General features: G+C 45.6%; 6 protein-coding genes across 13 annotated transcripts; 2 read left to right on the top strand and 4 right to left on the bottom strand.

Annotated features, from left to right (window-relative positions):
• Positions 1-1,706: 1,706 nt before the first annotated feature.
• Positions 1,707-5,947, bottom strand: LOC130121965 (cyclin-dependent kinase 2-associated protein 1). 3 transcript variants are annotated; one of them, XM_056290960.1, is made up of 4 exons: positions 5,809-5,947; positions 4,339-4,442; positions 3,181-3,307; positions 1,707-2,390 (listed from the first exon to the last, which is right to left on the bottom strand). In XM_056290960.1, the coding sequence occupies exons 1-4, from the start codon at positions 5,834-5,836 to the stop codon at positions 2,323-2,325; spliced, it is 327 nt and encodes a 108-aa protein (XP_056146935.1). In that variant the 5' UTR covers positions 5,837-5,947; the 3' UTR covers positions 1,707-2,322. The 3 variants fall into 3 exon arrangements, with proteins under 3 accessions (XP_056146935.1, XP_056146933.1, XP_056146934.1); XM_056290958.1 differs by lacking the exon at positions 5,809-5,947 and adding an exon at positions 5,083-5,345; XM_056290959.1 differs by lacking the exon at positions 5,809-5,947 and adding an exon at positions 5,083-5,345 and having other exon boundaries at positions 4,339-4,439.
• A 15,784-nt stretch (positions 5,948-21,731) lies between these two features.
• On the bottom strand, positions 21,732-69,650 carry sbno1 (strawberry notch homolog 1 (Drosophila)). 2 transcript variants are annotated; one of them, XM_056290537.1, is made up of 35 exons: positions 67,995-68,015; positions 67,589-67,667; positions 67,326-67,370; positions 63,663-63,776; positions 63,404-63,502; positions 63,066-63,293; positions 62,833-62,971; positions 59,566-59,672; positions 57,833-57,929; positions 53,718-53,878; positions 52,455-52,588; positions 52,237-52,327; positions 51,969-52,130; positions 51,065-51,200; positions 47,636-47,741; positions 47,341-47,494; positions 47,041-47,223; positions 46,813-46,910; positions 44,378-44,523; positions 43,967-44,173; positions 43,675-43,851; positions 43,019-43,188; positions 42,581-42,712; positions 42,226-42,361; positions 41,991-42,103; positions 41,802-41,873; positions 41,628-41,727; positions 41,357-41,431; positions 27,739-27,885; positions 27,497-27,591; positions 27,052-27,138; positions 25,217-25,354; positions 25,036-25,112; positions 24,508-24,701; positions 21,732-23,928 (listed from the first exon to the last, which is right to left on the bottom strand). In XM_056290537.1, the coding sequence occupies exons 4-35, from the start codon at positions 63,774-63,776 to the stop codon at positions 23,765-23,767; spliced, it is 4,239 nt and encodes a 1,412-aa protein (XP_056146512.1). In that variant the 5' UTR covers positions 67,326-67,370; positions 67,589-67,667; positions 67,995-68,015; the 3' UTR covers positions 21,732-23,764. The 2 variants fall into 2 exon arrangements, with proteins under 2 accessions (XP_056146512.1, XP_056146511.1); XM_056290536.1 differs by lacking the exons at positions 67,589-67,667; positions 67,995-68,015 and adding an exon at positions 69,339-69,650.
• A 10,861-nt stretch (positions 69,651-80,511) lies between these two features.
• rilpl1 (Rab interacting lysosomal protein-like 1) lies at positions 80,512-97,752 on the bottom strand. Of its 2 annotated transcripts, XM_056290676.1 has the most exons (8): positions 96,772-97,752; positions 94,280-94,427; positions 92,969-93,087; positions 92,486-92,731; positions 89,725-89,775; positions 89,490-89,644; positions 89,290-89,394; positions 80,512-83,802 (listed from the first exon to the last, which is right to left on the bottom strand). In XM_056290676.1, the coding sequence occupies exons 1-8, from the start codon at positions 97,057-97,059 to the stop codon at positions 83,670-83,672; spliced, it is 1,245 nt and encodes a 414-aa protein (XP_056146651.1). In that variant the 5' UTR covers positions 97,060-97,752; the 3' UTR covers positions 80,512-83,669. The 2 variants fall into 2 exon arrangements, with proteins under 2 accessions (XP_056146651.1, XP_056146652.1); XM_056290677.1 differs by lacking the exon at positions 89,725-89,775.
• A 2,378-nt stretch (positions 97,753-100,130) lies between these two features.
• On the bottom strand, positions 100,131-117,015 carry LOC130121881 (huntingtin-interacting protein 1-related protein-like). The gene is made up of 33 exons (XM_056290830.1): positions 116,753-117,015; positions 116,501-116,567; positions 114,698-114,837; positions 114,499-114,555; positions 114,258-114,338; positions 113,487-113,563; positions 113,313-113,374; positions 113,052-113,192; positions 112,405-112,462; positions 112,246-112,321; positions 111,995-112,126; positions 111,757-111,879; positions 110,980-111,163; positions 110,780-110,868; positions 110,515-110,631; positions 109,252-109,353; positions 108,951-109,145; positions 108,609-108,719; positions 108,330-108,524; positions 108,090-108,237; positions 107,336-107,422; positions 107,138-107,245; positions 106,927-107,063; positions 106,230-106,340; positions 105,643-105,701; positions 105,528-105,558; positions 105,356-105,418; positions 103,126-103,226; positions 102,006-102,111; positions 101,743-101,866; positions 101,003-101,064; positions 100,286-100,861; positions 100,131-100,166 (listed from the first exon to the last, which is right to left on the bottom strand). Exons 1-33 carry the CDS (start codon positions 116,831-116,833, stop codon positions 100,131-100,133), a joined length of 3,837 nt encoding a protein of 1,278 aa, XP_056146805.1. The 5' UTR covers positions 116,834-117,015.
• A 7,611-nt stretch (positions 117,016-124,626) lies between these two features.
• On the top strand, positions 124,627-132,551 carry denr (density-regulated protein). 4 transcript variants are annotated; one of them, XM_056290641.1, is made up of 8 exons: positions 124,627-124,792; positions 125,899-126,011; positions 126,121-126,140; positions 126,311-126,395; positions 126,613-126,693; positions 127,443-127,559; positions 127,649-127,788; positions 132,015-132,550. In XM_056290641.1, the coding sequence occupies exons 2-8, from the start codon at positions 125,909-125,911 to the stop codon at positions 132,057-132,059; spliced, it is 591 nt and encodes a 196-aa protein (XP_056146616.1). In that variant the 5' UTR covers positions 124,627-124,792; positions 125,899-125,908; the 3' UTR covers positions 132,060-132,550. The 4 variants fall into 4 exon arrangements, with proteins under 4 accessions (XP_056146616.1, XP_056146619.1, XP_056146617.1 ...); XM_056290644.1 differs by having other exon boundaries at positions 124,632-124,780; positions 132,015-132,551; XM_056290642.1 differs by having other exon boundaries at positions 124,635-124,711; positions 132,015-132,551.
• Positions 132,552-133,105: 554 nt separating this feature from the next.
• On the top strand, positions 133,106-133,624 carry hcar1-2 (hydroxycarboxylic acid receptor 1-2). Its single transcript, XM_056291227.1, is given in 4 exon segments — positions 133,106-133,143; positions 133,145-133,241; positions 133,243-133,410; positions 133,412-133,624. Coding segments are annotated over 4 exon segments (516 nt in total).
• Positions 133,625-141,890: the final 8,266 nt, after the last annotated feature.

Here is a 141,890-nt window from a genome sequence, read left to right as displayed (position 1 = left end):
TGTGCTGAGAAGGTGGAAGGAATACTTTGAGGGGCTGATGAATGAAGAAAACGAGAGAGAGAGAAGGTTGGATGATGTGGGGATAGTGAATCAGGAAGTGCAGTGGATTAGCAAGGAGGAAGTGAGGGCAGCTATGAAGAGGATGAAGAGTGGAAAGGCAGTTGGTCCTGATGACATACCTGTGGAGGCATGGAGGTGTTTAGGAGAGATGGCAGTGGGGTTTCAACTTAAGTTTTTAACTTTAAGTGAGGACATGCAGGTGGCTGGTGTGACAGACGAAGATGCAGAGGACAGGATGAGGTGGAAACGGACGATCTGCTGTGGCGCCCCCTAACGGAAGCAGCCAAAGGTAGTAGTAGGAGGAGGAGGAGGAGGAGGAGGAGGAGGCTAGTTTCACAGTACAGCATACAGTGCTGAGCAGTTCAGAAGCAGCATTGTACCAAGACTTACTGAGTAAACATCATCAGACTTGCCCTGTTATTCAGTCCAGAAACCACAAGGCAACACGAGCAAATACAGACTGGCAGTGTGGAACGTGCAGGACTTCGCCGGTCTCTCCGTTATGGCTTTGTCCTATTACGTTTGTATCTCTTGTTTTTTTTACTTTTTGGCCCGTCTGCTCCCATTTCAAAGTCCCTCGGTGCTCCACCCTGAACTTAGTAATCACCCCTTTGCTTACTAAGCTTTCCTCTGGCTCGGGTATCGTTGGACATGCAGCATTATAACGAAAATCATGTTAACCTCCAAAATGAACCTCGCCTGCCTTTTGGGTCCCATCCAGTTATGACTCCCCCCTGCCAGTCACCCTGAGCACATGACACAGTGACTGCTGTCATATTGTCCAGAAATCTGATCTGAAATAAAAAAAAAGTTATTGCGGTCTCATTTACTCAGGTCCATGTTGCCTCGCTACCGCTTTCATTGAACAACGTTCATTTGAACAGGCAAACTAAATGTTGATCAAAGTAGCACGTGACTTGCCTACAAACACGGGGATCGCCGGTTTGATCGCCGTGTTACCTCCGGCTTGGTCTACAGACACAGTTGGCCGTGTCTGCGGGTGGGAAGCCGGATGTAGGTATGTGTCCTGGTCGCTGCACTAGCGCCTCCTTCGGTGGATCGGTGCATCTGTTCGGGGGGGGGGTAGCGTGATCCTCCCACGTGCTACGTCCCCCTGGTGAAACTCCTCACTGTCAGGTGAGGCAGTCTGCAGCCCTCCCCGGATCGGCAAAGGGGGTGGAGCAGCGACCGGGACGGCTCGGAAGAGTGGAGTGATTGGCCAGGTGCAGTCGACTCTGCGCATAACTGTAGCCCGCTGACTTCCGGTTTCTACTGCATCGGTCATACCAAGAGTTACCATGGATAAACGTCCACGACACACGCGCACACAACCGCCGACAAACGTCCACCTGCGCCCGCCAGCAGACGGGTGAAAAGGTCCAAAGTGTACCCATCCAAGTTACGTCCACAATCACGCGGACGAGTCTGGCAGGCATCGCAAGAAAATGCCGTTCTCCACAGCACGCGCCAACAAACAGGAAACCGGTGTGACCGCTGCAGTAGAAACCGGAAGTCAGTGGACTACAGTTATGCACAGAAGAAGAAAAAAAGGGGGGGATGTTCCAAAATAAATAAATAAATGGATAGATAGATAAATAAATGATTAAAATTGCATGTGAATAACTCAATGACAACTATATTGAAAATACAATTTATTACACGGAGTAATAAATACATACAAAGATGCAAGTAACAGCATTTTCCTTTTCATACCAAAAACATCCTCCCACGCGAGCAAACTATTGCATTTGGCACGTGTCTTCTCGTTACGCACTCACCCACGTGTGTTGTAAGGGTCCGAAAAACAGACCGGATTCTATCCAAAAAAAAGGAGTCCCCCTCCTCTCCTAGCCTACTAGCCCTGTACAAGCCATGCAGCATCTACACTTATTCCGCGGGCCCGTTTCGCATGCATAAATCAACGCTTTAAATATGAAGTAAAAACTAAGAACCCCAAAAGTGGGGCGTTAAAAACAATTTAAAAAAACACTTGTCCTCCCATTTTGTATTCCAATAACCCCACGCGAGTATAATGATCTCTTCCGAAAAACCCCCCTAACAAGTCATGATACAATTATTATTATGATGATGCTATGGTAATATTCTGAGCTGTTCCGTCCGTTGTGTTCACCTCCTCCTCCTCCTCACAAAGGAAATAGATCATGCGACAGTTTTTTGTTGTTGTTTTTTTCATAACGAGACGTACGATGTGGGTTGTTCTTGCAGACGGGGGGGGGCGGTGTGGCGGTGTGGCGGCGGCGGCTAGGACCTGGCATTCCGCTCCGTCTCAGCCAAGCACTCCCGCACCAAGCCCCTGGCATGGATGATCCCTGTGCCAAGAGTCACACGTCACAATCCGGGGTTTGGTTTTTTTTGGGGGGGGGGGTTACACAAAAATCAGAACAACAACGAACTTTACAAAGTTCAAGTTCAAAATGAAAAAGTAATATATTGTGGTGACCCACATCTGTATATCGAGAGACATTCACCTAAGAGGACGGTGTACCTTTAAGGGAAGAGGCGAGGGGTCAGATAATGCACTTCCGCTTCCGGGTCACAGTCAGTTCAGCGTCGTTGTCAGATGTATGACATGCTAAGTTGGAGCTAGTAAACTACCTCGACTACGTCTACTCTCACGTCTCCTGTCTCGTTGTTTTCTAACTCCACAATATGCATAAAGTATAAAGTATTCATATAAATACCACGTGATTCATATAAATGCCTAAGACAGTTCTCAGCAACTTAATAGAAAAATATAATATATATAACTTTGTTTAAAGAAACGCTCAGCAATACGTGTACAGGCTGTACTGTCTCATAAAGAATGTACTTGGCCCACTGGATTATATATATACATATATATGTATATACGTACATATATATGTATATACGTACATATATATGTATATATACGTATATATATACGTATATATACGTATATACGTGTGTGTGTGTATATAGTATATATATATATATATACAAAGTATAAAGTATTCATATAAATGCCCAAGACAGTTCTCCGCAACTTAAATGGTCACAAAGTAGTACAAATAAAAACTCCTTCTGTGCTACAAGGCTGTGAAAGGTGGTTTTGCTGGCAAACCCGGGATGTGGTTTTACCTCTTTTCAGCCTCTCCATGGCACTCTTACTCCCAGCGTACGTCGGCCTGATCTCCTTCCCTAACTCCTCGATGATGGCCAGCAGCTCTGCATATTTGCTCTGAGGCACTTGGTTGCCACTCGAACCCTGGAGTTTGTGGCAACGGGGCGAGACAAAACAACAAAAAATTTAAGGTAACACTTTAGTATGGGGAACATAGTCACCATTAGTTAGGTGCTTATTAGCATGCAAATTAGCAACATATGGGCTCTTAATTGGTCATTATTACGTACAATGATCCGTTTTTTAATATATATATATATATATATATATATATATATATATTATTTTGGTAACACTTTAGTATGGGGAACATAGTCACCATTAATTAGGTGCTTATTAGCATGCAAATTAGCATCATATTGGCTCTTAATTGGTCATTAGTACATACAATGATCAGTTTTTTTAATATATATATATTATTTTGGTAACACTTTAGTATGGGGAACATAGTCACCATTAATTAGGTGCTCATTAGCATGCAAATTAGCAACATATTGGCTCTTAATTGGTAATTATTACGTACAATGATCAGTTTTTTTAATATATATATATAATTTTGGTAACACTTTAGTATGGGGAACATATTCTAAGTAAAAAAAACTTAATTACTAGTGAATTAGTAATGATCAAGATGTCACTTTAGTATGGGGAACACATTCTAAGTAACAACAACTTAATTTACAGTAATTTAACACTATGAACACTTGTAGTTTTGTGTGTTGTTATGTAAGAACAGACCATATTCATTAAGTGTTAGTAAGGGAGAATAACTCGTCTTGTGGTACCACCACCTTGTAAAGGCCATACTAAGCAAAGCATATTGAGATGGTACTACTAATAAGCAATACTTCTGAGGTTATAGAGGGAAAACTCATAGTTAATGGCTTACTGGTTGTATAATAAGGCCATGCAGAACAAGGCATTAATGAGTACGTAATAACGACCAATTAAGAGCCAACATGTTGCTAATTTGCATGCTAATAAGCAGCTAATTAATGGTGACTACGTTCCCCATACTAAAGTGTTACCAAATTAAATAGTAACTCGACATATTCTTTTACATCGGGGCCATTTCCTAGATTAACTGGTCTGCCTTCCCAATGACGAGCTCTTACCTGAGAAAACCCCAAAGAAGGTGGTCCGTAGTCGTTGACGAGGGGTCTGTAGGACTGTAACGTGGCCAAGTTGGCTGCCGAGGGAGACTGGATATTCCCGACTGCTAAGACATCGGCCACAAAGAAGAAAGAAAGAAAGAAAAAAGAAAACAAACAAACTTGAGGCGGAACCTCGGCAAGCCTCTCCGCGTGCACGCTGAAATCGCAACGTCATGAAACGCCGAGCCTCCGTGGCGAGGTTGCAATACCCGCCCTCTGCCACCGGGGGTCCTCGACGAGTCGTCATAACACACACGGGCAGATCAATCAGCAGCTCCGGGAGAGGGAGCATCATGGAGGAAACGGAACAAGGCTGACTCAAGAAGACAAAGTGATACATTTTTGTCACAATGTAACGGCACCCCGCCCCCCCTCCTCCTCCTCCTCCTCCTCCCCCCGGATGGACCAGGACGCCGACCGACGGGTAACCCCCCCCCCGCCGCCCCCCCCCTCCTCCCCCAGGATTACGAAACGTTCCAATTACACATTTCGGCCACGTTGTAACTAGCCGCCTGGCGATCGCGGCTCTTTACATTAGTAATAATGGCGGATATGAATTAGCCTAGCTCCCAGCATCTAACCCTACATATACCGCTGGACCAAAACTACAGACGCGGTCTTTCTCCAGGTATTCTCCGAGACCCCGAATTTAACACTCGATCTAACGCGCGGATACTTTCATTTGCCCCCCCGTTTTCCTCTTACCCTGGTTCGCGGAAGTTCCCGGAACGTGCTGGTGGACGTTGGGTTTGTACGACATGCCCAGAGACATTGTAAATTAAAGAAAGAAAAATGACCCGAAATTCAGTGAAGCGTCCGTCTCTCACTTTTTGTTTACAACAGCGGCACCGGCAAATATGGCCGTCACTTTATATTGACACCCACTCCCGGCTCCTCCAACGCCGCAGCGAGCCATCGGGGATCTTCTCGGGGAACTCGTTCGAACGTGATTCACACAGCGACTCGGTTCGACCCGCGCCGAATTTATGATCCCCCCCCCCTTCTGCGTCTCTTTTGACCGATTCTGCCTTCTTTTTCGCAGCATTTGTGAAGCGGACTCCGGTGTAGGGGTGGGTTTTTTTTTTTTTTTTTTTTTGCTGGTTTTGTTTTACAACCCGGACTCGGCAGAAGTGGACTCAAGTTTGAGTCTGCACACCAGAAGTGATCTGCCGGTCTGAGCCGTCCCTGCTGTGGTGGTCTTATCCAGACACCAAGTCCTCCCCGCTGCTGGTTTACATTACGCACGGGGCAGCGGCGGCTGTAGGTTCGAGGTGTGAAAGCACATTTTACACTCATGTTGGAGTCGAGCTGGTGCCGGTGCCGCTTGTCCGCGCCGCTGTCCATCATGACGAAGTGAGGGAAGGGGGGGGGGAACAAAAAAAACAAAAAAAACAAAAACGCAAGACCAGATGAAGCGGCGTGTGGATATACCTGGCTTTGTCTGGGCTGTTCCATCCATCGCACCCGCCACTGATGACCACCAACAGCCCCTCGAGTCCTTGTACACCCGGAAAGTTTACACTGCGACGGACACACACACAGCAGAACCCCACTCGCCGGTCATTTGTCCTCTCGTGGTGATGGTGGTGGGGGACCCCGCGCGTCTTCAATTGAGCTGTGACGTCACAGACGAGCGTGCTCCTTTGTCATCGCCGGATCCCCGGGTGGACACGCGGTCAGCGTTTCGCGGTCCCGTCGTGGACGCACGGAGACCTCGGGCCACCATCTGCTGTGGGTCTATTTAAGACCTCGTTTCATTAAACCAAAGTGTCTGGGGACAGAAGTGGACGTTTCAAATGCTCATAGTACACATCAGTCCTGTGGTTAGAATAGAAAAGATGTATCCACACACATCAACATAGTACACATCAGTCCTGTGGTTACAATAGAAAAGATGTATCCACACAGATCAACATAGTACACATCAGTCCTGTGGTTAGAATAGAAAAGATGTATCCACACAGATCAACATAGTACACATCAGTCCTGTGGTTACAATAGAAAAGATGTATCCACACACATCAACATAGTACACATCAGTCCTGTGGTTACAATAGAAAAGATGTATCCACACACATCAACATAGTACACATCAGTCCTGTGGTTACAATAGAAAAGATGTATCCACTCAGATCAACATAGTACACATCAGTCCTGTGGTTACAATAGAAAAGATGTATCCACACAGATCAACATAGTACACATCAGTCCTGTGGTTAGAATAGAAAAGATGTATCCACACAGATCAACATAGTACACATCAGTCCTGTGGTTACAATAGAAAAGATGTATCCACACAGATCAACATAGTACACATCAGTCCTGTGGTTACAATAGAAAAGATGTATCCACACAGATCAACATAGTACACATCAGTCCTGTGGTTAGAATAGAAAAGATGTATCCACACAGATCAACATAGTACACATCAGTCCTGTGGTTACAATAGAAAAGATGTATCCACACAGATCAACATAGTACACATCCGTCCTGTGGTTACAATAGAAAAGATGTATCCACACAGATCAACATAGTACACATCAGTCCTGTGGTTACAATAGAAAAGATGTATCCACTCAGATCAACATAGTACACATCAGTCCTGTGGTTACAATAGAAAAGATGTATCCACACAGATCAACATAGTACACATCAGTCCTGTGGTTAGAATAGAAAAGATGTATCCACACAGATCAACATAGTACACATCAGTCCTGTGGTTAGAATAGAAAAGATGTATCCACACAGATCAACATAGTACACATCAGTCCTGTGGTTACAATAGAAAAGATGTATCCACACAGATCAACATAGTACACATCAGTCCTGTGGTTAGAATAGAAAAGATGTATCCACACAGATCAACATAGTACACATCAGTCCTGTGGTTACAATAGAAAAGATGTATCCACACAGATCAACATAGTACACATCAGTCCTGTGGTTACAATAGAAAAGATGTATCCACACAGATCAACATAGTACACATCAGTCCTGTGGTTACAATAGAAAAGATGTATCCACACAGATCAACATAGTACACATCAGTCCTGTGGTTACAATAGAAAAGATGTATCCACACAGATCAACATAGTACACATCAGTCCTGTGGTTACAATAGAAAAGATGTATCCACACAGATCAACATAGTACACATCAGTCCTGTGGTTACAATAGAAAAGATGTATCCACACAGATCAACATAGTACACATCAGTCCTGTGGTTAGAATAGAAAAGATGTATCCACACAGATCAACATAGTACACATCAGTCCTGTGGTTACAATAGAAAAGATGTATCCACACAGATCAACATAGTACACATCAGTCCTGTGGTTAGAATAGAAAAGATGTATCCACACAGATCAACATAGTACACATCAGTCCTGTGGTTAGAATAGAAAAGATGTATCCACACAGATCAACATAGTACACATCAGTCCTGTGGTTACAATAGAAAAGATGTATCCACACAGATCAACATAGTACACATCAGTCCTGTGGTTAGAATAGAAAAGATGTATCCACACAGATCAACATAGTACACATCAGTCCTGTGGTTACAATAGAAAAGATGTATCCACACAGATCAACATAGTACACATCAGTCCTGTGGTTACAATAGAAAAGATGTATCCACACAGATCAACATAGTACACATCAGTCCTGTGGTTAGAATAGAAAAGATGTATCCACACAGATCAACATAGTACACATCAGTCCTGTGGTTACAATAGAAAAGATGTATCCACACAGATCAACATAGTACACATCAGTCCTGTGGTTACAATAGAAAAGATGTATCCACACAGATCAACAATGACATCTGAAAGACAAATCAAAACTGGGTAATATAAATTTGGTGCCTGTGTGATCTTTGTATGATTTCCTTGCATCAGAGTGAGTACTGACCATGTAAAGTAACAATATATTGGTTCATTCATTCATTCATTATTCTATATACACTACCGTTCAAAAGTTTGGGATCACCCAAACAATTTCGTGTTTTCCATGAAAAGTCACACTTATTCACCACCATATGTTGTGAAATGAATAGAAAATAGAGTCAAGACATTGACAAGGTTAGAAATAATGATTTGTATTTGAAATAAGATTTTTTTTACATCAAACTTTGCTTTCGTCAAAGAATCCTCCATTTGCAGCAATTACAGCATTGCAGACCTTTGGCATTCTAGCTGTTAATTTGTTGAGGTAATCTGGAGAAATTGCACCCCACGCTTCCAGAAGCAGCTCCCACAAGTTGGATTGGTTGGATGGGCACTTCTTTGAGCAGATTGAGTTTCTGGAGCATCACATTTGTGGGGTCAATTAAACGCTCAAAATGGCCAGAAAAAGAGAACTTTCATCTGAAACTCGACAGTCTATTCTTGTTCTTAGAAATGAAGGCTATTCCATGCGAGAAATTGCTAAGAAATTGAAGATTTCCTACACCGGTGTGTACTACTCCCTTCAGAGGACAGCACAAACAGGCTCTAACAGGTACTATTTAATGAAGATGCCAGTTGGGGACCTGTGAGGCGTCTGTTTGTCAAACTAGAGACTCTAATGTACTTATCTTCTTGCTCAGTTGTGCAACGCGGCCTCCCACTTCTTTTTCTACTCTGGTTAGAGCCTGTTTGTGCTGTCCTCTGAAGGGGGTAGTACACACCGGTGTAGGAAATCTTCAATTTCTTAGCAATTTCTCGCATGGAATAGCCTTCATTTCTAAGAACAAGAATAGACTGTCGAGTTTCAGATGAAAGTTCTCTTTTTCTGGCCATTTTGAGCGTTTAATTGACCCCACAAATGTGATGCTCCAGAAACTCAGTCTGCTCAAAGAAGTGCCCATCCAACCAATCCAACTTGTGGGAGCTGCTTCTGGAAGCGTGGGGTGCAATTTCTCCAGATTACCTCAACAAATTAACAGCTAGAATGCCAAAGGTCTGCAATGCTGTAATTGCTGCAAATGGAGGATTCTTTGACGAAAGCAAAGTTTGATGTAAAAAAATCTTATTTCAAATACAAATCATTATTTCTAACCTTGTCAATGTCTTGACTCTATTTTCTATTCATTTCACAACATATGGTGGTGAATAAGTGTGACTTTTCATGGAAAACACAAAATTGTTTGGGTGATCCCAAACTTTTGAACGGTAGTGTATATGAAAAATGAACTGACCTGTAACTACTGGAAACATAGAACAGATAAAGGAGGGATGCCGGTGGGATTTATACTCTAATACAATAATGACACGAGAAAACAAAAAACCAATATGACACCATTGAAATTACAGCACGCACATTGACACAGGTGAGAACATGAGATACAGGTGAGAACATGAGATACAAGTGATACATAATACAGGTGAGAACACGAGATATGAGAACATGAGATATAAGTGAGAACATGAGATACAGGTCAGAACATGAGATACAAGTGATACATAATACAGGTGAGAACATGAGATACAGGTCAGAACATGAGATACAGGTCAGAACACGCGATATAAGTGAAACATGATATAAGTGAGAACATGGGATACAGGTGAGAACGAGATACAGGTGAGAACATGAGATACAAGTTAGAACATGAGATACAGGTGAGAACATGAGATACAGGTGAGAACATGAGATACAAGTGATACATGATATAGGTGAGAACATGAGATATAGGTCAGAACATGAGATACAGGTCAGAACATGAGATACAAGTGAGAACATGAGATACAAGTGATACATGATATAGGTGAGAACATGAGATATGAGAACATGAGATATAGGTCAGAACATGAGATACAGGTCAGAACATGAGATACAAGTGATACATGATATAGGTGAGAACATGAGATATGAGAACATGACATATAGGTCAGAACATGAGATACAGGTCAGAACATGAGATACAAGTGAGAACATGAGATACAAGTGATACATGATATAGGTGAGAACATGAGATATGAGAACATGAGATATAGGTCAGAACATGAGATACAAGTGAGAACATGAGATACAAGTGAGAACATGAGATACAAGTGATACATGATATAGGTGAGAACATGAGATACAGGTCAGAACATGAGATACAAGTGATACATGATATAGGTGAGAACATGAGATACAAGTGATACATGATATAGGTGAGAACATGAGATACAGGTCAGAACATGAGATACAAGTGAGAACATGAGATACAGGTGAGAACATGAGATACAGGTCAGAACATGAGATACAAGTGAGAACATGAGATACAGGTGAGAACATGAGATACAGGTGAGAACGTGAGATACAAGTGAAACATGATATAGGTGAGAACATGGGATACAGGTGAGAACATGAGATGCAAGTGAAACATGATATAGGTGAGAACATGGGATACAGGTGAGAACATGGGATACAAGTGAGAACATGAGATACAAGTGAGAACATGAGATACAGGTGAGAACATGAGATACAGGTGAGAACATGATATAGGTGAGAACATGGGATACAGGTGAGAACATGAGATACAAGTTAGAACATGAGATACAGGTGAGAACATGATACAGGTGAGAACATGAGATACAGATGAGAACATGATACAGGTGAGAACATGAGATACAGGTGAGAACATGAGGCTGAAACAACAGTTGACTCTGCTGGCTTGTTAAGACTCCCTGAGCAAAATGTCCAACCCAAATTAACAAATCTCTTATGGCACATTCAAGTTGACATTTTATAAATTACAATTAACGAAGTTATCCCTCTGTTGTCTTTCATGGGATTTTTGTTTGGATTTTGTTATCTTGTCTTCTCGGTAAAGCCGTTCAGCATGTCAGAAGCGCGGCGTTTGATCACCCATCACTTGTATACAGACTGTGGAAAAGTCAAAACAACGGTTATCTGCAGATATAAAGTGAGACCTTTCAGGCATATGCACTTAAAAGCTTCCTAAGATAAGCCGGTGGTAATCCAGCTGCTGTATTAGGAAGAGGACTCCAAGTTAAAGTGGAAGCCAGTTAATTAACACGTGCATGATTTTAATTCTAGCTGAAAGCCTTACCAGCTACATCCTGAAGAGAGAGAAAGAACGAGAAGAAAGACGCTTTATTTTGTCATTGCACAGCTTTACAATGAATGTGCTCTCTGCATGCAACCCATCCTATTGGGTAGGAGCAGTGGGCAGCTGCAGCACCCGGGGACCAACTCCAGTTCTCCTGTCCATTGCCTTGCTCAGGAGCACAGGCACGAGCATTAACCCTAACATGCATGTCGTCTGGATGGTGGGAGGAAACCGGAGCATCCGGAGGAAACCCACAGGACACGGGAAGGACGTGCAAACTCCATTCAGAAAGGACCTGGGACGGCCTGGGGTTCGAACCCCAGGACTTTCTTGCTGTGAGGCAACAGTGCTAACCCCTGGGCCACCGGGCCGCCCTTATTGTTATGCTGAAAGGGGCCGGGTTACAAAGGGAAATACAGCTACGGATAGTTAGCAATGGCAGCACAATGTAACTACCCTAGGTTGAAACACAGCGTGAGCCTCAAGTTTGGGGTTAAAGTTCATATTCCTGCACAGACAGAGACACAGAGACATTTTGAAAGCCACTTTACTTGACATTGTGTTCTTACAACTAATTGTATTCTCACAATGTACCTGGGACGGCTTGGGGTTCCAACCCAGGACCTTCTTGCTGTGAGGCAGCAGTGCTGGGTCACCACTGGACCACCATGCCGCCCACTATTAGCTGCAACTGGGAATTTGCAATGAGAATTACAACAGCCACCACCGCATCTGACATATACGTCTACCAAGGCAGGAAAAATGTCATCAAAGTCCAAATTACAGAGGTATTTCCTATCTGACAAACGTTAACCTACATGTATCCTGGCTAGAATCTGACCAGAAATACTTCCCAAATTCTTTGTAACCAAGTTTTTCCCAACCGGGCCAAAGGGGCCTGCTGCTGAACACCTGACCTACTGACTGGTAATTCCTTTAGTAGGCTTCTTCAGCAACTTATTTGGGAGGTTAAGCGGATGGTTCGACCAAAGATGTCCAAATATTTTGCCACCAATTTATCCCGGTGCTGAAGTAGCCCCCTCCAACCTGACTTAATGTGAAATGAGTTCACATAACGTGACACAATTAAGTTCATTTACTTACTTTCCCCCAGGTAATCGGTTTCCTAAATTTTTTTTAAGTAAACTGAACTTGTTAGAATTTACATCCACCCATTCTCACACACATTCACACACTGATGGAGGCCACCGCCATGCACGGCACCAACCTGCTCATCAGGAGCAGTTGGGGTGGGGGGGTTGTCAGTGTCTTGCTCAAGGACACTTCGACGCAATCTCTGGAGGAGCCAGGGATCGAACCAGTGACCTTCTGATTGCCACATGACCCGCGCTACCTCCTGAGCCATGACCGCCCCGTATCCTAAAGGCAAATGCAGGACCAACGATTGTTCACACGCAGAATAATAATGCATTCATACACCAAGGAGGGTGTTACTCTGACTTTAAACATCTTTGGTTTTCTTCAGGGGAAGGTTCTAGTCAGAGGGGAATGATGATCGATTGATGATCTTTGGATTTATTGGTGCATATATTTGTCTTTCACGTGTTACTTCCAGACACAGTAAATCAGATGTTGTTTGTATTGCTTTAGACCGCTCTACTCACCATCTACTGGAAGAAAGGGGGGGGGGTCTTATCTTGGGGCTTAGTGACAAGACGAATGGTTGATTCCCGACACCTTCGAGATGCCAAGTGGGAGGTACACCGATCAGCCAAGACATTAAAACCACCTGCCTAATACTGTGTAGGCCCCTCCTCGTGGCGCCAAAACAGCTCTGACCCATCGAGGCATGGACTCCACAAGACCTCTGAAGGTGTCCTCTGGTATCTGGCACCAAGACGCTAGCAGCGGATCCTGCAAGTCCTGTAATTTCTGAGTTGGGGCCTCGGTGTCTATAAGGGTGGGGATACCTGCAGTCAGTTGAGACTGAAGAGGTCACTGAAATGATGGCGAAACGTATCTGTCAATAAACGCTGTGTCCAGATGAACCGGTTCACCTTTGTGATTCTCTTACCCGGATTGTGGAGCAGGCATCAAGACATTTTGTGTTAACTTCTGCTGCAAACTGTACTTATCACAATGGGACTTGTGTCTGTGTTGGCAAGTTTTGGAATTTAAGGCGTCTCCCTTACCAAAGAAGTATTTATAGGCCGGTGTTTTCTTCATACAAGTCCGCGGTGGTGGCGTGCACTTCAACAGTCATGGGAACCAGGGAGGATAACCTGTGCACACTTAAAAGAGATCAAGGAAAATGTCTCATTCTTTACTGTGGATCATAACAGCATCAGTGACGCAGGGTCTCTATAGCGTGCTGGGGCTCGACTCACAACGCAGGTTTAACATGAAAGATCCAACTCTGGGCTGGGTTTTTGGTCTCGCAAAGGAGGCCTGCTTGGAAGCAGGGTGTATGAGCACGGTAATTTACACTTGGCGGCTAACCTGCTTTTTGTTCATGCCACCTGGGTCCTGTTTCAGAAAGCGGGTTTAGTGAAAACCCAAGAGTCCGTCGACTCAAGAGTTGGAGGAAACTCTGGGTTTTTGGTTTCACAAAGCCCATTCTGAGTCAGTTACGATGGCAACATACTCTGTGAAGCTCACCGGCAAGTTTTCCTCAGCGAACCCTGAGGTTCTGCTCCTCACTGGCTGGAGCCCGCAGAAGTGTCAGACATGGTGTGTCCTTTTGTTGAAGAGCCACTTGATACTGAAGCACAAATACTCCGCAGAAATCTGAGTCAGGTTAGGGTGATCAGACCCTGCTTGGGTGTTTTATCATTCCTTGATGATTATCTGTAGGAGTGTTTTTCTGCACGATCACATTCTCAGCCCTCATGTCGTTCATATGACACATCGTGGACATGCTCTCAGTTCGGAACACATTCTTTGTGTTGCACTTCCTTGTCTTGCCAAAGGGGAGTTTTCTATATCACATCGGAGGAACTGTGGAGTATTAACAGTACTTACAACTGCATGGAGGTCTATTATGGCAGAAGGCTCCACCAGACAGATTACACCATCAGTAACTGCTAGAAGATGAAGACGATTGCAATTAAATTATAATTTTACACAAAAAAGTGCCCCACCTAATTTGAATTTTGTTTTTACAACAGTTTGCAAGCCACACCACAATTTTTCAAATATATAACCGAGTCACTTTAAAATAGATTATGATGTCTTAACAATAACAACTTTATTTTTAAAGCACTTTTTTAAAACAATGTTACAAAGTGTTTTACAAAGAAATAAAACCAGACAAGGCAAAAATAAGAATAAGGTCATGGAATTTTCGGGACCGAAAAGAATGACCTCAGACTTATAACCATTACATTTGAGAAAATTTTCAGACATCCAGGATTTATTGTCAAAGAGGCAAGTTGTGAGATTTGCTAGGGTGCTAGGAACTGTGGGTTTCAGGGGCATGTATAACTGAGTGTCGTCAGCATAAAAATCGTAGAGCACGTCGTGATTTTGACTGACCTGACCAAGGGACAGAATGTATACAGAAAACAGAAAGGGGCCAAGAACTGGGCCTTGAGGGTCACCACAACTCAACTGAACCATCAAGGAGGTAGCGTTACTCAGAACAACAGAAAAAGTTCTGTTGGCGAGGTAAGAGTGTAAAAAGCTAAGAGCCAAGCCCTTGATGCCTACCCAAGTGCTTAAGCAATGTAAGAGGATGTCGCGATTGACTGTTTCAAAGGCAGCACTTAAGTCTAAAAGAACTAAAAGTGAGTAGTCACCTCTGTCTGCAGTCAGTAGTAGGTCATTAGTGACCTTAACTGGAGCTGTCTCGGTACAATGAAGTGCTCTGAAACCAGACTGGAAACTGTTAAAACACTATTAGTGTTCAGAAAATAAATCAATTGAGATGAAATTACTCTCTCCACAACCTTAGATAGAAAAGACAATTAGGAGATTGGTCTGTAATTACTTAAGGACAAGGGGTCTAAATTGGGTTTCTTCAGCAAGGGGTGAACAATGGCATGCTTAAAACTGTCTGGAAAAGAACCAAAGGCCAGGGAATTATTAAGAATTTGCAGAATAACAGGGTTAATAGTTGAAAATACCTCCTTGAGCAGCTTAGTGGGAATGATGTCTAAGATGCAGAGGAGGAGTTCATATTGGAGACTGTACTCCAACACTGAAATTGTAATTGGTTGAAACTGGGTAAAAGAGGCAGAATTAACATGGGGAATGAAACGAATGCAAGAGCCTGGCTGGATTTGGGACCTGATATTCTCCACCTTATTTACAAAATGAGTGAGAAATTTTTCAGACAACTCAACATCAGGTTAAAAAAGAGAAGTGGAGGGACCATTAATAACAGAATCAATTACCCTAATGAGAACGTTATCATTGTGGTTACTTCTTGACATTAGTTCAGAGAAGTATGCTGATCTCGCATCCTTAACTGCCTTCTGGTAAATTAGCATTAGGTTTTTAAGGGGGATATGTGTTAATTCGGACTTGTTGACCTTCCATTGTCGTTCTGATGTTCTACAGAGTCTTCTAAGGGCATGAGTGTGATCGTTCAGCCAGGGGAGGTTATTTGATTTCTGTTTCCTAGTTTTAAACGGTTCAATTTGGTCGAGGATGGATAGGCACTGACCATTGAATGAATTTAGCAGTGCATCTGGATTGAGGGGGGGGATAAAGAGGGATTAAAGGATGACGAATTAAAAGCATCACAGAATTTAACCGCAGAGCCAGCACTGAGAATGCGAGAGCATGTTTTAGGATAGTGACTAGGAATAGCGAGCTGTAGTAGGACTTTGAAAACGACAGCTTTATGGTCAGTAACAAGCATATCCACCAGATTAAGACACTCGAGAGAGAAACCAGATGAGAGTACAGGGTTTAAGATGTGACCTTTGGAATGTGTGGCCCCTTTAACTGATTTAATGAGGTTGAAAGAGTCCGGCATTGGAACCAAAGCAGTGGAAAAGGGCCATATAAGAGCCAAAAAATGTGAAGCCAGGGACTGGGAAGGACAACACACGTGAATATTAAAATCACCAAGAATAAGCACCTTGTCATATTTTCGCATGGCAATAGATAAGAAGATCAGAAAATAAAACTACCTGAAGTAGAGGGCCTATAAATTGAGATGCAGAGTAAAGGTGGAGAGCCAGTTATTAAAAAAACATAAAGCCTCAAATGAGATAAAATTACCAAAAGTAACAGGATGGCACTTAAGACATAATTTAGAAAAAACAGGTAGCCCACCCTCTCCACCAGAGGGCCTGGGAATATAAAAATATGTAAAAATCAGGGGGGCTAGGCTCAATCAGGGGAACAGTGTCCCTTGGGGACAGCCATGTCTCAGTCATCATAAAAAAGTCCAGATTATTAAAAACAATAAAATTATTAATGATAAAGGACTTACTACCCGGAGATCTCACATTCAAGGGGCCAAAAGTGTTTGGTGTCAAAGCAGAATTAAAACCAACGGGAGTACACCAACTAGGACGCAAACTGAAGATATTTGCTCCAGATATTTGATTGCTGTTGTTTTGTGTTGCGATGAGAGGCACAGTGCTTAGTAATAGTCTGTATGGGGAAAACTCCTGGAGAGAGGGTCAGTGACAGACGAGGCCAGCGGAGGGAGTCAGCAGGCGGTACAGCACCATCGAGTGCCACCACCGGCGGAAGCGGAGGCTACGGGAGAGAAGCGTGAGATGTAAACGGTCAGTCATGTGGAGAGGACTGTACACCTGTTTGGGTGGCCTTCGTCAGTTCGGAAGGAGAGACGATCCCAAAAGTGATTAAAACTGTCAATAAAACCAATATCGTGAGCTCTGCAGGTGGTGATGAGCCATGTGTGCAGGCTGAGGCCTCTGCTGAAATGCCCTGCTCCACGGGCCAGTGTCAGAACAGGACCTGAGATAAAAACAGACTTTCCGCAAGTACTTAAAAACCTGAAAAGGTCAAAAATATCCTTTTTTGGTTAATTCAGATTGCTTGACGAGCTGCATCGTTTGTCCCCACATGAACGATCACTCGACTGGTGGAGGGCGGGACTGAGCGGATCAACCCCGGGAGTTTACTCAGCATATCAGGGACTGTGGCTCCAGGGAAACGGCGAGTGGCTGCGTTGAGAAAACAGATGCTCCTGATTAAGGAATCCCCAACTATTAATGTGGGTGGGGGGGAAAGGGGAGGAGGAGATGTCACCCGTGGGTGTACGTCAAGGATGGGCAACATGGTCCAGAAAGGTCCGGTGTGGGTTCAGGTCTTTGTTCCAACCAAGGAGTTACACACCTGAGTCTACAAATCAAGGTCCTTAGCTAATTCTATTGGTTGACTAATAGAATCAGGTGTGTAACTGCTTGGTTGGAACAAAGACCTGCACCCACACCGGACCTCTCAGGACCATGTTGCCCATCCCTGGTGTACATGATTCTCACTGTGTGTTGAAATTAGGGTTGAACGATCATTCTACAGTATGACCACACAACCGTCAACGTATGAACTGCTCTTTCCTGTAGGCCGGGCCCACGGGTTAAGATCACACGAGATGAACTGATGCATGAATTGATGTAAATATCTTCATTTCATTATGAAAAGAAAAACCTTCAATCACAGTAGAATATCGACTGACTGATTCAACGTCAAGCCTTGTAAACAAGCAATATAACTATCATGACTTTTCAATAAAATGTGAATGAATATTAATATGAAAATAATCCCCACCCCCCCCTTTTTCTCCTCAACTGTATCCGGTCAATTACCCCACTCTTCTGAGCCGTCCCGTCGCTGCTCCACCCCCTCTGCTGACCCGGGGAGGGCTGCAGACTCCCACATGCCTCCTCCCATACATGTGGAGTCACCAGTCGCTTCTTTTCACCTAGCAGTGAGGAGTTTTGCCAGGGGGGGTGTAGCGCGTGGGAGTACCCCGCCCTGAACATGCACCCCGACCGACCAATGGAGGCGCTAGTGCAGCGACCACGACATACACCCACATCCGGCTTCCCACCCGCAGACACAGCTAATTGCGTCTGTAGGGACGCCCGACCAAGCCGGAAGTGACACGGGGATTCGAACTAGTGATCCCTGTGTTTGGTAGGCAACGGAATCGACTGCCACGCCACCCGGACGCCCCAAATATGAAAATAAATACGAATCTTACTGATCTCCAGTCAGTAGCAGTAACGAGTCACACAAACTAAAGTGCAGAAATATGCCGGGTGGTATTCCGCCTGCTTGACACACTGGTGGCCGGGGTTTTAGACATGCAACTGTCATACATCGCCTTGTGATGCTTTCTTAAATGCTGGAACAGGTTTGCAGTGCTGCCCCATGTTGAAGCAACGGTAGCAAGCCATGTTCTGCACAACAGGTCCAGACGACCGACGTACTGCTCGTCTCTTGACACCCAAGTCACCCCTTCAGCGTTTGGTTCTGCCGAGGCCATTTTCACAAGACAGCCCCCGTCCGAGCCTCTCCTGAGACCGCGGACCACCACTTTGGCCCAGGATGACCGGTGGTTAGGTGTCGAGCAGCAGGGAAGCCGTGGACAAGTGGAGGGGTCCCACAGAACTGCGTCCTGGACCGTTGCACTGAGAGAGGCGATCTGTTTGGACTGGCCAGAGGCCAAGTCCATGAAGCCTCAATCAACTTGTCGACAACACACGATGTCCATCTGAGGATCTTCCAGCTGCTGTGCAGGATAGAGACGGGTGGCATGAGAGGGTCACAGCCATCCCAGGATACTCGACCTGATGATGATGCTAAACATCACAATTGCTTGGAATGAAATTAGACCATACCTGTATGAACTATAGTTTCACAGTTCATCTTCAGTTGCTGCAAAGTACGTTTTGTTGGGGTTGCACCTGCATAAATATTAAAACATGCGCACGTGCAGACAAACACACACATATAGTCTAAATGTAGACTTCAAATTAATACTCACACATTGCGTTGGTCAAAAATGTTCCGCCACGCCAACTCACTCGCGTTCTTCTGCTGCTGCTGCTCCTGTATCGCTGTTCTACCTCAATACATACTCGAGTTCTGCACACGCAATTCTTATTTCTGACTCCAGTGGGGTGAAGCAGGACAGCCTTATTTTCTCGTCGGTTGCCATGGTGAACTGTAGTATCAGAGCGCCACTGATAATGGCTTTTTATGGTCTTACTCGCACACTTACGTTGACTTAAATTTAAACTTAAGTCACACGCTTAAGTTAAGTCTTAACTCACACGCTTAAGTTAAATTCAGGCTTAAGGCAGGTGCTTAAGTTAAGTTTAGGCTTAAGTCACGTGTTTAAGTTAAGTTTAGGCCTAAGTCACACGCTTAAGTTAAGTTTAGGCCTAAGTCACGCGCTTAAGTTAGCTTGAGTTAAGCACAGGCTTTAACTCGGAGTGAACACACTCGAGAGTTGATCGAACCGACTCGGATCAGCTGGTCTGAAACTGAAAACTCGAGTCTTGCAGCTCAGAGTCGGTCAGTCCCAGAGTTCAGGTTTAAACTCAAAGAGTTTGTTAAACCCGCCTTCTGAAACAGGGCCCTGATCTGAACACCACCGTTCACCAGTCAGTTTGTAAAAATGACAGCAGTGATGCTGGTTTTACACAATCTTTACATTTGCTTTACACTATTCTTTTAGGGAGGGATACTTGGAGGAGTATTTGTTGTAAACAAACGGCTACTTGTAACAAGCACCACTACTTTACTGCGAGTGCATCTGTAGCTCGATTAAACAGGCCTTTAATTTATTTTCAGGTGATATCCACTTTCAACACACTCAAAACAAAATACTTAACCCGTAAGGTAAAGCTTAAGTGTTTCAATTACATGTGAATTTGATCACATAACTCCGGGGTAAAATATGACATTTCTCTTCTTGAAATGTCATATTTTACATTGGGAGTTGACATTTTTTTTTAAGTGCAGACCAGTTTATTCAAATAAATAAGATATAACTAAAAAGATGCTCCATCTAAATCATAATAAACATAGTAGATTATAGAAGTATACCAAGCTTTATTGGTCATTACACTCATTCAAATCATGTGATACAGATTTTTTTTTTTGTACATTTCAGTAGTGCAACTCGTGCAGTGATAACAGGAAAGTCCTTCAAGTGTCTCAGCCTCCAATTAAAACAACTCCCCCGTCACAACATTTTACAGCACTCAAAAAAAAGCTCTTCTTTCATCAAGTCAGCAGCCCAAGTACAGAACATTTTACGGCGGACAGTCCAGTTAATCTGAAAAGATTCGCTTCGGTCCAAGAGCAAAAGAAAACTACGCTTTCCTTTGTCACTGTAAAATACTCCGTCTCCCCCCCCCCCCACCCTCATCCAACAGCTGGGATGTGTGATCACCGAACCTCAGCTCTGGTCAGTTTAAAAAATGTAAAAAATAAATATTGTTTGGTATGATACAAACACAAATGAATGATTCCTATTTGTTCTGTATTGTGTTGTCATCGCTATGCAAGGGTCGGTACACTCCACAGGTCTGAGCCGCGTCTGCAAATATCCATGGTAAAAACGGTAAATCGACTGCGTTTTATGTAGCGCTCTCCTCGCTGCCACAGCCACTCCAAGCGCGTCACAATTAATGTCTCACATTCACCCACCCGCACACCCACCCGCACACCCACCCGCACACACACACACACACGCCAATGGTGGTGTCGACCTTGCAAGGCAACAACCAGCTCATCTGGAGCAGATAGGGGGCTTAGGTGCTTTGCTCAGGGACACGTCAACGTTTTTGCCAAGGAGGAGCCGAGGATCAAACCGGCAACCCTGCAGTTACGGGACGCCCCGCTCTAACTCCTGAGCTGCTGCCGCCGCCCCAAAATGACGCGATATAAAATCACTTTCGCTTTCCTTCCGATGACTTTTAGGCCACTCGTGTGACCGGACTCTGGTCTCGATACAAAACCGCAGAAGCGCGACGTCCGACAACCTACGTTCAGAGGACGGCGTCTGAAACAGGGGGGGCGCTAAACTGCACGTGCTGCGAAACAGGGCCAACACAGAGTGAAGTGGACTGAGAACCACGTCGGCCAGGAGTACAAGTGGACACGGAGCGTCTAAGTTAACGGCCGCACAGTTCAAACGTGTTGAAAATGTCTTTTCTCTCGTGGCTTTTTCCCAGAGAGGATCGCTGCATAGTTAAATCCCTGGGCAGGAAGCTGTAGCCACCGCAGGCGGCCCAGCTTTCAGGTAAAAAAGGCGGTCTTGGTGATTATAGAGAGGCCAGTGCAGCGCTTGAGACAGGTCTTGGTCTCAAGATTTCTTTTCAGAGGAACACACACACACACAAAAACCCACACTGTATGTATGTATATATATATATATATATATATATATATATATATATATAAACAAAGAAATACAAAAATTGACAAATGTTCTTGGTCTCATTAAAAGGGTTCTCGATTTCGCAAGACTTCAGATTTTAAAGGGAAACTTCACCGATTCATAACCTCGTCTCAGGGGTGGCCCATGAAAAACTCCTGCGGTCGTTCCCGATCGCTTCTACACCTTCTTTTTTTTTCTTTTTGGGGTTTTTTCCGGCCCCTTTTCACCCCGGTTGTACCCGGCCAATTACCCCACTCTCTCGAGCCATCCCAGGCACCCCCTCTGCCGATCCGGGGAGGGCTGCAGACTACCACATGCCTCCTCCTATACATGTGGAGTCGCCAGCCGCTTCTTTTCACCTGACGGTGAGGAGTTTCACCAGGGGGAGGTAGCGCGTGGGAGGATCACGCTATTCCCCCCAGTCCCCCCCCCCCAAACAGGCGCCCCGACCGACCAGAGGAGGCGCTGGTGCAGTGACCAGGACACACACCCACATCCGGCTTCCCACCCGCAGACACAGCCAATTGTGTCTGTAGGGACGCCCGATCAAGCTGGAGGCAACACGGGGATTCGAACCGCCGATCCCCATGTTGGTAGGCAACGCCCACGCCACCCGGACGCCACCAATCATCAGTACAGATTGCGCACAAAACCATCGGTGAAATTTCCCTCTAACTTTGCTCTTGTCAGCACATTCCCTTCTCCTACCAAAGCCAGTTTTACAGCAAAGACTAATATAGAAATGTTTTTCTAGAATGAAATGGAAACTAATTTGTGCCAAGAGGTGGCCGAAGCAAAAAGACCAAGTCCACGCCGAGTCCCCCAAGAGACTGGGACACGGTACACAAGTCTTTTTAAAGTAGGTGAATCGATGATGAAATACAACGGCGTGAGTTACTCTAAACCTTGTTTGCTTGGCTTTACTTTACACGCCAAGTACGAGGAAATGCGGCCAGAGAGCGTCTTACTTCTTACTTTGCAGAGAACCTGTGGGTCACGTCATCGCCACGGCTGCTGCTCAGATAAAAACTCTTTCTAAAATTCTCCCGGTAAAACTTATATCAACACCATTCCTTCACTCATTTTGCAAAAATAATAAGCAACCCTTTACAAACGTAGCAGGACTAGAGGCAGGTTGGCCCAGTGGTTAGCGCCGCCGCCTCGCAGCGAGAAGGCCCCGGGTTCGAACCCCAGGCCGTCCCGGGTCCCTTTCTGCGTGGAGTCTGCGTGTTCTCCCCGTGTCCGCGTGCCCCCCCCCCCCATAAAATATACACACATTGAGCTTAACACCCCCGCCTGCGCCCCCGAACAAGGCGATGGAAGAGAAGTGGAGTTGGTCCCCGGGCGCTGCGGCCGCCCGCCGCCCTAGTGGACACGGGTGTCCACCCACGTCGGTGTGTGTGTCAATAGCTTAACTGCAGAGAATGAACTGTATGTATGTAAAGTGACGATGAAGCATTTTCTATCTTTTTCTTTGCCTCTTTATTTTGTTGAACATGTTTTGAACATTTAAAAATATGTGGAACTGAGCTGCTGTACTAAAACTGGGTTATCCTCACCTGCTCATAACAAAAACATTTCCCTATGCATGGGTCGGGTATGATCCTCGGGTGTATGGACCAGACTAAATTAAATTACCTAGAAAAATAAATGGAAGGCCAATACGACGAACTCTGTCTCGAATAAAAAGTTCGTACGGGGGCATGTAGCACAGTTTGCAGGAGGAGTGAGGAACGGGATAAAAATGGATGCAGTACACCAAACCTTCTTTTGTTCCACCTTAAAAATAACTAAAATCTTTTGACTAAAACCACTAAAATCTTGAACTGAAATAACTAATATCTTTGACTCTGAATGTCAGATGTCAGAGTCTCTTAACGTTCTCTAGGTGCAAACAGAAAAACTACACTACGTACAACATTGTTAAGAACGTCACAGTTTTGTGGCACGCCTGGCCCTCGAAGATGGTGGATGCAAGTACACAGAACGAGAGGGGGCCGAAGCCCATCTCACAGCTGAGGGGTCCAACCTTTTGTCTTGGGTACATGACTGAGACTTTGGGGATGTAGCTGCTGCCACTTCTGCTGCTCTTGCACTGCAAGCTGCTGGCACTGGTCCGACGTCGACAGTATGTTGATCAGGGGTGACACGCAGTTCGCTGGAATGATCAGACCTGTGAAACGAATAACGCCTTAAACAAGCACTGCGTCCAATGTCCTTTATTTTCACATTCATTTATTTTTTATTTTTTTGGGGGGGGATTTCCCCCCCCTTTTTTCTCCCCGATTGTACTTGGCCAATTACCCTATTTTCCGAACCGTCCCGGTCTCTGCTCCACCCCCTCTGCTGATCCGGGGAGGGCTGCAGACTACCACGTGCCTCCTCCCATACATGTGGAGTCACCAGCTGCTTCTTTTCACCTGACAGTGAGGAGTTTCACCAGGGGGACGTAGCGCGTGCGAGGATCCCACTATTCCCCCCCAGTTCCCCCTCCCCCCCGAACAGGCGTCCCGACCGACCAGAGGACGCGCTAGTGTGGCGACCAGGACACATACACACATCTGGCTTCCCACCCACAGACACGGCCAATTGTGTCTGTAGGGTCCCTGCCCAAGCCGGAGGTAACACTGGGATTTGAACCGCCGATCCTTGTGTTGGTAGGCAACGGAATAGACCGCCACACCACCCGGACGCCCCTATATTTTTTTCATTCTTATGTATGTATTAGAATATTTCAGTCCTTTTGACTTACCAACTATCCTCTGTCCGTCCTCGGTTCTTAGGCGAACAATCTGCATCTTCACATTGGTTCCGCTGACTGAGGCAAGCACATTCTCCACCTTAGTCCACACACTAAGCACTGATCCACAGAGAACATAGTATGTTCGACACCGAAGACCAATCTCACACTGCAGACCTACTGATGCCTTCTTACAATTCCCCCGCCTGGTAGTAGAGTAACACAAGAACACACATGGACACAATTATAGAAAAATGAATGGAGATACAAGCGAAACCAGATTAAAGGTTAGCTGACTATTCTGCTCCGATTCACACTCCGATTCCAATCAACACCCGTTGATATGCATATTTATTGTCTACGTTTGCACTTTTGCGATTGCGTTGCAATTGTATTGTCACTTTACGTAAAGCACATGTGTTGCCCTGTGAATGAAAGGTGCTATATAAATAAAGCCTGACTTCACCTGACTAGTTAGCTTTGATAATTTCTGAAAAACTACAAAATGTTGTCCCCTTTGAAGGGAATATAGTGTATTACCAATAAGCGTGTGAACAGATTTTTGAAGAGGACTTGTACTGGTCGATCCAATGCTGCTTTGCATCTTCTGACAAGACCTATTAGACAGCATAAATATTAGCATTCATCACATTAGCATATCTGACATTCAATCTAGTATCAATTCTGGTCAGTAGCTCCCCCGGCAGGGATGCTCGCTTACCTTTTTACACTTCTTTTTGATATCTGTGTAGCTCTCCAGTTTGAGCTGCTTGCCTGTGTTGGGCCTATACACCAGAAACAGCCGCTTCTTGGTATTCACTTCCTTCACCAATATGACTGTTTTGCTGTTGTTCCTCACCTGAAAATGTACAGGTTGTTTTTTGTGAAGGACATTACCCAGACCTCATCTTCAATGGGTTGGAATGAATACACTGGCCCTCAGAAATGGCTGTACAGGCTACACAGGCTTCGGTATGGACAGCGATGAATTTCTAAGAGCACCCTTGAGTTTGATGAAAATCATTAGGTGAAATTTGCTCCGTAATTTTCATGGAGGAGGTGCATGGAAAAACCCAGACATTGCTAATTCGGACAGGATTAAAATCACTTGGTATTGTCTCTCCCCATTATAATTACAAATGAATCATCTGAATTCCCGTAAAACGCAGGTACGGCTGGATACTATAGCCCCATTCAGACGCAAGTTTGGTGGTTATGAAGACGATTTTCAAATTGCTGTTGGAATTTGGGATCTCTCCAAATAGAAATTAAAATGAACATCTCTTCTCTTGTCCAGTGCAGAACTTTAGCATTCTTCAGTCATATCTTTACACGTGCTATTTTTCCCACCTGTATTCTGACAAAATTGCATTTAGGATTAAGATTTGGGTTTCGGGTTAAATCTAGGGTCACGGTTAGAGAGTGGATTATTTGTATGGTTAAGATTAGGTAGTCATCATGTTGAACAACCTGTAATTAGTCAGAATAGGGTTGGGGGGGGGCGCAAATCATCACATGACCATGTCTGACACACACACATTGACTAGCAGCTTCTCCCTCTGTAATACTGGGGAGAAACTGCAGCAAGTCCACTGACATCCAGACTGATACATGAAAAGACAGGCTTCCTGTGTTAACTGCTACATCTCAAACCTCGTCTGAAAAACGATGAACAGGACTACTGCCCATGTAGATGGGATTAACTAGGCATGTCTGTATCAAGCCTCCTACAGACTGTGCAATTTGGGCCGTCTAAGATGAAAGATGACTAAACGTGGCGATATCTTTGGTCGTGGCTCCAAAACGGTGGTCCTACGTCGTACTGTGAGACCGGTTCAGACGGCCGTTATTACGGTCTTGCGAGCGAAGATAACCTGGGACAAAAGTCTGACAGTGTCAGAAATGTAGGATGACCATAGTAAATGACGCACTGATCAACGCTATGCAGAATTTTTGCTGGCGCTAAACACAAACAAACACACTGTCAGCACCTGTGACCCAAATGCCATGGATTCAACACAACGAGCAACAAAACGAGCTGCGGTGACTATTGAAAGGACTCGATTCCTGCTTGGCGTCATGTTGCTCTACCAGCGGCGTAGGTTGATTAAATGCGCTGATGCGGCACGCACGCTGGTGACGTTTTTATGGATTTGCGTCGTAGCCTGTGATTCTGTAGGCATTATCATCCTACAGTCTACATACGCCAAACTTGATGTCATACCCAAGTTTACCAGATCCATATCACACAGTGTGGCTTGCAGTCAACGTATAGGGTTGCTAAAATCACAGTCTGTAGGAGGCTTTAGACAAAAAACAAAACAAAACTGACCTTCCCCTGAGAAACTATTCCTGTCCAAACGGAGATAAAGACTATGAAACTACACACCTAACTAAGAAAACTAAGAAAATAGAAGAGGTTGGTTTTGGAATGATTCCGTTTTGTTTTTGTTGAAAAATCATGCTTGCAGATATTTTCTAGCAATGTTAATTTATACCAACTTCAGTTCAAGGTTATTTGCAAACCACATCTGTAATGCAGGAGCTCTGAGTGACCTGTAGATAGAAGCCATCATCTGATCCACTCTGTTCTGCCCAGGCATGCGTGGCCTCCTCCCAAGACATCCCTCTCTCCACACTCACCTGGTAAATGAAGCACATTTATATAAAGCTGAGTGATGCTAGTGTAACAAGTCAACAGCATCACCCCCCCCCCACTCATGATACGTTGATCAGCTAGCAAAATTAGCTAAGAAAAGCATTATTAATTTGTAATATGTAACATGTGAAACATGAAGGCCAGAATGCCCAATTTGTTTTACTGTTTTATTCTCTATATTTGTCGATACTTTTCATAGACCCCAACCTTGTGGTGTACACACAGTACTACAATGTGTCAAACAAACCAATGAATGGACAGAGAGTTCCTAATGACAGATTGCAGAAGTACATGGAGTGAGACATTAGTAGTTTCAGTATCTAGACGATAGTTTAAACATACTGTATAAAGCTCAACGTGTCCGGCTGTGGTATAGCCTGGTGTTAAAAACTTCCTGCAGTCCATTTTCTTCACCTTCTCATCCCCAGAGCCCAGATCTGGTGGTAGACAGGAGAAAGTAAGATCATTGTACTTCCTGTAAATGAGTACTTAGAGTCAACCTTACAATGATTATTGTTAATCACCTTGCTTGTGCAGCTGTGGAAGATGTATAATGAGATCATGCAAAATAAATCTTATCTCACCAAGGATGCCCATGTCATATCTGCCGTTCCTCTTGGCTTCCTGGATGACAGCCCCCAGTGTATCAGAAAAGTACTGGAACAAAGCATTCTGCTGCTGGACTTCCATGCCCAGTATACGGTTCAGGAATTTCCCAATATTGTTGTAGTCTGTAATGGTACAAAATCATTTGTAAAAAGACTGCATCGGAAAGGATCTGTATCGCTTTAATTTCCCTATTGACATAGCCTATATGTAGTATGCCCATGTAGCTCGAGCAAATAAACAAGGTGGTGGTGCTGCCTTAATATGTGTTTATTTTCAATTTAACTTCTGAACTTGAATCTAAATTCCACTCTTTTGAGGCTCTTATTCTAAGCCCATCTTCCCTCAGCCATGAATAGACTTGGCTCAGTCTAGATAGTGATACTTAATCGACCTCCTGGCTCTTACTCACCATTTCTAGAAGAATTTAGGAAATTAATCTCAAGTCTTGTATCTCATTCTTATGAGATTCTAATTTTTGGTGATTTCAATATTCATCTGAATAAGGCTGCTGATCCTCTAAGTAAAGCCTTTCTGGAGCTTGTCGATACTTTTGGGTTCACTCAGTTTGTTCAAGAGTCGACTAATTGCAGTGGTAACACCCTTGATTTGGTTTTATCTAAAGGGATGGCTGTTTCAGATCTGAATGTCTTGCCAACCACATCTGCTGTGTCAGATAATTTTCTCATCAAATGTGAAGCATTATTGGCCTGTCCAGTTAATGTCGGCAAAGATTTAATTGCCACTCGCCACATTGGTCCCTCCACTGTAGCTGCATTTGGACAGCAGCTGCCTGAAGTCTTGGCTACTTTCACTGTAGAGACTGACTATTGAAAAATTCCCGAGTGACTTAAATGTGGCCCTCTCTAGTCTCCGCAGTTCAGTTACATCTCTCACTACCAGAGCTAGGCGACTAAAGAGGCCTACACCCTGGTTTAACAACGAGACACGTGCTCTTAAACGGGCCTGCAGGAGACTGGAAGGTAAATGGCGAAAATCAAAACGGGATTTTCTTTTTTTTTACCCATCTTGGCATGTTTATTGAAATACAAGTGTGCTTTATCTGCTGCAAAAGCAGCGTATCTCTCTCACTTAATCAATATTAATAAACATAACCCCAGATTTCTCTTTGACACTGTATCTAAACTTACTAAAAAGCAGCTGTCTATTAGCTGCTCACCATTCACAGCCCATGAGTTTCTAGACTTTTTCTGCAATAAGGTTGATGAGATCAAAAAACAAATTTAGTTCCTTCAACTCCAGCTACTCCTACAGATCCTGTCTTACCTATCATACCTTACCTGTCATATCTATACAATGAGTCACTGATAATCCCTGTTATTATAGCTTTTGAGACTATTTCTCTTAATACTTTAACTCAGCTCGTATCAGCTTCTAAACCAACTACTTGCCAACTGGACCCTTGACCATCAAAACTTTTTAAAGACATCGGGCCTTTCCTGGGACCTAAAATGCTAGACATTGTTAATTTATCACTTAATACTGGCACTGTTCCCAGCAGTTTTAAGACAGCTGTGGTTAAACCTCTATTTAAAAAACTGCACCTCGATCCAGGGTCTCTTAATAACTATCAACCAGTCTCTAATCTCCCATTCTTTTCTTAAGTACTCGAGGGAGTTGTGTATCAACAACTTTCCACCCATATAGAAGAAAACTATTTATATTAACCTTTTTAATTGGCTTTCATGCCATGTTACTCCACTGGAACTGCTCTGACCAGAGTGGTGAATGCTCTTCTACTCGCTATGGACTCTGATTCAACTTCTGTGCTTCTACTACGGGACCTCAGTGCAGTCTTTGACACCACTGATCACTGCATACTATTAAAACAGAATAAATTGTAATTTTGGTGTCCTCTGGCTTAGCTCTCTCTTGGCTTAAGTCCTACTTATCTGGAAGAACACATTGGTGTCTGCTATAATAATATGACATCAAAATTCCCTGATGTTAAATATGGCATACCTCAGGGCTTGATTCTTGGCCCTCTACTTTTCCTTCTTTATATTTCACCTCTTGGCCAAATTATATGCAGTTATGGAATAAATTTCCATTGCTATGGACACAGACACCAATTTGATCAAGTAACAACAACAATCGACAACTCTGTGATTTCCTAAAGTGTGACAGCCAAGAATCTTGGTGTTACATTTGATCCTAGCCTTTCCTTTGATAAGCACATTAAAGATATCGCTAAGACTGTTTTTTTCCCCACTTATGGAACATAGCTAAAATTTGGTCTTTCCTGTCTATGGCTGACGCAGAGACTAATACATGGATTTGGTTCATCCAGACTTGATTACTGTAATGTTCTGTTGCTAGTACTAAAAGTCTTCAGATGGTTCAAAATGCTGCAGCTAGACTCCTTACTAAAACTAGAAAATTTGACCATATTACACTAATTCTTGCCTCCATTCATTGGCTTCCTATCCAAGTTAGATCAGACTTCAAGTTGCTTTTGCTGATTTAAAAAATCCTAAATGGGCTTGCCCCATCATACCTGTCTGATCTCCTTAAACTGTACATTCCATCTCAAGCTCTTTGCTCTGAAAATACAGGGCTCCTGTGTGTACCCAAAGTTAAAAAGAAGTCAGCTGGTGGCAGGGCCTTTTCCTATTGGAACCCACTCTTGTAGAATAACCTGCTTGTTGCCATCAGACAATCAGTCTGTTGAGTCCTTGAAATCCAAACTTAAAACTCATCTTTTTACCTTAGCCTACAATTAGTTGCCTCACAACCTGTACTAAATGGCGGGTTGGTTTCTGTCTCAATGAATTTACCATGCACTGTTCTAGCGACGAGATTATTTAGATTGACTATTGCAAACTGTCTCTTCTCTCACGTCTTTTCTCTCTCTCTGAATGATATCTTCTCTTTTCTCTTCTTCTGTGTATGTGAATGGTGTGATGCGAGTCTCTCTTGTGTGCACATGCAGTCTGTCCTCCTCCCAGGTCTCCATGGTGACGTTGGTCACCACCTGGACAGCGCTTGGCATCCCCCTGATGAAATTTTCTTTTTATATATCTTATAAATCCATATAATTTTGTTATCCTGTTTCAATGTTACAACCTTTTCTAACTCATGTGACAAATGTTTTTTTTTCTTGTCTCTTCTCCTGCATACGTAAGCAGTGTGATGTGAGCCTCTTGTGTCCATGTGTAGTCTGTCCTCCTGTCTACATAGTGATGGTGGTTGCGTGGCTCAGGACACTGCTTGGCATCCTCATTATATTCTTCATGTATTTTATAATTCCATTATAATTCTGTTATCCTCTTTCAATGTTGTATACAGTAAATTGTGTACACACCACATCCATTGCACGTCTGTCCGTCTTGAGAGAGAGATCCCTCCTCTGTTGCTCTCCCTGAGGTTTCTTCCTATTTTTTCTCCCTGGTAAAGGTTTTTTTTTTTTTTTTGGGAAGTTGTTCCTTATCCAATGCGAGGGTCTAAGGACAGGACGTTGTATTGCTATAAAGCCCACTGAGGCACATTTGTAATTTGTGATAATGGACTATACAAATAAAAAACCCAGCCACTGAGGATGCACAGGCCAATGCATTCTTAGTGCTGGTCCCAAGCACGGATAAATGGAGAGGGTTGTCTCAGGAAGAGCATCCGGCATTAAACCTTTGTCAAACAAAATATGCAGATCATAAATCAGATTTACAAACTGGATCGGTCGAAGCCCAGGTTACCAACGACCGCCACCGGTACCGTTGGCCAACCAGGTGCCGGTGGAAACTATGCTTCTGTTGGACGAAGGAGAGGGGGGAGGCATGTCCTGAGGCAGCGGGAGAGGATGAAGGGTAAGAGTGTGGAGATGAGAGTTGGAACATTGAATCTTGGCACTATGACTGCCAAAGGGAGAGAGCTGGCTGATATAATGGTGTGTGCAAGAGACCAGGTGGAAGGGGAGTAAGGCCAGGAGCATCGGAGGTGGGTTCAAACTCTTCTATCATGGTGCGAATGGGAGGAGAAATGGAGTAGGGGTAATTCTGAAGACAGAGTATGTCAAGAGTGTGTTCGAGGTGAAGAGAATGTTGGACAGAGTGATGAGTATGAAACTGGAAAACGATTATGAATGTTATCAGTGCATATGCCCCACAAGTTAGGTGTGAGATGGAAGGGAAAGAAAAATTCTGGATTGAGCTGGATGAAGTGGTGGAGAGTGTACCCAAGGAGGAAAAAGTGTTGATTGGAGCGGGCTTCAATGGGCATGTTGAAGGGAAAAGAGGTGATGAGGAGGTAACAGGCAGGTATGGTGTTAAGTAGAGGAATGTGGAAGGATAGAGGGTGGTGGATTTTGCAAAAAGTGTGGAAATGGCTGTGGTGAATACATATTTCAAGAAGTGAGAGGAACACAGGTGACATAAGAAGAGGAAAGTGCTCACAGTTAGACTGTATCTTATGTAGGAGGCACGATCTAAAAGGGATTGGAGACTGCAAGGTGGTGACAGGGGAGAACACAGCTTGGCAGCATCGGATGGTGGTCTGTAGGATGACTTTTGAGACCAAGAAGAGGAAGAGCGTGAAGGCAGAGCTAAGGATCAAATGGTAGAATTTGAAGAAGGAAGACTGTTGTGTAGAGTTCAGGGATGAGTTAAGACAGGCACTGGGTGTTAGTAGAGAATTGCCGGATGGCTGGGCAACCACTGAAGAAATAGTGAGGGAGACAGCTAGGAAGGTACTAGGTGTGTCATCTGGACAGAGGAAGGAAGACAAGGACACTTGGTGGTGGAATGAGTAAGTACAGCAAAGTATACAAAGAAAGAGGTTGGCGAAGAAGAAGTGGGATAGTCAGAAAGATGAAGAAAGTAGCCAAGAGTACAAGAAGATGTGGCTTAAAGCGAAGAGATAGGTGGCAAAGGCAAGGGAAAAAGTGTATTTTGAGTTGTATGAGGGGTTATACACCAAGGAAGTTGAAACGGACTTGTACCGATTGGTTACACAGAGGGACCGAGCTGGGAAGGATGTGCAGCACTTTAAGGCGATGAAGGATAGAGATGGAAATGTGCTGACAAGCGAGGAGAGTGTGTTGAGAAGTTGGAAGGAGTACTTTGAGGGGCTGATGAATGAAGAAAATGAGAAACAGAAGGTTGGATGATGTGGGGATGGTGACTCTGGAAGTGCAGTGGATTAGCACAGAGGAAGTGAGGGCAGCTAAGAGGATGAAGAGTGGAAAGGCGGTAACTACAGAGGGGTAACTACAGAGGTATAAAGTTGATCAGCCACAGCATGAAGCTATGGGAAAGAGTAGTGGAATATAGGTTAAGAAGAGAAGTGACGATCAGTGAGCAGCAGTATGGTTTCACGCCACGAAAGAACACTACAGCTGCAATGTTTGCTTTGAGAAAGTTGATGAAGAAGTACAGAGAATGTCAGAAGGAGTTGCATTGTGTCTTTGTGGATTTAGAGAAAGCATATGACAAGGTCCTGAGAGAGGAGGTGTGGTATTGTAAGAGGAAGTTGGAAGTGTCAGGGAAGTATGTAAGCATGCTGCAGGATATGTACGAGGGCAGTGTGACAGTGGTGAGGTGTGTGGTAGGAATGACGGATGGGTTCAGGGTGGAGGCTGGATTACATCAAGGATCGGCTCTGAACCCTTTCTTATTTGCAATGGTGATGGACAGGTTGACAGATGAGATAAGGCAGGAGTCTCCATGGACTATGTTTGCTGATGACATTGTGATCTGTAGTGAGAGTAGTGAGCAGGTTGAGGAGAGCCTGGAGAGGTGGAGGTATTCACTGGAGAGAAGAGGAATGAAAGTCAGAAGAAGAAAGACGGAATACGTATGCATGAAAAAAGGGAGGACAAAAGAATGGTGATGATGCAAGGAGTAGAGGGAACAAAGACGGATGAGTTTAAATACTTGGGGTCAACTGTTCAAAGTAACGGAGAGTACGGATGAGCAATGAGGAAGACAGTGTAGGCAGGGTGGAGAAGAGTGCTGGGAGTGATTTACGACAGAAGGGTACCAGCAAGATTTAAAGGGAAGGTTTACAAGATGGTAGTGAGACCAGCTATGTTGTATGGTTTGGAGACAGACGGTGGCACTGATGAAAAGACAGGAGGTGGAGCTGGAGGTCGCACAGTTGAAGATGCTAAAATTTTCACTGGGAGTGACAAAGAAGGACAGGATTAGGATCGAGTATATTAGAGGGACAGGTTGGATGGTTTGGCGACAAAGTAAGAGAGGGAAGACTGAGATGGTTTGGACATGTGTGGAGGAGAGATGCTGAGTATATTGGGAGAAGGATGCTTAATTGGCCTCTGATCATTGTCTTATTCGTCTTACCCGACCCTACAGGCAGAAACTAAAATCTGCAAAGCCTGTGCTTAAAACTGTGAGTAAATGGACGAATGAGTCAAAGCTGGAGTTCCAGGCCTGCCTCGACTGCACAGACTGGAGCATTTTTGAGGCTGCAACTACAGACCTGGACAAACTTACTGACACTGTGATATCCTACATCAGCTTTTGTGAGGACATGTGTGTGCCCACCAAAACTTTCTGTACCTTCAACATCAATAAGCCCTGGTTCACAGCAAAACTCAGGCACCTTCGTAAGGCCAAAGAGGAAGTCTACAGGAGTTGGGATAGGATCAGGTATAACAAAGCCAGAAATACACTCACAAAGGAGAGCCTAATGGCAAAAAGGTGCTACTCTGAAAAGTTGAAAACGAGTTTTCTGCCAACGACTCACCATCATTCTGGAGTGGTTTGAAGACATTACCAACTACAGGAGACCATCCCCCCACGCTGCAGGGAACCATCAACTTGCTGATGACCTAAATGGGTTTTACTGCAGGTTTGAAAAACAAACTTTCACACCCCTCCTCCCCTCCAGCCACAACACACGACCGACTGCATCCACTGCCAACCCCTCTCCTCTCCCCACCAAACCCCCACCCGCACTCAAGATCTGTGTTGAGGACGTGCGCCAGCTCTTCCAGAGACAGAAGCCCAGAAAGGCACTGGGCCCGGATAGCGTATCACCCTCCTGTCTTAATGTCTGTGCTGACCAGCTGGCCCCCATTTTCACACTCATCTTCAACTGCTTACTGGAGTTTTGTGAGGTTCCCTCCTGCTTCAAGAGCTTCACTATCATCCACTATCATCAATCCTTCAAAAGACTGGTGTTGGTCCACCTGAAGGAAATCACAGGCCCCCTGCTTGACCCCCTGCAGTTTGCTTACCAAGCAAGCTGGTCCGTGGAAGATGCAGTCAACATGAGATTGCACTACATCTTCCAACACCTCGACTCCCCAGGGACATAAGCAAGGGTCCTGTTTGTGGACTCAGCGTTCAACACCATTGTCCCAGATATCCTCCACTCCAAACTCACCCGGCTCACTGTACCAGCCCCCATTTGCCATTAAATACTTCCTGACAGACAGGAGGCAGCTAGTGAGGCTGGGAAAAATCACATCCAGCACCCGGACAATTAGCACTGGCGACCCCAGGGATGTGTACTCCCCCCTCTACTCTTCTCCCTCTACACAAATGACTGCACCTCAGGTGACCTGTGTGCGGGCATTTCATGTAGAAATTTTTGCTTACTTTTAATATGTAACCATATATCAGCTATAACAACAACTTAGTTTTGTATAGTGCCTTTCAAGGAACCCAAGGACGCTTTAGACTAGATAAGCCAAAAAAAAAAAAAAAAAAACAAAGCTCAAAAGACTACAGACCATAGGCCTTAGAAAAACGGTAGGTTTTCAGTAGTCTTTTAAATTTGTCCAAAGACGCAGCATTGCGGATCTCCCCTGGAATAGAGTTCCAAAGGGTGGGGGCTGCCACACTAAAGGCTCTATCCCCAAAAGTCGGCAGACTAGTGTGGGGGATGGAAAGCAAGCCTGTGTCTGCGGACCGCAGATTCCAGGACGGAATATAGGGGTTGAGGAGGTCTGAGAGGTACTGGGGGGTAAGGGCATGGATGGATTTATAGGTGAGGAGGAGGATTTTATAGGAAATGTGGGATTTAACCGGGAGCCAGTGAAGGTCGACAAGGGTAGGAGTGATGTGTTGCCAGGGCATGGTGCGGGTGAGCACCCTGGCAGCTGAATTCTGCACATACTGACACCTATCTAGGGCTTTTTGCTAGGTGCTCCAAACAGGACTCCATTGCAATAATCCAGATGGGAGGTAATGAAGGCATGGATGAGGATCTCTGCCACAGAGTCAGGAGATGTTTTTGAGGTGAAAGAAAGCAGATTTGGTGACAGATTTGATGTGTGACTGGAATGAGAGGGTCGAGTCCAGAAATGACACAAAGGTTGCGGACTTCTGAGGATGGGCAGATGGAGCAGCCATCCACTTCGAGGAAAAGATCTCCAACCTTCCGGAGCAGCCCCTTGGGAGCTACAACCATGAGCTCAGGCTTATTTCTATTTAGCTTCAGTAGATGTGATGGCATCCAGATTTTTATTTGGTGGAGGCAGTTGACAAGTGATTGTGGGGGGAGCTGACAGAATGGTCTAGAGCTGAGATAAAGCTGTGTGTCATCAGCGTAGCAATGGAAACTTAAATGATGATGGCAGATGATCTGACCGAGGGGAAGCATGTGGATGGTAAAGTGGAGGGGTCCAAGCATGGAGCCTTGTGGCAATGCCTTGGTTGACTGGGGCTAGGGTGGAATTGAAGTCTCTGATGGTGACAAACTGTTTCCTGTCGGTGAGATATGACTGGAATCAGGAGAGTGCTTCACCAGTAAGGCCTAGGTATTCAGATAAGCAGTTGAGGAGAATGGTGTGGGAAACATTGTCGAAGGCTGAGAGTGGCCCCAGAGGATGAGAATACTGATATGGCCGGAATCAGCAGCAATGAGGAGGTCACTGGTGATTTTAATAAGGGCAGTCCTCCGTGCTGTGGTGTGCTCTGAAGTCAGAATGGAGGGGTTCAGAGAGTTCGTGTTTGGACGTGCTGATGGCAGCAACTGCTCTTTCCAGGGTTTTAATGAGAAATGGAAGGTTGGAGATCGGCCAGTAGTTAGTGAGGTCATCTGGGTCCAGATCTTCCTTTTTGAGGATGGGAGTGACTGCAGCCATTTTGAAGCTGGAGGGTACTGTGCCAGATTCCAAAGAGGAGTTGATAATGTCCACAATTATGTGGCACAGGGTAGGTAAACATGCCATGCAACATCCTGCAACTGAGGTGCATGTGGGGGGGGGGGGGGGGGTTCCGGTACCAGAAGCTCCTGGTGGAGAGAATCCACCTTGGTCTGGAAGAAGTCCAGGAACTGCCCCTCAGGTGCACCTGAGGGGCAGGAGGCATCAAGGGAGCGAAGTAGTCACTTCATGGTGGAGAACAGCATTCTGGGGTGATTTTGGTGATTGCTAATCATAGTGGAGTAGTAATGCATTTTGGCCTGGGAGAGAGCTTCTTTATGAGTCTTCACGTGATCTTTAAAGGCCTCAAGGTGGACAGTGAGGCCAGCCCTTTTATAGAGCCTCTCCAGTTGACGACCAGTGGCCTTCATGATGCGGAGTTCAGTTGTGAGACAGACCGGGTTTTCAAGCGGGCAAGAGAGTCAAGGCTGAGGGATAAGGCTATGTTGTAGTATGCTACCAAGCCATCCATCATGGTGTCGGGGGAACTGAGGTTAGATTGGACACTATCATGTTGGTGTGGGCTGGTGCACTCACTGTCTTGATGTTCCTGAACGTGATGGTATGTTTCGTGCACTGTCTAGGCAGGGGGACAGGAACAGCAAAGTGGATGGCATGATGGTCGGATATGGAAAGGTCAAGGCACTTCAAATGGAGAGGAGCTGTACCCGTAGAGCACACCAGATCCAGAGTGTGACCTTTGCCATGGTGGGACCTTGAACATGCTGTGTCAAGTTAAAGCAGCCCAGTAATGAAAGGTATTCAGAAGCAAACATGCAGCTACTTGAGTGCACATGGATACTGAAATCACCTAACAGGAGTGTAGATGTAGACATAGAGCAGACAGAGGTGAGTAGCTCAGATAACTCACAACATGAAGGTAGTGGGGGCTTCAGGGGGGGCGATAAACAAGGATCATCTGAAGCTGTGTGGATCACACCCAGCTAGTGTGAAGGCAACACACTCAAATGAGGAGACATTGAGTACTGGAAGTTCTTTAACCAGAATTTCAGCTCAATGTATAACAGCCAGCCCACCACCACGACCCATGGAGTGAGGTTTTTGTATGGACACATAGCCTGGGGGTGTGGCTTGATTTAGTCCTGCTGATTTTGTCATGTCTCAGTTGTCTGTGAATGTTCTCATTCATCCAGGTCATGGTTATCCAAAGGAATTGAATCAAGTGCAACTGGACTTGGTATATATCCGTGAAGACGTTTTGCCTCTCATCCAAGAGGCTTCATCAGTTCGTGCCTTTCTGACTAGACCAAGCTAGTCTGACGGGCTGGTGATGAAATTCCGATATTTAGCCTCTTTGGAGTCGTTATCAGAGCTATTGATGTCTATGGGTCTTTGTGTTCCGATGTTTAGCAATGCCCCGTCATTATCAGAGGTATTGATATGAGCTGACAATGTGCCCAGCAGCACTCAGGCCCAACGGGAAGAACAAAAACACCTAAGGGGAGCTTTAAAAACCTGCGGCTACCCCAGTTGGACCTTTGTGAAAACTGCAACACGTTCCAAAAAGACCAACCGGGTGAGCGATGAGGAGAAAAGGAACAGAAGGAATAACATAGTCATCCCGTATGTTTCTGAGGTCTCTGAGAAACTCAGGAGAATTTTAACAAACACCGCATCCCGGTATACTTCAAACCCAGCAACACACTCCGACAAAGACTGGTTCATCCCAAAGACCGTGTACCACACGGCAATCTGGTGTATGCCGTACAATGCAATGAGGATTGCACTGACCTATACATACGAGAAACTAAACAACCACTACACAAACGGATGGCCCAACACAGAAGGCCAAACTCCTCAGAACAAGACTCAGCAGTCTATCTACACCTAAAGGAGAAGACACACTCCTTCCAGGACAGCAACGTACACATTTTGGACAGGGAAGATAGATGGTTTGAAAGAGGGGTGAAGGAAGCCATCTATGCGAAACTGGAAAAACCATCCCTCAACAGAGGAGGAGGTCTGCGACACCACCTATCTCCCACTTACAATGCCGTCCTTTCATCTCTACCCAGGAGACTCAAGAAGCCTAGCCTCCAAGAACAACAGTCGCTCACTAACGGCTCCAACGATTCTCATGACCACTGAACAATGAAGTCGAAACTAACACCCCCAACGACCGTCGCTGCTAAACATCTGATCACAAAGAGCCATGCACATCAATAGCTCTGATAACGACCGGCATGGCTAAACATCGGAACACAAAAGAGCCACGTATATCAATACCTCTGATAACGACGGGCATTGCTAAACATCGGAACCCAAAGAGCCATGGACATCAATAGCTCTGATAACGACTCCAAAGAGGATAAATATCTGAGTTTCATCACCAGCGAGTCAGACTAGCTTGGTCTAGTCAGAAAGGCAGGAACTGATGAAGCCTCTTGGATGAGAGGCAAAATGTCTTCACGGATATATACCAAGTCCAGCTGCACTTGATTCAATTCCTTTGCATGTCTCAGTTGGGCATAGAAAGTAATTTTTTCTGTCCATGATGATGTCATGGATGAGTAGTGTTTTATTGTTTAAGGAGTGAGTGTTCAGCAGCATGAATGTTGCAGTGTTGTTCAAAGATGCTGAGGCAGGCGCTGTGGGAGGAGGGACACGATCAACACAAACCAGGGGCTTCAGATTGCCGGAGTGAATGAGTAGTTTGTTGTGATGACGTCAACATCGCAGTTTACTATACTAAGTTACATTGCTTGGATGGATGCCTGGGGCTCATGCGTAGCAGATCAAGGTGGTGCTACAAAGTGCCTTTTCTGTGTGAACTAATGGGGGCCTATTAGCAGAGGAATGTGTGGGAAACTCACTCGAATGTAACAAAGTCTGAAGAAACAGTCCTGGAGAATTACAACACGACAAGGGGAGACCTGACCTATGAACTCTTTGAATAATATGCAAGTTCTGTTATCCACTGGGATGACAGTCCAGCAATAAAGATAAGCTTCTTCCTCCAAATAGGATTAGGGAGAAAGTCTGGGTACATACCATTGTGATCGAAACTAAGCATGTTTGTGCTGCATGATATAAAGGGAGTGTGCTCTGAGATCAGGGCACGCACGTAAGCATCTAGGCTTGTGCGCCTGTTCATGAGCATATTAACGTGTTAACAATAGAAGATTGCGGATGACACAACTATCATTGGCCTTATTCAGGATGGTGACAAGTCTGCATATGGACGGGAGGTTGATCAGCTGGCCCTCTGGTGCGGCCATAACAACTTAAAGCTGAACACGCTCAAACCTGTGGAGATGACAGTGGACTTCAGGAGGAGTCCCCAAACACTGCCCCCTCCCCCCGTCACCATACTCAACAGCAAGGTGTCTATGGTGAAAACCTACAGATTCCTGGGCGCCACAATCTCCAAGGACCTAAGGTAGGCATCCAACATAGACACAATCATCAAAAGCCCAGCAGAGGATGTATTTTCTCCGCCAGCTCAAGAAATTTAACCTACCTCAGGAACTGCTGATTCAGCTCTACACTGCAATAATCCAGTCTGTCCTCTGCACATCCATCACTGTCTGGTTTGGTTCGGCCACCAAACAGGACAGGGACAGACTACAACGGACAATTAGGTCAGCAAAGAAAATAATTGGTGCCAACCTGCCCCCCATTCAGGATTTATAAACCTCCAGACTCAGGAAACAGGCAGGCAACATCACTGCAGACCTATCACACCTTGGTCACAACCTGTTCCAACTCTGCCCCTCTGGTCGGCACTACACAGCACTGTACTACAAAACAACCAAATATTACTCCAAAACAACCAGATATTAAAACAGTTTCTTTCTGCATGCTGTCATTCAAATGAACGCTTAACACTGTCAAATAAATCCAACCATATTATATATACTGTACAGTATATTGTATGTATACTGGAACACTGTCATGTCCATCTACCTCAGGCATGTATGCAAGTAATCTGCTAACATTCACTTAAGCATCTCTGATATATTCTTTGCACCATTGCACTTTATCACCTCTTATTTCGCCTGTATAAGTCAACCCTTGTGGATATATCTGAAGATTGTTGTGTTGTTATTCTATGTTAAGTACACTGAGAGAGCCACAAAACCGGAGTTCCATGTAGTGCAAACCTACATGGCCAATGAACCTGATTCTGAATACGGAGCTGCCAGACAAGAGGAAAAGAGGAGGACCAAAGAGGTTTATCGATGTGGTGAGGGAGGACATGTAAGTGGCTGGTGTGACAAAGGAAGATGCAGAGGACAGGAAGAGGTAGATGGAAATGGATGACCCGCTGTGGCGACCCCTAACAGGAGTAGCCAAAAGTAGTACTAGTAGTAGTAGCAGTAGTGGAGGAGTAGTAGCAGCAGTAGTAGGGCTATACAAAAAAAATTTTGACTTGACAGCCAGATTTGTATTTCAACTTTTTATCTAGTTTATCTTGATTTAGGAAAAGGAAGAAAGGAATTGTTCACCTTTGTCGAGTGACAGTGTGCCAGATCTGTCATCCACAATTATAAGGCCCACTCCTATTAATCCCATTTGGATTTCTAAAAAGGAAAAATACTTGTTACTACACAAGGAAAACATTTTGCATCACCAGATCCTCCACAGATTTTATGAACAAAAAAGTGATTAACATCTTTTGTTTGAACCAGCGGGAGACAATGTAAAAAGATGCTTGCAGTCACAGATTAAAAAGGATATGAATTCCTTCTCCTGCCCTGAAAGGGCTGGGGTTCATACCTTTGAAGAAATCTCCTTCGAAGTCTGAGGGCGGAGACACTAATGGAACCTCGAGTTTTACAATGGACTTCATCACAATTTCCAGAGCATTCCTGCCGTACTGTGAAAAAGGCGAGACTGAGTTGACTGCAAACAAACTAACTGTCGAGAGACACGTAAACTAAACTTGCTTACTTTGTTGTCAAAATTGAACCTGCTGAGGTCTCTTGTTTCTGTTGCTCGTCTGTCTCCATGAGTGAGTGCACCCTGTTAAAAAAAAAAAAAACAAAAAAAAACAAATATAGTTGGCAATTAATATTTTGTTAAATTTTTTCAATTCTGTATATTCTCTTTCAGGTCCAGTGAAATGGATAAGAAAGTTACCAGGCTTTCTAGTCTCTTGGCAACGATGGACGCAAATCTCTGCTCCCCTGCGAGCTCCGATATGAGAAAGACATATTCTGGTGCTGTTACCTGGTTTGACCTGTGCGTTCTCCCTGAATGGGGTGGGATTGGAGGGGACAGATAAACAAATTAATTAATAACACAACTTGGTATAATTAAAACAACAATAGTCTGTTAGTGCCATCACTGAGTAACCACAGGTGAATTTACTGACCAAACTGTTGGATGGCTCTGTCTGCACTCCAGGGCAGCTCTAGAGTCATGTGGACTCTCCGTCTCTGGTTCTTCACCCGACGGTCAGCCTGCAAGGATATACCAGAGCTGGCAGCTTCCGAGATGATTGCTATGTTCTGGTAAAAAAAAAAAAAAAAAAGAAGTCAAGATTGATTTGTTTTATACATCAGATCCTAAAATTAACTAGCAATTTTTATGATTATTCCACTTAAAAACCCAACACAAATTCAGTCCTTAAAGTTTTTTATAACATTTATTGGCTGTTAAACACTTTTCCCCCCTAAAAATCCATATTCAGAACCCACTACACTTATTTCCTTTGCAAAAATGTCTACCTTTTCTCCATCCATAAATCTTTGCTTTTCGGTGAGATTGAGGATTTCCACAGGGACGTCCAGCTCAGAGCGAGATTCATAGGAGATACTACCATCATCATTACTGACCACACGACCCTTTCGACCAGTCATCTGAAGCAAAAACAGAGAAATCAGGAAGTGATAAGATCGTTAACATCGTAATGGGGAACTTATGGGCTCATTTCCAGTGCAGGAATCTTTTACTGAACTCAACTTTGTCAGGGGCTTGAAACATTTATGCAGTTTCAAGAACTAGTAGTTCCCTTTGTGGACAGTTTCAAATGCTTAAGTTTTTCAAAAAGTTCCTGAATCTTGGTGGAAAACTGCCTTAGGCAAGGCCTCCTTTCAGCCTACCATTATGGACCTACAGGAATAGAATTTAATGACAGAAAGGTGAACACCAATTGCTGTCAGTACCTCTGCTACATTGTCTGGTCCTCCAAGTTCATCTATTAGCTCATCTAGAGTGTTGGGAGGCAGATCCTCAGCTAGCTTTTCAAGCCTATCCAGCAGCTCTTTCTTCATTTGCTGGGCATCCTCCACTGCATCCTGACTTGTCAGGCAGGTATCCTGGTTGTCTTCTTTGCCTATTAGACAAACACAAGGTGTCACCATTACCGGTTTTCCACAACCACTTGCTGATTCACTTTGCCATTAGAAAGAAAGCCATTTTATTTTTGTCACTGTACTGTTGTTAAGTTACACCGAAATTTGTCTCCTGCATTAAACACATCTGATGCTAGGAGCAGTGGGCAGCTGTGGTGCAGCACCCGGGAACCAACTCCAGTTCTTCTTTCCATTGCCTTGGTCAGGGGTACAGGCAGGAGTATTAACCCTAACATGTGTGTCTTTTTGATGGTGGGAGGAACCCGGAGCACCCAGAAGACACCCACAGACACGGGAAGAACATGCAAACTCCACACAGAAAGGACCTGGGATGGCTTGGGGTTCGAACCCGGGACCTTCTTGCTGTGAGGCAACAGTGCTAAACACTGGGCCACCGTGCCGTCAAATAGTGACCAAATAGTAAAACTAAGATATAACTCTGCTAAGAAATCGAGCAAAATCCTTACCTATGGCTGTTGTGCTGGGGGAACTGACGAGAGTGGCAGTGAAAGCAGGTCTGGTGGAGCATAGTCCAGAGGCTAGCAAGGCACTTTCAACAGAGTCTGGGTCAATAATCTTCTTTTTTTTCATTTTTTTCTTTTTCTCTTTCTGTTTCTTTGGTTCTTTTCTGATGAGCCATGGATCTAAATGGAGGGCACATAAGTTTTGTGTTTATTTTTCGCCCTGGCACGTAGACTATAACATGCGCCACATAAACTGCTCTAAAATTGCACTCGTTCACCTAGAAAATAATCTCACCATCTTCCTCATCGCCACTGGACTCATCTCTGAATGGATTGAAATCATCGTCATCTGCGGAGCTGATAGATTTGAAGCTGTCATCGCTTTCGCAATCTTTATCAGACTCCTTGTCTGATAACTCTGACTGGCTCTCGTCTGAGCTGGTACCAGACAAACCGCCATGCTTGCGAGGTTTCTTTCTCACCTGCTTTTTCACCTCTGAACCTGAAAAAGAGACAATGCTGACTGAGATAAAGCAGTTAAAAAAAAAAACCAAACAAAATTTTACCAACTTTTCAGATCAGGTAACACCCAACTATCTTCGAAACTAGCATCATGTGTGTCATCATTACTCAACTGATATTAAAATCAGGACATCAGAGGGAAACTATGACGGTTTAAATGTTCAGTACTGGACACGCTTCCTACCTTTTCTCTTTATGCCCTTCTTTTCTACTGCAGTGTCACTTGGAGAAAGGGTCTTCTTGGCTGAGAGGTCAATGCCCAACAGGCTGAAGAGTTTCTGTCTGTCAGGCGCTGGGAAGTGCTTCTCAATGAGAGACTGTAGCACCCCTCTAAAAACACATTTGTCAAATTATGTAAAAAGACAAAACAAATCAATAAGGTATGTTTTCATGTGTGTTTAGAGCAGGGGTCTCAAGCTCAAATAACCTGGGGGCCACTTGACAGGTGGTCTTATGGAGGAGGGCCGTTGCAATAGGGATGAAGAAAAAACTGTTCGACTATATAACTTCACATCGTTTTTTATTATTATTTCACATTTTCTCAGAGTTTTCACATGAATGGGTAACTATGTACGTACATAGTGCAGCCTGGCATAGGCCTACATATTTATCCTACTTCTTGCTAGAAACCTGGCACTTCTTCTGCTCACACAGGTGAGGCACATTTGCTTTCAGGGACAGGGCAGTGGACAGCCTGGAGATCTTCATTGGTCAATCTGGACCTATGCTTTGATTTATTAAAATTCATAGTCCTGCCTGAACAGTTTGGACAACTGTGGGAATGTTTTGGGAAGCTGTCTGAGAAACTGTCCAAGCATCTCCTGCTTTCCTTGTGCCTCTCTGAACTTTGCCTTGAGCTCAGTGTTGCACTGCAAGTCTGTGAGCTCCATGTGACGTGCTGGGAGCACGGTCCACGCCAAAGGAGAAGGGGTCAGGAAATAACTGGAAAGTGCTGCTGTCAGTTTTAAATTAGGAAAAGCGAAGCTCAAACTCCTGCTGCAGATTGTCAATGGCAGTCACATGCTCATCAGCATTGACTCTGGCACCATCATCAATAACTGACTGGCATGTTGGGAAGTGGACCAATCTTTTCTCTGTGAGCTGTGTTTTCCATAATCTGAGTTTCACAGAGAAGGCTTTCGCACTATCAAATACTGCAGTGACAAGTTGGTCTGCCCCCTGCAGTTCTAAATTAAGAGTGTTAAGTGCCTGTGTGATATCAACTAAGAAAGCTAAATCGATGAGCCATTTGGGATCATCAAGCTCAGCACCATGTAGGCTGGTTTCTTTCATGAATTCTCTGATCGCCTCCCTCAATTCAAAAAACCTTTTCAGGACAATGCTCCTGCTCAACCAGCGCACTTCTGTGAAGTACAACACATCTCCAAATGTTGCGTCCATTTCCTCCAGAAACACACAGAACTGACAGAGTTGTAAACCCCTTGATCTGATGTAATTAATGCATTTCACCACAACAGTCATAGCGTGCCTGCTGGTGAATGATGCACAGCAATGTAATTGCGGGATCTCATTCTCTTCCTCCAGTTTTCTTTGAATCAGTGCTACAAGCCCATTTTTTCTTCCTGTCGTTGACGGGGCACCGTCAGTGGTGAGTCCAGCCAATTCATTCCAGGGTAGACCAGTTGCATTGCACAGCAGCTGAAATATATCTTTGGCTGTAGTCTTTCCCTGCACTGGATATAAAGTCAGCAGTTCTTCTGTTAACTCAAAACGGTCATTGAGACCCCTTACAAATACAGCGAGCTGAGCACTGTCACTCACATCTGTGCTTTCATCAAGTGCCAAAGAATAGTGCGTGAAATTGTTTGCTTTACTGCACAACTGTCTGTAAATGTCGCCTGCCTAATAAATCGCTGATCCGTTCTGTCATTGTATTTGGGCTGAGAGTGATGTTTCCCAATAAAGATGCCTTCTCCAGGGAAATGATATTCACTACCTGCAGCCTCTCAAAACGGTCCCTCCGTACATGGCTTGCCAGCCTTCGCTATCGTCTCGCTCACCACATATAGCTAGCTTCGACAGCTACATCACAGTCTTGTTTGGCTTTCTGAAAACAGTTCTGCTGACAGGACAGACTGTTTTGAAAGTGTGCCGTCTTTCTCTCCCTCTCCTCGCCTTTGAACCGATCCTCCTCCTCTGCATGTTCAGTAATGTAATGTCGCTTCAGATTGAAACCCTTCAGGACGGCAACTTTTCCCTTGCAAATTAAGACAGATTGCAGACGCATTCAATTCAGTGAAGAAGTAGTTGCACGTCCACTTGTCTTGGAACTGTCGGTGCTCCTGGTCAACTTTTCTTATGGCTTTTGAAAGTGACATTTTTACCAAACATCTGCAAGCAGTGACAGCAATTTACGTTAGCAAGCCTACGTGAGATGTTTCAATTAGGCTACATCATCTGCAGCTGGCCTCACAACTAAGCCTGAGTACTTAGAACTAGAAACACAGAAACATTTAAATAGAAAAAAAAACACGAAAGTCGTATGCAATATGGATACGCGGTCCGGATCTCTTAATAAATCTAAAACACACTGCAGGCTGCACAAAACTGCCTCGTGGGACGGTAGTTTGAGACCCCTGGTTTAGAGTAAATCCTTACTTTGCAGTTGATACAAAGTCATTGAGTTCCCCTCCTCCTTCTTCCAGGGCTTCAAGGGTTCGTGCTTCTCCTGTTGACTGAAGACCTATCACCACACACTGTGGAAGAAACAGCCTGAATGCATAACTCATGGACAGACGTAAGCGTCACTGGTGTGCTCAGAAATAACAGGTCACTGAGTCTACACATGTGATATTAACTTTGGAGATTTCCCTTAATAAACGTCACCTTTCCATTATGGATCTCCTCTCTGGCCAGCTGCACCACTCTGTGGACCTTGGAGGCAATGCAGAGATATTTAAAGAACCTCTGGTGAGCAGACCAGAACTGGCCCCACATGGACTTCTTCATGCGTTGTTCTGCGTCCATCAGGTTGGCGGCCTGCTGAAATTTCTCACGTGCACTCACCCACTGGAAAAGGCAGCAAAGCACAAAAAAGTGAACAAAGTTGTTGCAACCAAAAACAAAAAAGAAGCGTTGAATATAATGTACGTATGCATATGATGTAATGCCATGGGAGGTCCTTACCAGAAGCACAGATTTGTTGTACATCTTAATGTATTGCTTATTCAGAGGAACTTCCTCAATCTTGAAAGTCACACCCGTAAAGCTCAGTTGCCTTGCGATGTACATTCCTCTCAGTTTCATATCCATAGCAACTATCTCCATGGCACCGACACCTCTAAAATGCAGTAGGATATGTGGTCAATGAAAAGGAACAGAATAGTGGGTTGTAGTTTTGACCCTAACCATATGTACTTTTTCAGAGACGTTGTATTGTTCGTTATCTTTGCCACTAGTTTGTAAATATACAGAAACACACCTGCGCTCGACAGCTTGGATGAAGTTGCCAAACTCTTTGAATGGGGTTCCCTCACCCCAGATGCCCAGACGGTTCATGTAGGCCATGTTCCGAGGTTCCGAAGCACCTGTATGGAAAAAAATAAATGATTGCCATATTCATACAGATTCTTAAATGTGTTCTAAATTTGGTTTGCTAAACCATTCTAGAAGTTGAATCTTTTTTAATTCGTTTTAATTTTTTTTCAATAATATTTTATTGGAAGGAACATCGGGTGTACAAAAAAAAACATACAAATACAATGTATATGGAAATGATTGTCCCTCCATAGAAGAATATAGAACATACAAGAAGAGAAATGAAAGTGATACTGTTTAGCTGCATCGGTGTGAAGTTTTCAGGTAAGTCTGGCACTCCAAAAATAGCTATCCCTACACCAGGTAGGACCTCCACTCCAATGACTTCAGAAATTATTTCAAAAAAGGAGGACCAGAAACTTATCAATTTAGGGCACAACCAGAACATGTGTGTTAGGTCAGCTGGGGATTGTGCACAGCGGTCACATTTGTCACCTGCTTCAGGGTAAAAATTTGAAAGTCTAAATTTAGAGATGAGTTCAATGTAGAGCCTTAAACTGGATCAGACTCAGACGGGCACAGGAGGAAGAGGAGTTGACACACGCAATAGCCTTCTCCCACCAGTCATCAATAAGCTCTGTACCCAAGTCTTTCTCCCAGGCGCACTTAATATTGCTAAGAGTATGGTCTTTGAAAGATATAATTTGGTTTTAGATCCATGAGATAAGTCTTCCAGGTGTGAGAGGAGTTTCAAGGAGTGTGTCCATGCCAGATTTTGGTGGTAATATTGGAAATTGTGGGTTATAGGTTTTTAAGAATTGGTGTATTTGAAAATATCAAAAAAGGTTTGAGCTGGGCAGGTTCTATTTAGCAGATAGGGTCTAGCAAGCATCCAGCTTTGCAGGGAGGAATAAATGATTATTACAAATAGACCCCAGCAGGGAGAAATTTTGAAATTTTAAATGTTGGCGGAATTGTGTCCAAATTTTAAAAGTAGGTGTGATAATGGGGCTAGAGGCATGTTGAGAAGGGGATAATGGTAAGAGGGCACAAATAAGAGCTAGAAGGGTAGACAAACGGGAGTCAGCCTCCATATGGCACCAGTACATGTCTGGATGACATAGCCAAAAAAAGGGTCTCTTGTTCGCGGCCCAATAATAAAACATAACGTTTGGAGGAGCTAAGCCCCCTTTTGACCAATTTCTCTGAAGCAGAGACGTATTTATGCGTGGAATGCGGCTCCTCCATATAAAGGCTGAGATCAAGCTGTCAACTGAGAGGAAAAAGGATGTGGGCAGAAAAAGAGGCAAATATAAAAAGATGAAGAAGTCAAGGCAAAACATTATTTTTCACACACTGAACTCTGCCAGTTAAAGATAAAGGAATAACCTTCCATCGCTGAAGGTCCGAGTTCACTTTTTCCACCAGGGTTGTTAAAATTCTCTTTATGTAGAGATTTAATGGAACGAGTGATTTCTATACCCAGGTATAGAAGAGGTATGTCAAAAACGAATTTCAGAAAAATGAAAAGGATGTTCACCTTGGTTGATCATTAATGCCAAGTTGTTAACCAGAAAACACTCGCTCTTTGTGAAATTTAATTTATATCCGGAGAAAGCGCCAACGTTTTTCAATACAACTAATATTTCTGGTACACAGGCAACAGGGTCAGTGACATATAATAATAGGTCGTCTGCATAAAAAGAAAAAAGATGTTCAATACCCCAAGGACAAATGCCCTTAATCAATGGGGATGCTTTTAGAGCAATGGAGAAGGGGTTTAATGGCTATAGTGAATAAAAGAGGCGATAGGGCGCAGCCCTGATGACTTCCTCGCGAGAGGGGAAAGTATGGAGAACGTAGATTATTGGTACAGATGCCAGCCTGTGGCGAGCAATAGAGAAGGCGGACCATTGAGGTGAATTTTTCACGAAAACAACATTTTTTCAAGACGGCAAATAAATATCCCCATTCCACCCTGTCAAATGCTTTCTCTGCATCTAATGAGATAACTATCTCTGCGGCACCTGATGGGAGATGCAGAATAAAAAACATTTGGGAGCCAACGTATACTAAAAAAAGAGTGGCGGCCCTTCATAAAACCTGTCTGGTCCTCTGAAACAGTCCACCAAAACAGTATCCAATCGGCTTGCTAGCATTTAGGCAGTATTTTAACATCCATGTTCAAACGTGAAATAGGAAGCACTGTTTGTAGGCTCTTTGCCAGGTTTTAACAAAAGTGAGATTGATGCTTGGGTCAATGTTGGAGGCAAAGAGCCTATAGAAATGGCATCACCAAACACTGCAATAAACCCCAATAAACCCCTCCACCATCACAAGTTGAGAGCCTTGTACTGAGCTTGTTGAGTCCGGAGATTAGAAGGGAGGTTGAAACAGGTTCCATATCGGCAGCCATGTTTCCCAAACTTTTCGAGAGACCTGTAGCACTTGAAATCTCAGGAACTCACTTCTTTGGTTGTTTTTTGCCCGTAAGTCCATAGTAGTTTGAGTGGCAATTGCGTTAGACAAGTGTGGGATAAAATAAAACAAGAAAAAAAAATTTTTTTTTAGGGATACTGACATCAAAATCTGAAAATTCCTATTGATAGGCTGTGTTCTGAGTTGGAATGTGACCACAGAGACATTCAGTCGCCAAAACAGCGCGTCTGCAGCCACTTGAGAGAGATCTGTGATTGACTGTAGATGGTGTCCAATGACAAATTGTGCCGGTGGATACGTAGACACCAGTCAATTTGCATATAGGGTGTGTCCGTAGCGAGATGCTATAAAACCACAGAGAAGCTGTTCGTTCACCCCCTCCTGCTAGCTACTTGGCTCGAGTTTGTGCTATTTTGCTAAGACTTTATGATCGATCTTGTTACGACCGACGTATTGCTATCTATCTAAATATCTATCGTCTGTCTATCTAACAGTTATTTGTATCACCGAATCCTCCTCCTCGAAACTGTAATCCTCGCAGAGGATCTCCCTCTTGCTCTCCGACATTTTTTGTAAATAACAAGTCACGAGCAGTACCAAGCCCCACCCACCCAGGAAGACAGTAGCCAATAGCTTTGAACTCATAAAACCACACCTATTTTCAGTTATGATTCAAACTCCCAATGTTAAAAAATGTGTTCAGAAAGGGCATGTCAGTCTCTCTTTAAAGTAAAAAAAGTAATTGTTCGGGAGCACCTCTTCGCACGTCTACTCTGTCCTTCATCTAGGCTGGAAGTTTATTTCGTTTACATTGTGGTACCTTCTCCACTTTCTAGTGTCATTAACTTTGAGCCGCATTTCATGTACTATCATCATCATTATACTTTCATCCACTGATGTAATACGGGTTTTGGCAGATACCATAGACACTCACCTGTAGCGCTGGCATACACAACCCGTGCCTTAGGGAGTTTGTTCTGCAGCTCTAGCACAGCAAGTCCAGTCTTAGTAGGTTTGGATGATCCAATTGGACACACATTTTTGGCTTTGTGACACTCATCATAGACAATCTTATGACATTTATGTAAAGAAAGTCATTATTTATGGGGGGAAAAGGTAAAAAATTACATCCTTTGACATTTCAAGCTTTGATGGGAACAGGCACTATTCAATATTCCATTTCATCACCTTCTTAAAATAATGGCCTACGTCATATTTTCAAGTTTTTCAAAAAACAGAATAAACTGAAACTGAAACAAAATTTGTCAGTTTATTCTGTTTTTTGAAAAACTCGAAAATATGACTTAGGCCATTATTTTAAGAAGGTGACGATTTATAATAAAAATACAAGGACATACAAGGACAAGTAGCACAAAGGAAACGTGTGGAAATGACTAGAACAACTCACAAGCATAGGATAGAGATGTAAAATTGTAAGGAAGGGAAACAAAAGTGCAGAGTTAAGGACTTGCTGAAAGAATAAAAGCCAAATTTGGTTCCCTTTCCATTAGGTTTTTTTTTAATTTACCTACCCACCTAGATATAAACAAAACTATTCCAGACTGACTGCTGATCTTGAACTACCGAGACAAAAATACAGAAAACTGTGCCTTCTTATAGATAGCTATCTATACATCAAATGTAAAGAAAAATAATGTTGAAACGTGGATAAACTGCAGAGCTGCAGAACCAACAACAGCTAAACTAGGGGAGATGTAGCCGTCTTTGTGAGACGACCATCAGCCAGGAGACTTTTATGTATGCCTACCCCATGTCTTCTTGGAATGCAAATAAAATGGGGGGGGGGGGAATGCACAACAGCTTCCATTAAAGGATACAACTCCATCAAAGTCATCTCCACACCAGTGGAGAAGCTGTTCAAATCTGGTCTTGTACTTCCCTCCAGACTGACTCTCTCCTATCAAAGAAGAGTAGGTGGCGAAGATCACACCTTTCTTCACACTTCCATTATGTTTAGAGGAGATCTTCCCATATTTGAACTGAGGGTTGAAAAAAGAAAATCTGAATCACCACCTCATGTTGAATTTAACAGGGTAGTAAGGCAGCTTCTGTCACATAATGAGCAATACACCATTTGAATCTCACCTTATTAAGTGAATGGACCTGAATGTTCTTGGCTCCAATATCCCTTAGATCCCTTTCGGCGTCATACTTCAAGTCATTTGAAACACTAAACCTAAGCAAAGACAAAAGTGTGCAAGGAAGTTGAGGTAAAAGCAGGTATGCGGGTTTTTGAGAGTTCATATCAAACACTGAAAAGTCTTCTTCACTGTCCACCACAAAGAGGAACTGTGGGCATTTACCAAAGTGATCTCTTTCTGCCCAAGAGGTAATTCTCATAGATGATTCCAGCAATGGTCCGGCCTTTCCCCACCCCAGCTCCGTCACCTATCAAATAGGCAGCTCGGTCGCCGTTAGGGAGGAATGTCTCGTGTTGCTGTGGTGGATACATATGATAAAAAAAACGTTTAAAATTTGACATTTGAAATACTATATTGAGCAAATGAACACACACACACACACAAAACTTAATGTGCTACTTCAGTTTCCACAAAAAATATGTCAGTTTGTCGTAAAGTGCCTTGACAAGAGAGGAATGCAAACCATCCAGTATTTATAGTTACATGGGTAGAAACTGACCATCTAAAACAGTAGACAAGAAGTCAACATTCTGATAGAAGCGATGGAGAAGCACTTCTCTGAACAGGCTAATACTGATTTGGCAAAATTTTACATGGAATGCCCTTCTGTCTCTGAGATACAGCAATGTGCAAGACCAAATTTTAACTCTCGTTGAAAACTCAATCTGGACCTCGGTGAGAAGAAGTGGGAACTCTGTGCCTTTGCATTTGGTCGCCAAAGTAATAGAGGTGAGCCATACGGGAGACAACATTGCAACAACAGCTTGGAGAAGCAGCGGACGCCTTCGTCTTTCCAAATTACAAGCAAGTATCTTTTTAATTGTTTATTTCGATTTGAACGTTTGGAGAGAAATTGTTTGTGTATTATAATGCTCGCTGTGCCACTGTCATTGACCCTCTCGCCAGGAGTTTTCCCCATACAGACTATTATTAGGCACAGCACACTCATCCACATTACGGATCTAAAGGCCGCGACACACCAGGCCGTCGGCCAATGTCGGGTCATCGGTGAGCGTCTGTGGCCCTAGTTTTTGCGGTGTGTCCTGCACCGTTGGCACTTGTCGGACCTTTTAATTTACTATAGGCCCCCTAATTCAGTTAATTTTGTCTCTTGAATTTTCTGATCTTCTGTCTGTTAATTTTTTTTTTTTTTAGGGAGTTGTTGCCTGTCCAATGCGAGGGTCTAAGGACAGGATGCAGTACTGTTGTAAAGCCCACTGAGGCAAATTTGTAATATCTGATAATGGGCTACACAAAAAAAATGGACTTAACCTGACTTCGGGACTACTTTGTGAATTTGGCCTACATAAATAAACTTGACTCGATTTTCAGCCCAGGAAAAGCATAGGAAAATATCTCCAGTGCGCATTTTTGCATGTTTTTCACGACAACGGAAAACCCGCTTACAAGCGATACGGCGTTTACCTGAGCGGCATAAGTGATAGCTTCAAGCTGCAGAGCAGACAGCCAGCCGCGGTCAATCGTTTCCTCTGGGATGGACAGTCTGTACCACACATTTGGTGGATTGACACTGGACAACGAGCTGGTCTCCACCACTGGATCAGGGTGCCGCAGGCCAATTTTTACTGAAAAAAAAACAAAAACAAAAAACAAACGGCTCAATTAAAAGATCAACCCACATGGGGGATTTCCTGTTCTTGTCGAGGGCAAAAAGTACTTAAGTAGCAAACAAAGAACTTTGCATAAATCATTAAAAACATTCAAGCAGCAGTCCCCCCCAGTTCCCCCTCCCCCCTGAACAGCTGCCCCGACCAACCAGAGGAGGCACTAGTGCAGCGACCAGGACACATACCCACATCCGGCTTCCCACCCACAGACACGGTCAATTGTGTCTGTAGGGATGCCCGACCAAGCCGGAGGTAACACGGGGATTCAAACCCGCAATGCCCGTGTCGGTAGGCAACGGAATAGACCGCTATGCCACTCGGACGGCCTGACACTTTATTAATCTGAGTGTGGATGTACGTGTGTGCATGCACGTGTCACACATACACATTTATTTTGATATTTTGTTTATATTTTTTGTTTATAATTTTTTGAAGTTAGAAAAAAAGGCTTGATGTCCAGCTCCTCATTCAAACGTCTGGAGGTAAAAGGCAGCCATACCAACACGTAGGCAGCACGGTGGCGCAGGGGTTGGCACTGTCGCCTCACAGCGAGGTCCTGGGTTCAAACCCCGGGGTTGACCAACCTTGGGGGTCATCCCAGGTCGTCTTGTGTGTGGAGTTTGCATGTTCTCCCCGTGTCTGTGGTGGAGTCTCTCCGGGTGCTCCGGTTTCCCCCACCATCAAGAAGAGATGCATGTTAGGGTTAATACTCCCGTCTGTGCCCCTGACCGAGGCATGGCAAGACGAACTGGAGTTGGTCCCCAGGTACTGCATGGCAGCTGACCACTGCTCCTAGCTACAAAAAAAAAAATCAACATGTACCCTGGCTCTGCCAAATGACTGAAGCTAAGCAGGTATGGGCTTGGCTAGTACTTGGGTGGGATGGGAGACCTTCCGGGAAAACTGAGTTACTGTTGGAAGTGGTGCCGGTGGGCCAGTAGAGGAAAGTCTTCCCTCTGGTCCTAATGGAAAAAAAAAATCCCAGTGTCCCAGTGCAGCGACGGGGACACTGCTGTAGGAGATGTTGTCCTTCGGGTGAGACGTTAAACCGAGGTCCTGACTCAAAGATCCCATGGCACTTATCGCGAAGAGTAGGGGGTGCCCCGGTGTCCTGGCAAAATTCCCAACCTAGCTCTCTCCATCTTGCCACCTAATCATCCCCCATGGAATTCTTGATAATTCCTCCCTCTGATGTGATGATATGTGGTGAGCATTGCGGCGCAAAATGGCTGCCGTGCATCCCCCAGATGGATGGTAGACATTGGTGACGGTTGAGGTGAGTTTCCCCCTTCTATGTGAAGCGCTCTGGGTGTCTAGATAAAGCGCTATATAAATGTAATCCATTAAAAGATCCAGAAGGCTTCACACTGTAATAGAAGATTATAAATGTCTCCGCCCCTGTGAAGGAGCTTAACGTGTTCGATCCCCAAAAACCTCAAGGATGATAGTATATGATTTCACAGCTGAGCCTGTTATCTAGTTTTGGAATAACAGGTATGAGTTAAGAGGGAACTCCTTAAAACTATTTCCATTTAAGTGTCACTCTGAAAAGAGAAAAAACTTCTTCACAGTTCGTGCTGTAAGAGCATGGAACCAACTTCCAGAGGATGTGGTGCAGATTTTAAAAATAGATTAGATAAACTCTGGTCAACAAAGGACTTTTTTATACAATTATAAAGCTGAGTTGTGATCATTGTGTGACTGTGGTTACTTGTGAAACGAATGCATCTGACAGACTGTTGTATTTATGTGATTTGTGATTATTTGTGAGATTATTGTGATTTTAATAACTATGTTGTGGTTCTTTTTTGAATGGTTGTTTGTTTTGATTTGTCAAGTCTGGTGTGGAGACTGTATCCTATGCCAGAAAATTATTCATTAAATTTCATTAAAAATAAATTAGATAATGGGTCTGGTTGAAATGTATCACCAGGGGGATCTAAGGATCATTGTTACTCGTGTTACTGCCATGTTCACTGATACTTTTTTTTTCCCCCCCAGTTGTATCTGGCCAATCACCCCACTCTTCCGAGCCGTCCCGGTCTCTGCTCCACTCCGTCTGCCGATCCAGGGAGGGCTGCAGACTACCACATGCCTCCTCCCATACACGTGGAGTCGCCAGCTGCTTCTTTTCACCTGACAGTGAGGAGTTTCGCCAGGGGGACGTAGCGCATGGGAGGATCACGCTATTCCCGCCAGTTCCCTCTCCCCCCTGAACAGGCGCCTTGACCGACCAGAGGAGGTGCTAGTGCAGCGACCAGGACACATACCCACATCCGGCTTCCCACCCACAGACACGGCCAATTGTGTCTATAGGGACGCCCGACGTTCACCGATACTTGTAAGGCTCTGCTTGTTCTTCCTACACAAGCCAGACCACATGGTGAGTTCATCAGGTAAATTACACTGCAGATCATGCAAGAGATTCTACACTTAACTGCCTACTCCTTTCCTGTATTTGCATTTGTGTGTAAAATGGTCTTGTACACAGTGACCAAATGCTTAGTTCCCATCTGAGATGGGTCTATCGCCGAAGGGTGTTGGAGCAAAAGTACGCATGGACTGTCCGCTTTTATCACCATCTCCTTTTAATAACTTTTGAAGAAATATTAAACAAATAAAATAAAGGTATTACATAGTCATAATGGTCTACATTATGTCTCTTATTTTTGCAATATTTGTCTTTGTTAATGTAGATTCTCATGGTTTATGTGTATCAACGGTGTACCAAGCAAATCTGAGTATTTTTTTCTGTTCCCCACATATTCCCAGAACCCAATTCACTGTTGTGATTTAATTCACCCAACTCTGATTTGTACCACCTCTGAGAGGAAGGGGTTGTCAATCAGCACTACTCTTAAAAGTAGTCTTTATTTAATTAATTGTTAATTTATTCGTTATTTATTACTACTACTATTTATCATTACCACTAATAACACTTTATGTAATTAGGAAGTGGAGACTTTTGGAAACGGTGAACCTAATAAAGATCATGTTAACTGAAATGTTGTTCTTGTAAGTGCGCGTTACCAATAAAAAACATTCTGCGGGAGCTACTCGCTGTTTCAGACTCTTTGCAGACGATGTAAGATTAGCCTTTTACAACAGGACCCACCACATAAAACCAGCCACATAAAAATGGAGTAAGAACTGAAAATAATCGAAATGTAAATTAATCAAATGTCATGTAAATTAAGTAAAAATTTACCTGATTACTAGTTTACTTAATTAATTTACTTTAATTTATTTATTTAAATTAAAACATTAATTTATCAATTTTAATTAAGTAATTAATATAATTCAACAATTAGCATAAATTAAGTAAAAAGATGAGAATAAGCAGTTTATATTTAAAAGCTAAACTATGAGGTGTTTTTCAAGACTTAAACAGAATAAAAAAGTTTAAGTTGGAGCATCAAAGCATATAAAAATGCTCAGTAGGCTGAAATTTTTCAGAATTTTAACAATTCTGAAAAAAAACGTTTTTTTTGCCTACTCCCATGATACTGAACTGTGTCAAACACACTCCAAAAGTCCACCTCTAAAAAAAATCACAAGACAGCCTAAGCATCCTGAACCAGCATTTCATTTTTAAGCCTCAACTTACCGTTATTAAAAAGGGTACTTTAGACAACGCTCTGTTACTGTAACATTATCTATTTTAAATTCTGTTTGAAACGTTTGAAGCAGCTGATATTTTGTTACAGTTCAACAGCCTACAGAAGCCCATTTCATTACATTAAATTATATATTATATTATGTGTGTATATCAAGTATACACGCATCAATTAAATGGTCTTGACCATACATACAGATCGTTCTGGAGTGGGCAGATGTGACCACGATACTACACTGTCCAAAAAAAAATAAAAATAGAAGGTACTGGCAACACACTGACTGCTGTCTACTTACATTTAATGGGCATGTACTCTGCATAGGTCTCTGCATGCCCCAACTCCTCTTCCTCTTCCTCTTCAGGCTCATCCTCCTCTTTCACCCCCGGCGGTTTCTAAACATTGACAGAGCACGGTAAAGCAGAGAACATAACAGTCATCAAGAGTTCTCCACGTTGAAGCAAATGCACTGCAAAAACGGGTACCACAGGACAAGTAGGGCTGTAGACCGCTGCCAGTGGTGGCTAAGTTTCTAACTGGTGCACCAGTACAACATTTGGCAGTATTCAACATAATGCATCTTTAAAATTTGTTATTGAAGTTACAATCCGAAAAGTTCGGAGGCAAATGAGATGTTTTCGATACTTTCAGTATATTCGAGTCAACAGCCAATTTGCAAATTTCCAAATAACACTTCTGTGGTTGCTTATGTTAAAGTCTGTTCAGATTAAATAATGACAGATGGACCGACGGCGAAGCACAGGCCTTATTGAGCATTTATGCCGAGGAAGAAAAGCAGAGCAGTAAATCAAGATCAACAGCAGCGTGACTTGAATCTCCTGACTGTTGTTGCAGTGTCACCCAACTGGTGACGCCTGTCCGTCGCTTTACATGGCATCTTCGGTGTACAGTTGCATGCAAAAATGACACGTAAAACAGCCGTCGCTCTCCTACGTCAGCGAACTAATTTGCCTAATATTCGTGGGTCTTAAGACTGTGGTGGATACACAGACAATAATGGGCTGAAGGGACCCTTTAGTTCCTTGAAAAGTAGTTCTTGGGACTGAAAAGTCTGAGTACTTTGGGTGGAAACACTGCTATACTTAATTACTACTACTACTACTACTACTACTCTTGACTGCTCCGGTTAGGGGGCGCCACAGTGGATCATCCATTTTCATCTCTTCCTGTCCTCTGCATCTTCCTCTATCACACCAGCCACCTGCATGTCCTCCTTCACCACATCCATAAACCTCCTCTTTGGCCTTCCTCTTCTCCTCTTCCCTGGCAGCTCCATATTCAGTATCCTTCTCCCAATATACCCAGCATCTCTCCTCCACACATGTCCAAACCATCTCAACCATGTCTCTCTTGCTGTGTCTCCAAACCGTCCAACCTGAGCTGTCCCTCTAATATACTTGTTCCTAATCCTGTCCTTCTTCATCACTCTCAATGAAAATCTTAGCACCTTCAACTCCGCCACCTCCAGCTCCGCCTCCTGTCTTTTCATCAGTGCCATTGTCTCCAAACCATATAACACACGTAACTGGCCTCACAACCATCCTGTAAATCTTCCCTTTAACTCTTGCTGGTACCCTTCTGTCACAAATCACTCCTGACACTCTTCTCCACCCACTCCACCCTGCCTGCACTCTCTTCTTCACCTCTCTTCTGCACTCCCCGTTACTTTGGACAGCTGACCCCAAGTATTTAAACTCACATGCCTTCATCACCTCTACTCCTTGCATCCTGACCATTCCACTGTCCCCCCTCTCATTCACGCATATGTATTCGGTATTGCTCCTACGGACTTTCATTCCTCTTCTCTCCAGTGCATACCTCCACCTCTCCAGGCTCTCCTCAACCTGCATCCTACTCTCACTACAGATCACAATGTCATCTGCAAACATCATAGTCCATGGAGACTCCTGCCTGATCTTGTCTGTCAACCTGTCCTAACTACTTCTCGGAAAGGTAATGTGGCTCCCAGAGGACTGGATTTAAACCAACTGACTGACCATTAATACTCACCAGAGAATGTGAGTTCTGAAAGTTTTGCACTTTCATGTCTTCATTTACCCAAATTCGGGCACCATCTTTACTTGGTACTTCCTTCTTTATTCCATTATTCAGATCCGCTGAAAGAGCAAGAGAAAACACAGGCTTTATGAAAGCACAAGATCTGAAAAAAATGTGTATTACAGGCATACTTTGATAGAACATAACATGAAGGGTATTTGAAGAGCATTTTGTGTATTTGAGGCTGTCACAGTTCAAACCCAATGAAAAAGCACAACTAGCAAAATAAACTGTTCTAAGAAATTTCAGTAGATGTGAAACTTCATATTCAGTAAAATTCAGATGAAGTAAGTAAGCTGAAAGGTCAACGTTTACGGGTAAAACTGCCACGCTGCCAGCAAAATACTGACAACTCTTACCCAAGTATGCCGTCATAAGAGATAATTCATTAGTGTACTGAATGGTCTGCGGCCATTCTACTCAACGAGACTTAACATCAAACTTAAGTGAAGATGAATGAAGAGACCAGCATGTTATGTTATGTTAACCAGAAAGTGAGTTAACCACTGACATGTAATATTCTGTTCTACTAGCTATGATTAAATTTAGCATAACTTTGGTCCATTGTGCACATATAACAGCAGATGTTACACCCATCGAGTTTCAACAGCAGTAATCTCAAAGATTAAGTGCTCCAAATTTGCACCTGTATTATGGAGCACTCTGCCATCATGCTGTTGTCCTACCACTGAACCATGTTCAGGAAGCAACTTACTAGCCTTAATACAAAGACTGGGTGTATGTGACAGAAAAAAAATATATATACAAACCCCAACTCCAGTGAAGTTGGGAGGTTGTGTAAAACGTAAATAAAAACAGAATACAATGATTTGCAAATCCTTTTCGACCTATATTCAGTTGAATACACTACAAAGACAAGATATTTAATGCTCAAACTGATAAACTTTATTGTTTTTTGCAAATATTCACTCATTTTGAATTTGATGCCTGCAACACGTTCCAAAGAAGCTGGGACAGGGGCATGTTCACCACTGTGTTACACCACCTTTCCTTTTAACCACACCCAATAAGTGTTTGGGAACTGAGGACACTACATGTTGAAGCTTTGTAGGTGGAATTCTTTCCCATTCTTGCTTGATGTACGACTTCAGTTGCTCAACAGTCCGAGGTCTCTGTTGTCGTATTTTGTGCTTCATAATGCACCACACATTTTCAGTGGGAGACAGGTCTGGACTGCAGGCAGGCCAGTCCAGTACCCGCACTCTTTTACTACGAAGCCCCGCTGGTGTAACACCTGCAGAATGTGGCTTGGCATTGTCTTGCTGAAATAAGCAGGGACGTCCCTGAAAAAGACGTCGCTTGGATGGCAGCATATGTTGCTCCAAAACCTGTATGTACCTTTCAGCATTAATGGTGCCTTCACAGATGTGCAAGTTACCCATGATGCCATGGGCACTAACACCCCCCCCCCATACCAGCACAGATGCTGGCTTTTGGACTCTGCGCTGATAACAATCTGGATGGTCCTTTTCCTCTTTAGCCCGGAGGACACGACGTCCATGATTTCCAAGAACAATGTGAAATGTGGACTCGTCAGACCACAGCACACTTGTCCACTTTGCATCAGTCCATCTCAGATGAGCTCGGGTCCAGAGAAGCCGGCGGGCGGTGTTTCTGGGTGGTGTTGATATCTGGCTTTGGCTTTGCATGGTAGAGTTTAACTTGCACTTATAGATGTAGTGATGAACTGTGTTAACTGACGATGGTTTTCCCCAGTGTTCCTGAGCCCACGTGGTAATTTCCTTTACAGAATGATGTCGGTTTTTAATGCAGTGCAGCCTGAGGGGTCGAAGGTCACGGGCATTTAATGTTGCTTTTTGGCCTTGCCGCTTACGTGTAGAGATTTCTCCAGATTCTCTGAATCTTGTGATGATATTATGGACTGGAGATGATGAAATCCCTACATTCCTTGCAATTGTACGTTGAGAAACGTTGTTCTTAAACTGTTGGACTATTTGCTCACGCAGTTGTTCACAAAGTGGTGACCCTCGCCCCATCCTTGCTTGTGAACAACTGAGCCTTTCAGGGATGCTCCTTTTATACCCAATCATGACACTCACCTGTTCCCAGTTAACCTGTTCACCTGTGGAATGTTCCAGACAGGTGTTTTCTGAGCATTCCTCAACTTTCCCAGTCTTTTGTTGCCCCTGTCCCAGCTTCTTTGGAACGTATTGCAGGCATCAAATTAAAAATGAGTGAATATTTGCAAAAAGCAATAAAGTTTATCAGTTTGAGCATTAAATATCTTGTCTTTGTAGTGTATTCAATTGAATATCGGTCGAAAAGGGTTTGCAAATCATTGTAGTCTGTTTATATTCATGTTTTACACAACGTCCCAATTTCATTGGAATTGGGGTTTGTATATATATATATATATATGTGTGTGTGTGTGTGTGTGTGTCTGTGTGTATGTATGTATATGTATATATATATATATATGTATAGCCGTTTTTCGGAAACCGTCAATGGTGTTGATAAAAGTGCTCAACAAATGAGGAGCTGAATATTAAGATATATGTAGGAAAAAAAACTTTAAAACATTGCAGTACAAGCCTGTTTCGTGCGTAACACACTCATCAGCTACCAAGGTGGCTAAATGTAATTATACATTCAGGATATGAAATCTTATACGGACAAAAAAGACCATCTGATAAGAGTTTAAAATAAATTACAGGAAGTGCAACAAACACAGGCCAGAGAAGAGCCACAGAATGTTTAGAGGGCTGCAGACTACCACATGCCTCCTCCAAAACATGTGGAGTCACCAGCCGTTTCTTTTCACCTGACAGTGAGGACTTTCCCCAGGGGGACGTAGCGCATGGGAGGATCACGCAATTCCCCCCCGAATAGGCTCCCCGACCGACCAGAGGAGGCGCTAGTGCAGCAACCAGGACATATACCCACATCCGGCTTCCCACCCGCAGACACGACCAATTGTGTCTATAGGGACACCCGACCAAGCCAGAGGTAACATGGGGATTTGATCCGGTGATCCCCGTGTTGGTAGGCAACGGAAAAGACCGCTACACCACCCGGACGACCATGAATACAAATTTTTCAAATGTAGTCAGGTTCTTTACATGAAACATACACCAAACATCACGTTCCATGATGTTTGGTGTGTGTTTAATCAACCGTTTTATTTCTGTAGGTACCATCAAGTCCATCCTGCAACCTGGAACTATTCCTACAACTTACCAGGGCATGTCGCCGTTGCTGTAGCAACTGGCTGGGCAATGTCTGGTGGAGGTTTAAGCTTCATGAGCTCCATTAGGCTGTTGCTCCTGAGTCCAGTACTCGTCTGACTGCTTGTCCTGAGGAGGTCCTTCAACTGGATCTGGGGGGGAACAATGTATCAATAACCAAAATGTACTATACGGCATTTCCAATTTGACTTACTACCATGAAAAAAAAACCACTTTGACATTTACCTGCTCTCTATTAGAAGGCACTGCCGTGGACGTTGGAGGGAAAGTTGTGGTTGAGGGGCTAGATGTCGAAGTCCGCAAAGGAGAAGTCGTAACATGGACCACCTTGGTGACAGTTATTGTGTGTTTGATTGGGTTTGAAGTTGATTGTTTGGTCACAACTGTTCCTAATGATGGCAACTGATTCAGCTGATTTAAGACAAATGTGGTAGTTGAGGGCTGAGGTTTGTGCTGTTGGGAACACGATGAAGCAGAGATAGGGTGATGTTAATACATGAAGAACAACACAAGCTGCAGTGAAACTCCGTGTTCTTGTGGAAGTCACATGTTCCTAATCTTACCCTGATAGTAACTATGGGCAGCGGAGCTGCAGTCTCAGACCCAGCAGCTCCAACTGCCTCTGTCACCAAGCCAGCATCCAGGGAACTGATGGAGATGGACTGGGAGAGGGTAATGAATGTGATCATTAACATAGAGTAATGAATCTACAGTTTAAACCACTGCCAAACTAAATGAAGTAGAAAATCTGACACGATGGTCAGTCATGACAGAACGATCATTTCTGATGACAACGGGATGAGAAGTGTAACATGAGCTTACTTGCTGGGCTGGAGAGGGCTGTGGAACATCCTGAGAATCAACATCAAACACGTCATTTGGGCAAATGCCGCTCTCACTAAGGGCTGTCAAAAGTAAATCCTGTCCAGGATCCATCTGAAGACAAAAATACATTGCACTACAATGTCAGAGTGAAATAATGGCATCTTTAAATAAAAGTCAAAGAAAGCTGAATCAGTTCATCCGGGCACGTTTATTGACAAGATATGTTTCATCACTCATCTAAGTGACCTCTTCAGTCCCAACTGACTGCAGGAGTCCCCAGCCTTATAAGCAATACAGTGACTGCAGGTGTCTCCACCCTGAAAACAATAAAGTGACATAACGACCAAAACCAATGACCCGTTTCATATGAAAATATGTCATGTATACTGTTCACAGAGGACTGGGGAATAGTTGCAATCACAGCATTGTAAGATGGCCACAGATGTACTCTTAGCCCCCCCGTTCAGGGGTGGTCGTTCCCGCTTCACTTATTCCCCTTTTCCACTCCATGGTACCGGCTCAACTCAACACTACTTGCTTTTTTTGGTTTTCCATTGGGCAAAACTTAGGGATAGTGCCTGGTACCAGGTACTTTTTTTGTTTGGTACCACCTCCGTCGAGGCTCCAAGTGAGCTGAACCGATACTAAAAGGTGACATGAAAATACTCCTATGAATGAATGAATAAATAAATAAAATATATGAATATATGTATATTTATTTAAATATAAATAAAATTTAAAAAAAACAAAACTGGTCAACACACCCACAAATGACCAGCGGGGCTTCGCCATGAGAGGATACTATCTGCAGCGGAAGATGAAATCCCTAAAAGTAAAGCTAGTAGAGTCGAGTTGAGCCAGTACCATGCAGTGGAAAAGGCAAAATAGATGGCCTCTTTGACTACCCATTCAAACCAGTGTTCCTCCCTATCAAGGATGTGCACATCCTCATGCTTAAAAGAGTGGCCACTGGCCTGTAGATGGGTGTAGACTGCGGAGTCCAGGCCTGACATGTTAGCTCTTCTTTTGTTTTTCTTTTTTTAAGATTTTTTTTTTTTTGGCATTTTCCACCTTTATTGGGTAGTGATAGTAGAGAGAGAGAGAGGAAAGGCAGGAGAGAGAGAGGGATGACATGTAGCAAAGGGCCTGGGCAGGATTCAAACCCAGGCTGCTGCGGTAAGGACCCAGCCTTATGTGGTACCACTCAACCAGGTGAGCCACCAGCCCCCCCCCCCGCGCGCGTTAGCTCTTCCGTGTTGTGCCATCCACTTGGCCAGCGTCTGTTCTGTTTCGCCAATGTACAAGTTACAGCAACCCTTCCGGCGCTTAACAGCGTACAATATATTGCTCTGTTTGTGTCGGGGGAGCCCCGATCCTTGGGGTGGACCAATTTCTGGCACAGCGTGTTTTGGGGTTTGAAACAACTTAGACGCCGGGTTTGGATCAGTTCATCTGGACACAGCATTTATTGAGAGAAACATTTCATCGCTTAACTAAGTGACCGCTTCAGTCTCAACTGACTGCAGGTATCTCACCCTTATAAACAATAGTGGCATAACGACCCAAACCAATGACCGAATTCATATGCAAATTGCCATGAGCATTAACTAGAGTTACACAGTGCTGTGACTGCAAAGATTCCCAAATCCTCAGTGAATAGTAACACGTGGCCATTGTAACTCTAGTTTCAATGGCCATCAATTTTAAATATATCATAGCTGAATAGCAGACATGAGCCAGGTCCACATACATGACAAAACAAAAAAAAAACGTGAAAAAAGACAGGTTATGATCGTACAATTTGCAATCAAGTTAGCAATATTGTGCAGAGGGAGCCTGGATATCAAATGAAAGTACCCCAAAAACTGTTTGGAGAGGAAATAATCAAGTTTTCAAAGGGAAATAATTAGGCCAATTTGAGGTCAAATAAGAAATCGAGTTTGTCCTACAACAGATGTTTAAAGGAAATGAAATAAAATGTCATATATTCTAAGTCTGGGGTATATCATTAAGAGGTACAACCTGGAGGCATCATATTGAAGCCATACTAAGTTCCAGGTGTGCACATGCCTTCAAATGTCTTTGTGCCTTTATAAACAGAAAGATCCAATCTTGTGTTACTCAATTTTTTTATAAGAGGACAAGCAAAAAAAAAAAAATTGTGAAATTAAGAAAAAAATAAATAAAAGTTAATTTATATTATTGCCACCACTGATTCCAGCTGCCATACAATTACAAATGGTATTCAGTGGTAATACAAACGGTATCTTTAAGGCTGACTCTCCACATTTTATTTGCAAGAGCTCTGATCGGATATGTGTGTTGAAGTAGTTGCATTCAGTTGCTGGTGCATTTATATGGGTTGCTATGGCATCGATGTAGGTATGTGCGTGCTGAAAAGTGGTGCAAGCAATCGGTGTGGAGAGTGCCTATTCAGCCTGTATCACATGATTGTATCACAGTGATGTCATAATGAGATGTCAAAGTTGGAGGAGGATGTATGTGCCTTGCTATTCTGTCACTATCATCACCTGCAACACTGTGCTGTGGAATAACCTGCCTGCTGCCATCAGACAATCAGTCTGTTGAGTCCTTTAAATCCAAACTTAAAACTCATCTTTTTGCCTTAGCCTACAATTAGATGCCTTTAAGTCGAGTGCTTCACAACCTGTACTGCACGGCGTGTCGGTTTTCTGTCTCAATGAATTTACCAACCACTGTTCTGCCGACCAGATTATAGAGTATAGATTATGACTATTGATGACTTAATTGCTTATGACTAATTACTATTGCAAACTGTTCTCTTCTCTCACGTCTTTTCTCTCTCTCTGAATGATGCCTTCTCCTTTCTCTTTTTCTGTGTGTAAATGGTATCATGTCAGTCTCCCCTTTGTGCACGTGCAGTCGGTCCTCCTTCCGGGTCTCCGTGCTGATGGTGGTCGCCACTTGGACGCTGCCTGTCAGTCCCCTCATCACATTTTCTTTTTATAAATCCATATAATTTTTTTTACATGGTGATGTTGGTCGTGTGGCTTGGGTCCTGGACTGTTCCGATGGTGTCTGGACACTGCTTGGCATCCTGCGCATCATATTCTTCATACATTTTATAAGTCCATTATAATTGTGTTCTCCTCTTTCAATGTTGTATTGTGTAAATTGCGTAAACACAACATCCATTGCACGTTATCCATCTTGGGAGAGAGATCCCTCCTCTGTTGCTCTCCCTGAGGTTTCTTCCTATTTTTTCCTCCCTGTTAAAGGTTTTTTTAGGGAGTTGTTCCTTATCCGATGAGAGGGTCTAAGGACAAGATGTTGTGTTGCTGTTAAACCCACTGAGGCATATTTGTAATTAGTGACATTTGGCCTTGAGAGGACGTTGTCGTGATGCCTGTTCCACGGTTTGTTTTTGTTGCAGGTGTATGATGTATTATTGTGCTCTTGCCTCGTGGCATCGCGAGTGATGCAGAGGGGCAGGGGAGACACTTGCGACTCCAACCGAATGATCAAACAGACATCTACAGATATGCAACCTAGAACCAGATAAAACCCCCATTCAAATGTCACAGAAAGGTGAATCAGTTCATCTGGACACAACATTTGGTGGGACACACAAAACGTTGTGTCCGGATGACCTGATTCACCTTTCTGCGAGTTCCTTACCTGGATTATTGGGCATCCATAGACACATACAAATGTGACTGGAATCTGTAATGAAAGAAAAAGAAAATATTACTTTTTTTTTTTCGCCATAAAGAAAGGCAACTGGATTCAAATTAGATGCCATAATAATAATAAACATCTGATATGGGCTGCCAGTCTTAACATGTCATTATCATCATGTTTTCATTATCATTATTTCATGTTGTGTTGTATTGTTTTTGCATGTTAAGTACATGGAAGAGAGCCACCAAATTCCCACCTACATGGCTAAAAGACGATTCTGAGCCTGATCACTCAGCGCAAACACGGCACATTACGAGGCGAAGAAATGGGGCCCTCTTTCTTTGGAGAGGAAAGTTAAAAGTGAGCTCATCTGTTCAAAATCCCCTCAAACTAGAAGAAATACGGCTCAAAACGACAAAAGATGCGCCTAAAACATGTGTGGCACACGTGCGGGATAGGCTCCAGTAACACACAGAGCAACACAGGCTGAAAGCTAAATATGTACAATGCTCTACAGTATTGGGGACAAAGTCGTTCATTTCCAGCCATCACTGCTGAGAATCTGAAACCGAAAATCAGGAGCGTAAAGTAGCTTAACATGTTTACACCGCTCCTTCCCCTTTCGCCCCCATACTGACTGATAAGACACCGGAAATGTTATACAACCTCAGGTCATGTTTAGCGATGAGTCGCCTCCATTCATATTGTAACGTGCATGGATAAGAAGACACGCTGGCGGGTCTGACCCTTTAGTCTAGCGGTTAGCGGTGCCTCCTGCGGTGCGGGCGATACAGGTTCGCTTCCCGGCCGCGGCACTTCCAGCGGTTGCGTTGTCCCCCCCCCCCCGAATTCGCTACAATATGCTACAAAATAACGCGTGTGAAGAGGAGGGGGGGGGTAAAGCTGTGGGACTTGCTCCAAAGTGACCTATACGGCGCGCACGTGTTTGCGCTTCGCGATGTTGAACTTCCGAGTCAAACTGACTCATGTAGATCCCCCCCCCTCTTAGTCAGCATGGCCTTATGTTTCATATGTAACGCCAGGTCGGTGCGTTACCTTATCTGGGGACCCGTTTCAAACGACAACACTTTTCCGCCGACCATCGAGTCGCAGCCACGGAGCGCCCAGTCGTGTACTTAGTCTCGCACAATGACACGCTGGGGAATGCTAGGGCAACCTCGCCGCGGTCCCGCACGCACGCAACGCTCGTTTGACAGTGGGGGTAGGCGGTGGAAGTCAAAGGTCTTGCTAACGCAACATTAGCTAACGGCGAGGCAACAGCCGGAGAACAACAATAACCCGCACAAGCCACGCTAGCGGGACGCCAGCCGTTTAGCTTCGCAGACGGACCGTTTCACTGCCCGCGTTGGGCTTTGCGACACAGCGAGGAGTGCGACTCCGGTGTGGCGGCTCTCTGCGCGTCTTTAACGCGTGAAACAGCGCAACGATCTCCGCGTATACACACACACACACACACACAACAGCGAGGATTAGCATACAGCTAACGTCAGCCGCCCCTTGCAGGCTACTTAACTAGCTTACTGCTTGTCCGCGGTTATACAATAGCCGCTCCGTACACAGCCACTTGTCGTCTGGCGTTGGGCGTTAGCTAGCTTTACGCTGCCTACGCGGTGGCGGCGTCTCACAAGTTGGCTAGCAGTTTTCCCAGCTCACGTCAAATACGCTAGTCCGGGAACAAAACTTCGGGACTCGGACTTGCGTTTCCTTACCCCCCCCCCTCCTCACCCACAACCGAGTGAGAGTGCAAGCGGGACGCCGTATTCAGCCAGCTGGTCGCGGCGGGTCCCGCGACGGTGGGTCACGGTAGGGGCACGGCGGGCGAGCTCGCTGCCCGGACCGGGAGGCTAACGTCAACGAGGCGGCGACACGAAGAGCTACACATCGCCCCAGAGCGGACAGCGAGTGACGTCAGGCGGTAACGAAGCCTCGCTAAATAGAAGAAGAAGAAAGGAAGGAAGGAGGAGGAGACGGGGGGTCAGTTGGGCTCACCGGAGGACGGTAACCTCGGCCGGCGGTGTGACGGCGCTCACGCTCCGCTGGTCGCTGCGCTGTGCTGCGCGTCGCCTTGCGCCATCTTTTATCGAACGCTTACCCCGCATGCTGGTCACGTGACGCCGAGCGCCACATCTGTAATTTTCGGGACCGCGTCTCGGGTCTTCCGGCCGACGCCGCAGGGGCCTCGCCGCCGGCGCGGGGGCAGCTCGGACGCCCCCGCGCCGGCGCGCGAGACCGCCGCGGGCGGCGAAAAGGTTGCCATTGCCGCCACGTGCCGCCAAACGGCAAAGATAAGCAAGAGGCAACGAGCTAATTCGGCGTCACGTGACCGGACGTGCTCGCCTCTGAAACGGAAGTGACGACGTGTTTACCGTCGTCGCCCTCTGCTCGTCTTCGTCGGGGAAGGGGAGAGAGCCTGCGCAACGATACCGGGAAGCGAGTTTAAGGAAGCGTCTTCGAGATCGCGCATGGCGTTTATCCGGGGAACCTTGTGTTACAAAGAGTCCAACTAGATGTTGATTGTAGCCGCCTGTAGAACACATCAAACGGAAATGATCTAAATCTATTCTTCACCCAAACGAGGGCTCTGCTGAATAGGAAGTGTTGGCGTATATTGTGTTGTTCATTGACAATGCCGTAGCTGTCATACTGTGTTGGGGTTTGGGGAAGTGTTTATCAAACAAATATAGACCCTGTAATTAAACATCAGAAAAGAGCTATTAGGATAATAAATAAAGCTTGTTACCGTGGATCTACTAATCCATCATTTATACGGTCCTGCACCTTAAAAATCTTGGTAACACTTTATTATGGGGAACATAAAAAACAACTTAATTACTAGTGAATTAGTAATGATCAAGATGTCACGTTAGTATGGGGAACATATTCTAAGTAACAAAAACTTAATTTAGAGTAATTTAACACTATGAACATTTGTAGTTTTGTGTGTTATGTAAGAACAGAGCATATTCATTACGTGTTAGTAAGGGAGAATAACTCTTCTTGTGGTACTACCACCTTATAAAGGCCATACTAAGCAAAGCATATTGAGATGGTACTACTAATTAGCAATACTTCTCAGGTTATAGAGGGAAAACTCATAGTTAATGGCTTACTGGTTGTATAATAAAGCCATGCAGAATAAGGCATTAACGAGTACGTAGTAATGACCAATTAAGAGCCAACATGTTGCTAATTTGCATGCTAATAAACACCTAATTAATGGTGACTACATTCCCCATACTAAAGTGTTACCAAAATCTTAGATATTGTGTATTTAAAAACATTGGAAATACTTTGTTTGAGCCGGAAGTAAAAGCCTCCCTGTTTGTAGCCAACAACCTTTTTTTAAATTAAGAGAAGGAAACCATAATTTAAGAGGGCTGTATTTTTTTGAACCATGTAAAGTGAGAACCAGTGTAAAATACGGATGTGTGTCAGTTTTGGGAGTCAGGCTATGGGATGGTCTTAATGATGAGTCGAAATTGTGTAGCTCGCTTGTTGAGTTTCAGAAAACCTTTAAAATGTAAAATAATTGAGGATTGCAATTTAGTATATTTCTTTTTCTTCATTTTGTAGCTGATTTTCCGGGTTAAGTTAAGGGCTGTATAGGATAGGCAACAATAAGCCTTGAGCTTCAGCCTATTCCTTTTTCAGCCATTGATTGATTGAACTGTGTTGTGTGAAATGGGCTGATGTAAATATGTACGATGCTGGGGTTTTGCTGTCTGTCGCATATGAACACAAATGTATGACCGAAATAAATCATTCATTCATTCATATTCAAGTGTGATTTTTGTGGACTAGACAAAGAGAGTATTACCCATCTATTCCTCCAGTGTGTAGTATACACACAAGAATGTTGTGGATTGATGTGGCCAACTTTCTAAAAAAGAGACTTAAGATGAATATTGAAATGGAGATGTTTGATGTAATGCTATATTCTAGTAAAGATCAGATCGGAAATAACATGCTGTATATCGTACAACCAGTTATTATTTTTGGAGAATTCCATATTCATAAGAGGAAAAAAAACGGTCAGGAACCAAGCCAAGTTTCCTGCACTGTATTAATTATCTGGCGAATTTAATAGGCTGCATGCAAGCATGCATGCATGCATGCATGCATGCATGCTTGCAGAAGACCCCCAGCAGCGCACGTGGGATCTCTCCTCAGCCTTGGTGCCAGTGTCATGGAAAATGATGGAACTTCATTGTTCATTGTTCTAAGAGCAAACCTGCAGCAACGTCGCCGCCCACTTTTACAGCAGCCCAGCTTCCGGACCTACATGTCCCTATCAATGATTGCCTTACACGTTGCAGGAAATCCTCATGAAACGTGTTTTAAACCTTGAACTGATCCAACCTGCTACGGAATGATTCTTGGCCTTATAATAATTGATTCAAAGCTGATAAATATAAATGTAATATCTTACACACACACACACACACACACACACACACACACACACACACACACACATACACACACACACACACACGCATATATATATATAACTTTGTTAAAAGAAACGCTGAATGGTAGGGAAAGTGCTCAACAAATAAGGAGCAAAATAATCCAGTGAGTCAAGTAAATTCATGATTGACAGCTGATGATTGCTTATGGCATGAAACAGGCTTGTACTGTCTCATAAAGACTTAACTTGACTCACAGGATTATATATATATATATGTGTGTGTGTGTGTATGTGTATATATATATATGTGTGTGTGTGTGTGTGTATGTATGTGTATATATATGTGTGTGTATATATATATATATATATATATATATATTTTTTTTTTTTTTTTTTGCAGATTAGTTCCATTATGGGCGGCACGGTGGCGCAGCGGTCGCCTCACAGCAAGAAGGTCCTGGGTTCGAGGCCCGGGGTAGTCCAATCTTGGGGGTCGTCCTCTGTGTGGAATTTGCATGTTCTCCCCATGTCTGCGTTGGTTTCCCCCACAGTCCAAAGACATGTAGGTCAGGTGACTCGGCCATATTAAATGGTCCCTAGGTGTGTGTGTGTGTGTGTGGGCCCTTTGATGGACTGTCCAGGGTGTCTCCCCGCCTGCCGCCCAATGACTGCTGGGATAGGCTCCAGCATCCCCGCGACCCTGAAGGCAGGATAAGCGGTTCGGATAATGGATGGAAGTTCTCGGGCGTCCGGTTTGCGTAGCGGTCTATTCCACTGTCTACCAACATGGGGATCGCCAGTTCGAATCCCCGTATTACTTCCGGCTTGGTCGGGCGTCCCTACAGACACAATTAGCCGTGTCTGCGGGTGGGGAGCCGGATGTGGGTGTGTGTCCTGGTCGCTGCACTAGCGCCTCCTCTGGTCGGTAAAATTGGGATGAAAACAGGAAATTTGACCATACCGTCAAGAGCTGCACCATTTTAATTTTTATATAAAATGGCTTAGTGGAACTATTGTCTGCTATTAAAGGGTTCACAGCCATGACGTCACCTCGCCCCCGTGTGACGTCATGGATACCAATACAGATCTTCCATCATTTGATATGAAAATACTCGCGGATTTTTTATATTAGCCTTTATCAAGGAAAATAATAATAAAAACAATAATGACAATAATAATGATAATAATAATAATAATAATAATATAACCATCCATCCATTATCCAGACCACTTATCCTGCTGTCAGGGTCGCAGGATAAGCTGGCATCAAGGAAAATAATAATGATAATAATAGCAATAAAAAATAATAACAATAAAAACAGTAATGACGATAATAATAATAATGAATAATATATGTCAAGGGGAAAAAAGACCGCGTCTATGAAATTGTGTTTTTACATGTATCTCACAATAAAATGCTGGCAATAGAGATATCGTTTCATAATTGTATAGGGGAAGTTGTCTGGAATCTGACCATATCAGAGCCATGATGGTGGGATGCTGTATGACTTACCTGGACTGGCTCGAGGTGACCTGTTCGCACGTGTGCTTACCAGCATACTTGGACACAGGTGACCCGTGCACGTCTTTTGACCACAACTTTTGAATCATTGCAATGAAACGCAAAAACATTATTTTGTGTTTATTTCTATTCAAACGTGCGTCGTAATCTCAGCCTTGTGTTGGAGACAATGTCGAGATTTGCTGTGATTTCGAAACCGGATTACTCAACAACTGCCATCATGGGGAAGGGTTCCACTGTTTGTTTTGACATGTGGCACACTGTGACGTGATTGGGACTCATTCAACCGAGAAGTAGGGATGTGAATCTGGACGAAAATGATGTCTGTACAGGGTTAAAATGACAGTGGTTTGGGCCCATTGTAAGATGTCACTCAGGGCCCCCCAAATGTTCAGAAATGGCCCTCGCTACAACCCCGCTAATATACTGTCTTTTAAGAAGGAATGAGGTTCGAACGACAATACCGTAGCGAATTCGGGAGGCAACCATAGGAAGTGCCGCGGCCGGGAAGCGAACCCGTATCGCCCGCACCGCAGGAGACATCGCTAACCGCTCGACTAAAGGGTCAGACCCGCGAGCCAGCGGCCAGCGTGTCTACTTATCCATGCACGTTACAATACTGACGCCGTCCCATCTTCTGTACAAGGACTGTAAGATTCTGACAGCGATATTTTTGCCAAGAGGACCAAGGATGTTTTCCGAAACCATTGCAGACAAAACTAAATCTGGACTTGTGTGAAACAGACACATTGTGGTCAGTGGCTTGATGCGTGCTCAATAATCCAGGTCAGAAAACCTCAGAAGGTTGAATCAGTTCGTCTGGACACACCGTTTATTGACAGAAACGTTTCATCATCATCTGAGGTCCCTTTTCCTACCGGCTCAACTGGACTCGTCCTTTCTTTGGTTTTCCATTACTGGAAAGTACTACCACTTTTCTGGTACCACCTTTGTCAAGGTACCCCAATCAAGGCATACCTCTGATTGGTCAGAGAAACGCGTCACTGCGTCATATTGCGTCGCTACGTCATCAGTGCGCGGACGGGATATCGCCCGGCGTTGTTAAATGGTAGAGGCTAGTTCCTGTCGATGCAGAACTGTCAACTGAGCATGCGCAAGTACTCGTTGCCTCCGTTGTTTGGGTAGGTTAGGGTTAGGGCGGGGTTAGGGTTAAAGTTAGCCAATCAGACGCAGAGTAGGGGCGGGTCTTCCTAGAATCCTAGCGCCCGGATGCTACGCGGGGCGTGTGGAGGCGTGGTAGAGGCATTTCGCGCATGCTCAGTTGACCGTTCTCCACTCCATTTCCGTTCTCTGCATCGACGGGAACTAGCCCCTACCGTTTTGAAATACCGAAGCGGTCGAAGCGGAGTTATCTTAAAAGTACATTTTGAAGATATTGCATTCTTCTTGCTGTGGCAAACGGGCACATACCGGAGATTAAATACAGCGTCCCCTCGATGTCCGCCATTGTTACTTTTTGTTCTTACTATGGTCGCGTTGACGTCACAGCAGTTTAACTAGGCGTCACTATGACGACCAGTTACACTGAGGGGGTACTGTTACGGTAACGGAAAACGACAGAAGCGAATCGAGTCAGGTCGGGTCGAGCCGGTACAATGTAGCGGAAAAGGGGCATAAGTGACCTCTTCAGTCTCAACTGACTGCAGGTGTCCCCACCCTTAAAAACAGTACAGTGACTGCAGGTGTCCCCACCCTTAAAAACAATACAGTGACTGCAGGTGTCCCCACCCTTATAAACAATACAGTCACTGTAGGTGTCCCCACCCTTAAAAAGAATACAGTGACTGCAGGTGTCCCCACCCTTATAAACAATAGAGTCACTGCAGGCGTCCCCACCCTTATAAACAATACAGTGACTGTAGGTGTCCCCACCCTTAAAAAGAATACAGTGACTGCAGGTGTCCCACCCTTATAAACAATAGAGTCACTGCAGGTGTCCCCACCCTTATAAACAATACAGTCACTGTAGGTGTCCCCACCCTTATAAACAATACAGTCACTGCAGGTGTCCCCACCCTTATAAACAATAGAGTCACTGCAGGCGTCCCCACCCTTATAAACAATACAGTCACTGTAGGTGTCCCACCAACATAAACAATACAGTGACTGCAGGCGTCCCCACCCTTATAAACAATACAGTCACTGTAGGTGTCCCCACCCTTAAAAAGAATACAGTGACTGCAGGTGTCCCCACCCTTATAAACAATAGAGTCACTGCAGGTGTCCCCACCCTTATAAACAATACAGTGACTGCAGGTGTCCCCACCCTTATAAACAATACAGTGACTGCAGGTGTCCCCACCCTTATAAACAATACAGTGACTGCAGGCGTCCCCACCCTTATAAACAATACAGTGACTGCAGGTGTCCCCACCCTTATAAACAATAGAGTCACTGCAGGTGTCCCACCCTTATAAACAATACAGTGACTGCAGGTGTCCCACCCTTATAAACAATACAGTGACTGCAGGTGTCCCCACCCTTATAAACAATACAGTGACTGCAGGTGTCCCCACCCTTATAAACAATACAGTGACTGCAGGTGTCCCCACCCTTATAAACAATACAGTGACTGCAGGTGTCCCCACCCTTATAAACAATACAGTGACTGCAGGTATCCCCACCCTTATAAACAGTCACTGTATTGTTTATAGGGGGGGGTAACTGCAGTCACTGTATTGTTTATAAGGGTGGGGACACCTGCAGTCACTGTATTGTTTATAAGGGTGGGGTACCTGCAGTCAGTTGAGGCTGAAGACGTCAGTCACTAGATGATGATGAAGCGTTTCTGTCAGTAATCGTTGTCTCCAGCTGAACTGGTTCAACTTACCTTGAATAAGCTTCCTAAGTTCTACCGCTTTTGACAGACCTCTTGAGTTAGCTTTGTTTCTTTCGTTTTTTTCTTCCTTGTTGGCCACTTTCTCTTTTGTTGCATCTTGCCAAATAAAGGCCCCTTTGATTTTGTGCGTTATCCTGCCTCCGTCTACTTTTGTGTATTGGCCTTAGTCCCACCTTGAACCCCAGTCAAATCTGTCTGGGGACAAAAGCGGCAGAAAATGGAAGCTCTACAGCAACAAGCACAGATTCGTTTAAAAAAGGGGGGATGATGATAAAGGACACATTCACCAGTATAAGCAAAGTGACAGGAAGCAGAACCTAAAACCACATTAGAAACATTGAAACTATCCATATATACTCCCCAGTCCATTCAAGTATTTTCCAGGTATTCTAATGCAGTGGTTGTCCCCTAGGGACGACTTATTTGCAGTGTTAGCGTTGAAGAGCACCTTTCAAAACATTAAAAGAGAGTTTAAATGTGTAGGTCTGTCCCAGTAGCCACACTTGGTCCACACTTTAATGCTTGGGCACTCAGCATCACAACATCACCAGCGAGGTGCTCCATGGGAAGATGGCGGCGTGGACTCACGTTTGCAGCAGCCTCAGCCAGTACCCATTATGCAGTGTTTTTGCTTGGCTGGGCGAGCTGGCGCCGGATTGGCTGAGAGAGCTTGGTCTGCTGCGTCCTGTGGGCTTGAGGGGGAAGCACCGAGGGCGGTCTGATAGGACGAGGGGGCGGGGCAGGCTAAGCTAACTGCTAGTCCATGGCGCTGCCCAAGAGGAAACACCGAGGCGGCCTGGCAGCGGCCTCGCCTAGCGTCAACTGTGCAGCGGTTTTGTCTGCATATGTGTTTGTATCGCCACAGCAGTGCAACACAAAACACAAAAACACATATCAAAAAACCCCACCACATACAAAAACAGAGAGAACGAAGTAATAAAAAACAACACAGTCCACCCAGTGCAACACAGTCCAAAAACTCCACTGTCCAGAGAACCAACGCCAGCCAGGATGACTGCCGGTCTGCATGGGCTAGCAGTTAGCTTAGCCTGCCCCGCTTCCGCGTCCTGTCAGACCGCCCTCGGTGTTTCCTCTTCGGGTGCAGCTCCGGACAGGGCCGTGGTCCTTTGGCCCATCGGACGCAGCAGACCAGGCTCCCTCAGCCAATCCACCGGCAGCTCTCCCAGCCAGACACCTTCGACACACCTCCCCACACTCCACACGACGACACCAAAAACACAGTCAAGGCTAGACGAGGCCGCCGCCAGACCGCCCTCGGTGTTATATGAACTGCCGATCTGCATGGGTAGCAGTTAGCTTAGCCTGCCCCGCTTCCGCATCCTGTCAGACCACCCTCGGTGTTTCCTCTTCGGGCACAGCTCCAGACAGGGCCGTGGTCCCTGGGCCCACAGGACTTAGCAGACCAAGCTCTCCCAGCCGATCCAGCGCCAGCTCTCCCAGCCGATTCAGCGCCAGCTCTCCCAGCCGTCAAACCAAGACACACTTAGAGGCAGACGTGTGTTGTGTATAAGTCACAACAGTGTGACTGTAGTCTAGGACAGTGTTTCTCAACCCAGTCCTCAAGGACCCCCTATCCTGCATATTTTCTTTGCAACCCTGAATAGGTACCTGTTTGTAGTTATTCAACCAATCAGCAATGAATTTGGTCAGACGTTGCACACCTTGCATAATTAAGTGCTGCGAGATGATTGGTCGAGTAAGTACAAGCGGGGCTACCTATGCAGGGTTACAATGAAAATCTGCAGGATAGGGGGTCCTTGAGGACTGGGTTGAGAAACACTGGTCTAGGACACGGCAGCCAATTCCAAGATTGGTATGGTGGGTACCGTAGACTTTTCAATTCGGTATGGGACCAAAGCCCTCACCTCATTCACTTCCCAGGTGTCCCATCATGGAGCTAACCTTATGGGTCTGGATTTGTTCTGTGACTTAGGGTTCTCTCTCATGGACAATGCTGGCTGTACCATCCTGGCTGTGCGCCTGTCATGGCAGCAGCGCTGGCCTTCTCTGTTCAGCGGCCTGGGCTGCCTGACTGCTTTTAACCACCAGCCCCTCCTGAATCCTGAGGTGCGCGCAGTCATCCAGCCTCTGCACCACCTACCTCTTGCCCTGCGTGACGACGCAACTGCTGAACTGGGGTTCCACGGCGGCAGACTGTGACTTTCCCATAGCACAGCCAGGACCCGCAGAGGGACACCCAGCTGAGGGTGGGGGCCCCGCCGCTGATCATGAGGCCCGGCCAGCTCGAGCTCGGGCTCCACCAGGCTATCTGAAAGACTATGTTACGGACTTCTGACGTTTAGGCTAGTTAGAGCGTGGCCTGTCACGAGGCAGAATAATCCACATGGCTACGCTGGTAACTGCTAGTCCACCCAGTTTACCTAGTTGTGATACAGTTCATTCATGTTCACTGTTCTGGTGATTTCTGTAGAGGGGGGGGGGGTGTTGTGCATAAGTCACAACAGTGTGACTGCAGTCTAGGACACTGCAGCTTGAAGTTTCAAACACAGTTTGATTCAAAGTCGTGGTCCGAGTTTTGCTGGACACAACAACGTGGACAAAGACACTGCATGGACGGTGCTGGGTGAGGCCGCCACCTTCTTCCCACACCGGAGGCGGGAAAGCGAGAAAGTACACAACTTAGTGCCAAATAGTTCCCCCACAAAACGGACAAACACTTCAAAATATCATTTAGATTTTTATTAGGCAGAAATGTTCAAAAAGGCAAGTTTTTAATGAAACTGATCCAACCGATATCTTTTATACAAGGTTTGTCAGAGACTGCAAGGGACGTGCACATTCGATGAGTTAATCGGCGACTGAAGGATTGGACTAAGTCACTTAGACCCCGTCTGTTCATTGCATGAAGATCTTCAATGTCTTTAGACTTGTAAAAAAATACTATCACTACAAACGCGTTTCCCTTTATACTGTACGTTTTGCTAGTTATCTCCTCCATACAGAAATCTTTATCATCCCTGTCACGCTCCCCCCATCCTGTATACAGACTTTTTTTGGGGGGGGGGGTCCCTTTGTTCTCCCCAATTGTACTTGGCCAATTACCCCATTTTCCGAGCTGTCCCGGTCGCTGCTCCACCCCCTCTTCCGATCCGGGGAGGGCTGCTGACTACCACATGTCTCCTCCGACACATGTGGAGTCACCAGCTGGTTCTTTTCACCTGACAGTGAGGAGTTTCACCTGACAGTGAGGAGTTTCACCTGGCGGTGAGGAGTTTCACCTGGCGGTGAGGAGTTTCACCTGGCAGTGAAGAGTTTCACCAGGGGGACGTAGCACGTGGGAGGATCACGCTATTCCCCCCCAGTTCCCCCCACCCCCGAACAGGCGCCCCGACCGACCAGAGGAGGCGTTAGTGCAGCAACCAGGACACACACCCACATCCGGCTTCCCACCCGCAGACACGGCCAATTGTGTCCGTAGGGACACCCGAGCAAGCCGGAGGTAACGCAGGGATTCGAACCGGCGATCACTGTATAGAGCAATTTAGCAAATCGAGTACCTCGGATTTGTTTGTGACAGCTGTGATTGACCAGTTGTCTTGAAAAAGGACCTCTGGTCGCTTCACAAGGTAACTGATACCGGAGGAACAAGGAACATTTCAAAGAAAAATAAACTCCTTCTCGTAACACGATTATGCTGTTCTCGTCATCTCACGACGACCTGCTCTACCTCGCCAGCTCAGTAGGGAGGAATTTAAAGTGCTACTACTAAGTAAAGACACCAGAACATGCCACAGCCAGCTCCTGCAGACCTTCTCCTGCAGCCTCCCTAAAGGTCCGCTGTGTGCACACGGCAGCATCGCAAGGCACCAAAGAGGGCAAAGAATCCCAGCCAACGACACGTGAGCGATAATTTAAACCAAACTGGAAATGCTTCTGAGTCTGAGAAATTATCTGTGAGTCACCTGACGAAAACCTGACCGACTTGATCTGAAGCTGTCGTTACAGGCAACGTCTTACCACAAACATCTCCATGTTTGCTGTTGTACAACCACTGTTTTATATGCAAATAATTTTTGTTTTTCCACTGTGCAACTGACCAACGTAGCTACACGAGGAGTTGTGCACAAACCCCTCCGTGCAAACTTTGGTATTCACCAAAAGCAATCAACAGGAATCTGCCTACTGCAACACAATCTCTACACAATATGTGTGCATACATGGAAGGATTTCCAAGTGGCGCATAAGGCAACGCTGTCTGACACACTGATGCAAAAACAGAGGTCACACAATACATTCATATTTTTACTTTACTGGGTTATACTTTGGGGCAATTTAGTGGCCATAAAAACCAAATTCAAAGAACGTTTTATGAACATTTCACATGTAATTATGGGTGGTTTGCCCCAATGTGAACAGTTGTTGTCTCCCAAGTGTAGAACATGTCAAACTCCACTGCAAAATGGTGCAGTCTGGTGTTGCCCTTCTGACTTGACAAGTACACACATCTCAAAAGAAAATGACTCACAACCTTTAGAACCTGCTGCAAATTCACATACATGAGTCAAGGACCTGTAGTTGTTCTGATAAAAATACACTTTCTCCGTGTTCGCCTGTTCCTCCTCTAACAAAATACACCTTGGGATGCAGGAATAAGTATCGATGAGCTTGTTAAAGGTGGCATTTCAGTTAAACAGCTGCAGCTCGGTGGATTATATATGCATGCAAATTCACCACAACACCTTAAAGAATTTGGAAAAGGTACTTTTGTCACGCTTTGTGCATATTTTGTAGATGAGGAAGAGACACTGAACTGCCACATGGTGCATGGACTTGCACGTGACTTTCCGTAAAACGGAACGAGAAAATGGCACAGACCCAGATAGCAAAACTGCTGTGGCCCGGACCCATCCCACACTGACATTTTCATCCGGCCCACATACCACGTGGAATGATGGCACTTGGGTGGTCCGCTCCTTGTTTGCCAGATCTGGGCCAGAACCAAGCCATAGCCATGCCGCATGTGCCACATACTTGCCAAAGATGGCCCATGTTGGTTTTGTGATATCTGGGCCATATTTGTTATTATACATGTGGGCCACTTCAGCCTCACATCCATTTTGTCAGGGCCAGAAGAAGGCCATCAGTGCTGCATCGGTGCCTGAAGTGGCCCACATCCGGATGCTGTCTGGGTACAGAAGCATTACTGTTACTGTCGCTTTTGCTCACATGCATGCTGACAACAAATGGATGCCCACATTCGGGGTGGATTTTTTTGTCGCCCTTCTTCTCCTCAGTTGTACTTTACTTGGCCAATAACCCCACTCTTCTGCACCATCCCGGTTGCTGCTCCATCCCCTCTGCCAATCCGGGGAGGGCTGCAGACTACCACATGCCTCCTCCCATACATGTGGAGTCGCCAGCCGCTTCTTTTCACCTGAAAGTGAGGAGTTTCGCCAGGTGGACGTAGCGCGTGGGAGGATCACGCTATTCCCCCCAGTCCCCCCCCCCGAGCAGGCGCCCTGACCGACCAGATTAGGCACTAGTGCAGTGACCAGGACACACATACCCACATCCGGCTTCCCACCCGCTAATTGTGTCTGTAGGGATGCCCAACCGAGCCGGAATGTGCAGGAAGCCTTGCTGGGAATGACGTCAGCATGATGTGCATCAAGTCCACCACATCAATTAACCGTGTGATGAGTTAAATGTCAGAAATTTGGCATTTCTTTTTTAGATTTGAAATTGAAATCTACCGGCTGACCTAAGCTATGGAATCAGATTAATTTAGACAATAATTTCTCGTAAGCCTGGCCCGTTGACGTCTAGTGGTCACACTTATCTCTGTCCGACGTGATATCAAATACATACATTCAAAAGTTCCAAGATGCCGTTGGTTTGGACAGTTCACAACTTGTGTGTAACTCGCAGTGTTGCGTAACACTATGATGAGCATGTGTTCAGAGTGGAGTCTCCTATCTCTTACAACATTTTATCAAAGTTTTTGGACAGCGTTAAATAACCCCAAAAATGGTTGGCCTTCACCGTCACCGACGCTTTGGTTCTTTGTAGCTGTTGCTGTGTGCCGGTCCTGTTTCGCTCTTAGGAGCTGAACCAGAAATGTCGTCTGTGAGGCAAACCCCGGCTAGCTCAACATCCACTCACGGCTACTTTTAGGCACTCACATGTTGTGGACAGCTCATTTAAGCAGGCCCATTTCACGGTGAGCACAATTCACAAAAACGTGTACTTATGGTGTTCATAACTATCCACAAATTAGAGTACGAATTAGAATCTTAATGCATTTTGTGTACACAGCCTGTTCATTATGATGCTATGCACAAAAAAAGCGCACAAATCTTCCATACTCTGCATTTGCAGAGCTGCAGTTTGTTTTTTTTGGGGGGGGGGGTTCTGGAATTTTCCCTCTTTTACTTCCCAATTGTATCCGGCCAATTACCCCACTCTTCCGAGCCTGGTCGCTGCTCCACCCCCTCTGCTGATCCGGGGAGGGCTGCAGACTGCCACAGGCCTCCTCCCATACATGTGGAGTCGCCAGCCGCTTCTTTTCACCTGACAGTGAGGAGTTTCACCAGGGGGACGTAGCACGTGGGAGGATCACGCTATTCCCCCCAGTTCCCCCCCCCCCGAACAGGTGCCCCGACCGACCAGAGGAGGCGCTAGTGCAGCGACCAGGACACACATACCCACATCCGGCTTCCCACCCGCAGACACGGCCAATTGTGTCTGTAGGGACGCCCCGACCAAGTAACACAGGGATTCGAACCGGCGATCCCCGTGTCGGTAGGCAACAGAATAGACCGCCATGCCGCCCGGGCACCCGAGCTGCATGGTTTTAATAGGCTGAATGCTGGTGACAAAAGGAGCCCCGTATTAGCTGCCTGTGCATCCGAGGGAACAGCTACAAATCGCAAGGGCCATCCAAGTTTTGCGGTCTTAAAACAACTCTGCAGCTTCAAATCCCAAAATGTCCCGTGACCCGGGCCGCGTGCTGTCCTGTCCTACATTACATTTTGTATGACAACCTGAAACCCTTCAGTGTGACAAATATGCAAAAATAGAGGAAATCGGGGAGGGGGGGGGCGAATACTTTTTCACGGCACTGTACTTGTTTTACTCATCTCTCATCGTTCATGTTGGGGGGTGGGGGTGGGGGGGGGGGTCTTCTTCGATTCAACCACATACAACGTTCCTCCTTCCACCATCCGGTCTGAGCCTCCCTTTCCTCCTCCGAAGAGCATTCTTCCAAACATACTTATACCCGCTATTTTCCTGACAGGTCTAAGACAGCCACTGTCTGCATGTGCTGCCCCATCCTGATCTAGATCACGCGTAGCTGGAGCTCCGCACGGACCGGTCAGTGTGGCTCACCTTCCTCCATCCTCGCGCCTCAAAGCGGGTTGGCGTTCCAGTTGCGACTGGGCGGGGCTGATGTGCAGTGAATGCGAGCAAGCTGACCACAAGCATGCCTCAAATGCCGGACAGGAAGTGTTAATATTTTGGCTTTTCAGCGCGCTGTCCCAACGTCTACATGTGCTGCAAAGCCTCCTGGGCCTGTTCTGTGTACACGTCGTCTTTCCCCGGCCACGAGCCGAGGCCGCCGCCAAACGGGGCGGTCTGCTGGGAGCTCCGCTGCTTGTCGCGTGAGAAGAAGCTAAACCTAAAAGAGAGGATGGAAAGAAGACACAGGGTCGTCTTCAGTGCCGGGCATTGTAACTTTCTTTTTTCCTTTATTTATTTCCCCCTTTTTCTCCCCAGTTACCCCGCCCTTCCGAGCCGTCCCGGTCGCTGCTCCGCCCCCTCTGCTGATCCGGGGAGGGCCGCAGACTACCACATGCCTCCTCCCATACATGTGGAGTCACCAGCCGCTTCTTCTCACCTGACAGTGAGGAGTTTCCCCAGGGGGACGTAGCACGTGGGAGGATCACGCTATTCCCCCCAGTTCCCCCCCCAAACAGGTGCCCCAACCAACCAGAGGAGGCGCTAGTGCAGCGACCAGGACACACACCCACATCCGGCTTCCCACCCGCAGACACGGCCAATTGTGTCTGTAGGGACGCCCGACCAAGCCGGAGGTAACACGGGGATTCGAACCAGCGATCCCCGTGTTGGCAGGCAACGGAACAGACCGCTACGCCACCCGGACGCCCCGTAAGTCGGTTATTTCAGTGTACCTCTACTGGATGCAGCTGTTAATTCAGTGTCTAAAGAAGCCGACTTACAAATCTAGTACTTTCAGTGAACACATGACAGTAGAAACCTGACAGCCGCAGTGTTTACTCTGGTGTTTACTCTGGAACCACCAAAACTACCACATGTGATCGGGTAAATATGACAAATGGCCACTTATCACAACAGCTAACATGATTTGAATTTAATAGTTGGGGGGGAAAATAAAACGGGGAAAAAAAAGGTTGCCGATGGTATGACACCGCTTTGGTTGAATTATCATTCAGGTGCATGACACCCGCAATAATTCTGGGGCTAGCTGAGTTCATGTTAAGAGGATCAGTGCTACGAACAGAAAGAAACGGTGAGAGGAACCCGCTGGTTGTTACGTCACTTTATCACTCGACACTGTGACAGAACCAAAACAGCTTTAGTCCAACATGGCGCAGAATGACTTGAGTGAGCGTTGGTACGAGCACAGGTGCAGCGGTGCAGAAGCGAGGAGGTGCAGGGGCGAGGAGGAGGTGCAGAGGCGAGGAGGAGGTGCAGAGGTGAGGAGGAGGTTATTCTGGTCAGTTATGGAACAGACGAGACATGACAGGAACAGGCTACACGACTCTATTCTGACTGGCTGATTCGAACGACCCGTAACCTTCCCACTGGGCCCCGACTCAGAGAGCCCCACAATCAGCCAATCAGAATACTACGAAGGGTCCATGCAACCCCCCCCCCCCACACATGCAGAGGACGGAGGTTTGTTAGACGGGGGGAGGGGACAGACACTGAGGTCAACCAATGGATAGGGTCATACAAGAGATATGAGACGTCTGATTGGCAGTAAAGTGGGATCATCTGGGATCAAGCCAGCCGCCACCATCGGCATAATGGCTGTGAAGATCCTGTTACACAGAGGCAGAGACACAAACACACACCAACAGGAACAAACATGAAGAGAGAGAGAGAGGGGGGGGGGGGAGGAAAGATGGATGACAGGGACCGCATCAACCACAGTCCTCTATTTGAGCCAAACCTCTGATAAATTTGCATAATACGGGAAGTGAAACAGGGGAACCTATGTCGTGCCTTAAGCCTCCTACAGACTGGGTGACGTGGGCCGTCTCAGACGAAAGGTGGCTAACGGTGGCGACATCTTTGGTCGCGGCTCCAAAATGGCGGTCCTACGTCGCACTGTTGGGACCGCTTCAGGCAGCCGTTATTACGGTGTTGCGAGCGAAGATAAGCTGAGATAAAAGTCCTGACAGCGTCGCGATGTGACTGCTACTACGACCTACGTCTGCCCACCGGCCAATAGAAATGCAGCAGGAAATGACGCGCTGATCAATGCCACGCGGACTCTTTTCTGGCGCTAAACACAAACGAACACACTGCTAGCATCTGTGAGCCAAATGCCACGGATTCAATAAAACGAGCTAAAACGAACTAACGCCGGGGCGTCCGGGTGGCGTGGCGGTCTAGTCCGTTGCCGGTTCGAATCCCCGTGTCACCTTCGGCTTGGTCGGGCGTCCCTACAGACACAATGGGCCCGTATCTGCAGGTGGGAAGCCGGATGTAGGTATGTGTCCTGGTCGCTGCACTCTAGCGCCTCCTCTGGTCGGTCGGGGCACCTGTTCGGGGGGGGGACTGGGGGGAGTAGCTTGATCCTCCCACGCGCTACGTCCCCCCTGCTCACTGTCAGGTGAAAAGAAGCGGCTGGTGACTCCACATGTATGGGAGGAGGCAGGTGGTAGTCTGCGGCCCTCCCTTGAGGGTGGAGGGTGGAGCAGAGACCGGGACGGCTTGCAAGAGTGGGGGGTAATTGGCCAAGTACAATTGGAAGGAAAAGGGAGGAAAATTAAAATGAATGAATAAACGAAACGAGCTGCGGCGACTATTGAAAGGACTGGATTCCTGCTCGGCGGCGTAGGCCGATGGTGGAGCGGCGTAGGCCGATGGTGGAGCGGCGTAGGCCGATGGTGGAGCGGCGTAGGCCGATGGTGTTATCGTACAGCCTACACACACACCGGACCTGATGTCGGACCCGAGTTCGTTAGATCCATCCCGCAGCGTGGCCTGCAGTAAACTTGCAGGGCTGCTGAAATGGCCCAGTGTGTAGGAGGCTTTAGTCGCTTCTAGTGACGCCGTGACAGCAAAACGGATGCGAGTGCATTTAAGATACCGTCCCGGATCCTCAGAGCTTCCGCAAAGCCGTCCCCCGTTCCCTCAGAAAGAACCGAATCCCAAGAGAAAGCCATGCACCGGGTGGAAAGCGTGCCTCATACTGCTGTGCGGAGAAAAATACAGCCACACTGCACCTGTGCTGGTCACGTTTACATCTGCAGGCAGGTTTTTAATTTCCTTTGTGCAGACGCGGCAGCAACGTGTGCTCACTTGCAGCCAATTCAACGCAACACCGCCGCATCCACGACCGTACGCGAGGAAACGTCGCCGGTGAAGCGTCAGCGAGTCAGATGCCGAGGCACCGCGTCAGAAGGCCGGCAACGCAGCACGACCACGACCGCTGCTGGAGGCGACAGCCGGTCAGAGAGCTGAGGACGACCGATGATGTCATGAACCTCCTCTCCACGATTAGAAAGGAGGGTGTGCAGCCGAAATGTTGCGCAACTTTCTGAAACTGACATTCCGAAATACCCCCCCCCTCCCCCCCCCCCCTTTGGCACAGTGACTGGGCCAGGTGTGCTTATACATGAGAACAGGCGGGTTTCAAGTCGTCAGCTGAGTCTAACTCTGTTTCATTGCTCACACAACCACCCGCACCGCGGTGTTGATCGCCCACCGCTTACCCCAATTACCCCCAACAGCTTCGAGGAAAAACTCTGAGAGGGCTTTTTTTTGGATTTCCCCCCTTTTCCTCCCTAATTACCCCCCTTTTCCGAGCCGTCCCGGTCGCTGCTCCACCTCCTCTGCCGATCCGGGGAGGGCTGCAGACTACCACATGCCTCCTCCCATACATGTGGAGTCACCAGCCGGTTCTTTTCACCTGACAGTGAGGAGTTTCACCTGGCAGTGAAGAGTTTCACCAGGGGGAAGTAGCACGTGGGAGGATCACGCTATTCCCCCCCAGCCCCCCCCTCCTCCCGAACAGGCGCCCCAATGGGCCAGAGGAGGCGCTAGTGCAGCGACCGGCACACATGCCCACAACCGGCTTCCCACATGTGGAGTCACCAGCTGGTTCTTTTCACCTGACAGTGAGGAGTTTCACCTGGCAGTGAAGAGTTTCACCAGGGGGACGTAACATGTGGGAGGATCACGCTATTCCCCCCCAGCCCCCCCTCCTCCCGAACAGGCGCCCCAATGGGCCAGAGGAGACGCTAGTGCAGCGACCGGCACACATGCCCACAACCGGCTTCCCACATGTGGAGTCACCAGCTGGTTCTTTTCACCTGACAGTGAGGAGTTTCACCTGGCAATGAGGAGTTTCACCTGGCAGTGAAGAGTTTCACCAGGGGGACGTAGCGCGTGGGAGGATCACGCTACTCCCCCCAGCCCCCCCTCCTCCCGAACAGGCGCCCCAATGGGCCAGAGGAGACGCTAGTGCAGCGACCGGCACACATGCCCACAACCGGCTTCCCACATGTGGAGTCACCAGCTGGTTCTTTTCACCTGGCAGTGGGGAGTTTCACCTGGCAGTGAGGAGTTTCACCTGACAGTGAGGAGTTTCACCTGGCAGTGAAGAGTTTTTCCAAGCTACATCAGTTTTCCTTGATTTATGTGACTCGCAAAAGCATCTAGCACCCCCGGCTGGACCAGCGGGCCCGGGCGAGGAAGTACCACGACAGGCCGTCGTTAAACTGGTGCACGCCTTGTAGCAGCGGCTCAGTGGCGACGGGTTAAAATTACCCACAGGCGCTCTTATAACAGCCAGTAAAGTGAATTAGCTTCACTTAATGGCCTGCCCAGACAACAGAGTCCCACTGGGACTGGCCTGCCCCGGCGTGGTGTCGCTAACATGCAATTCCTTAAACCCGCTAGTGTTGGATGGAGTGTGAGCAATTTTTATTCAAATTAACTTCAGCTAAAAATGTTCTGATGATGAATTTCACTAGCTGTCATTGTGACTAAAACATAACTAATAGACCAATATTTTAATTGCAGACATAACTTTGTCAGATAAGTGGATTCGACGCCAGTTACTGACAAATCACGCCACCCCGGTGGAATATTAAATTAAACATGAATTAAATATATCCATCCGTCCATCATCCAAACCGCTTATTCTGCTCTCAGGGCCGCTGGAGCCTATCCCAGCAGTCACTGGGCGGCAGGCAGGGAGACACCCTGGACAGGCCACCAGTCCACCACACAAATTCGTTCCTAGGGACAATTTAGTCCGGCCGAGTCACCTGACCTACATGCCTTTGGACTGTGGTAGGAAACCGCAGCCGCCGGAGGAAACCCACCCAGACACGGGGAGGACATCCAAACTCCACACAGAGGACGACCCGGGACGACCCCCAAGGTTGGGCTGCCCCAGGGTTCGAACCCAGGACCCTCTTACTGTGAGGCGACCGCGCTAACCACTGCGCCACCGTGCCACCCGATCAATCAAATGTAATAATTAAGTATAAATATTAAACTATGAATAGTAATAGCGTGACATTAAAGCCATACTGTGTAAACGTGGCTGTGACAGGTGGGATATTTACTCATGCAGTGGTCTCGGAGGCTTTGTCACATTCGTCCCAATTCTTCATTTGGTAGTTCTTTCATAGCCAATGAAATGAAACTCAGGTCTAAGCCTGTACAACTACAGACAAACGTCACAAGCCACCCATGAGATGTCACCTAAGTGGATTAAAGGCTCTGTAAACCAGGGAATGTCCCTGATTTCCTTCTGACTTGAAGCAGACGAGTGAGATAAGCGCCGGGTGGATTCATGCACAGCAGCTTCAGGATGTCTGTGGGTGTCTGTGTTTCTAGAAACTAGGTCTATAAAAGTGTTCATATGCATATTACATACAGGCGTTTGATTCCCGATTCTGGCTGGGCAGAAGAACGGGGTCGGATCCTCAGTTCGGAAGAGGGGGAGGGAGGAGGCGGTGCGATCTCATCTTCTGCCTCCTCGCTGCAAAGAAACAAACAGCATCGCCGTCGTCATCACAACTTTTCAAGCGTGAGCCCAATTTTTCCCTAAACCCCAGTGTATGTGCACATGAGCACCTTTTGTAATAAGCAAGTTCCTCCTGGAGCAGGAAGACTTTGGCCTTAAGTTCGTTCCTCTCGTGGAGAACGTCCCTCAGCTCCTGGAGAGTGAATCGCGGTCGGTTGGGGTCCTTCGAGTCCGGACCTCCCATCTCCTCATCATACAACGCTTCCTGATGGGAAACAAGCAAATCACGCCAAGGAAGCAAGAACGGGAAAAAAAAGAAGGAAGGAGGGAAGGAAGAACAGATACCTTGGTAAAATATTGGAACACAGCAGGCATGTCCTCATCGCATATCGCCTCCTGGTGGCAAAGGGGGAGTTTTTTGAGACAGATATTGAGGCCTTGTTCCAATACCTCTTAATTTTGTTCCACCTTCCGTGCTCCCTTCCAACTACACATCTTTCTGTACTCAAATATCTCCCCCCCCCCAGATTTCTCCCCAATTGTACTTGGCCAATTACCCCACCCTTCCGAGCCGTCCTGCTTGCCGCTCCACCCCCTCTGCCGGTCCGGGGAGGGCTGCAGACTACCACATGCCTCCTCCCATACATGTGGAGTCGCCAGCTGCTTCTTTTCACCTGACAGTGAGGAGTTTCACCATGGGGACGTAGCACATGGGAGGATCATGCTATTCCCCCCAGTCCCCCCCCCCCCAAACAGGCGACCGACCAGAGGAGGCGCTAGTGCAGCAACCAGGACACATACCCATATTCGGCTCCCCACCTGTAGACACGGCCAATTGTGTCTGTAGGGACGCCCGACCACGCCGGAGGTAACACGGGGATTTGAACCGGGATCCCTGTGTTGGTAGGCAACGGAATAGACCGCTGCACTACCTGGACACCCGCCTGTCCACAAATAGCGTAATCTAGCAGGTCACAATCCAACACAACCACATCATATTAAACAAACACTGGGACACTTAAACAATTCAAACCAGGCAACATCTAGAAATCAGTCATGCACCAAGATGCAAACTTCGGTTTTATTCAAAATGACGGATGATGAATTATTTCTATAGGACTTCACAGAGAAGGGGGGAAACTCACCTCAACCACCACCAATATGTGGCACCACCTGGGTGATGCATGACAGCCATTTTGCACCAGAACTCTCACCCACACATCCACTTGAGGTGGAGAGGGAGGAGTCATTGAGCCAGTTACATGGGGGGTGGTTAGGTGGCCAGATGGAGAGAGCCAGGTTGGGAATTTTGCCAGGACACTGGGGGACCCCCTACTTTTTGCTATATGTGCCATGGGCTCTTTAAGGACCACAGTGAGTCAGGACCTCGGTTTACCGTCTCACCCGAAGGACAACATCTCCTACAGCCATAGGCGGAAATCCCAGGGGGGACGGGGGACACACGACCCACCCCATCCTGGGGAAAAATATGATATATCCCCCCAATATATCACTATAAACATAACTATGTAATTTCAATGATATTAATAATACACAACGAAAGCACCTGTGCTGATTATAGACACTTAATAGTGCATATTTAAGTTTCAACAGATCGCGACCCCCGCCCTTTACATCACAATGGTTTGATTGTCCCCTCCAAAGTTGTTGTTTTCGCCCCTGCCTACAACACAATGCACTGGGGCATTGGGGACTTGATATTTATTTATTTATTTTGTTTACTACGACCAGAGGGAAGACTGCCCCCTACTGGTCCACCAACACCACTTCCGGCAGCAACTCTTTCTGGGAAGTCTCCCATCCAAATATTTGCTAAGCCCACACCTCCTTAGCTTCTGTCACTCAGCAGAGCTTTTTTTTTGTTGTCTTGTATTATGAGAACATATTTTTGGAAAAAAAATACTAGGTACATGTTGTTATGACTGCTAGCAACAAAACAAAAAAACCTAAACAATATATTTAAATTGTTTGGACCATAATTTACATCTACACATTCTACACGATAGGTGAAAATACACCTTCGTTAGTAAGTGTGTCCAAAATTAAGGCGAGGGCAGGCGCTCTTCTGTGTGCCGTTGGACGTCGAGCAATCCGTATCATCTATTTTTAGAGGGGTCACCACGGCAGAAGTCGAGAGTCTCTCAAAGTCGACGGAGTAGCAGGCAAACCAACTCACGCCACCCATTAGTACTTGACACACCAATGCCAAGCCATTATAACATTTCTTATGGCCGGTTAAAAAAGCAGGCACACAAGTAGAAACTGTTTTAGTACATTTTACCCTTGTGCAAAAGGAATGGGGGGTCACTTGTTTACAGCAAGTGTCTGGGTGAATAAAACACACAGGTTAGCCGAGCAGCATTTCAAACGTGGGTTCTGCGTGTCACTAACAATTAGATTGTTCCAGAAGGAGTGCAGTCTAGAATGAGAGACCATTCAAACATGCCACGCTGGGTTGCTCGCTGGCTGCCACTTCCGCATTACCCATAGCAAAACCGCCTCGTCCTCAGCCTCCTCGTCCCCGTCCTCATGCCCCTCGGTGCTGAGGGACACATACGGGGGGTGCAAGGCCGGCTCAAACTCTCCCAACATCAGCTCGGGTGTGCAATGTCTTTCTAACCGGCCTGAGCCCCCGGGCTCCAGCGTTGCAGCAGCTTTATCAAACTAGTGGAGCAAGACAAGTTATGAACCGTTGACTGATCCATGTTTTGAAACACCGTTACGGTCTGAATAATTTGCCAAATGCTTTGGCATTAACACTTCCAGGGAAAACGGATGATAGCAATGTTTGAATATTTGTCTGCTTTTGTTGTTTCATCTTTCTGGTCTGGTGACTACATCAGAATGGGTTTACCATCAAGTCCATTTTAATATTGGTCAAATTTGCAGTGTAAATTATTGAACACAATAGTACGGAATGGCTGAAAATATCTACAAAGAGATAAGTAAATAAAGTCTCGTTCGATGTTTTCAAAAGTGTTGTAGAGTGCCATGGTTATACTTCCATTTAACAGTTAGAACAACAGTAGGAACATAAAAATGAAAATTAACGAACACATATACTCAATCGTAAATAATGTCTTACCTTTGCGGGTGAGGGGAGATGTTGTGGGTGCTCCTCAGGGTTCTGGTTTGGGCCCCCTTCTTGCAGACGTTCCCTTAAGCGTGTAACTTCCTGCCGAAGGGCACCAACTTCCTGTCCCCGTGCCTGTGCACTAGCTTCCAACTCCACTTTCTGTTCAATAAGGGCTTTGCCCTGGGCTTCCACCACTGAGATCTTATGGCGCAGGTCGTGATTGATTTTCATCAGACGGGTCTGCTGCTGTTGGAGCTACCGAGACCGCGAGAACAAGAGAGGGAGACAAAATCAGAGGAGGACTAAATAGAAATAGCATGCACACAAAGGGAGGGGATGAAAAAAGACAAAAAATCTCTTCAAGTGTATGTGATGATAAGTGATGGAAGTGAGGAATTCTATCCTCTTGAACAACTGAGCTATCTAACCAATTAAGCAACATGAACAATCATATTTTTCACTCCACTTAAAACAGTAGAGCTATATCCTTACTGCTTCAATGTCCTCGTTTTTCAGCGCTAGCTCACGGTCCTTGGCTCGAATCTCGTCTCTTTGCTTGTCCACCACTTCTTTAAGCTTCTTCATCACTTGCCTCTCCCTCTCGGACATACCTGGCAAACCGAGACGGAAATAATCAGAATCAGAAACGCTTGGTTGCTTCATTTCATGCTGACATGAAATGAAACAAAACGTCGTTTCCCGCAGCCCACAGCAGTGCAACACAAAGACAGAAACACGTATCCAAGAACTGCAAGAACACATATATCCAAACTAACACATAAAACCGGGATGACTGTCAGAACTGCCGGTCTGCATGGGCTAGCAGTTAGCTTAGCCTGCCCTGCTTCCGGGTCCTGTCGGACCGCCCTCGGTGTTTCCTCTTCGAGCGCAGCTCCGGTCAGGGCCGTGGTCTTTGGCTTACAGGACGCAGCAGACCAGGCTCTCCCAGCCGATCCAGCGCCAGCTCTCCCAGCCACAAAACAAAGACAAACTTAGACGCAGACGTGGACAAAGACACTGCATGGACGGTGCTGGGTGAGGCCGCCGGAAGCGGAACACTACGTATAATGCAGCGGTATGAAAGGAAGTGACTGAAAAGTTGAAGAAGAGTTCCTGTCTTCGAGCCCAGGCTGTGTTTTCAGAGTATATGTATGAGAGAAAGCATGTGACATGTGCAGGCACACGCACACACTCACACACACAAACCTTTCAGCCTTAAATCTGACAAAAATGAACCGTGATGCACTTTTTGAACAGCAGTAGCGGGAGTTACGTAGTTGTGCTTTTAAACTCAGGTCAACATTCATACAAAAGCGATGTGCATTTTAGTGCAGGTGTGCTGGGACACTAGGTGGGTCTGTCCAGATCCTGTTATTCCTGAAAGGGACAGTGTGCCAAAGGGACTGTAGCCCCTCTGTGACATCATGACAGAGCCTCTGATGCAGGAACAAGCTTGGCATCGCGTCAAACACAGAGAAGGCTTCTTTTGTGCGTCTGAGCGTGTTGGCGCATGTGTGCGTTTGTGTGCGAGTGAGAGAGAACGACTGAGACTAAAAGACACCACCAGATAGTGAAAACGGCATCTGTAACTTCTAACCCAAAAACATCTGTGGCTGGTGTCTACAAAATCCCTGTTATCACTTTTCATTTACCGATTATTAATCTTCTTGAACTTCTTAGGTTTTAAAATAAGATTAGCTCCGACGTACGTCACCCATTAAACATTTTGTTCCCTCAAATATTGCATCCCTAATCTAAAACAATGATTTCAGAGCTGTGTGTGTTTGGAGCTGGGGCCCCCACCTTCATGCCTCTGCAGGTCCTCCTCACTCATGGGGTCTTTAGTGGACAAATTGGTTAGGAGCGACTTGTTCTCCTCCTGCAGTTGGGCAATCTGAGAGAGCAGGTCCTGGGCTTCTCCTCTCCATACATCCTCCACCAACTCCAGCTCCTATTGTCAGTTGTCACACACACAGACACACACACACCATGTCACCCTAACACATGTGGGGACCCCTCATTGACTACATTCGTAACCCCTAACCTTAACCATCATAACTACATGCCTAACCTTACCCCTTACCCTAACCGTAACCTAGTCCTAATGCTAACCTTAACCCTAAACCCAAGCCCTAACCCTAAAATAGACCCTTTTCCTCACGAGGACCCATAAAATGTCCCCACCGGGTAGGCAGGCACACACTCACAAGCCAACACTCTGAAGTTAGTTGTTATCTTAATTAAATTGGCAGCATGATCCAGAAAGGGCCGGTGTGGGTGCAGGTCTTTGTTCTAACCAAGCAGTTACACACCTGATTCTATTAGTCTTTGTTAGGGACCTTCATTTGTAAACTCAAGTGTGTAACTGCTTGGTTGGAACAACACTATTGGTTGACTGATAGAATCAGGTGTGTAACTGCTTGGTTGGAACAAAGACCTGCACCCACACCGGCCCTTTCTGGATCATGTTGCCCGTCCCTGGGCAGATGATGAGCATAATGAAAACACCAGCTAAATTGGGGTTAGCGTGTTTTTCTTTACACATCTGAATTCCTTTATTTTCTAAATAACCTCATGGGACCACGCACCTCTGGGGGTCAACCCACAGTGCGTTGCTGGTTGGTGTTTACTGCAATGTTGAGTCTCTCGAGACTTTTTCATGGACCCGACTGCAGTGTTAAGCTTTCTAGAGGTGCTGTGAGCCTTAACAGAACACCGATGATGGAAGGTTTTCATTGAATAACCCCCATTACACGCCTGCACTCACATACCCTGCAACGGTTAGTTTAGGCAGGACGGCGGTGGACGCCGCCTTTAAAATGGGCCACGAGATCGGTGACGGCATGTCCTGATAGACACATCACTGACGGGTTAGTCCACTGTTAGGACATAGACTACATAGACTTGTGTGTTAGCATGTCAGAATTCGGCCTCTGCCGAAATGCTCGCTCCTGAGTATGGCACAGGGATTGTGACATCACTTCCTGTGCATCCGTGAACACGCAAACTTAACACACACTAAATGCACACCGGCATTTTGGGACTCCACCATCAAACCACTACGAGTTACCCAGCTGACAGTTTACAAGTGTACACTGAGCTCCACTTTATAAATGTCAGCCAGTCTGGGAGGGTGAGGCGTTTCCATCTTGGCCCGTCCCCAACAGACACACCAACATTATTACCCTTCGTTTGTGAACGTCCCCTTTTTCCAAGAGGTGGGGGAATATTTAGGTTCACGCTTCCGGTTCAGTGTCAGTGTGTCACCGCCTTGGGAGGCCTCTGCTATGTGAGTCAAGGGCCACACGACCAATGACAAAGCAGAACCGGTGATCCGTGTTTTTAATCTCGATATTAGAATAAAACATATATATATGTAAATACTGACTGATTGGTTTGAAAAGTAAATGGGACTTTCCATTCAAACAAACGGGATCCGCCAACGGAAGCGACCGACAAATCGCTACAACAGGGGTCCCCAATGACTTTTCATAGCGGGCCACTTTTAAAACCACGGGCCACTCAGCCTCCAGCAGCATGTTGTTCGTTAGTTTGTTTCGGTGTCGATACGTTGCAGGAATTATAATTTAAACAGAGATTTTTCATCTATTTTTCGTTATATTACCAGTCTTACTTTTACTGAGAAATTAAATTTTTTTTTTTGGGTAGGGAAATAAAAAAAATTCTTCCTTCTGGCATTTCTCCAAAAATTCTCGCGGACCATAAATCAACCCGTCACGGGCCGGACGTGGCCCGCGGGCCGCCTACTGGGGACCCCTGATTTAGGTTCACGCTTCTGTTTCAGTGTCAGTGTGTCACCGCCTTGAGAGGCCTCTGCTATATGAGTCAAGGGCCACACGACCAATGACAAAGCAGAACCGGATCACCGGTGATCCGTGTTTTTAATCTAGAATAAAAAGTATATATATAAATACTGACTGATTGGTTTGACAAGTAAATGGAACTTTCCATTCAAACAAACAGGATCCGCTAACGGAAGCGACCGACAACTCGCTACAATGTAACCGGTTATGTTCTTGCCCGGTGCGGGATTCGATACGGGGAGCTCTGCACCAGAAGGCGACGTCGCTAACCGCTCGGCTAAAGGGTCAGACCCGCTAATTAGGGACTAACGCGTCTTATTAGTAGTTTACACTACGTGACGTCAGGGAACCCATAACGCCGGCACCACACCAGGCGCCCCGCTAGCCCCGCACCGCACACGGGCCAAGGTCAACCGCGGGGTCCGCTCCGCACACAACTCTGAGGCGCGCGTCTGAAACCAGAGAGTCCACCTTCTTGTGCCTCTTCTCCTTTTCCAGCCGGTCCATCCTCTCCAGCCGGAGCTTGTCCAGCTCCAGCCTCAGCTCCTCGGTCTCCGGGCTGATGCTGTTGCGGCTCACCATCACCTCCAGGATCTCCAGCACGCGCACCACCTTGGGCATGAGCCGGGACAGCGCCTCGCAGCCGTACTGGTCGATGATCCGCTCGAACTCCTGGCCCACCACCGCCGCGATGTCGTACACGTCCATCACGGTCAGGTCGGCCACGTTCTTCTCCAGCGCCGACCCGAAATCCTCCATGGCCGCCGTTGGGTTTCGGCCCCCCGCCCGCCGCCTCGCCTCGCCTCGCCTCGCCTCGGGCCACTTTCCGCCGTCCTCCCCCTTGACGTGCTGCGACGTTTCCTCCGCCGCGGCGAGCTTCCCGTCCCCTCGCAGAGAGAGAGAGAGAGAGAGAGAGAGAGAGGGAGAGGGAGGGAGGGAACTATGGCGTCTCTCCCGGGTCGTCCGCTCTCACTCGGACATCTGACGACCGTCAAATGTGGCGTGCCCGCCCCGCTCGGGCCTTCCGAGGCTGCGAATAGACAAATGGATGTATTTCGGGATAAACGCGCGTCCCGTGGCCGTCGGGACGGCCGTCCGTCTTCTCCGCCCGACGACAGACTCGGCGGTCAGATTGCAGCTCGCACTGCGCATGTCAGGAATATCAAACGGATGAGGTCGCTGCGTGCATTCTGGGATGGAAATACATTCCCTGCCCGCCCGCCCGTGTGTGTGTGTGTGTGGGACGTTATTACCGCTCACACGGGCTCCCGGCGTGATAGCGGAGAAACACACAATACGTTTGATTTGGCTACAATTCATGATTTTATTGCACGTTGTAGAAAATCTAAATAAGGAGATATATATGTATATGTATATATATGTGTGTGTGCATATGTATATACTAGAACAGTGTTTCTCAACCGGGGGTCCGCGGACCCCTAGTGGTCCGTGGTGTCATTGCAAGGGGTCCGTGGAAATAAAATATCTTTAAAAAAAAGATCCTATGACATTTATAGAAATAGGATTATTTTACTCAAATGTGACTGAGACCTTTATCTACCTAAACTATAAAGGGTAACATGACTTTTTTCTCTAATTACATCTGTTTCACAAGTGTAATCTATTGTATTTTAATAAGAGATCTCGCTCCCGTTTGCATTGTTAAAAGTTACTGCATAACAACTCTGTTGTTACATATATCTGAAAGTTACTGCATAAGAATTCTGTTTTGTTACATATATCTGAAAGTTACTGGATACATATTCTGTTTTGTTACATATATCTGAAAGTTACTGGATACATATACTGTTTTGTTACATATATCTGAAAGTTACTGGATACATATTCTGTTTTGTTACATATATCTGAAAGTTACTGGATACATATTCTGTTTTGTTACATATATCTGAAAGTTACTGGATACATATTCTGTTTTGTTACATATATCTGAAAGTTACTGAATACATATTCTGTTTTGTTACATATATCTGAAAGTTACTGAATACATATTCTGTTTTGTTACATATATCTGAAAGTTACTGAATACATATTCTGTTTTGTTACATATACCTGAAAGTTACTGGATACATATTCTGTTTTGTTAACTATATCTAAGTTGCAACTGAAAGCTCTTATTTTTGCCCCAAAGAGTGAATAAATGCTATAATGCAATTTAAAATGCAGTTTCTACTGTTTCTATCAAATTGCAACCCCCCTCCCCCAAGATCAGGTGGAGGGGTCCTCAGGGTAGATCAAAAATACGCAGGGGGTCCAGGACCCCAAAAAGGTTGAGAACCACTGCTCTAGGGCACCCGGTACCCCACTTCAAGTGGGGGTGGAAAGGGGCTTGTAGAACCTGATAATGTAATAAATTCCCAGTAATGTAATAACCCCGATAATGTAATAAAAACCTGCTCCTGAGTCCCTTGAAAATGCAATAAAACCTGATAATGTAATAACTTCCTGATAATGTAATAAAGTGCATTTCAGTGATACAGTGGTTGTGAAAAACGGATAAACAGGTCAAACGTTAATAAACATTCATGCATGTCCAACTTTGACCTGTTGGTGGCGCTAGAGCTCTGGAGCTAGAGTTGCCAACACAGTATCGCCACATGAACCCATTAATAGGTGGTCTGCCGTTAAATTACTACAATATTGGGGAATTATTACATTATCAGGACCTGCAAAATGAAGGCTAACCTGATCATGTAATAACATCCTGTTAATGCAATACTTTATTACATTATCGGTTAAAAGTTTATTACATTATCGGGAAATGCACTTTATTACATTATCAGGAAGTTATTACATTATCAGGTTTTATTGCATTTTCAATGGCCTCAAGTGCATTTTTTTATTACATTATCAGGGTTATTACACTATCGGGGGGGGGATTTATTACATGATCAGGTTCTACAGGGCTAAATGGCAAGTAGTAGACGATGGAAGAACCCCGCTACAATGTAGCGGTACCCCACTTCAAGTGGGGGTGGAAAGGGGCTAAATGGCAAGTAGTAGACGATGGTCACCAAGCATATTTCACATACATGACATTGCATACACAATAACATTAAAGGGGGAGAGGGTCACATTTTCCAGGTTAAGGGGGGGGGTCCCAGAAAAAAATGTTAGGTGAAAAAATCAAAAATGCTCAGACTCGTCTGAAATGCCGAGAAAAGTGGTTTTTAGCCAGTTTTAGAAAAATGCATATTTTGCATATTTACGCATAATTATGCATAATTTTAATTTTCTGGGATTTTTCCCTTACTCTCTGAGACAATACCTACCACCTCCAAAAAGAATTAGGATCATAAGTGCTTTAGTTTCGGTCCCGCTGTCTACACTAACGCCACACACACACACATTACGAAAATATATGAGTAGATGTGTGTATGTATATATAAATATACACACATATATACACACACACATATGTATGTATGTGTGTATACACACACACACACACACACACATATACATCCATACATACATATAGGCAAGTGAATCATATCAGTCTGTCGAAACGACGCATTTCATGTTTATGCTTGCAATTTCATTTCAGATTATGTATATCAGAACAGAAAACAGCCACTATCAATTACATATACATATAAATATACATATGATATGCAGTTGCTCTTTAAATTGCCCCGTCTTTTAAAACATATCAAAGTATATCACGTTTTTATTACATATTCTGCAGTGAGATTATGATCAAATTTTTTAAAGAGGTAAATATGTTGAATGTTATTGCATTGTAATACGTGTAAATAATCTTTTTTTCCAGTCAAAGGCTTTATGGCAGATTCTTCTTCACCAGTGAGAATTCAGGTTTCTCCTGTTCCAGTCTCGCCTCTTCTGAACTGCAATTAAACATAATCCAAAAATGTCATAAGTGATGTCAAGTCATAAGTAACGTCATGCATTTACCATTCACTTGTGTGCACCTGGCACTAATAAACAGACTGGAGTCAGCACTTACTGCATTTTTCAGCAGGTTCCCAGATTTAACAAAGATGTTGTGCTTCTTTGCAGGGACTGGCTTGTTGACCTCTGCAGCACTGTGGGGGACTTCCTGGGGCTGAGAGGCTGAGTGAAGCTGGGAGGGGTTTGATGTGTATGGGGAAGGCTGAAATTGTGAAAACAGCAGGTAATCTGGTGTTTGGTGTAATGTGTGAGGCTGGGTTTGTGTGAAAGGCTGAGTTGGGACATAGGAATGGGAGGGTGTGTACGATTGAGACGGCGTGCGCACCTGGATCTGTGAGTAGGATTGCGCTGGTGTGTAAGACTGGGGTAGAGAAAAAGACTGATTTTGAGGTGGCAAGAATGGATTTGTTGTGAAACTCTGTGTGTTTAGGTAGGGCTTGGTTTGTGAGAAGGCCTGGGGTTCTTGTGTGGATTCTAGTAAAGTGGGTGGGGGTGGTGGGGGAAAACAATCAGCTTCTTCCTCTTCCTTAACGGAGGTTTCAGCGCCTTCAAATTCATAGTGTCTCTTCCTCAGCTCCCCCAGTCGGATACGCTGCTGTTCCAGGTGGTTCTCCAGCTCCAGAACCTTCACCTGAAGTGTTAATAAAACATTCCCTTGATTGACAGGAACCGTACTTGCCATCAACATAAAATAAATTACAAAAAGACAAAATTGCGGGGCATGAAGATCAGTCAGTCTTCAGCTCTTGAAGGGCCAAGTGGCATACAGTACCTGAGCCTCCATCTCTTCTTTCTTCAGCATGATCAAGGATATTCCAGAAAAGTCCATTGGGTCTGTGACGACAACAGGACAGTAATAATATCCACATTGGCAGAATCACATACACGATCACATACAGTAGAATAAATAACTTTTCAAATAGAAGACCCTTAATGAATACGTATACAGTTTATGGAGAGTATGAACCCCTGCCCTCCATCAGGCGGGTCAAAGTCCCACATTGCAGCTGCAATAAGCTGAGACACTCATTCATCCCCCAGTCAATCACACACTCAATCAAAACAGTATACCAAAAGGGCCAGCGCTGGCAGGGACTCAGGCGCATTAATAAGGACTGTGGTAAACAGGTCTAGTACAAAGGAGGTAATGACTATGGTGATGTCATTTGTAAAATACATAACGTGTATTCAGATGTGTAATTAACAATCTGTGTCAACGTTCTTGTATAATGTTTCACAGAGAGCAGCTGTGACCCAATGCAAATTTCAGAGGAATCTGACAGTGATGTTGTATGGTATGGTATGGTATGGCATGGCATGGCATGGCATGGCATGGCATGGTATGGTATGGTATGGCATAGCATGGTATGGTATGGCACGGCATGGTATGGTATGGCATGGTATGGTATAGATGGTATGGTATGGTATGGTATGACATGGCATGGCATGGCATGGTATGGTATGGTATGGTATGGCATGGTATGGTATCATACTCCTTAACTCCATTCCTACCTTTGTCAGTGATCTGCTGCTGTCCATGTTTGGTGGAGGTAACTACTACGGCTGCCATGTCGTTTACATATCTCGAGGCCTGCTGGAGAGTGTGCAGCTTCTTGTTGTTACGGTCAGCCTTCACCTGTAAATATGATTAACACAGCAGCACTCATCTGAATACTGAAAGTAACACGAGCGGTTGATCTGACTGTTTTGAAATAATTAGGGAAAATCCGGAATAACAATCTCTGTAAAGCAAACTTTTTAATTCGATTTTGTACCTTGGAGGCAGCAACTAGCTGAGCAGTGCTGGCAGCAATCTCGTGGGAACAGGCGATGAGCTCCTCATATTTACCTTGATCAGTCACAACCCGGTCAGCTGAATCTCTGTCGGAAAAGGGAGACATATACATACATGCTATAACTTCCTCAGGCTGATTTATCTTCCATTTTCATTGCATAGTAATGCAATGAAAAGCATTATCATCATTAGCATCATCATCATCATTATCAATGGTCACTCAAGGTCAAGTATGACCGTCCTCCCTCTGGGTCCTCAGGTGGGTGTAGAGGTCGATCCTGGAGCCCCATAATAGGAGGACACCTGTGCGTGACAGCTTTTTACGTGGAGAGGCTGATGCGCCTGCAGCCACCACACGGTCCTTGGCAGGGAGTGGCCAGAGTCCACTAGCATGGAGAACCACGACGATCAGGGACCACCCTATGCTGCAGTCTTCATCACTGCCACTGTGACCTGGAGACATTTTCCACCAGTTCCGCCAGTGAGGTCTTTGTTGGATTGCACTCTGTCTGGAACCTCCCCCTTGACCTATCCGCCTTGGGTGACCCTACCAGGAGCCAAGCTCCAGACGGCACAGCTCTTGGCATCATTGGTACACGCAAGCGTCTCCACCACGGCAAGGTGGCGATCCAGGAGAAGAAAGCATTACCAATCCATCATCACTAGCATTAAAGGTCCCATATTTTCGTTTTGTTAGCTCTTTTTTCTGCACTTAACTTATCTCTAACGCTGTTTTAAAAATTCATAAGAATGTTTTTCTCTTCCTGACAACTTGCATGCATATACTAATTATCCAACAACCGGGGTATGAGATTGGGGGAAGACCAGTGATCTTCTACCAACAAACTGAAACTAGCCATTAGCATACCAACGTCTATATTCTTCTAAAAATAGCCGATCATTGTTGTTAAATCAAGCTCCCTCCCCTCGCAAAATCGAAATCCCACCCAGTCGTTCCACTTCATCTGAGAATATGTCACATTTGATGGCGCTCTTAATGCCACTTCATGGGACCTTTAACTGTATTAACACGACTTGTAAGGTATTAGTCGTTTTTGTGTAATTTTTTTCTTGCTGAATGTGTGGCTCACGGTACTTACAGCATCTGTGTGGCACCCCAGCCCACAGTCTTGGAGGCAGAGATGAGTCCCTCTGTCCAGCGGGAGTTTTTGGCATAGAACTCTTGTACTGTTGCGGCTCCCTAAGGAGAGGATGAGAATATAATTCATACTTTCGGGTTGTGGATACTGATCCGGGTGTACTACGTTCAGACTCACTAAGTTGAAATAATGGATATTCAGAGTTGACTAAATATGTGACAAACTTTGTAGCTTTAACAAATATATCTTTGTACTGATGAACTAGAGTAGTATTACTGCCTTCAAGTTCAAGCATAGATCTCAGTTGTATAAAAACAATCCCACAAGATCAGATTCAGTACAACTAAGGGGAGAAAAGTGTGATGTGATGCAGCTTGAGTAAATACAATTAACATTATTATTCATCCAAGAAATGTGCTGTTGTTCTGAGACAACAGTGGGGAGTGGGGCAGGCTAAGCTAACTGCTAGCCCATGCAGACCGGCAGTTCTGACAATACCGAGGCCAGTGTGGCGGCAGCGTTGCCTGGCGTCGCCTGTTTTTGGTGTCATTGCGTGGAATGTGCGGAGGTCTGTCGAGGGTGTCTGGCTGGGACAGCTAGCGTTGGATCAGCTGGGGGAGCCTGGTCTGCTGCATCCTGATGGCCCAAGGACCACGGCCCCTGCCTAGAGCTGTGTCCGAGGAGGAGACACCAAGGGCAGTCTGACAGGATGCAGGAGCGGGCAGGCTAAGCTAGCCCGTGCAGACCGGCAGTTCCGACAGTCATCCTGGCTCGTTCCCTTGGACAGTGATTTTTTTTTTCAGTTTGGATATACACTCACCGGCCACTTTATTAGGCACACCTGTCCAACTGCTCGTTAACGCAAATTTCTAATCAGCTAATCACATGGCAGCAACTCAATGCATTTAGGCATGTAGACATGGTCAAGACGATCTGCTGCAGTTCAAACCGAGCATCAGAATGGGGAAGAAAGGTGATTTAAGTGACTTTGAACGTGGCATGGTTGTTGGTGCCAGACGGGCTGGTCTGAGTATTTCAGAAACTGCTGATCTACTGGGATTTTCACGCACAACCATCTCTAGTGTTTACAGAGAATGCTCCGAAAAAGAGAAAATATCCAGTGAGCGGCAGTTCTGTGGGCGAAAATGCCTTGTTGATGCCAGAGGTCAGAGGAGAATGGCCAGACTGGTTCGAGCTGATAGAAAGGCAACAGTAACTCAAATAACCACTCATTACAACCGAGGTATGCAGAAGAGCATCTCTGAATGCACAACACGTCGAACCTTTAGGCAGATGGGCTACAGCAGCAGAAGACCACACCGGGTGCCACTCCTGTCAGCTAAGAACAGGAAACTGAGGCTACAATTCGCAGCCTTGTATCAACGGTTCAGGCTGGTGGTGGTGGTGTAATGGTGTGGGGGACATTTTCTTGGCACACTTTGGGCCCCTTAGTACCAATTGAGCATCGTGTCAACGCCACAGCCTACCTGAGTATTGTTGCTGACCATGTCCATCCCTTTATGACCACAGTGTTCCCATCTTCTGATGGCTACTTCCAGCAGGATAACGCGCCATGTCATAAAGCTCAAATTATCTCAGACTGGTTTCTTGAACATGACAATGAGTTCACTGTACTCAAATGGCCTCCACAGTCACCAGATCTCAATCCAATAGAGCACCTTTGGGATGTGGTGGACCGGGAGATTCGCATCATGGATGTGCAGCCGACAAATCTGCAGCAACTGCGTGATGCTATCATGTCAATATGGACCAAACTCTCTGAGGAATGTTTCCAGTACCTTGTTGAATCTATGCCACGAAGGATTAAGGCAGTTCTGAAGACAAAAGGGGGTCCAACCCGGTACTAGCAAGGTGTACCTAATAAAGTGGCCGGTGAGTGTATGTGTTAGTTTTCTTCATTATTTCTTCATTATTTCCGTACATGAAATGACAAATAAAGTGTTCCTGATTCCTGAGACTGTGGTTGAGCTGAACGTTCACAGTGAACTTGTAAACGCATTGCTTGGAGATGTCACCCATGGTACGAGGATGTGCTAACCAACTCCCAAAGGTTTGATGCTAGAGATCATAAGCCCCAGAGGTGGACATGAGTCCTTGTAGCCATGTAAAGATAAATCATTGCTCGGTGCAAACCTGAATTCTTTCATTTGAAAAGTACAGGGGAATGTAAGAATCTCTCCCCTTGAACCTTAAATGTGAATTCACTCACCCTGCCTCCTTCCACTATATCTTTTTGTAAGTCAGTAGCAGCTGTCACCAGCATATGAATAGCCTGGGGTGGAGAGAGAGACAAAGAGAATGGAGGATGAATTAATAACTATTTGAAATATGAATCCTGATCACCATTCACAGAAAAGGATCTGAGACCAGCAGCCTCTTACCTTCATCAAATCCGAACAGGATCCAAGAATACTGTGGTAAGGAAGAACAGAACCAGCAGGTGAGACAGTGAAGTAGAGACCGTGTAGAATACATTACAGAACATATTTCACTCACCTTTGGTTTACTTTGAGTTTTATGCCAGTTGTGTCCCTTTTTGTCTGACTTATTATCTCCTTAGAAAGAAAACAAATGGGCATGATGGTGTTATCACACTGCATGACAGTATTCCTCTTCTTCTCTCAGCTTATTCCCCATTCCCCATTCCAACCACTAACCAACAACTGGGGTACGAGATTGGGGGAAGACCTGCGATCTTCTACTAACAAACTGAAACTAGCCACTAGCATATCAATGTCTCCATCATCTTCTTCTTCTTTTGGTTTATTCCCTGTCACCACAGCGGATTTTACAGTTTTCCTCAGTATCCTGTGAGGACACAGTGCCAATGGTGGCCGTTGTCAACCCGGGCCGTGACCGACCCAGTATGGAGCCTCGACCGATCCAGTATGGTCTTGTCAAGCCGCATAATGATATGGCAAAATATTATGTCGGATGTTCCTTCATGACAGAACCACTAACCCTGTGGACGGGGGCTCAGGTAAAGCACTGGATGCCATCCCAGTATTCATGGACTCACACCCGTGCCAGTCGTGTGTGTGTGTGGTATTAATTTATCTTTATAATTGCACGAGTTTTCTTACATCCATGCGCAGCACAGCCTCCTCAATAGCAGTGGATGTGGCGAGCATCTCTTTATCCACCACGTCTCCTAGCACTTCCCTTAACACATCTTGTCCTTTTGGTTGTAGCTCCTAAAAATGACAAAATCAAAATTTATCGTCAAGTCAAGTTTATTTATATAGCACATTTAAAACAATCACAGTTGAACCAAAGTGCTGCACGAGCTTAAAATACAATATAAAAGAAGTGACACACATGAATATAAAAATATATGTAAAGAAGACATAATAAAATAAAGAATATAAAATGTAAACAATGAAACATAAAAATATATTTGCACAATAAAATCACGGTGTCAAGCTCAACTTGAATTGAATGCCAGCCAGAAGAGGTAGGTCTGTAACCATGATTTAAAAGATTTTATAGTATGCATTATAGCCTACTCTACCCCCCAAAATATTAAAATACTGGAAAATGGGATCCTCTTTGCTCTAATGATCATTTCAGCATGGTTTAACACAGTAGTTAGAAAAACCTGCGACCAAGACTTCTATGTAATCTATTTGGCACACTGTGGATCAGCTCCAAAAACAAAAGACAGTAGTGCTTCCTTACGTGTATGGAACTTTGTATGAATTTTCATTTCTTGACTTGGCAGACTGCTTCCTCCACTACAGATAAACCATACAGAGAAAATCTCACTGGGCAAAACCAAACCTGTCCCAAGGTGAGAATGCGCTGGACAATGCTGCGTATGGCGGCGGGGTCTGCTCTCTGTAAGGTGGCTTGAAGCTTCAGCTCCTTCAGGTATTGCAGACAGTGGTTGGCACAGTCCCGGCAGCTGTTAGTCAAACCTAAATAAGAAAAGGAGACAAGTTGCGGCTACGGCAATGCCCGAAGCTGGTATGCATGTGTGCACGTGTCTTACGGTCAGCTTGATCAGTGGGAGCAGAGTGGGAGGTTGCTGATCCATTCACAATGGTGTCAGCAGCGAGGTGGGAGAATTGTGTTACCGCTCTCAACAAACCACTGGCATCTAGAGTGAACAGAGGAGGGTCACATAAACCCCTTCAGATACAGGCTTTCTTTTTAGCCGACTCATGCAAACGCATGAACTTTTACACACCGTTCTTGTTTCCCAGGTAGATCAGGTGGCTCTGCTGCATTTTGTCTATGGAGCTCAGCGTTATCTCTGCTCGATTTATCAAGTAGTCTGAAAGAAAGGAAGCAACGATGTGAACAAGGTAACAGCGTATGGCAAGAATGAGGGAAAAGCCATCCATACATCCATTGCCCAAACTGTTTATCCAACTCAGGGTCGCGGCATGCTGGAGCCTATCCCAGCATTCACTGGGCGGCAGGTGGGGAGACACCCTGGACAGTCTATCACAGGGCCGACACATTCTCACCTAGGGACAATTCACCTGACCCACATGTCTTTGGACTGTGGGAGGAAACCGGAGCCTCCGCAGGAAACCCACACACACACGGAGACAACATGCAAACCCCACGCAGAGGATGACCTGGGTTGACCCCCAAGGTTGGACTACGCCGGGGCTCGAACCCAGGACCCTCTTGCCACGGGGCTTCCCCGCCAACCACTGCGCCACTGTGCCGCCCTTATATAATAAAGGGTATTAGTGCTAATAAAGAGTATTCTATTCTATTCTACCAAACCTCTACTTAAAAAGCCACACCTCAATCCAGGGAAAGGATTAGGGTTAGGGATAAGGATTAGGAATAAGGGAAAATAAATTGCTGAATTTACTAGGATTAATTACCCAATTCACACTTAAAACGTGGTGTTGGCGCTGGGGCTGAGAAAACCTGATAACTTGTTTGAATGGATAAACGAGTGACTCCGTCAGCAAACACCTTACCAGGCGAGCTAGTGCAGCGGACATGTATAGGGTCGTCCAGTTTAGCCACAGCGTCTAGCACGATGCCCTCGGCTTCCACCACAGCACACTGGAGCAGACAAAACTGCTCCTCCTGTAACTTCTGGATCAGCTCGTTTTCACGACAGGCCTTCATTAACACACACACACAAATAGTAATCCAGCAAAAGATTATGAAATTCACGAGAGTTTTACTGTTCTTTTGTTCACAGTCACACACACCTGCTGCTGCAGTTGGATCTGTAAGCTGCCCAGTTCTCTGTTGCTCCTCTGTCTCTCCTGGTCCAGTGAGCTCTGCTGCTGTTGTGCTTGCTGTCTCAAGGAGGCGAGCTCTGCGTCCTTCTCCCTGGAAGATCGCAGTAGCACATCTCTCTCTGCCTGCATCCCTGCTAAAGTACTGCTCATCTGGGAGCCAGTCTGGGGAACATAAAGACCAATACCTTTTCTCGTGGTACTTCATAGATCATGTCAGACAGAGGAGGATGTTGCTAGTGTTGTTACCATCTCTTTGTGTTGCAGGGCATTATTTGTATGCGACACTTCTGCTCGTGCCAGTTCCAGCTCTCGTCTCAGCCTGTCAATCTCTAGTCTCTGCTCTGCATTGATGGCAAGCTAGAAAACATGGACATCATGCACACGTGAATGTGAATTCAGTGACTTTCCCTTCAGCTGACTCAAATAAGTTGACGTTATAAAGTTTTCTTCCCCAGGACAGAATTGTTTCCCGCTAATTTGGTTTGCAATCATCAGTGTTGGGTTCCTTCAGCCTTCCGGTATAGTCTCCAGAGTGATTTCTTGGTTATTTCCTGTGAAAAGTTTGATCTTCAGCCACAAGTCCTATACCTGTTGCTGTAGCTGAGCCCTCAAGGAGTCCAGTTCTCTGTTGTTCCTGTCCCTCTCCAGGTCCAAAAAGCTTTGCTGCTGTTGTGCTTGCTGTCTCAGGGAGGCGAGCTCTGCGTCCTTCTCGCTGGAAGATCGCAGGAGCACATCTCTCTCTGCCTGCAGCCCTGCTAGGGTACCACTCATCTGGGAACCCTCCTGAAGAGCGCCAAAGTAAGATAAAGCAGTGGAAAAATACATAAAAATAAGCAGAATTCACTCTTGCATGAACGTGTCAATATTTTTGTATTTGCATCCGTGTTACCATGTCTTTATTTGCCAGTGAACTGTGAACATGAGCCAGCTCTGCTCTCTGCTCCAGCAGCACTTTGTTCAGTCTGTCAATCTCCTGCTGCTGCTGATCCACCTGACCAGGAAAGATATACTTTAGTTATACTCAGTTTATGCGATACTGTTGGGGATGATTTGGTAAAAGGAGGGGATATTGTAAAATGCATCTTATTGGATTTGAGCTGTTTCCAGCAGGCTTGCATCACTCCAAATCTGGCATCTCTTTATTGGCAACCTGTTGTGTTTCAAACTGATTCCAAGGGTTTGCAGATGCATTTCAAAGCATACTTAGGTTTGAGGACAAGCCATACAACAGACCTCTCAACTGCCAGTGACCCAGCGATCAGTGATCCTTCGGCTGCTGTAAAGTCTCTTAATACTAAAGGGGAGAATGTGTATGTCTTTAGGGAATCTAGGTTCTGCAACAACCTGCCTGAGGATCTTAAACTAGAAGAACCACTAGCATCTGCATCTAAATCACCTGTAAGACATGTCAATTCACCTTTTATAATGTTTCATTGATTTTACAGATTTGCTTGTAAAAAAAAAAAATATATATATATATATATTTTTTTTTTTTTTTTACATTTCCCCCCCCTTTTCTCCAAATTGTACTTGGCCAATTACCCCACTCTTCCGAGCCGTCCCAGTCGCTGCTACACCCCCTCTGCTGATCCGGGGAGGGCTGCAGACTACCACATGCCTCCTCCGATACATGTGGAGTCGCCAGCCGCTTCTTTTCACCTGACAGTGAGGAGTTTCGCCAGGGGGACGTAGCGCATGGGAAGATCATGCTATTCCCCCCAGTCTCCCCCCCCCCCGGGACAGGCGCCCCGACCGACCAGAATACGCGCTAGTGCAGCGACCAGGACACATACCCACATCCGGCTTCCCACCCGCAGACACGGCCATGTGTGTCTGTAAGGACGCCCGACCAAGCCGGAGGTAACACGGGGATTCGAACCACCGATGTTGATAGGCAATGGAATAGACCACTACTCTAATATTCAAGTTAATTAAAATGTTTTTTTTTTTGCTTTTATGAATACCAAGTGCATTATTATCATAATTATCATTATTATCAGCAGTAGTGGAGGGAGTTTCATTGGCACATGAAGTAGCAGTAGTAGTATATGAGTAACAAGACTTAGTTTAAAGCTCAGAGTTTGCCTATTTTTCCCCCTCATGGTTAGATTATGTGAGGCAGTACTGCAACTGAGGGTTAAGAAGACCCCACCTTGCTCCTCTGCTCTCGGCGGAGGTGCTCCAACTCACTGGATATCTGCTGTTTGGCTCTGAGCAGATCCTCTTGGTTTTGTTTTGCATTGCTGAACAGCTTCACCACATCTGCATTCTGCACACACACACACACACACACACAACATTTCATCAATTAATACATAATTCACAATAAATAGAACATAAATCATCAGACAGTGACTGACAGATTAAAACAGAGATGTATGGACATACAAAAACATTCATCATAAGGACAAATTTACCTTCTTCATTAAGTCTGCATGGCTGGTAACCAGCTCAGCATGTCTCTCTTTGAGCTGGGAAAAACGAAGCTCTGCTGCCTGTGCTCGAGCTGTGTCAAAAAAAACAAAAAAAAAACAGGATGAGCTTGGGTTGAATAACATGACTGATTAACATTTGTGTGTCTTGTCTGATCAGACAAATTTAAGAAATGGATCCTCACTGTCTGCCTCCTTGTATCCCAGCTGAGCCCCTGCATTGGCGACATTGGTGCACCGTAAAGCCTCCACTTCCATCCGCAGGTGTTCATTTTCCACCAGTGCCATCTGCTTATGGGTGCGCTGCTCTTCCAGCTCAGCTTCCAAATTATTAACTTGAGACTTCAACTCTGTCACACACCTCTGGGCCTGTGACAGAAACAACAGGGATGCCAAGCTTTTTTTTCTTCCCCCTTTTTCTCCCCAAATGTACCCGGCCAATTACCCCATTGTTCCGAGCCGTCCCAGTCGCTGCTCCACCCCCTCTGCCGATCCGGGGAGGGCTGCAGACTACCACATGCCTCCTGTGATACATGTGGAGTCGCCAGCCGCTTCTTTTCACCTGACAGTGAGGAGTTTCACCAGGGGGACGTAGCGTGCTATTCCTCCCAGTTCCCCCTCACCACTGAACAGGCGCCCCGGCCGACCAGAGGAGGCGCTAGTGCAGCGATCAGGACACATTACCCACATACAGCTTCCCACCCGCAGACACGGCCAATTGTGTCTGTAAGGACACCTGACCAAGCCGGAGGCAACACGGGGATTGGAACCGATGATCCCCGTGTTGGTAGGCAACGGATAGACCGCTATGCTACCCGGAGGCCCCGAAGCCATGCTTTAAAACCATGGCGCGCGCACACACACACACACACACACACACACACACACACACACACACACACACACACACACACACACACACACACACACACACACACACACACACACACACACACACATACCTCGGTCTTGATGAGACGCAGCTCTGGCTTGAGCACCTCCAGCTCCCTCCTTAGACTCTCTGTTTCCTGGTCATTTCGTTCAATTCCCACATCTGGAAGTCCCATTTGGCTGAGCAAATAGTACTGCAGCAGCACACAAACATCTGTCACGATATTGTCATGATATAAAACAAACAAATAGAAACACCAACTGCACATATGAGCAGGGTTCAGTCATTTCCCTTCAGTTTAACAGAACCTGTGGCATCTGTGGCACTTGCTCAGGCTGCGGCTCCAGCTCCTCTTCCACATCGTACTCCTCATTGGGCATCACTACCACTGGTTTCTTGTATTCTGCCAGGGCAGCAGCACGAAGGAAGTTTGGAGGTGACTATAGGTATTTCCCAATAGAAAAAAAAAAGATAAATTAATCACCACATGCACAAAATATGCACAAAGCATGAGTTCATAGAAAAACACTGTAATGAATATCCCTGAAACTGTACTTACGTCTGGTAAGTCTGGAATTAGGATGACACTTTTAAAAAACTCCATTTCTCTGGCTCTGTCAAAAAACTGAGTGAGGCTGAAAAAGAGAATGGCGTTAACACTTGGTTCTTTGATCCATGTGCGATCCGACCCACGTTCTCTGCCTGAACGATCCCTTACCTGCTGAAAAGCTCACGGAAACGCTCCCTGTGTCCAAGAAGAGCGTCTGCTGCAATGCCTGCGAAGAAGAGGCTCAAGATCTCAACGAGAACTTTCTTGTTAAAATAACTAAAAAATAAATTAAATAAAATAAATGTCCTTAAAATAAATAAAAACAAAAATATCTAAAATTATATTTTATATAAAATTAATTTATATTTTTAGTTTAGATAAATATTTTATTTTTACATTTTATATCAATTATATTTTATATACATATAATTTTCTGCAGATAAATTATATATATAAAATGTTATATAAATACAATTATATTATAATATATATAAAAATAAATACAAATTTCTTAAAATAAATTTTGCTCTGCTTGTCACAGCAACGAAATTGCAGGTGTGTCAACCTTAAATGGTGCATACATAAAAGAGATAAGCAATATAAAGTATCAGCAATAACAAGTACAGAGTCTAAACAATAAAAGTTGAAAATATAAGCCATATAAGGTGTAAAATACAATACAGTTAAAGATAAAATACAACTCACAAGGTGCAAAAACATCATCAGCAAAAACGCAGTAAAGGGCTGGGGTAGATTTAGGGTTCCATTCAGGGCAAATGTGTGTTTGGCTGCATGTGCTGATGTGGACTACTCACGGCTGTGAAGTTTGAACATCAATTTGACTGAAAAATGATAGAGAAAACTGCAGTCCAGTATGAGGGGTATTAGAGGAGCTAGTCGGCACTGCCCTGCTGGAGTTGTGGACTTGGCACCATTGGCGTCCAGCTGGCGCAAAACTGTTACCAAGACCAAACACAAAGAGACAGGTTTTCATTTACAGAATCTTTCCAATAATTGGGACGATGAAGCAATCACATCTGAAGAGGACAGAGAGATGCATCTGCCTATGGACTAACCCGTCTCAGCCATCTTTAGCCCAGCATCCAGATAGTCCAGCAGCTCCTGCGTCATGTCTAACCTGTAACATGTTAAAGCCAGGTTCAGGTTCTTCAATGCTAGATTGCGGTTTTTACAGTTGCAGTTACTCATTATCAAATCTAATGAATTTTGGACAGGAAGTAGAGACTTACACTTTGTTCATGTCACCAGTAGCCTCCCTTTCCACAGTCTCATCAGTAGCTTCAAGACTACCTGGGATTGTCTTGTACTGTGGAAAAAATTAACATTTGAGTTTATTATTGGCAAAATGTGACTTTACATAAGAGCTTGTCATTTAACAGCATTTAACATCATTTATGATCCATAAAGTAGGCTAGAAAGCAATTTTTTAATTTTGATTTTGAGATACTTTATTGATCCCCGTGGGGAAATTATGCTCATTTAACACATCCCAGCTGTGTAGCTTGGAGCAGTGGGCAGCCACCGTGCACCACCCGGGGACCAACTACAGTTCATCTTGCCATGCCTTGGTCGAGGGCACAGACAGGAGTATTAACCCTAACATGCATGTCTTTTTGATGGCGGGGGAAACCGGAGCACCCAGAGAAAACCCACCGCAGACATGGGTAGAACATGCAAACTCCACACAGAGGATGGCCTGGGATGACACCCAAGGTTGGACAACACTGGGGTTCGAACCTAGGACCTTCTTGCTGAGAAGCAACAGCCATTATGCCTAGCCTCAAGTACTGCAAGTCTTTTTTTAATCTTGCCTCAATCCAAAGTATCTCCGATGCCATAAACTTCTACAAAATACAGCAGCTCATCCCACCCCCGGCATCACTTATCAGTCCTGCAACTAACGAGATTTGCTGATCACTTTCACAAAGAGGAGAGGTTGGACCCCGAAATTATACTTCTGACCTTTAAACTTTTTATGAATCAATGAGTTGTGATTTTACCTTCACGTGAAATTGCATCTTGATGCAGAGGAATTTGGCAGACAAGGCCACAATGTGTCCATATCGATCATGCAAGTTCCCCTAGGGGAAAAAAAACCCGAGACATTTCATTTTTATCGTTCCTTCACATTTGGATGCCACATAAATGTTAAGAAACTGGTTGGAAGTCAATGCATGTTTGTGTTAAGTTATGTTTGGAGTGTTGTTTTTTTACCAGCCGTTTCCTCACTGTACTACTCACCCAGAGAATGCCCATAGAGCTGACGTCGTGACAGTATCTGTGGGAGTCTTTAACAGCCTGTGGATCACATAAGACACGGGTTGCATGTGAAACAGGCACGCCACTACAAGGTGAGTGAGCAAGGAAAAAGCAAACAAGATGAATTAAACAAGAAAATCAATGTTGCACTTGGGGAAAAAACAATTCAGTATTTGCTTACATTTGGGTGTCCATCCCTTAGTACTTTGTGAACCATGTAACAGAATTTCCAGCTTATCATGGAGTTGCTTGACAGAGGCAGGTTCCGCACATAGGACCAAAAGGTGGTGGCTCCACCTTCTTTATGCGTCCCCATGATGACATCCACAAAGTTGTCAAGGAAAGTCCGATGAGAAAAATAGAAATATGCTCGGTAGGCAACAAGACATCTACGGGAATGAACAATAACTATAAGGCCATTCACAGCATATTCGAAATACTGTAACGACCACGGAAGTGTAAACTCGCTAGCCCGTTGGCTAACGGGTCAGACCCTTTAGCTGACTGGTTAAGTAGTCGCCCGTGGTGCGGGAGACCCGGGTTCGCGTCCCGGTTGCCCCCCCTCCCCCCGAATTCGCAACATTGGTGTCAGAAGTGGGATGGTGAGATGGTGAGGTCATCAGAAGCGTGTGCCCTGGTATGCCGAAGCGTGGGGACACGCCTCCCGAAGGAGTGGGGGTAGTGTCTCGCTAGCCTCTTGACTAAGGGGTGGGACCCTTTAGTCCAGTGTTTCTCAACCGGGGGTCCGCGGACCCCTAGTGGTCCGTGGTGTAATTGCAAGGGGTCCGTGAAAATAAAATATCTTTTAAAAAAAGATCCTATGACATTTATAGAAATAGGATTATTTTACTCAAATGCGACTGAGACCTTTATCTAGCTAAACTATAAAGGGTAACAGGACTTTTTTCTCTAATTACATCTGTTTCACAAGTGTAATTTATTGTATTTTAATAAGAGATCTCGCTCCCATTTGCATTGTTAAAAGTTACTGCATAAAAATTCTGTTGTTACATATATCTGAAAGTTACTGAATACATATTCTGTTCTGTTACATATATCTGAAAGTTACTGCATAAGAATTCTGTTTTGTTACATATATCTGAAAGTTACTGCATAAGAATTCTGTTTTGTTAACTATATCTGAAAGTTACTGAATACATATTCTGTGTTGTTACATATATCTGAAAGTTACTGAATACATATTCTGTTTTGTTACATATATCTGAAAGTTACTGAATACATATTCTGTGTTGTTACATATATCTGAAAGTTACTGAATACATATTCTGTTTTGTTACATATATCTGAAAGTTACTGAATACATATTCTGTTTTGTTAACTATATCTGAAAGTTACTGAATACATATTCGGTTTTGTTAACTATATCTAAGTTACAACTGAAAGCTCTTATTTTTGCCCCAAAGAGTGAATAAATGCTATAATGCAATTTAAACTGCAGTTTCTACTGCTTCTATCAAATTGCAACCCCCCTCCCCCAAGATCAGGTGGAGGGGTCCTCAGGGTAGATCAAAAATACGCAGGGGGTCCAGGACCCCAAAAAGGTTGAGAACCACTGATCTAGTCGACTGGTTAAGTAGTCGCCCGTGGTGAGAGAGATCCGGGTTCGCGTCCCGGCTGCGGCAGTTCCCGGCTGCCCCTTGAAGTCGCTACAGTATTTTCTCGAAAGTTATTTAAGAAGTACTCTGATGACAAATGGGACACTGTTGTAAGAAGTGTGGTTAGATAACTTAGTTTACACGCTGCACAAAAACACATTCCCACGTCCTTAATATGTGTTGTCTGTAAAGGCAACCAGCGGGTTGTTTCCATTAGCTGTTTCAGTGTGTAAACTACTAATAAGACCCGCTAGCTAACGGGTCTGACCCTTTAGCCGAGCGGTTAGTGATGTCGCCTTGTGGTGCAGTACACCCCGTATCGAATCCCGCACCGGGCAAGAAAGTAAGCGGTTACACTGGTGTAAGGATATTACGCACATATTTCTCCTTCGGCGGTGTTTCACTCGAGGTGAGGGTCTTGCTGATGCTGTGCAGCTGAAAGAGAAGAGGGGTCCAGTGTCGTTAGACCCACCAGCACCGCGGCAACAAACAGGCTTCCTATTGGTTAGCAAAACAGGGAACGCTTTCTCCATTTGATATCGCTTGGTAAGCTAGAAACACGGCAGGAACAGAGGAAATGAGAGACTTTACTGATATTCAGTAAGTAGTCGGTGGCCCACCTGCTGTTTGCCGAACTGCTCTTTTTCCGCAGCCAAAGCTTTTTCAGTCTTATTGTCACTTTTACTCTTCGTTTTACTCATCCCGGAGTCGTGGTCCGCTTCAACAAACTGACCAATGGGAAGTCGCCCCGTTGAGGGTCACCGACAGTCTACCTGACAACAGTCTGAAGGCTCGAGCGCCTCTTAACCTATGACCTTTAACTCGCCGTTCACGCCGTGTAGCTGCTGCTGCTTCTTCTTCTCCTGCTTCTTCTTCTTCTTCTTCTTCTCAGGTTTGTTCCCTGTTTCCCAGAGGTAAACGTAAATTGGTAACGTAAAAAAGAAAAAAAAGTCGCAAAAAAAACCCCTCCAACGCACTGAAACTTCTTAAATAACAGTTCCAGTCCGTAGTTAAGGGCGAATTATGAAACCGAAGCGCTAATCGTATGTTTAAAAATAATCCCTGCTGTATTCGGAGTACAAAATATAATCCCCTCGTAGAGAAATGGGCTCGCAGCTCTGTACCTATACCAATGTTTTATCACGGGCAGTGAGAGGAGCGCAGAGGCAACAGCGGCGACCAACTCCTGACGCCTTCTCTCTGAGTCGTCAGGCAGGTTTCTGGGCAGGGCAACTTGAATGGCAGACGAACCATTCTGCAGCCCTGCAAGACTGGTTTCAGTCCCACTCAGAATAGACCTTTAAAAAACAATCTCACACAGGAAAAATAAAATAATACAAACATGCATACTCCAAAAAGCACACACTGTAAGGAAGTGCCACAATGTTACACTGTCTTCAGATTAAATACAATTTTTTTTTAAAAAGTCATAACAGTCTGAGTTACATTCTTTAATTTTTAATTACATTCTTTAATGATTAACACTAGTCCTTTTTGCTGAAGGCGTTATAATTCAGCTAAGGGCTGTGCATGTGGCCGACAACGAAGGTTCATTTTTGTGTTTTACTGTGATACCAGACTAAACAGTGGCCCCATCTTGTCAGCAATGGTGTCACAGTCTAGGCAGGAAGTTCTTCCAAAAAAAAATGTGTTCGTACTAGTTAATGTCTGCAGTCCACGTGAATCTTTGGCACCGTGATGGGGGCAGGCTTTGGGTGGAGTTTCACTGGTCTGTTGAAAGAAATAAAAGTTGGTGTGGCTATGGCTTCAAACGCCCATTATGACGCGTAGATATTTCACACCCTCGATTTTGCACCCTATCAAACAGGGAGAAAGATGAAGATGAAGAGGGATGATAGATGAAGATGATGAGTTGATCATAGGTGAAGAGCGAGATCAGATTCATTTACATTGGTTTTCAACAAAGTGTGATGGTTTGGGGTATGTCAGGCAGTTAGGAGATAGGGTATTCCCATTGTCCATGCTAATGTTGAGGCCGATGATGGTCATTATTTAGGAAGCTGAGGGGCTTAAAAGTGGTGCTCTACAAGCCGCTCACCATTTGGCCTGGACTCATCCAAAAGCTGTTGGAGACAACCCGTAGAAAGGGAATAGCCACCCTGACAGGATGACAAGGAAGGCTCGGTGATTTCAACGTGGACTGTCAATATGGAGGGGGCCCACTCTCAAGTAATCCTGCAAAACCAGTTTTGTTTATTTTTTTCAGATATCTGAAATATAAATTGAGGAGGAAAAGGTAACTGGTCCAATTTGTTCAAGAATGCAACAAAAGGTTATTAAGTCAATTCAATTTTATTTGTATGGCCCATTATCACAGATTACAAATTTGCCTCAGTGGGCTTAAGCTTATTACACTTTTATTGTCATATATACAGGAGATAAGCATTTGAAAAGCTCTGGCTTTGAAGCTAACCTTTACATAACAGAATTAATGTTATTAAAAGTGTCTTACATCCTTTGAGCTTCTCCTGGATCACCACCTTGTTGTGGTGGAGAGCCTTGCATGTACCAATGATCCCAAGAACTATGTCGTCTGGAGCTTGGCTCTGGTAGGGTCACCCAAGGTGGATAGGTCAAGGGGGAGGTTCCAGATGAAGCACGGTCCAAGAAAGATCTCAACGGCGGAACTAGCGGAAGATGTCTCCAGGTCACAACAACAGTGAAGGCTGATGAAGGCTGCAGCAGAAGGTGGTCCCCAGTTGTCTTAATTCTCCATGCCATTGGACTCTGGCCACCCCCTGCCAAGGACCATGTGGTGGCTGCAGCCGCATCAGCCACTCCACGTAAAAAGCTGTCACGCACAGGTGTCCTCCTATTATGTGGCTCCAGGATCAGCCTTGACGCCCACCTGAGGACCCAGAGGGAGGACGGTCATACTTGACCCCAAGTGACCGCCGATGATTATGATGGCTTCCTTTGAGGCTGTCGAGATGACTCCGTGGTTGCCATTAATTGTACCTTTTTAATTGGCTTTCAGCAGATTGGCAGTGTCATTTACAGCCCCAGAATTTCTTTTATTAAGCAAGGATGGTGACGTGTTGTCCAAACACCGACATTGAAAAACATCCTGGCTGGAAGACAAACAGAGAAAACACCTCACATTTATGGTGTGTACCTGCTAATGTGACTATAGCTTCAAACTTTTGTCTCATACTTTCCAACACAGCCCGCTAAATGTATACTAAGAAGCAGTAACAGTATAGGGAAAGACTTTTCCTGTGGATCTCCATCACATACAGCCACTCGATTTATCCAAACTCCCGTCCCTGGGCCCATCTCTATTTGAGTGAGACCACCACTACTGTGCTAAACCACTTTTTGGCCCTCAATCATAACGGCACATTCACAAATTGACTCTGTCAGTGTGTCACAATCGATCTTACAACTACTTGGATCAGTAAGAGGCCGACACTGGCGGATAACATTTTTAAGGGCAGGATCTTGTCTGAACCATCAAATAGTTCTGCCCACCGCTAGATAAAACATTTTCTATAAGGATCACTACTGTCCATCTATTCACTTCAAGTAAGATAGCTAGCTGTCTCGTCAGAACACCATTTGTTTTCCATGTTTACTGCTCGTCACTGCCAGCTGTTTCTGGCTTCTGCCTTTGTGAGATCAATAACTGCTGTTTATTCTCTTACTATCTCTGCTCTACATTCTACCCAAACCGCTTAATTTGTTCTACTGATTTAGCTATTTTCTGTGTTTAGTTCACTTATCATTAGATTCTCTAGTTTTCTTTCTCAAACGACTCTTGTGTTTAGTAGGCAGCCTCTGTCACTAGCTTGGAGCTTAGCCTAGCTTAGCAGTTAGCTCTACTGCATTTGCAGTCAAAGCAGCCTCGTTAAAACGATGGCGTGTGGTGACTGTTACAGATAGGTTGTCTCTACTAGAGATACGTGTCTGTGAGTGAGTGCAGTTTCTAGGATTACGTTAGATGTGACGATTATGTTTACGGTTATTAGACGGCAGTTACGGAATAAATGTCCCTCGATATGCTGATGATACTCAGCTGTATGCGCCTAAGGGCTGATGGTCATACTCAAATGACTAATTTAGAGGCCTGCTTGGCTGCTGTGAAAAATTGGATGTCACCAAATTTTCAACTTTTAAATTTGGATAAAACTGAGATGCTGATCATTGGCCCTGCTAGACTCAGACACCAATTTGATCAAGTAATGATAACAATTGACTGTGATTTCACAAAGTGTGGCAGATCCCAGCCTTTCCGTTGATAAGCACATTAAGGAAACCACCAAGACTGCCTTTTTTCACTTACGTAACATAGCTAAAATTTGGTCTTTTCTGTCCATGGCTGATGCAGAGACTCTAATCAGATCAGAATACAAGGTGCTTCTGCTGACTTATAAAACCCTAAATGGGCTTGCCCCATCCTACCTCTCCGATCTCCTTAAACCTTACATGCCATCTCGAGCACTTCCTTCTCAAAATACAGGGCTCCTGTGTGTACCCAAAGTTAAAAAGAAGTCAGCTGGTGGCAGCAGGGCCTTTTCCTGTCAGGCTCCATTGTTGTGGAATAACCTGCCTGCTGCCATCAGACAATCAGAGTCTGTTGAGTCCTTTAAATCCAAACGTAAAACTCATCTTTTTGCCTTAGTTTACAGTTAGTTGCCTTTAAGATGGGTGCTTCACAACCTGTACTGCATGGTGGGTCGGTTTCTGTCTCAATTAATTTACCAACCACTGTTCTGCCGACCAGATTATAGCGTATAGATTATTGTCTACTGAAAACTGTTCTCTTCTCTCGCATGTCTTTCCTCTCTCCCTGAATGATGTCTCCTCCTTTCTCTTCTCCTGTGTATGTGAATGGTGTGACGCGAGTCTCCCTTGTGTGCATGTGCAGTCGGTTCTCCTCCCAGGTCTCCATGGTGACGGGTCGCCACCTGGACACTGCTTGGCATCCCCCTCATCACATTTTCTTTTTATATAGCTTATAAATCCATATAAATTTGTCATCCTGTTTCAATGTTTCAGTGTGACACACACAGTTAGACCCATGCATAGACCCTTTCTCTGTAACACTGCTTCCATGGCTAGCTGTGTTGTCGGACGTAAACTCTGGCACCTCCAATACTACACTACCACTAACACAGGTATTCTTACCATATTTCACCCAACTACTCCACTCAAAATTCCCAGTCACCCGTTCCTTCTCCATTGGCTTCACTCCATTGGCCCCTCAGGGCTTCACAGGCACTCTCCAGGTAACAGCTGTAGGTCGTTGTGTCGATTCTCGCACACCTAAAGACAAACATATAAGCTTATCCCTTCCTTTTATTTATGTATTTTTCTTACATATTAGAGTTTTGGAGAGACTAAAACACCGTCCAACGCCAATAAATAAAGAACCCATTATAATTTCAAAGCGTTGACACTGAGCAAGGTCATTTCTTGTCATTATGCAGTGCAGTGTAAACAGGTAAGTGACACGGGTAAGCCATGGATAGATAGACCAGATAAGGAAGATACAAGAACACCCGGTGGTATGCTGTGGAACCAGACTGGCACCTGTGACATCAGAGAAACACAGAGAGAAGAAAGGAATGAAGTATTCCTTACACTGACATAGTGGCTGGAGAGGTACTTATCCAACAACTAAATACTACAATCAGTTGTTATTGTTCTTGGTGTTAGCTCATGTTTTTAAATACGTTACGTGAGAGAATGCTGGGTATACTGGGAGAAGGATGCTGAATATGGAGCTGCCAGGGAAGAGGAGAAGAGGAAGGCCAGAGAGGAGGTTTATGGATGTGGTGAGGGAGGACATGCAGGTGGCTGGTGTGACAGAGGAAGAGGCAGAGGACAGGAAGAGATGGAAACGGATGATCCGCTGTGGCGCCCCCTAACGGGAGCAGCCGAGAGTAGCAGTAGCAGATAGAGTAATATGTAGGGAAGCTCGACAGCTGGGCAGGGTTTGGTTGTCCACTGAGGTACTGCGGTGAACTGTGAAATCCAAGGTTGGAATTGAATGAGAGAGGTAGGGCTTAGGAAGGAAGTCGGTTCAGGGCCAGGAAACATAAAGCCATGTCAGAAAGTTACTTTTGTCCTGTCAAGTAAACTTGGATGTCTCCAATACAGAGAACATTTCCTGTACTAAAAATAGTGATTCTGACAAATATTAAACGAGAATGAGCTCAATAGTTCATGACTCATTAGTCCCCCCCCTTATTTTCTCCCCAATTGTACTTGGCCAATTACCCCACTCTTCCGAGCTGTCCTGATCGCTGCTCCACCCCCTCTGCCAATCCGGGGAGGGCTGCAGACTACCACATGTCTCCTCCCATACATGTGGTGTCGCCAGCCGCTTCTTCTCACCTGACAGTGAGGAGTTTCACAAGGGGCCGTAGCATGTGGGAGGATCACGCTATTCCCCCCAGTTCCCCCTCCCCACCGACCAGGCGCCCCGCCCGACCAGAGGAGGCGCTAGTGCAGCGACCAGGACACATACCCACGCGTGATTTTTTTTCCCGAGAACTCTGCCTCTTGATTGGCTAGTACTCGTTGAGAGAGCGCTCACCTGGATTCCGGGAAGACCCGCCCCTGCTCTATCTCTGATTGGCTAACCCTATCCCTAACCTTAACCAACCTAATCAACGGAGGCAACGAGTACTAGCCAACCAGAGGCAGGGTACGAAAAAAAAAATCACGCCCCGCGGGGATTCAAACCGAAGATCCCTGTGTAGGCAGGCATGGGAATAGACCGCCACGCCACCCGGAAGCCCCGAAAAAAATATTTTTACATATTTCACACATTTTTTTCATTATGATATTTTTTCGTAATAATGAAAAAAATTAAATAATACATTTAAAATTGGCGACACGGGAATTGTATTCTGGTCATTTCACTTAGCTTATTTCAATATCATTTTTAAAATGACACACGCTGTGTGTATAGTGTAACGTGCGTGGATAAGACGTCACGCTGGCCGCTGGCTGGAGGGTCTGACCCTTTAGTCTAGCGGTTAGCGATGTCTCCTGCGGTGCGGGCGATACGGGTTCGCGTCCCGGCTGCGGCAGTTCCTGTGGTTGCGTTGTCCCCCGAATTCGCTACATTGGTGTCAGAAGTGGGATGGAGCGACCGTAAGGCCATCGGAAGCGCATGCGCCCTGAGGTGTGAAGGAGCTGATATGCTTAAGCGCACTTGTGTACTGTACTTGTGTTGATATACATATGTTACACACACATTAGCTTTTTCTCCCCGGAAACCGTCAATGGTGTTGATAGAAGTGCTCAACTAATGAGCGGGATATCAAATACATATGCATTATATATACATATATATACTAGAACAATGTAGCGGTTTGGTTCTCCACCCGTCTAAATCTCCCTCCTCTTCATCTGCCAGCTAACCGCCTTCCCCCTGCCCCTAACCCCCCCACTCCAACTCCCTCCCCCCTAAATGCTCAGAATCACCCGAAACGCCGAGAAAAGTGGTTTTTAGCCATTTTTAGAAAACGCATCTTTTGCATAATTAATGTTCTGCTACTTTTCTGGTCCTCTCTGGAACAATACCTACCACCTCCAAAAAAAATGAGGATCATAAGTGCATTTGTGCAAAAATGCATTTATTTTGCATAATGCCAAAACATTTCTAAGTCCCAGAAAAAAACATTTTACAGGTGAAAAAAATCAAAGATGCTCAGAATCATCTGAAATGCCGAGAAAAGTGGTTTTTAGCCATTTTTAGAAAAATGCATATTTTGCATATTTATGCATAATTAATTATGCATAATTTTAATGTTCTGCTATTTTTCATAGGTGCCCCCTATCATCCCCAATAACCTCCAAAAAGAATCAAGGCCCCAAGCGGTTTAGTTTGGCCGTTTATAGACTCTCACACAGACACACACACCACACACCAGACACACATTGTGAAAATCCAGTGAGTATAGTATATATATATATATATATATATATATATATATATATATATATATACTCCCTGGATTTTATTTATATATAAATATATATAAAAATTTCTACTAGATTGGGTGAGTTCTGTAAAACTAGGCATTGTGTTGGTTTGGAATAAGGTGTCGGACGGGTGGATTAGAGTTGGGCTGGGGTTTTTTTTGTCGTTGTTATTATTAGGCTGGTTTTGATGGGTGTGACCTTTGTCAAGCCAGTCTTGCAACGCTGTTTGTGTGTCCAGAATAACTTCCAACGTCCATAGCACCCAATGGATGTACTTTTTTTGTTTGTTTGACGGATGGCAATTTTCCCATGACGCATTGTGTGCTGCAGAAATATTAAGTTACTATTCCACGCATGCGTATTTGTTGTTTGAGAGGAAGTGGCATGTCACATATATATTGGGACAAGGCGTTTCATAGCAAATTCGGTTTCGCAGGGAAGCGGACAGAACGGATGCAATTCCCAGTCCACGGCGGGAGGAGGGGGTGGCAGTAGTGAGCTTTAACGTTGGACGCCAAACGTTGTGGAACCAAAAGACGCGAACAAGAAGGAGCGCGACACAGAGAGGTGTGCTTGTGCCATCCTAGCCAGATCGTATTTAATTTTCTGGACGTTGAGAAGTGAGCATACAGTCAATAATGCGAGTTACCTTGAAGTACAGTAAACAGTAGTCGAGATTCTTTCACTGGGTACGGAAAAAGGTAATTGGGTTTTCCCCCCCCTTGCGGTTTTGCTAGTTTGACACTGCGGAGCGTTAGCTTGCTTTGCTAGGCGGCTGTGTGGTCGTTTCCTTGCTAACGCTGTAGCGTCAGTCAACGCGTCGCCGCCGTGTCGCTGGGCTCGTAGGTTATCCGATAGCCGAAATAGTTCAATAAATTTATAGTTTGTAACCTACCACGTCTTACCGTCTCGGCCGTGATATCAGCCAATACCAATAATATCTAACAATGGAAGCGGCGTGCCTTTACGCGTGCCCGCTAACCCAGGTAGGTAAATCAGATAGTTGAGTCAGTTCGTGCGGACGCAACGTTTATTCGAGAGAGAAACGCGTCATCGCTCATCTTAAGTGACCTCGCAAAGGTGGCGGCGAAGTTGGTCCTATTTTGGAGATTCGTTTGCGACGCAAACACACTTTGCAAGCCTGGGAAACGCATGCTTTACGTCGGGGGGGAACTATGCATCCCCGAAACCGGGCTCCGTGGCGCGTGAGGAGTATAACATGTGACGTCATAAGGGCAAATGGTTAGGGCGTTTCAGTACGCCGTTGGGTTGACCAGCAAACAAATGCTCAAAACAAAACTAACTTCACCGCAGAGGTGGGAGGCTCCGGGGTCGTTAACAGAAAATAGCCGCGTGTGTTAGCCAGGCAATGCTCGATTTGGTACCCACTCCTCGGATGTCTGTCGGCTAACCTCCTGCTGGTTCAAATCAGCTTCAGGTGGGCATGCAGGCTAATCCTTTTTAATCTCAAAATATGTGAACTATTGTATTATATAGATTTGGCATTACAGTAACGGAACGGGCGCTCTGCAGCGAGAGCAAGCTAGCCAAATAGGGGGGGGGCATGAATTGGGATGGGGGGGTGACATAGTAATGGTCAGGTAATCTGCAGTTTGAATGGCAGACCCTGGTAGATTTATCACCTCAGAGACAGCTGTCATAAAACCAGCACGGGAGATGGAGAGGCACTACAGCGAGGGTCACTGAAATTCAATGCGAACGTTGTAGGGTTTGCGTTTGACAGCAGACTAAGTGTGATCATATATGACTTACTAATATGTACCGGGGCTTCTTCTTTGTCGCGCAGATCACTTGTGATGGCTACTACGCAGCATGTGGAGTCAAGTTCTCCGGAGAACAAAAGCGATCATGGATTTGACTCTGACTCCAAGCACCCATTGAAAGTTCTGTACTGTGGAGGTGTGGTATTTTTGTCCCCAGTCTTGCATGTTTTCTAAGTCATTTATTGCAATTTCATATGTTTTAAAGGTTACCCTGGAAGTAAATATGGCTTTTTTTTCATTTTTAGTGTGTTCCTTGCCTACAGAAGTAAGTTCATATGTACTTAAATTTAAAAAAAATACATTGACTGCTCCTGGTTCATGTGATCCTGCATGTTTGAGTGTTTTCTAGATGTTTAAAATGTATGGTAGAACTGATTGGAATAGGTTAATTTCAGTAGACGTGCCTTAATCTACTCTACTCTACTGTATCTTCAGTATTGTGAGTATATGCCAGAGCCAGCCAAGTGCAGGCAGTGGCTTGAGAAGAACTTTCCAGATGTATTTGCTAGGATGAGTGTGGGTGAGTGCCATATATTTTTTTGCAGACACCATAAAAATGCTTGAAGTTCAAGTAGTGTTGTAATGACAGGAGCTTAACATTATGGCGGTAGACTGCATTCCCAAGCCATTTAGATGACTGTTTATACAAATGTCTCAAGAAATAAAATCTGGATGCAGTATGTATGGATGTTGCTTTACTGATCTTCTTTCTTCTTCTGCCCTCCTTGTTTTGTCAGGCAATGCACCCAAACAAGAAACTGGCAATGGAGAAGCTCCCCCTACTGGCGAGGAGGAGGAGAGAAAAAAACAGAAGAGAGGTTTAATTCAAACATTAACATCAGTCAAGTCTCTGCTTGGGTCATGATGTATTATAATCCATGAATAATATTCCTTTTGAACCCAAATGTCATTAAATCATTTTTGGGTATCAAAGACACAAATCGCTTCAGTATCGAGAAACTCCTTTTTGCTGAAATTTCTGGTCTTCAAATGACCGGTTATTTAAGCCTTCAAAATCCATGCTATATTTCCTATTCAAAAATGGGAAGCTCATAGTACAATCAAATTCATTTAATTTTGTTGTCTCCATTTATGTTTTACAGTATACTTTGAATAGTTTGCTTGATTTTGAAAAGGTTTTTGCACTTTATGCTGTGCATCCCACCCATCTGTAAATTTCTGCACTAGAGAGCAGAAAGTCCTGCAGCCTGGCAGTCCCGTAACGGTAGCAACAGTCATGTAGTTCCAGAGACTGCCGTGAATTTAGCAAGGAAAATGATGCCGGGCAATATTTGCTGAGCTTGAGGTTAAAAAAAAGTGAGCCTTTATTAAACAATATTTACTGTTCACTTTTTGAAGAAATTGGTGTGTCTACACGCTACATTAGTGACATGTTAGCTCTACATGCGAGTCTGCCTTCATGATGTGCTATATAATTAACTGGTAACATCCTCAGTTTCCAAATTTACTAACCTTGTTAGTATGCGATTTTATGAATTGCTTTAATAAAATATTGTTGCCTAACATGAGCAAAACAGAAACTCCCTTGTTAATCATATCTTTGCAGGTGGACGAGGCCAGATTAAACAGAAAAAAAAGACTCTGCCACAGAAAGTCACAATAGCAAAAATCCCAAGAGCAAAGAAAAAATATGTCACCAGAGTGTGTGGCTTGGCGACATTTGGTAAGAGTTATTGTAGATGACATAATGTTAACACTAGAAATGAGCAAATGCTGAATGTGTTTAATCCTGTGTCTTTCATCACTCTGCAGACATTGATCTCAAAGAAGCTCAGCGGTTCTTTGCCCAGAAATTCTCTTGTGGGGCTTCTGTTACAGCTGAGGATGAAATAATCATTCAGGGAGATTTTACAGATGACATCATTGATGTCATTCAAGAGAAATGGCCTGAGGTAAGCTACCTGAGGTTGTGCAAATAACTAAAAATGCACAATTGACAATATTTAAGTCTTTTTTCTTGTTTCAGTATTTTGGTCACCCCCTTGCCCAATTATTGATGGTAGAATCATTGAATTGGCAGTATCTGATCAGGTATTTACAGAATTGCACTGACTGGCTGTAGCGTGAGAATAAACTGTAAGCTCCTCGCATTTTATTTTCAAGAGTGGCATCCAGGTAGCGTAGTGGTCTATTATGTTGCCTACCAACACGGGGTCGTCGGTTCGAATCGCCGTGTTGCCTCCGGGTTGGTTGGGTGGGCCTACAGACACAATTCACAGTTCAAAGTAACGGGAAGTGCAGAAGAGAGTTGAAGGAGAGTGCAGGCAGGGTGGAGTGGGTTGAGAAGAGTGTCAGGAGTGATTTGCGACAGAAGGGTACTAGCAAGAGTTAAAGGGAAGGTTTACAATATGGTTGTGAGACCAGCTATGTTGTATGGTTTGGAGACAGTGGCACTGACTAAAAGACAGGAGGCGGAGCTGGAGGTGGCAGAGTTGAAGATGCTAAAATTTTCATTGGGAGTGATGAAGAAGGACGGGATTAGGAACGAGTATATTAGAGGAACAGCTCAGGTCTGGTTGGAGACAAAGCAAGAGAGGCAAGATTGAGATGGCTTGGACATGTGTGGAGGAGAGATGCTGGGTATATTGGGAGAAGGATGCTGAATATGGAGCTGCCAGGGAAGAGGAAAAGAGGAAGGCCAAAGAGGAGGTTTATGGATGTGGTGAGCGAGGACATGCAGGTGGCTGGTGTGCAGGACGATGCAGAGGACAGGAAGAGATGGAAATGGATGATCCGCTGTGGCGACCCCTAACAGGAGCAGCCGAAAGTAGTAGCCATAGTAATAGTAGTAGTAGTAGTACTAGTAGTATTCGTTTTTCAAGCTTTATAAGGGTTAAGACATAGAAAAAAACAACACAGACAGCTGCCAGACTGCATAGGTTAAGACTTCACATACATATTTTGTAGCCTACCTTTACAGATCTACATTTACATTTCCTTTCAAGTAGTTTATAAATGGACCCCATATTTTTGTAAACTTCCTACCTAGAGGACTCATACCTGGAAATTGAGCCAAACATTATGAAGAATTCACGGAAAAGTAATTGAAAGCCACTGGCGGAAAAGTGTATGAACTCTGTACATAAATGTCACTGACGCACCTAAAAGGTGTCATACAGGAGGGTTTACTTGTGTGGTATAAGTTTATTTCAAATAATTTTGCTGGAAGATAATTGAGGGTCTCCTGAGGGGGGATGGGGGGGTCAGGGTCTCCTGAAGCAGCAGACAGGTACCAGGAGGCCAGAAGGGTTGCGGCTTCGGCAGTCGTGGAAGCAAAAACTCGGGTGTGGGAGGAGTTTGGCGAGGCTATGGAGGAGGACTTTCGGTTGGCATCAAGGAAGTTATGGCAAACCATCCGGCGACTCAGGAAGGGGAAGCAGGGCTTGACTCAGGCTGTGTTCAGCCGGGGAGGGGAACTGTTGACCTGGACTGGGGATGTTGTTGAGCGGTGAAGAGAGGAGCAGAGCTGTCAACTGATCACCACCTGGTGGTGAGTTGGATCAGATGGCGGGGAAGGCTGCCGGTCAGACCTGGCAAACCCAAACGTGTAGTGAGGGTGAACTGGGAACGTCTGGCGGAGGCTCCTGTCCGTGAGGTCTTCAACTCCCACCTCCGGAAGAAGTTCTCGTCTATCCCGAGGTAGGCTGGGGACATGGAGTCTGAGTGGGCCATGTTCAAAGCCTCTGTTGTAGATGCGGCAGGCAGGAGCTGTGGTCAAAAGGTCATTGGTGCCTGTCGAGGCGGCAACCCAAGAACCTGCTGGTGGACACCAGTGGTGAGGGAAGCCATCAGGCTGAAGAAGGAGGCCTTTCGGACTTGGTTGGCCCAGGGGTCTCCTGTAGCAACAGACAGGTACCGGGAGGCCAGAAGGGCTGCCGCTTCGGCGGTCGCGAAAGCAAAAACTTGGGTGTGGGAGGAGTTTGGCGAGGCTATGGAGGAGGACTTTCGGTTGGCCTCAAGGAGGTTCTGGCAAACCATCCGGCGACTCAGGTAGGGGAAGCAGGGCTCAGGCTGTGTTCAGCCGGGGAGGGGAACTGTTGATCCGAGCTGGGGATGTTGTTGAGCGGTGGAAAGAACACTTTGAGGAGCTCCTGAAGCCAGCTAACATGTCCTCAGTGGAGAAGGTAGAGTCTGAAGACTCAGGGGAGGCCCCACCCATATCCCTGGCAGAGGTCTCTGAGGTAGTTAACAAGCTCCTTGGTGGCAGGGTGCAGGGTGTGGATGAGATTCGCCCTGAGATGCTGAAGGCTCTGGACATGGTTGGGCTGTCTTGGTTGACACGCCTCTTCAGTGTCATGTGGAGGTCGGGGACATTACCTGTGGAGTGGCAGACTGGGGTGACGGTTCCCATATTTAAAAAGGGGGACCGGAAGGTGTGCTCCAATTATCGTAGCATCACATTGCTCAGCCTCCCTGAGAAAGTCTACTCTAGGGTGCTGGAAAGGCGGCTCTGACCGATTGTCGATCCTTGGATCCAGGAGGAACAATGCGGATTCCATCCTGGCTATGGAACAACGGCCCAACTCTTTACCCTTGCAGAAGTGCTGAGGGGGGCATGGGAGTTTGACCAGCCAGTCTACATGTGTTTTGTGGACTTTGAGAAGGCTTACGATCGTGTACCCTGGGGCACTCTGTGGGGGGTACTGCGGGAGTATGGGGTACTGGGGCAGGGGCTACAAGACATCCTGTCCTTGTATAACCAAAGTGAGAGCTGTGTCCGCATTTTCGGCACAAAGTCAAACACGTTTTCAGTGGGTGTGGGACTCCGCCAAGCTTGTCCCTTGTCCCCGATTCTGTTTGTGATATTCATGGACAGGATCTCAAGGCGCAGCCAAGGTGAGGAGTGTGTCCAGTTTGGGAACCTCGGAATTGCATCTCTGCTCTTCACAGATGATGTGGTTTTGTTGGCTTCATCAGAATGCGACCTCCAGCGTGCACTGGGGTGGTTTGAAGCTGAGTGTGAAATGGCTGGGATGAGAGTCAGCACCTCCAAGTCTGAGACCATGGTTCTCTACTGGAAAATGGTGGATTGCTCCCTCCGGGTTGGGGATGAGTTGTTGCCTCAAGTGAAGGAGTTCAAGTATCTCAGGGTCTTGTTCACGAGTGAGGGTAGGATGGAGTGAGAGATTGACAGGTGGATTGGTGCAGCATCAGCAGTAATGCGGACATTGTACCGGACCGTTGTGGTGAAGAGGGAGCTGAGCCGAAAGGCAAAGCTCTCAATTTACCAGTCAGTCTTCGTTCCAACCCCCACCCATGGATGAGCTTTAGGTAGTGACTAAAAGCGTGAGATCATGGATACAAGCGGCTGAAATGAGTTTCCTCCGTAGGGTGTCTGGGCTCAGCCTTAGAGATAGGGTGAGGAGAACGGACATCCAGAGGGAGCTCGGAGTAGAGCCGCTGCTCCTTCCCATCAAAAGGAGCCAGTTGAGGTGGTTCGGGCATTTGATCAGGATGCCTCCTGGGTGGCTTCCTTTGTGAGGTTTTCCGGGAACAGGCAACCGGGAGGAGACCCCAGGGTAGACCCAGAACTTGCTGGAGGGACTACATGTCCAATCTGGCCTGGGAACGTCTTGGGATCCCCCAGGAGGAGCTGGAAGGTATTGCTGGGGAGAGGGACGCCTGGAGTGCCCTACTTAGCTTGCTGCCACCGCGACCCGACCCTGGAGAAGCAGCTGAAGATGAATGAATGATTAAATGAATAATTGAATTAAACAAACATGTCAAGTATGTGAAGTATCAATGTGAAGTATCAATATTGTTGTGTGCCAAACACGGAAATTTTGATAGTACAATATATGTTGATTGTTTTCACATTTTAACTGAAGCACAGCAAAACTGCAACACCACCCTGAAAAACTGAAGCTTTGCAGGTTGGTGTTGGCAGAAGTGTGTGAATGTTTGACTCTTCTCAATGTTACAATTTCACAGTTTGAAAAAGCCAAATGTATGATCTCAACCTCATGAGAATGTAATTTTTTTTCATGTAAAGTCATGTATTAGACTTTGGTGAATTTTCGTGTTAGCTGTATTTAGCAGTTTTAAGTGTGAAAGAGAGTCTCACCTGTTAAGATGATAAACAGACTGAAGTCATTCTGTATCTCTCCATTATGTTTAGGTGGATGACGACAGCATTGATGATTTAGGAGAAGTCAAGAAGTGAGAGACCCAGAAGACCTAGTGTGCACTTTTACGGAAATGGATGTCATGTAATAACCTGGCCAAATGTACACATTAAGATTAATTTTCATTTGAATATGGAGCTGCCAGGCAAGAGGAAGGACAAAGAGGAGGTTTGGACTGTGGACCTGGTCACTCGCTCACATTTTTAGCCATTGGTAGCTCCTTTTATTTCATTTGCCAAAGGTGCAATATGATGTGGACTTCTCCCAAATGCTCATCACTAAATCAGACTGTAGGCTAATAAATATCAGCTACATATATATACCTGTTTGTCTTTTTTATGTTATTGTTCAAAGAATTTAAAAATACTGGATTGTTCAATGTTTTCTTAACACAATGCTTTGCAATAATTACTTGGATTTTGTAGAGGTACAACTAAGGGCCCAGATACACCAAACTGAGCAGTGGCAATGAAGGCCGACTGTTGCGTTGCTTCATGTCGCCTGCCGTCTGAGCCAGAAAGTAGCACTTGAACACACCGCAAAGACTACAGCCGGCAGCCCTGATTTGCTAGCTTAGCACTGATTCACGAAGCTGAACAGCCAATCAGAGTGATCTCTCTCACCGACGGGCTCCGCCGATTCAACATGCTGAATGGGCCGAAAAGCTTCTGACGGGGGTCTGACTACACTGGCCGACGGTCAGCTGTTGGCCTTTTGTGTCAGGGCCCTAAGTCACATGTGGCTAAATGTTTGCTGTTTTTCAGGGACTCTTGGGTCCCGCTCAATATCCATGAGGATTTTTATTATCAAACATAACAGTTATAATGAAGCCACTCCCTGGACAAATACCAATCATAATTGTGTACTTGTTTCTCTGGGCCAGTACCACTTCTCAAAAGATAAAAATATCTATACGCTGTCCACCTGTGTCTAACATTTAAATTCAAATGTTGCTGTCAGAAAATTTGCATGATCACATCAATAAATTGCAATTAAAGGAGCACTTTGTGCAGCATATAGCTTTTGACACTGTTGACGGTAGAGGATACTCAAGTTTTCCAATGGTTAATTTGATCTTCAAGGGATGAATTTTACTCAACACAACTGCTGCATCTTTGAATCTCATTCTAGGCCAGGTTTTGCCTCCAGTCCTAGTTTTGGAGTTCATGTTTGGTTTGATCGGGAATTTAGTGGCCTTCTGGATGCTCGTCCTCCAAATAGGACAACTGGAAACCCAACACTTTGTATCTTACTCAGCTGGTTGTTGCAGACTCCGTAATACTGTTCTGGCTTCCTTTCAGAGCTGACTGTTACAGACAAGGAAAAGACTGGATTCATGGGGATATTCGATGCCGGATTTTGTTGTTCATGTTGGCAGTCAACCGTGCTGTCAGGAGTATTTTTCATCACTGCTGTGCCTGTTGACCGTTACTTGAGGATTGTTCACCCAACAATCTGCATTAATCGCATAGGCCTTGGGTACTGTATGTGGGTCTCCGTTAGCCTTTGGGCTCGGATTATTCTTGCTACCGAAGATCTGCTGGCTGATGAGCATCTCTTTTACCATAACAATGGACTTCAGTGTCCAAGTTTCAACATCTGAACAGCGTTTGGGCCCCTCTCCACCTGGCACAATTCTACTATTACTACTATTTTCAGCTGCTCCCGTTAGTGGGCGACACAGCAGATCATTCGATTCCATCTCTTCCTGTCCTCTGCATCTTCATCTGTCACACCAGCCACCTGCATGTCCTCTCTCATCACATCCATAAACCTCCTCTTTGGCCTTCCTCTTTTCCTCTTCCCTGGCAGCTCCATATTCAGCATCCTTCTCCCAATATACCCAGCATCTCTCCTCTACACATGTCCAAACCATCTCAATCTTACCTCGCTTGCTTTTGTCTCCAAACCGTCCAACCTGAGCGGTCCCTCTAATATACTTGTTCCTCATCCTGTCCTTCTTCATCACTCCCAATGAAAATCTTAGCATCTTCAACTCTGCCACCTCCAGCTCCTCCTCCTGTCCTTTCATCGGTGCCACTGTCTCCAAACCATACAAAATAGTTGGTCTCACTACCATCTTCTAAGCCTTCCCTTTAACTCTTGCTGGTACCCTTCCGTTGCAAATCACTCCTGACACTCTTCTCCACCCACTCCACCCTGTCTGCAGTTGCTTCTTCACCTCTCTTCCACACTCCCTGTTACTCTGAACAGTTGTATCCAAGTATTTAAACTCATCTACCTTTGTCACCTCTACTCCTTGCATCCTGACCATTCCACTGCCCTCCCTCTCGTTCACGCATATGTATTCTGTCTTGCTCCTACTGACTTTCATTCCTCTTCTCTCCAGTGCATACCTCCACCTCTACAGGCTCTCCTCCACCTGCAGCCTACTCTCGCTACAGATCACAATGTCATCCGTGAACATCATTGTCCATGGAGACTCCTCCCTGATCTCATCCATCAACCTGTCCATCACCATTGCAAACAAGAAAGGGCTCCAAGCCGATCCTTGATGTAATCCCACCTCCACCTTGAACACATCTGTCATTCCTACCACACACCTCACCACTGTCACACTGCCCTCATACATATCCTGCACCACTCCTACATACTAATCTGCAACTCCCGACTTCCTCATACAATACCACAGCTCCTCTCTCGGCACCCTGTCATATGCTTTCTCTAAATCTACAAAGACACAATGTAACTCCTTCTGGCCTTCTCTATACTTCTCCATCAACATTCTCAAAGCAAACATCACATCTGTGGTGCTCTTTCCTGGCATGAAACCATACTGCTGCTCGCTGATCATCACCTCTCTTAACCTAGCTTCTATTACTCTTTCCCAAATCTTCATGCTGTGGCTGATCAACTTTATGCCTCTGTAGTTGCTACATTTCTGCACATCACCCTTGTTCTTGAAAATCGGTACCAGTATGCTTCTTCTCCACTCCTCGGGCATCCTCTCACTTGCCAGGATTGTGTTAAACAATCTAGTTAAAAACTCCACTGCCATCTCTCCTAAACACCTCCATGCCTCCACAGATATGTCATCTGGACCAACTGCCTTTCCACTCTTCATCCTCTTCATTTTCTCCTTGCCAATCCACTGCACTTCCTGATTCTCTTTCCCCACATCATCCAACCTTCTCTCTCTCTCATCATCTCATCTTCATTCATCAGCCCTTCAAAGTACTCCTTCCACCTTCTCAACACACTCTCGTCAGCACATTTCCATCTCTATCCTTGATCGCCCTAACCTGCTGCACATCCTTCCCAGCTCAGTTCCTCTGTCTAGCCAATCGGTACAAGTCCTTTTCTCCTTCCTTAGTGTCTAACCTGTCATACAACTCACCGTACACCTTTTCCTTTGCCTTTGCCACCTCTCTCTTCGCTTAACGCCACATCTCCTTGTACTTCTGTCTACTTTCTTCATCTCTCTGACTATCCCACTTCTTCTTTGCCAACCTCTTCCTCTGTATACGTTCCTGTACTTCCTCATTCCACCACCAAGTCTCCTTGTCTTCCTTCCTCTGTCCTGATGACACACCAAGTACCTTTCTAGCTGTCTCCCTCACTATTTCTGCAGTGGTTGTCCAGTCATCTGGCAACTCTTCACAATTACCTCGTGCCTGTTTTAACTCCTCCCCAAACTCCACACAACAATCTTCCTTCTTCAACTTCCACGGTTTGATCCTTGGCTCTGCCTTCACTCTCTTACTCTTCTTAAACTTCAGTCATCCTACAGAGCTCGATGGTGTTTTAAGTCCCCAACGTACTCTTCAAGGCAGTGCTGCATGGAAGGCACTCCCCGCCCCCTACAGTTTCAGCCAATCACAGCACTGGCGCTAACCCTAACCAGTGCTGTGATTGGATGAAACTGTTGGGGGCGGGGAGTGCCTTCCATGCAGTGCTGCCTGGAAGAGTACGTTGGGGGCTTAAAACACCATCGAAGTCCTACAGACCACCATCTGATGCTGCCTAGATACGTTCTCCTGTCACAACCTTGCGGTCTCCAATCCCTTTCAGATCGCAACTCCTGCCTCAGATATAGTCCACCTGTGCTACCTTCCTACACTCTTACATGTCACCCTGTGTTCCTCCCTCTTCTTGAGATATGTATTCACCACAGCCATTTCCATCCTTTTCGCAAAATCCACCACCATCTGTCTTTCCACATTTCTCTTCTTGTTCCTCTTGATTCAAGAAAGGTGTGTCTTCAGAAAATTCTCTTGTGAATGCATTTTGAAGTCTATTCATAACATGCAGAGTGACTGTTACAGACATGTTTTCAATGTAATCATAGTTCATTACCCGCATAGTCAGCTACGAGGTTGCTGAGGTCTGGATCAGGGCCAGAGCCAGATGTTGTAAACATTCAGGTCTTAGCCCAAACCTACCCCCCCCCCAAAAAAAGGCTCAAAAGCCCAAACCTAGGGGGTCCGGGGGCATGGGTTGGACATCATTGACCATTCGCAGACAACAACAGTGGTATATATTGCTCAATTTTTTTGGTACTGTCACAGCTCATTGAAATAATGCTTCGTTCCTCCTGAAAAAATGATGACATTCAAATCTACGCCTTTGGTATGTCATAGAATAAAGCAAAGAAGCTGTGTAAAGAGTTAACTTGAAACTGACAAAATGAATTGGTATCCACCATTGTTTTTTCCATGTAGCATAGAAATCAGACTTTGCTTTTGATTTTTATTCTACATATCGTAAATAATAAAACATATGAAAACGGCATGGACAAACATGATGGGACCTTTAACTTACTATTTTGTTGCACAACCTTTAGAGGCACTCGCTGCAATAAAACCTTTTCTGTAGCTCTCAATGAGACTTCTGCACCAGTTAACGGGTATTTTGGCCCACTCTTCCTTAGCAAACTGCTCCAGCGGTCTCAGGTTTGATGGATGCTTTCTCCAGACTGCAAGTTTCAGCTCTGTCCATAGATGCTCGATAGGATTCAGATCAGGACTCATTGAAGTCCACTTCAGAATGTTTTGTTCTTATTCTTTCTTGGGTGCTTTTAGCTGTGTTTTGGCTCTTTATCCTGTTAGTATCCATAGCCTGTGTATCCTGCGTCGGGACAGAGCTATCTGACACTGGGCAGTACGTTTCGCTCCAGAAGGCTTTGATAGTCTTCAGATTTCATTGTGCCCTGCACAGATTCAAGGCACCCCGGGCCAGGCGCAGCAAAGCAGCCCCAAAACACAACCGAGCCTCCTCCATGTTTCATTGTAGGTATGGCGCTCTTTTCTTTGAAAGCTTAATTTTTCATTTATTTATTTATTTATTGTCTATTGAACATAGAGCTGATGTGACTTGCCAAAAGCCTCCACTTTTGACTCATCTGTCCAAAGAACATTCCCCCAGAAGGATTGTGGCTTGTCAATATGCATTTTAGCAAATTTCCAGTCTGGCTTTTTTATGTATTTCTTTTAAATGTGGAGTCCTCCTGGGTCTTCTTCCATGGAGCCATCTTTCGCTCAAAAAGTGACGGACGGTGTGATCAGAAACTGACGTACCTTCCCCTTGGACTTCAGCTTGTATCTCTTTGGCAGTTATCCTTGGTTCTTTTTCTCCCATTCACGCTATCCTTCTGTTCAATCTGGGGTTGATTTTCCTCCTGCGGCCACACCCAGGGAGGTTGGCTACAGCTCCATGGACCTTAAATGTCTTCATAACACTTGGAACTGTTGTTACAGGAACATCAAGCTGCTTGGAGATGGTCTTGTAGACCATGCTCATCTGTTATTTTCTTTCTGGTCTCCTCAGACAGCTCTCTCCTTTGCTTTCTCTGGTCCATGTTCGGTGTGGTGCACACAATGATACCAAACAGCACAGTGACTACTTTCTCCATTTAAATAGGCTGAATGACTGATTGCAAGATCAGAGACATGTGTGATAATAATAAAATAAACTAATTAGTCTGACATATCACTATAATCCCATTATTTATTATATTTTCTAAGGGGTACCAACAAATGTGTCTGGGCCATTTCAGAATATCTTTGTAGAATAAGCAGTAATTCATCTCTTTCACAGCTTCGTTGCTTTATTCTACGCCATGCCAAAGACCTGCAAGTATACATGGCAACTTAGCTTTTAATTTCACCACTTTTCAGGAGGAATGAAGCATTATTTCAATGAGCTGTAAGGGTTCAAATAAATTTGAGCACGTGTGTATAAAGCCATACTGGGTAAACTTCCAGCTTATCTATGTACATGTCTCTGTCTCAGCGCTGGGTAATTACTTAATTAATTAATTACCAGCTACACTCTTCCGAGTGGTTGTTTTAATGCACCCCAGGTTTTGACAGATCCATCCATCCATTATCCAAACCGCTTTTCCTGCTCCCAGGGTCGCGAGGACGCTGGAGCCTATCCCAGCTGTCATTGGGGGCAGCAGGCAGGAAGACACCCTGGACAGGCCGCCAGGCCATCACAGCCCCCCCCCCCCCACACACACACACACATTCATACCTAGGGACAATTTAGTACCGCCAATTCACCTGACCTACATGTCTTTGGACTGTGGGAGGAAACCCACGCAGACACTGGGAGAACATGCAGACTCCACACAGAGGACGACCCCCAAGGTTGGACTACCCCGGGGTTCGAACCCAGGAGGCGACTGCCCTAACCACTGCGCCACTGTGCCGCCCGGTTTTGACAGATGTGGGGTTAAAATGCCCATATACTATATATACCAAGTCCAGTTGCACTTGATTCAACTTCTTTGGATATATCATGTTGCATTTTGTGATGGCTGCCGCCTTGGCCAAGTCTCTCTTGTAAGAGATTTTTTTTTTTTCATTTCAGTGGAACTTCCTGGTCAAATAAAGGTAAAATAAATAAAAATCATTCAGAAATAATACCACAACAAATGTGGAGGATGACTAATTTTCACTCCCGCCACCTAAAAATGGAGCAGAAATTGTCAGACGTTGACACAGATAGGGCAGGGATTTGGTGTAAACAGCATTACTAAGGTTGAAACCAATTTTTGTTATACTATGACGGGGAAGAGTTCACAGGATCAGTGCCCCCCCCCCCTTTTTCTCCCCAATTACCCCACTCTTCCGAGCTGCCCTGGTCTCTGCTCCAACTCCTCTGCCGAGCCGGGGAGGGCTGCAGACTACCACATGTCTCCGATACATGTGGAATCGCCAGCCGCTTCTTTTCACCTGACAGTGAGGAGGAGTTTCACCAGGGGGGACGAGGATCACGCTATTCTCACCAGTCCCCCCTCCCCAAACAGGCGCCCCAACCGACCAGAGGAGGCGCTAGTGCAGCGATCAGGACACATACCCACATCCGGCTTCCCACCTGCAGACACGGCCAATTGTGTCTGTAGGGACGCCCGACCAAGCCGGAGGTAACACGGGGATTCGAACCGGCGATCCCCGTGTTGGTAGGCAACGGACTAGACCGCCATGCTACCCGGACGCCCCACAGGATGAACGTTTAGCTGACAAATCTGCCACATTTGAATCATGACGTAATAATCTGGGCTGCTCTAACTGCAAATCAAGGATCCTCAACAATGCCCAGTAAAGGTGGTCTTCAGTACTCTGAACGGAGTATTAGGCCATTTACATTTACTCAAATAATATTACATTTCTTTAGGGAATAACACAGTAGGATAAACAACATTGTTATTTTACGGTATTTTATTTGATCTACTCCTGGTCACTCTGTTCTCTCCTCCCTCCTTCCTTGTCCACACAGATATGATGCTCATATTTTTAGACTTACTGTTACGGCCCGCCCACCCCGCGCCGTGGCCCGCCCACCCCGCGCCGGCAGCCAATCAGCTCGTCAGGGCCGGGCTTAGCCGTCAGGGCCGGGCTTAGCCGTCAGGGCCGGGCTTAGCCATCAGGGCCGGGCTTAGCCATCAGGGCCGGGCTTAGCCATCAGGGCCGGGCTTGGCCCTCAGGGCTGGGCTTAAGTTTGCTGGTCTCCCAGCACCCGTTGTCAGTTCGTGCCGTAACCTCCTCGCGGTAGTGGTTACTCTTCCCTTAAGGTGCTTTTCTCTCCGAGCTCACCCCAACCCTTGGTTTATAGTTTCCCTTGCAAAGTTTCCCCTTGGAAGTATCCTGCCGTGTTCCCAGTTTTCCTTGGACTTCCCGTTTTCTTGTCGCTCATTGCCCTCCTGTGTTTGACCGTTGTATGAGCAAGTAATAAAGTACGCCAGTTTCAGCTAACCCCATCTCTGCCTGGTGTCGTGCGCTTGGGGTCTTCCACAAACCCTAACAGTACGAACTGACCATGACGACCCCAGCTGACACAGAGAGCGTACCGACCAGTCCGGTTCAAGCAGCTCTCATCAGACAGATCCAGCTGACCAACTCCCACACCCAGCAGCTAGAGGCAGCCTCTGCTGCGGTGAGGGATCTTCAGACTCAGGTCCAGCCCCTCCAGGCCTGTGTGGGTAACCTAACGAGCCAGCAGGCGGCGTTGGCGAGCCAAAAAGCAGAGATCCTGCGGCAGTTGCAGACCATCACGGCAACCCAGTTCCCCGGGAGCCCTGCCTCTCCAGCCCACGACCGTTTGATGGCGACTTTTAGACCTGTGCCACGTTCATCATGCAGTGTGAGCTGGTCTTCCTGCACCAACCCAGCATGTTCACGTCTGATGCTGCCCGTGTCGCTTACGTGACCAACCTGCTCACAGGCCAAGCAGCTCAGTGGGCCACTGCTTCCTGGTCCATGAAGGCCAGTTCTGCCTCACCTACAAGGACTTTGAGGCGGAACTACGGAAGGTTTCCCACCATCCAGTCTGTGGCCAGGACCCTGGTGCTCGGCTGAGCAGTATCCAGCAGGGCAGTGGCAGTGTCACAGACTACTCGGTGGAGTTCAGGCTGGCCGCAGCTGAGAGCGGCTGGAACAACCGGTCACTTCGGGTCAACTTCCGGAGAGGTCTCAGCGAGGCTGTCAAGTACCAGCTAGCCACCCGGGAGGAGCCCACCTCCCTCGATGACCTGATCAAACTCGCCATCCGCATCGATGGACGCCTCCAGGAGAGGAGCCCTGCGTGGATCCCCGTCCATTCCCCAGTCGTCCAGCACTCCTAACAGGATCCCTACTCCTGTTCGCCCCACTTTCCCTGTGGCCGTTTCTCCCCCCGCGCCCCAGACCATGACAGGGGAGGAACCTATGCAGCTGGGGCACACGCGCCTTAGTCCGGCCGAACGGGGGGCCCGGTTCAAGGCGGGTCAATGCCTCTTCTGTGGCCAGAAGGGACATCTGATCAGCGGTTGCCCCACTTGGCCAAAAGACTAGGCTCACTGGGGCCCCGGGAGATCCTAGTGAGCCGCCTTTCCTGTTACCGCCGTCCTGCCCCACAGAACCATCTGGTTAGTGTTACCCTGGCCTGGGCTGACCAGCGGCTCACGGTGGGTGCACTCCTCGACTCGGGGGCTGATGAGTGTTTCCTGGACTCGGAGTTTGCTGCCCAGGCTAACATCCCGCTAGAGACGCTGGAGAAGCCCATGGAGGCTTTCGCACCCACCCTGTCTCTCTCACCATAGTAGGTAACCATGTGGAGAGACTTCGGTTCTACATCATCCAGTCCCCGTTAGTCCCTGTGATCCTAGGGCGCCCCTGGTTCGTGCAGCATGAGCCACACATCGCCTGGGCCTCTGGTATCATCATGGAGTGGAGCTCCTCCTGTCATGCCCAATGTCTCCAGGCTGCTCCCGGCCCATCCCCCCGAGGTGCCCCTATTACCCCGCCTCCCGACCTCTCCTCTGTTCCCCCTGAGTACCATGAGTTAGGTGAGGGTTTCAGCAAGACTCTTCCTCCTCGTCGACCTTATGACTGTGCTATCGACCTCCACTCTGGGGCACCTCTTCC

Source organism: Lampris incognitus, chromosome 12 (assembly GCF_029633865.1).
Source record: "Lampris incognitus isolate fLamInc1 chromosome 12, fLamInc1.hap2, whole genome shotgun sequence".
Taxonomy (NCBI): Eukaryota; Metazoa; Chordata; class Actinopteri; order Lampriformes; family Lampridae; genus Lampris; species Lampris incognitus.
This window is presented reverse-complemented; position numbering and strand designations above follow the sequence as displayed.

What these genes read in the sequence shown, in the direction of transcription:
- LOC130121965 (XM_056290958.1), bottom strand. Translation starts at nt 5,149, where the DNA reads ATGTCTCTGGGCATGTCGTACAAACCCAACGTCCACCAGCACGTTCCG. An exon ending in GGGAACTTCCGCGAACCAGG is followed by an intron (nt 4,443 to 5,082) that starts GTAAGAGGAAAA and finishes CCGATGTCTTAG; the next exon opens with CAGTCGGGAATATCCAGTCT. An exon ending in CATGGAGAGGCTGAAAAGAG is followed by an intron (nt 2,391 to 3,180) that starts GTAAAACCACAT and finishes CTCTTGGCACAG; the next exon opens with GGATCATCCATGCCAGGGGC.
- sbno1 (XM_056290536.1), bottom strand. Translation starts at nt 63,776, where the DNA reads ATGGATCCTGGACAGGATTTACTTTTGACAGCCCTTAGTGAGAGCGGC. An exon ending in CCCCAGCACAACAGCCATAG is followed by an intron (nt 43,189 to 43,674) that starts GTAAGGATTTTG and finishes TTTGTCTAATAG; the next exon opens with GCAAAGAAGACAACCAGGAT. An exon ending in ATATGACATGGGCATCCTTG is followed by an intron (nt 27,592 to 27,738) that starts GTGAGATAAGAT and finishes GTCTACCACCAG; the next exon opens with ATCTGGGCTCTGGGGATGAG.
- LOC130121881 (XM_056290830.1), bottom strand. Translation starts at nt 116,833, where the DNA reads ATGAGTAAAACGAAGAGTAAAAGTGACAATAAGACTGAAAAAGCTTTG. An exon ending in GATGTTCAAACTTCACAGCC is followed by an intron (nt 112,463 to 113,051) that starts GTGAGTAGTCCA and finishes TCTTCTTCGCAG; the next exon opens with GCATTGCAGCAGACGCTCTT. An exon ending in GGGATACAAGGAGGCAGACA is followed by an intron (nt 110,869 to 110,979) that starts GTGAGGATCCAT and finishes TTTTTGACACAG; the next exon opens with CTCGAGCACAGGCAGCAGAG.
- denr (XM_056290644.1), top strand. Translation starts at nt 125,909, where the DNA reads ATGGCTACTACGCAGCATGTGGAGTCAAGTTCTCCGGAGAACAAAAGC. An exon ending in TGTGTTCCTTGCCTACAGAA is followed by an intron (nt 126,141 to 126,310) that starts GTAAGTTCATAT and finishes CTGTATCTTCAG; the next exon opens with TATTGTGAGTATATGCCAGA. An exon ending in ATTTGCTAGGATGAGTGTGG is followed by an intron (nt 126,396 to 126,612) that starts GTGAGTGCCATA and finishes TTGTTTTGTCAG; the next exon opens with GCAATGCACCCAAACAAGAA.
- rilpl1 (XM_056290676.1), bottom strand. Translation starts at nt 97,059, where the DNA reads ATGGAGGATTTCGGGTCGGCGCTGGAGAAGAACGTGGCCGACCTGACC. An exon ending in AGGAGAAGAGGCACAAGAAG is followed by an intron (nt 94,428 to 96,771) that starts GTGGACTCTCTG and finishes AACTGACAATAG; the next exon opens with GAGCTGGAGTTGGTGGAGGA. An exon ending in ATCTCCCCTCACCCGCAAAG is followed by an intron (nt 89,776 to 92,485) that starts GTAAGACATTAT and finishes CTTTGCCACCAG; the next exon opens with GAGGCGATATGCGATGAGGA.